The sequence below is a fragment of the Hypanus sabinus genome, chromosome 7 (genome assembly GCF_030144855.1).
Source record: "Hypanus sabinus isolate sHypSab1 chromosome 7, sHypSab1.hap1, whole genome shotgun sequence".
NCBI lineage: Eukaryota > Metazoa > Chordata > Chondrichthyes > Myliobatiformes > Dasyatidae > Hypanus > Hypanus sabinus.
Genome location: NC_082712.1, coordinates 77,211,806 through 77,355,984, shown reverse-complemented (window position 1 = coordinate 77,355,984; position 144,179 = coordinate 77,211,806). Strand labels below are relative to the sequence as shown.

The following is a 144,179-nucleotide window of genomic DNA, read 5'->3' as shown; positions in this document are numbered from 1 at the left end:
AGGCAGCTGTGGAGGCCAAGTCTTTATGTATACTTAATGCAGAGGTTGATAGATTCTTGAATGGTCATGGCATGAAGGGATTTAGGCAGAAGGCAGGAGATTGGGGCTGAGAGGAAAATTGGATCGGCCATAATGAAATGATGGAGCAGACTCAATGGGCCAAATGGCGTAATTCTACTCCTATACCTTTAGGTCTTGTGATCTTAGAGAATCTGGCCACACAGTTGGAAGTATGTAAGGAACAGAGGACTGAGGACTCATCATTGAAGGGCCCAGTGTTGAGGATAATCTTGGTGAAGGTGTTGTTGCCAGACATTACTGATTGCAATCTGTCAGTCAGGAAGCCATGGATCCAGTTGCAAAGAGAGCTGTCCAGTCCCAGGTGTAAGAGTTTGGAGATGAGTTTGTTTGGAATTATAGTATTGAAGGCAGAGCTGTAAATATATAACAGATTTACATACAGTTATTATTGGAGTATAAAAGTTGCATTGTTTGCTGTGTAACCAAAACTATGTAGTCAGCTTCGAACTTGCTATTTGCTCTGCATGTATCCAATTTAGTAGGAGAATTAAATCTTAAGAATGTAGAAGACAATGGTGTGTTAATGAGAGGTAGCTAAGAGATGTAGGTTAGAACATGATTAAGTCAATGGGTAGAAACAATAGTGGCGGATGTACTGGTGATAAGCAACTGTAGACCGATTGGATATGCTAATGCAACTAAACCAGGAGATTGCTATAAAAAATGCTATGTACAAGGATCGGTGGGCAATCAGCGACTAGCTCAATGACTGTCTCAGCTTTGATTTGCAAATTAAAGTTTAACCCTTTGTGAGGAATCTTTTGCGTCTCCTGGTCGTTTGTGAGGCACGAGAAACCACGACATAATTGGCGACCATGACATGACCGGAAAGAGACCTGCGGAAAGGAAACGGCAGATTGGGGACGCTTCCCAGTCCTCTAGGGACCCCCACAAGGCTAACAGAATTAAGGGTGCACCCAAACAAAAGGTAAGCGCTTTTTGCGACAATTTGGACTAAGAATTCTGTTGGTTTTGGGGAGGTCTTGGAGTCTCAGAAGTGTGGAACCACTTGCGAAGGGTCTCTCCGGTCCAAAGAATGATTGATCAAGAACACTGCAGTGAGGGTAAGTACAAATAAGTTAATAAGAATTTAAGTTAAGAAAAATTCCACGTGGTGTTGGTAAGTCCCTGCGGATACCGCTTCGTATAAAACAAAGGTCTGAATGGGCAGGGAAAGGGAAGATAGAGAAAATCCTTGTGGATACCGCCTTAAGAGATAAGGGTCTGAATAGATGAGGTGCAAAGAGAAAGTTCTGTGGGTACTGCTCTGAATAGAGGTCTGTACGGGCAGAACAGAATAGGAAACAAGGACAGTCCAATATATGGTTTAAAGCGCTAGTAGATAGATAATAGACTAGGCATAGAATTAGAGTAAATAATATTATCCAGTAAACAAACTGTGAATCTCTGAAATACCTTAAAAAGAGAGAACAACATGACAGGTAAAGGAACGGCAGTAGAGATTCTGAGCAAAAAATTCCCAGTAAATAAATATGAGATCACAAAAACTTCAGAAAAATGGGAAGAGAGAACCAAAAACCTGGTCACAAAATGGCCAAGAGAAGAAACGTTTGATGTAAGCTTGTGCGAAGAAATGGAGGCACTAATTAAAAATTACAAACCAAAAGATAAATCTAAGAAAAGAGGGCAAAAAAGAGAACAAGAAATGGAAGTGCTAAAACTCTTCAGAACGGAGGGAGAAAGGCTGAGGAGAACAGGTAGAATATCGATTACAAGCGAGGAAGACACTCAGGTGCTGGAAAAACAGCCTGTTAGCCTCCCTATAATGAGGAAGGAACCCCTAAGCAGTGCCCCCTGCTGATGGGAACAGTAAACATGCAGGGAGAAATACAAGTTTGGGATAATGAGGAGGAAAAAAGACAATACGAGAAGGAAAAAGTGGCGGTATGGAAAGAGGTACAGGCAGAAAGGATAAAGGTGGAACAGGCAAAGAGAGAAATGAAAGAAGTGATTGAACAGATGAAATACTTGAGAGAGGGAAAGGAGTATGAGGAGTATCGGTTATACTATAGAAATAAACAGACTAGAAAAGAAAGTGGCTCATCAGAGATGAGGCATTCAAGAGGAAGTGGAAAAAAGATAGGAGATGAGAGTCTTGGAGAAACACAAGAGAGAAGGGAATCAAGCATGAGTAAGGATCATGAGGAGCCCCTGCCACAGGTGTACAGACACGGACAGGAAGAAAGAGAAGGTGACTCATTGGAGGAGCAAGAGTGAAGTGGTGAGAGAGAGGATGCGAGAATTTATGGGGAAGAGGTAGGAGGCAGAAGCCTAGAAGAGCAGGAGGAGGTGGTAGGGAAGCGACTTGCAGAAGTAGAGAGAGAGCTAGATAAGTTATTGAGAGGGGATTGCCAGAAGAGATGCAAAAAATATGCCAGGGGCCAACCGAGTATTGAATCAGGACAGAACGGAAGGACTCCACAGGGAGATCAAGGGAAGAAGAGGACCCCGGAGACATTTGTGTGGGAGGCAGTAAAGACATACACTGAGACAAATGGGGAGTCAGGTGAGGAGGAGAGCCAGGGCTGGTGGGAAGAAAGAGGAAGAATGATGCCATTGTTAGTTAAAGGATCAGGACAAGTGCAGTACATCCCTTGGGGATCCCAGGACCTAGAAGGGCTGAAAAACACTCTGCCCAATCTACATGAAGGAGCAGGGAAATGGATTAGAGCCTTTGAAGAAGAAATGGCGGGATGATTATTGGCTATGGGAGATTTATAGACACTATTGATAAGGTTGATGGGAACCTCCAAATTTAATGAACTAATGGAAATGGCTGGCATAGTAAACTCGAACGACCCAAGAACTGATGGAGACGGGTTTGACAGAGTGAGGCAGAGGGTATGGCAGGCCCTCAGGAAGCTTTATCCACCCAAAGTGGACCCCAAAGCCTTAAAGGGGGATCCACTGGGAGACACTGAAAACCCAGCAGCCTACGTAGAAAACCAGTTGAAAAGGTGGAGACTGGAGACTGAGCAAGAGGTGAATAATAGCTTATTTATCACCACACTGTTCCGACATAGCATTTTGGATGCAATACCTCCGCAAGTAAAATCCAAACTGGAGGCATGTACCCAACAGCGCCTGGAAGGGGAGGCTGTGATAATTTGAAAGCAAGGGGCAGCTTTACAAGTTAAGTGGAACACCTTTTTAGAAAAATGGGACAGGATACCGGAGGCTATGCCCCATGTAATGTTGTTGGTAAACAACTGATATCAGTCTAAAGACTTAGGACCCTTAGTTAAGAGTGCTGAAACCGTAACAGTGTGGAGGAAAATCACGCCAGAGGTGTGGATATCAGAAGACAACAATTGCATTAAAATAATGGTAAGTGTAGATATGGTAGGGACAGTGAGAGAGGTCGAAATAACTCCCCAACCACACATGCCATTGCTGGGAAAGGAAAGAGGCCAGCAGAAAGATAGAAGGTTAGATGAGTTGCCATCTATTCTGTGGTCACAGCATGACATGGACGTAGGGAAAATAAAAACAGCTAGTCCGGTGGAAATAATGCTGAAAAAAGGAGCAATTCCACCCAGGAGACCAGAATACCCTCTAAGACCAGAAGCAGAAGAGGGAATAGCATCGACAGTGCAGGGGTTGCTTGAAATAGGAGTGCTTAAAAGAACAAACAGTCCATGCAATACCCCGTTGCTGCCGGTCTTAAAAGCAGATAAATCTAATTGGAGATTGGTGCATGATTTGCGAGCGGTAAATGATGTGGTAGAGGACTGGCCAGCGGTAGTCCCCAACCCACACACGCTTTTGACTAATGTTCCACCAGAAGCAAGTTACTTTTCAGTGATTGATTTGTGTTCGGCTTTCTTCAGCATTCCTCTAGCCGACCAGTGTCAGTATCTGTTCGCATTTACTTACAGAGGTGCTCAGTATACCTATACCAGAATGCCGCAAGGGTTTAAACATTCACCACATGTTTTTAATCAGGTTTTGAAGGCAGACCTAGAGGGCATACCATTGGAAAGTACATTGTTACAGTATGGTGGATGACCTGTTGATTTGCTCCCACAGTAAGGAACAATGTGAGCAGGACACTATAACTCTGTTAGAGAAGCTGGCGCACAGAGGACATAAAGTATCCAAAAAGAGACTGCAATTTTGCAAGCAGCAAGTGGAATACTTAGGCAGGGTAATATCCAAGGGAGTGAAGGCAATAGCACCAGATCAGATCGAGGCAATAACTAAGGCCCCAAAACCCCAGACTGCAGGGCAGATGATGATGTTTTTGGGAATGGTGGGGTACAGCTCAGATTGGATAGGAGAATATGCTGAGATTGTGGCACCTTTGAGAAAGATAACGAAAGAAGCAGGACATACAAATTTGAAGAACGGCTTACAGTGGAATGGAGAGGCGGTGATAGCTTTCAATACTATTAAGCAGGAATTGCAGTCAGCACCAGCATTAGCTTTGCCTGACTACGAGAGGGTGTTTCATTTGTATGTATCCAACCGACAGGAGGGTTATGTCACAGCGGTTCTAACACAAGAGACAGGCACAGGAAAAGCAAAACAGCCGATAGCATAATACAGTACGAGACCAGATGAGGTGGCTCAGGGGTATCCACCCTGTTATCGGGGATTGGCAGCGCTGTACTATGCATATGAAAAGGCATCATCTGTAACCCCGGGCTATCCTGTGACTCTGTACACACACCACAAAGTAGCAGAATTGCTGGAAAGAGGGAAATTTGTGCTGATGCCAGCCAGGATAGCAGCGTATCAGATGCTATTGACATTTCCAGACATAACTATACAGAGATGCACTACCAGTAATATAGCCGATTTTGTCCCTTTGGGCTACGAAGGAGAACCCCATGATTGTGTAGGGAAGATGATGGCATTTGCCAAATTGAGAGCAGATTTACAGTCAGAACCACTAGAGGATGCAGATAAAAAGGTTCTGTTCGTAGATAGCTCTTGTTATAGGGACTATGATGGAAATCATGCAGGGTTCTCAGTAGTGCAGCAGGATCAGTCGAGCTATAAGATTATTAGGATGAAGTCCTGTCCCCAACCGTGTTCTGCCCAACTAGCGGAAATCAAAGCCCTGACAGCTGTGTGTGAAATGATGGAAGGTGAGAAAGTAGACATCTATACTGATTCGGCATATGCCCATGAAGTATGTCATTTGTTCGGGGCAGTGTGGAAACAGAGAAGTTTTAAAAAAAGCAGTGGAGATCCCATACAACATTGTCAGCAAATTCGAGACTTAAAGCCATAATGAAACCTAAAGCATTGGCTATAGTAAAATGCCAGGCACATAAAAAGGGAAATGTTGTGATAACAAAGGGAAATCAAGCTGCAGACGAGGCAGCCAGAAAAGCGTCTGGAAGTACATCAGCTGTCATTGCCCCCCCAGGTAAGCCTAACTCCAGAACCTGTGGTAAAGGACCAAATTGAAATACAATGTAAGGCAACTTTGGCAGAACAGATGATGTGGAGAGGAAAGGAGGCCAAGCAGAACCCAGAAGGCTTGTGGAGCATGGAAGATGGTTTGTTGGTAGCGCCCACCCCTCTACTGACAATTCTGATTTCAGAAGCGCATGGGATTGACCATTGTGCAAGGGGGGAAGTGAGAAAGAAAATAAAGAAGGATGGTTTTCAGTCACCTTATTTACAGGCTTCAGTGGACTTTGTCTTGTCACAGTGCGAGGTATGCGCACAGAATGCAGGGTTCGGACATCAGTTCTTTGACTGGGTAGAAAGTAGACTCAGAGGATGGGGAGCATGGCTGACTAAAATGGCAATAACTGTCAGTAATGTATTGTTGAGCTGTGCGCTTGTGCTGTGCTGTTTTCTTCCTTGTCTCAAGTCTCTTGTAGTGCGTGCTGCAACCAAACAATTTCCGATGCTCGTGGCAATTACTGAAGCAAGCTTAGTGGAGAAACAAACACTGAAAATGTATCGTTACAGCCTACAACACCTGCAGGATGAACAAGAGCAAAACAACAGTGTGGGAGTAGATTGTAAGGGCTTCTGAGTTTTTTTCCCTGTCTCAGGTACAAAGGGACAGGTTTTTGGCTCAGCGGCCCAGGGTAACAGGGAGAGAATACTTTGAGGTCTTGGCACAGAAAGTTATAGTTTAACCCGAGATTTGGGAATAAGTGCTTGAGTTTATTGGGTCTTTTGTGTGCGGACTCTTAGTCTTCTTTCTCTGTGTGAGTCCCTATGGGTCTCAAAGGGGAATATATATGAGTATAAAAGTTGAATTGTTTGCTGTGTAACCAAAACTATGTAGTCAGCTTTGAACTTGCTATTTGCTATGCATGTACCCAATTTAGTAGGAGAATGAAATCTTAAGAATGTAGAGGACAATGGTGTGTTACTGAGAGGTAGCTAAGAGATGTAGGTTAGAACATGATTAAGTCAATGGGTAGAATCAATAGTGGCTGATGTACTTGTGATATACAACTGTAGACTGATTGGATATGCTAATGCAACTAAACCAGGAGATTGCGATAAAAAATGCTATGTACAAGGATCGGTGGGCAATCAGCAACTAGCTCAATGACTGTCTCAGCTTTGATTTGCTAATTAAAGTTTAACCCTTCTTGAGGAATCTTCTGTGTCTCCTGGTTGTTTGTGGGGCATGAGAAACCACAACATTATCCAGATGCTCTGGACATGTCCTCTATAAATTTGCTGATGATACAAACATTATTGGCAGAATCTCAGATGGTGATGAGATGGCATACAGGAGTGAGATAGTTAGTTGAGTGATGTGCATCAACAACCTTGCACTTAACATCAGTAACACTAAGGTGTTGCAAGATGCTCCCAACCACACCAGTGCCTGCGGTTGAGACGCTCTAACTCTCCAGAGTAGAGATAGTTGGCGTGGCCCCTTTAATGGCTCAGGACCATTCTGCTAATTGGCAATGATGTTTTGGGCGACAAGGGTTGAGTATTTAAGGAGCACCTGAAAAGTAGACTTCATGATCTCTTTTCTGACCAGGAGAGCCCTCACCTGGGCCACCGCTCATAAGGAATGAACATTGGAAACCTGAGTGGATTTGGAGGAATTCGTGGCCACCATGAAAAGAGCTTTTACCATCCCTTTGGTGCAAACTGAGCCTCAGGCATTCTGATGAAGCTGCATCAGGAAAGTTGGTCAGCAGCCATTAGATTCCAAACTTAGACACAAGAGAGTGGTTGGAATGGGAAAGCCTAGGCCACTCTACGACCATGAACTCCAGGATGAACTAAAGGATGTCTTCACCTTGGGAGAGCCAACAGGGATCTTAGAAGTCATCATCGACCAGCTCATCCATCTTGATCTTGGTCTGGCAGAGTATAAGGGGGGCTACATTATGAGGCCAAAGAGGGCTAGTCCAAGACCAGCCTCAAAACATTGCAGTTCTACCCACCTCTCACCCTGACCTCAGACCAGGACCAGACTGTCTCCTACTCGAGACTCTGTCGAGCCCATGCAGATGGGTTACTTGAGGCTGACCATTGATGAGAAGCCCTGGCTTTGGAATCGACGCTGCTGCTATTGCTGCAGGGAAGCAAGTCACCTACAGGCCAAACATCCAAAGCTGTAGCCGTCTGGAGAACCACTGAGACCGTCCAGTATCAGGAGGATTATGACAGCAGCAGCTACTATGCCCAATCCCATAGATTCTGGTTTGGTGCTGAAGGCGGAGTTCACCTGGGGCAAGAAACCCAAGGCAGGTGAAGGCTTTTGTGGACTCTGGGGCACTGGGTAATTTTCCACAGTTAGGAGCTTCCTGTCAGCTCAACATAGGAGAGTTGAGCCAGTTCATGCTTGCAGCTGTCTTGGACAGTCACACACTAGGTTCTGGGCAGATCCAGGTATTAGACTGTGGATTTGCAGATGAGGGTAGGGGATCATGTGGAAGACATTAGTTTCTACATCATTGACTCACCACTCATACCTCTGATCCTCAGGTACCCTTGGCTGTCCCAGCATAACTCATCTGTGGACTGGAGGGAGGGGAGAATCGATGCTTGGTCTAGTTATTGTAACAAGGTATGTTTGCACCATGTATTCCTAAGGGATCCAGCCACTAGGTTGCATCTGAAGGGAAGATTTCCAAATGCTGATCTTTGGAGCCTGTTCCTGGGGCTGCCAGGAATGTTTATAATACCTTGTTGCCGTTGCCCGAGGATACGACAGAGTTGAGTGAGCTGAAGAAGAAGAGTAGAAGAGTAGATGGTGTGGAACCATACCATCCACCAAGAAGCCTGAGGAGATGTCTTTGAAGGGGGGTTATGAAGAAGTTGCAACACACAGGGGGGTCAAAATATCTTCCATGCACAAGGACTTGGAAGAGGTTTTCTGCGAGGGAAGGCCTCGACTCTTCTGCCACACAGATCCTACGACTGAACCATAGATCTTCTGCCTGGTATTTGACCTCCATGTGGTTGATTATATGTGCTCTCAGGTCCAGAGAGAAGGACAATTGAAGGATATATAAAGGAAGCTTTTGTTATGGGATTTATTCAGCCTTCCTCCTCATCGGCCGCAGAGGCTTCTTTGTCCAAAAGGAGGATGGGAGCCTGCAGCCATGTATTGATTAGAGGATTAAATCTCATAACTCATTAACTGTTAACCCCACCCCCTCCACTCATGAATACCGCCTTTGCGATCCTGCAAGGGACAAGAGTATTCAGAACTAGACCTATGGAGTGCTGACAGTCTGTATAAGGGAAGGCGATGAGCAGGTGACTGCATTCAATACAACAGGGCTCTACGAGTATCTGGTTATGCCCTTCGGCCTTGAGAACACTCTAGCAGTTTTTCAGCCCTTTATAAATGACGTGCTCCTGACTCTCCTGCTGGTTGTGAATGGAGTAACAACTTCTTGCAGTCACTCCTATCTCACTTACTTTACTGTTTTCAATCTGTTTTGAAAGCTCACTTTTAAACATGATTTTTTTTTTACTATGAGTATGAGGGGTGCCAAAGGTTCTAAAGAAGAAGAAGATGCTCCTGCATCCTTGGATTCTATGATGGATTTGCTTCGAAGACACAGAAATGAACCTTCTGACGAGTTTCAACAACTTATATCTGAATTTAAACTAATGGACACAAAATTGGATTCTATTCAAAAAACCTTAACTGAGCATGATAAACAAATAGAAACTCTGATGATTTTGGATGCAAGAATGGATGATCTGCAAAAGCTCTGTGAAAAGCAATCTAAATCTAATGAGAAATTAAGACAGAAGATTATTGATTTAGAAATCAGAAGCAGAAGAAATAACCTACGTATTCTGTGTCTTGAAGAGTTAACAGAAGGTGATCAGCATACTGAATTCTTTGTAAGCTTTTTGGTACAATTATTTCCTAAAATCTTACCATCTGCACCTACAATCAATAGAGCTCATAAGATTGCCCGTGCCCAGGCCACCTCCGGGAGCCAAACCAGATCAGTTATAATTTGTTTTCATGAATTTCAAACAAAGAAATGTTTAATTTGTGAATCTCGTTGAAGAGGAATGATAGATTACAAGGGTCAGAAGATTAGGATTGTCAAGGATTTTTCACCCGAGGTCATGAATGAGCATGCTAAATTCAAAGAGGTTATGTCAGAACTTTTTAACAAAGTTTTAAAGCCATTTCTTCATTATCCTGCTCATCTTAGAATCACTCTGCAAGATGGTTCTAAAGAATGGTTTTGCTCGAGTGAAGAAACCCAGGATTTTTTAAAAACAATGGATTGACTGTTTAGTATCTTGCTATATGAATAATTGCTTCTCTTACTTTTGGTGAACCTTCGCAGCTGAACTTCTCTGTGATTTAAATGCTTTACTTAGAGAATAAGATTTTAATGATGTCATGGGCAAACTGAGCTTGAAATGGGGCCCAGAGATGACCCTATGAACTGTGCTGCTATTGAGAGAGAGGGGGGGAGGCGTCCAGCGCAAATGAGAGAGAGACAAGATTTCATGTTATGGTTCCTCTGCTGATTGTTTACCTTTCTCCAAGGACACTTTGCTTGCTTGTTAAGATTCCTGCAGAGTGAGAGCAGAACAGAGCCGATTGATGGACAGCTGGTGTCCAGCATGTGGAGATAAAAAGCAGGTCCGCTGGAACATAGACGGACACATCACAAGACATTCAGTGTGGACACTGAATGAGCTTTTTGCACCCATGTGAAGGTTGGGTTTTTGGAGGATCGATTCAGGGAAATCGATCCATGGCTCACAGTGTGAAAAGGTGCGACTGGTGGGGAACTATTTGTGTGTCCTCCCTTGCCTGAGTTCCACACTGAAGAACGGGCGTATGTATTGTGGTCATAGTCGGTGACTTCAGAAGACAATGGGAAGATTGACGGCATCATCTCTCATCACCTCTCTCTCTCTCTCTCTCTCTCCAACATTACTCAAATAACTACCTCGACCTGAACTGAACTGAACTCTTCACCGTCATAAAACTCTATCCATTTACCCCTAGGTTTGAAAGAGCCTGGTTTTGGTTCCTATTTCCACACTTCTGTATATATCATTGCTAACCTGTTTCAAATATTTGTATTCTATAGTACTGTATTGCACAGTTCACTAATAAACACTATTAGTTTATAGTAATACCAGATTCCAAAGTGTTCTTCCATTTCTGCTGGTTCTTTAACCCAGTCACAGGGTACGTGACAATGAGTTAATACTGAGCGTGATTATATGTTATGAATTTTGATGTTTTTTATTATTTCATACACCTTTCTCAAGGTTTTTAAAAAATCAATATAGCTTAGTTTGGGTATTTTACATTCTATTGTTTTGAAACTGTAATAATTAACTAATGTGTGCTTGTTACATGAGCTAAGTTATTTTTGGCCATTATTTAGTCTAGCCTGGAATACAGGTGACTTTGGAATTAATTAGAAGACAAATCAGCAGGTTGTTGGGGGGGGGGAGCGGGTGATATCATTAGCTGTAGCTGCCAGCCTTCTTTTGGATGGCCTTCTGACTTTGGGAGGGGGTAGGGGGACATCTTTTTCTGGGAGCTGTTTTGGGATGTTAGCCAAATCTGTTCATCATGTACAAACAAGTTGGAGGAACTCAGCAGGTAGGGCAGCATCCGTTGAAATGAGCAGTCAACGTTTTGGGCTGAGACCCTTCGTCAGGACTGAAGAAGGAAGGGGCAGGGGCTCTATAAAGAATGTGGAGGAAGAGTGGAAGGTGCCAGATGAAAAATCAATCAGAGGAAAGATCAAAGGGGGGAGGGGAAGCAGGGAGGGGATAGGCAGGAGAGGTGAAGAAGGAATGTAATGGGCAGTAGAAAAAGGCAGAATCATGAGAGAGGTGATAGGCAGCTGAAAGAGGAAGCAGAGTGGAAGTGGGATGGGGGAAGGGAGAGGGAGTAAATTACTGGAAGTTGGAGAATTCGATGTTCATACCAAGTGGCTGGAGACTACCCAGATGGTAAATGAGGTGTTGCTCCTCCAACCTGAGTTTGGCCTCATCATGGCAGTAGAGGAGGCCATGTATGGACATATCCGAATGGGAATGTGAAGCAGAGTTGAAGTGGGTGGCAACCGGGAGATCCTGTCTGTTGTGGCAGACAGAGTGGAGGTGCTCGACGAAGCGGTCCCCCAATCTGCATCGGGTCTTGCCGATGTAGAGGAGGCTGCACTGGGAGCACCAGATGCAATAGATGACCCCAACAGACTCACAAGTGAAGAGTTGCCTCCCCTGGAAGGACTGTTTGGGGCCCTGAATGGTGGTAAGAGAGGAGGTGTAGGGACAGGTGTAGCCAAATCTGTTGCTTGGTTACCCTATTTCAAGGCTTATTGTTTGGTTTTGATGTTCATTTTACTGGTTATTACTTTAATTTTTCTATTAAATAGTATTAATAATGGGTTATACTATTAACTTACTCAGTCTTAACATGAAAGGATTAAATCACCCTGTGAAGCAGAATAAGATTTTTGCCTCTATTAAAAAACTTAAGGCCCCAATTATTTTTTTACAAGAAACACAGGTACATAATTGAGACAACTTATGTCTTATCAGTTGATGGAAAGGACTACATTTTTACTCCTCTTTCCAGGCTAAGTCTAGGGGAGTTTTGATTTTTGTGGATAATATAGTTCAACATAAAGTAGTGTCTGATATTAATGGGCATTTTGTCATAGTGTCAGGAAAACTAGATAATAAATTAATAGTATTTGCCAATCTGTATGCTCTGAATAGAAATGATCCAGGATATTTTGAGTGTTTTTTTTCATTTCTGCCAGATTTGAGCCTTTACTCATTGGTGATGGGAAGAGATTTTAATTATTGGTTAGGTTCAGTTTTAGATAGGTCATCCTTTAAAACAGTGATATCTAATAAATCAGCTTTGTTTATTCAATCTTATTTAATTAAATGCGGTATTGTTGATATATGGTATTTCTTACATCCACTAGATAGGAAGTATTTGTTTTTTTCTCATGTCCATCATTTGTATTCTAGGATTGATTACTTTTTTATTGATAGTCAATTTATTCCTTTAGTTCAATCTTGTGAATACAAAGAAATTGGTGTTTCAGGTCATGCTCAGGTGCTTTTATCTTTAAATCTTCCTGCTTTTCCTCAAATAAACAGACCTTAGGATTTTATTTTAACTTTATTATCTAATAAAGATTCCTTAAAATTTATGGAGAGACAAATTATTCTTTTTTGTGGAGAGAATACTTTGGAAGAGACTTCCAGTCTTATTACATGGGATGCCGTTAAGGCTTTTATTAGAGGTCAAGTTATTTTGTATTCATCAAGAAAAAAGCTAGTAAAAAGAGAATTGAGTCAGCTAATCAGTTAAAACAATTAGACCAAAAATATGCCTTGGCTTCAGATCCTGCTTTATAGAAAAGGCGTGTTGAAATTCAAACTAAATATGATCTTCTTTTAACATATCCAATTGAAACTCAACTTTTAAAAGATAAAAGTCAGTTTTACATCCATGGAGACAAAACAGGTAAATTATTGGCTAACCAATTAAAAACCTTTATAGCTAAATGGCAAATTAAAGAAATTTTTTAAGTCAATTTTGATAGGACAACTGACCATTTAGAAATAAACGATTTTACTAAAGAATTTTATTCTAAACGTTATAGTTCTGACCCTCCCAAAGATAACACTGTAATGAATAATTTTTTAGATCAATTAAACATTCCTACACTTTCTGTTGATAACCGAAAACAGTTGGGTCAATCTATTTCATATGAGGAAATTGCCAAGGCTGTATGTTCCTTGAACTCGGGGAAGGCTCCAGGTCTTGATGGATTTTCTGCAGAATTTTATAAGGGTTTTTTCCTCACTGCTTATACCTCATTTATGAGCAATTTTTCAGACTCCTTTAAGTTGGGTAGGTTGCCACAGTCTTTTTATGAAGCTTCTATTTCGCTTATTCTTAAAAAGAATAAGAACCCAACAGAATGCTCTTCATATAGACCAATCTCCTTACTTAATGTTTATACTAAAATCCTACCTAAAGTTCTGGCCTGTAGAATAGAAAATATTCTACCATCTATCATTTCTGATGATCAGAAGGGATTTATTAAAAATTGATATTCCCACTTTAATATTTGTCATTTATTAAATGTTATTTATTCCCCTTTTAAGGAGATATCCAAATAAGTGATTTCTTTGGACGCTAAGAAGGCTTTTGATCAGGTTGAATGGAATTATTTATTTAAAACTTTAGAAAAATTTAATTTTGAGCCCAATTTTATTCAATGGATTAAATTACTTTATCTATCTCCTTCTGTTAGGGTCCTTCCTAAGTATCAGTATTCCAAAGCTTTTAAACTGCAACGTGGAACTAGACAAGGTTGTCCCCTGAGCCCTTTGCTCTTTGATTTGGCTTTCGAACCCTTAGCCATTGTTTTTCAAGAATCTAATGATATTACTGGTATTCTAAGGAGAGGGATTGTTCATAGAGTTTCACTTTATGCTGATGACCTATTGCTTTTTATTTCTAATGTTGAGACTTCACTACCTCCTGTGCTTTCTCTGCTTTCTTGTTTTAGCCAGTTTTCAGGATACAAGCTGAATTTACATAAGACTGAACTTTTTCCTCTCAATAATTTATTATCAATTAATATTAACCTTCCTTTTAAAAGTGTAAGAAATCAATTTACCTATTTGAGTGTAACAATTAACAAGAATTATAAATACCTATTTAATGAAAATTTTCTTACCTTACTGAATTTTGTAAAAAGGACACTATCAAACTGGTCACCTTTTTCATTATCCTTGATTGGCCAAATCAACTCTATTAAAATGAACATTTTACCTAAATTTGTATACCTTTTTCAGGCATTACCTGTTTTTATTCCTAAATCTTTTTTTGATTCTCTCGATTCTATTATATCTTCTTATATATGGAAAAACAAACATTCTTGACTAAATAAAGTTTATCTTCAAAAATCTAAGAAGAATGGGGGTTTAGCTTTACCATATTTTAGGTTTTATTATTGGGCAGTCAATATATGAAATCTTATGTTTTGGACATATTATATTAACCATAAGGACTGTCCGATATGGGTTTCTTTGGAAGCTAACTCTGTTGCATGGACGTGGCTGTGGGTCGAACCCAAGTGCTGAGCATGGGTGTGGAGACTGCCAAGGGAGATGCTGTCATCGTAGCAAGTGTGGGAAGGGTTCCAAGGGGGGTTTCATCAGAGTCTTGGTCTCAGTAGATAGTTCAGGAACAAGGCTATGTTTAATCATTCTAAACACCATGGAGCGAGGTACTCGTATACGAGTTGACCAATGAACCGGAACCTTCTAGTGGTGGTCTCAGGACTCTTATACTACTCTAATGGCATGCAGGTATTCGTAATTCTTGGAACCTGGGAATAGACTGGGAACTACCAAGGTGTTAATGGCTCAGTTCCAGAGTAAGGCAGCCAGGTGCCAGAAGGGGCCATGACAAACCCTTAATAAATTTTCTATTATTTCTCTTCTCGGATCCTCACTCCCTTTATCTTTTAGTCTTTTAATAAACTAACTGAAAATTTTGTAGTTAAACATACTTTGAGGATTTGGGTACAATTTAGGAAATTCTTTGGTCTTTTGAGATTTTCTTTGTCTTGTCCTATTTGCTCTATTTTTTTAAACCTTCGTTGACTGATTCAGTTTTTAAAGAATGGGATAGATTGGGTATTAAATGTTTCCAGGATTTGTTTGTTGGAGGAAGTCTTCTTTCATTTGAGCAAATGTCAGCTAAATATAGTTTACCTAAAACTCACTTTTTTCATTATTTACAAATTAGAGACTTTGTGTTCTTAACTATATACATTTCCTATAAGTTCCAATAAGGACTTATTAGATGTAATTTCTAATTTGAAACCTTTTTATAATGGTTCAATATCCAATATTTATGGCATGTTGCTAGAAATGAGAAACGCTCCTATAGACAAAATTAAAAATCTTGGGGAACAAGATTTACAGACTTCAATCTCTGAGGAAACTTGGAATGAAAATTTTAAATTGGTTAACACAACATCGTTACGTGCCCATCATTCCCTATTACAATTTGGAGCGGTTCATAGGGCTCACATGTCTAAAGATAAGCTATCTCATTTTTATTCGGATATATCTCCTTTCTGTGATTGTTATAATAATGGAGAAGTTTCATTAATTCACATGTTTTGGACATGTCCGATCCATGAAAGATACTGGAAGGAAGTATTCCAAACTTTCTCGGTACCTTTCAAGGTAAATGTTAAGCCTAACCCTTTGACCACATTATTTGGTATTATTGGAAGAAAATACTTTATTTTGGAGACACCTGATCTGCATATTTTGGCTTTTATTTCTCTTATAGCTAGGAGGGTGTTCTTGCTTAAATGGAAAGATTTTGTTCCACCCACTCATGCTGAGTGGTTACAGGATGTTATGTCATGCTTAAATTTAGAGAAGATCCGTTGTTCAGTTTTTTAATCTAGCCCAGACTTTTATACATTGTGGGGACCATTTTTGAGTTATTTTCAAAACCTTTGATTTGTTGTAAAAGTACAGATGGTGGCTAATGATATATCCTATTATACGATAAGGGGAATTTCCCCCCTTTTTCTAGCTTTTCCTAACAGCTTTGACTTTGGTAGTGGGTTTAGATTTTTTATTCTGTATAACAAAATTATTATATTTCAATATTATGATTTAATTTATTTTTTATGAATTCAGGGTATTGTGATTGTAACTGTATTTTTAATACAATGTATTTGGTACTATTTTATATTTTTCTTTTGACTTATAATATATATCTTCTTGTACTCTGTATTCCTCTATGCTGAAACTAATAAAAATATTTAAAGAGATAAATGATGTGCTCCTACAAAATCCTACCTTGGCGCCTCACCATGACATAGGAGTGACACTGGCCAAACATCAGTGAAGTACGGTGGAGATTTGTTCTCTGGCAGGTCTAACCTAGCTGTGAAGGTGATGTTCTATTGGTATCCTACCAGTCTAGATCTCGTAGTAGGATCGTGGCTAGCTAAGTCAAGGAGGTAAGCATGCCTTTGTTACTTTGTAGGTTATGCCTCTTCAGGCAAAGGCTGCACCCAATGAGGACGCTGGCAGCAGGGCATCTGATGGTGTCTGTGGCAGATGAATCCAAAAGGATCAATGGTACAGCCACCTTGCTGGCATGCAGAGGAACCAGAGTGCTGGTCAACAGATGGCATCACTAGACTAGTTAGTTTTCACTGTGGGACTAGTTCCACTTAGCATCAGATTTGGAAGCCCAGAGGGACTGCATGGTGGGGGCATGACACTGTCTGCCTTATTATTGTGCAAGGCATGTTGGAGTAGAGTTTCTGGATGGTGTGTAAACGTGCCTGTAGAGACTAAACTCTCAACACAGTCAACATCAAAATCGATAGACAACCGAAAAAGAAGAAGCTCTGGGATGCTCCCTATAAGTATGCCTTTGTCTCTTTGGATGATATCCTAATCTTCTTGATGTCCATTGAGTTGCACATCACTCATGCCGGACAATGGACTTTGTAAAATTGGAGTAGTCTGAATTTCACATGACAATCTTTTCATTTTTGGTTTTCCTCTCCAACTTCTGTCTCAAGATGGATCCTATGAAGACCCAGGCAGTCAGAGATTGGACACAACCATCCAGTGTCTAACAAGTCCCACAGTTCCTGCAGTTTGCTAACTTTTACCAGAAGTTGATCAGGAACTTCAGTTTGGTGGCAGCTCTGCTAACAGCTTTATCTAAGAAACCCTCAGGCCTCTTCATCTGGACCACTGAAGTGGAGGCTGCTTTTGCAGGATTTAAACAGCAGCTTACTTCAGCTCCCATCCTGGTTTCATCTAACCTGGACCACCCCTTCATCATGGAGGTGGATATCTCTGACACCCAAATGGGTGCAGTGTTGTCTCAACAATCACCTTCAGACAGTAAATTCCATCTGTGTACTTTCATTTCCAGCCAGCTGGCACTGGCTGAGAAAAACTACGACATCGGGAATCTGAACACAGGGGGAATGGTGTCACTGGTTTGAATGGAGAGGGGGTGCCAAAAACCCTTTAATTGTCTGGACAGACCACAAGAACCTGGCCAAGAGTTGAATTCCAGGCAGGCCAGGTGGTCTCTTCTCTTCAACTATTTTAACTTTGTCCTGACCTATTGACTGGGGTCAAAGACACAAACACCTGACACCTTGTCTCATCAGTTCAAACCCTAAGGAGAGGAGCAACTTGCCACCATTTTGCCCCAAGTAGAGGTGATAGCACCAATCCTTTGTGGGATTGATAAATTGGTTCACAAGGCTGAGACGCAAGGGGAGTTTTCTGAGGATGATCCTCCGAGTGGACTTTGACCCAAGCTCCATTAGGTCACAGGTATTCCAGTTGGGACATTCATCGAGAATAACCACTCATCCAGGGATTACCAGGGCCCTCAAGTTTCTCGAGGGTACTGGTGACCCAGAATGGCAAATGACATTTGACAATACATGCTGGTATCTGAAGTGTGTGTGTGGAACAAGGACCCCATACCAAACACAAGGGCTCCTCCATTCTCCACCTGTTCTGGTCAGACCATGGACATACATCCCCATGGACTTCCACTTCCACGGGTCTTCCACGTTCCGGGGGAGGGCCATCATCATGGTAGATGCGGATCAGTTTTCAAAGGCCTGCAGATCCATTGCCTTCAACAAGTTACCATCTGTGGCAGAGGTGGCTGAATTTGTCCGGGACCAGGTCTTCCCAGTGGACTGTTTCAATTCGTGTTCTACAATTTGCGTCACATTTCTGGAGTGTGTTCTGTAAGCTGATAGAGACAACATTAAACTTTCCTCTGGGTTCAACCCACAATCCAATAGCCAGATAGAGTGGACCAACCAAGATTTAAAATGGACCCTAAGATGCCTGACCGCAAAGACCTGATGACTGGTGTGAGCATTTGTGGCCAGAGGTTGCCCACAACACTTTACAGCAGTTTGTGCACAGGATGCCACTGTTTGAGTTCCAGTTTGATTGTCTTCTGCCTCTTTCCAGATCAGGAGGCCAAAGTTGGAGTCCCTACAGCTGAAGATCTCATCCAATGCTGCAAGAAAAATAGATTAGGGCAAGAGATTTTGCCAGCCTCTACCTGGAGGGTGGAGACAAGGTGAGGTGAAGGAGAAGACAGGGACATGCCTTACAGCCTGGGCAACAGGTATGGCTGTCCACTCACAATCTGCCACTAGAAAATTGGCACCCAAGTTCATTGGTCCCATCAACATTGTGAGGAAAGTAAACCTGGTGACTTTCACCTTGCAGCCTCCCAAGTCAGGAGAAGAGAGGAACAGCATGAAAGGGGAATGCAGGGTAATGGGTCTGTGTGCCAGGAGAAAAGAGGCACCTGGACTGTGTATCAGGGGATGTAAGTTGCTGGGACTGTGTGCCGGGGAATACATGTCACCGGGACTGTGTATCAGAGGAATGCTGGTCACTGGGACTGCGTATCAGGGGAATGCCAGTCACCAGGACTGTGTATCAGGGGAATGCTGGTCACTGGGACTGTGTATAAGGGGAATACAGGACTCGAGACAGTGTGGAGGTCAGTGCAGAATTCCAGTACTGTGTATGTGTGAACACAGGACTTGGGATACATGAGTGCCAAGATTCCATAAAGTCATTTCCATCCACACTGATCGGCTCTGAACAGGAAGATGCTCCTCTTTGCAACGATGGCTGCTCTTGCCACTTCTCTGGCTGTCACTGACTGGCAGGAAAGTAAATTCAGTAAAGTGTGCCCTGAGAATGTTGACACTCACTCACCAGTGTGGGAATCAATGCAGATTACACACACACACACAATCACACTCACTCACCAGTGTGGGAATCAATGCAGATTACACACACACACACACACACACACACACACAATCACACTCACTCCACCGTTATGGGAATCAATGCAGATCACACACACACACACACACACACACACAATCACACTCACTCCACTGGTATGGGAATCAATGCAGATCACACACATACACACACACACACACACACACACAATCACACTCACTCCACTGGTATGGGAATCAATGCAGATCACACACACACACACACACACACACAATCACACTCACTCCACTGGTATGGGAATCAATGTAGATTACACACACACACACACAATCACACTCACTCACTCACTGGTATTTGGATCTGTTGAACACAGACACACACAAACACTCACCAGTATGGGGTCACTGTTGAACACACAGAGACACACACTCATCATATGGAAATCCCTGCCAAACTGCAATTCTCTTGGAAGTTGATAATCATGGCAGCCACCAGCTCTGAAGCCACCTCTTTCAAAATCAAAATTGTACTTCACTGCTTCTTGAGGAGTGACCAGCTTTCAGACCCTTCACTATTCTCTGGCGTTATGTTTTGACTCGTCATTAATATCTTTGGTCTTTCATTCTTGCCAGATTCTTTGTCTGTTGTATTTGATGGGTTTTCTGTGAACACTAAGACATTTTTGATACAAGAGACCGCAGTTGCTGGAACTTGAAACAACATACACAGCTCTAGAGGAACTAAGTAGATCATGTATAAAGGGAAATGGGCAGTCGATATTTGGGTGGTGATTCTTCATCAGGGTCTGGATTTTCCCTCCACAGATGCTTCCTGAGCCATTGTGTATCTCCCATGGCTCCACAGATACACAGCCATATTGAGTAACCATACAAAATGTCAGAGGAATTCAGCACTGCAGACGGCACCTATGGAGAGGAATAAACAACAGGCAGTTTGGGCCAAAATCCTTTATCAAGATACCCATTGGGGTAGGTGTCTGGTGCCCTTCACTGGGTCCTGATTGATATCCAGGCAATAACCAGGGAAGGAGAGTCCTGATGAATGGTCTTGGGCCAAATCGTCAACTATTCATTCCTCGCTATAGGTGCTGCGTGACTTGCTGAGTTCTTCCAGCATGTTATGTGCATCACTCTGGATTTCCAGCATCAGTAGAATCTCATGTGGGTGACCACACTTTTCCTTCTCTCCCCTTCTCTGCGGGATTAACTGAGGAATTACTGCTGTTTCCCAGGAACAAATTGAAGCAAGAGGCAAAGAGGGAAGAAGTAAAGGCATCTCGGAGAGAAGTCATTCTTTTTAACTGAACAGGGCAAAGTCATCGTCGTAGTGGCTATCGTCAGTGTAGACTGAGTCAGAGTGGGATGGCTTTGGCTCAACAGGCTTCGGCGTGAACAGACAGAGGCGAGGGTAGGTTCTGGTAAGTTTTGTTTTACTTGTTTAGAGTAGAGAGAATGCCAGGCAGGATGTTGGAATGCTCCTCTTGCAGGATGTGGGAAGTCAGGGAGACTTCTGGTCTCCCTGACAATGACACTTGCAAGATGTGCATCCAGCTGCAGCTCCTAACAAACCACGTTAGGGAGCTGGAGCAGGAGCTGGATGACCTCTGGATCATTTGGGAGAATGAGGAGTTTATAGATAGTAGCTACAGAGAGGCAGTTAGACTAAAGGAGCAGCGCACAGGTAATTGGGTTACCGTCAGGTGAGGGAAGGGGAAAGGGCAGGCAGAGCAGGGCTCCCCTGTGGCCATTCCCCTCAACAACAAGTATACCGATTTGGATACTGTTCGGGGGATTGCTTACCTGGGACAAGCTGTGGCAGCCAGATTTCTGGCACTGAGTCTGGTTCTGCAGTGCAGAAGGAAGGGTGGAAGAAGAGGAGAGCGGTAGTGATAGGAGACTCGATAGTTAGAGGTACAGACAGGAGGTTCTGTGGTCACGACAGAGACTCCCAGATGGTTTGTTGCCTCCTGGGTGCCAGGGTCAAGGATGTCTCTGATCACGTGCACAGCATTCTGAAGTGGGAGGGTGAGCAGCCAGATGTCATGGTACACATCGGTACCAATGACATAGGAAGAAAGAATGAGGAGGTCCTGAAGAGTGAGTATAGAGAGCTTGGTAGGAAGTTAAAAAGCGGGACTTCGAGTGTGGTAATCTCAGGATTGCTACCTGTGTCACGTGCCAGTGAGGGTAAGAATAGGATGCTCTGGAGGATGAACACGTGGCTGAGGAGCTGGTGTAGGGGGCAGGGTTTCAGATTTCTAAATCATTGGGACCTCTTCTGGGGCAGGTGGGACCTGTACAAGAGAGACGGGTTACACCTGAACTACAGGGGGACCAATATCCTTGCCAGGAGGTTTGTTAGTGCTGTTGGGGAGGGTTTAAACTAGATTTGCAGGAGGATGGGAACCACAATGCCAGAGTAGATAGTGGAGCAGAGGTGAAAATAAATGATGTTAACATTTCATGCAAAGTCACAAATAGAAGGGTTGTGTGTGGTGGTAATAACCTTCTGAGGTGTGTCTATTTCAATGTGAGGGGCATTGTGGGGAAGGCTGACGAGCTGAGGGTGTGGATCGACACGTAGAATTATGACATTGTAGCCATTAGTGAAATTTGGCTACATGAGGGGCAGGACTGGCAGCTCAATGTTCCAGGGTTCCGATGTTTCAGACGTGATAGAGGCAGAGGGATGAAGGGTGGGGGCTGGCATTGCTAGTCAGGGAAAATGTTACAGCAGTGCTCAGGCAGGGCAGATAAGAGGGCTTGTCTACCGAGGCCATATGGGTGGAACTGAGAAACAGGAAAGGTATAACCACATTAATGGGGTTGTATTATAAGACCACCCCATAGTCAGCGAGAATTGGAAGAGCAAATCTGTAGAGAGACAGCAGACAACTGCAGGAACCATAAAGTTGTGATAAGAGGGGATTTTAATTTTCCATGTATTGATTGGGACTCCCATACTGTTAAAGGTCCAGATGGGTTAGAGTTTGTAAAATGTGCCCAGGAAAGTTTTCTAAATCAATATATAGAGGTACCGACGAGAGAGGATGCAATATTAGATCCCTTATTAGGAAATGAGTTAGGACAGGAGACGGAAGTGTGTGTAGGGGAACACTTCGGTTCCAGTGATCACAACACCATTAGTTTCAACTTGATCATGGATAAAGATAGATCTGGTCCTCGGGTTGAGGTTCTAAACTGGAAAAAGGCCAAATTTGAAGAAATGAGAAAGGATCTAAAAAGCGTGGATTGGGACAGGTTGTTCTCTGGCAAGGATGTGATTGGTAAGTGGGAGGCCTTCAAAGGAGAAATTTTGAGAGTGCAGAGTTTGTATGTTCCTGTCAGGATTAAAGGCAAAGTGAATAAGGATAAGGAATCTTGGTTCTCTAAGGATATTGGAACTCTGTTAAAGAAGAAGAGAGAGATGTCTGACATGTATAGGAAACAGGTACTTGAGGACTATAAAAAGTGCAAAAAAATACTTCAGGAAGAAATCAGGAGGGCTAAAAGAAGACATGAGGTTGTTTTGGCAGTCAAGGTGAAGGATAATCCGAAGATCTTCTACAGGTATATTAAGAGCAAAAGGATAGTTAGGGATAAAATTGGTCCTCTTGTAGATCAGAGTGGTCAGCTATGTATGGAACCAAAAGAAATGGGAGAGATCTTAAATGGGTTTTTCGCATCTGTATTTACTAAGGAAATTAGCATGGTGTCAATGGAAATAAGGCAAACAAGTAGTGAGGTCATGGAACCTATACAGATTGAAGAGGAGGAGGTGCTTGCTATCTTGAGGAAAATCAGAGTAGATAAATCCCCAGGACCTGACAGGGTATTTCCTCAGACCTTGAAGGAGACTAGTGTTGAAATTGCAGGGGCCCTGGCAGATATATTTAAAATGTTGGTATCTACGGGTGAGGTGCCAGAGGACTGGAGGATAGCTCATGTTGTTCCGTTGTTTAAAAAAAGGCTCTAAAAGTAATACAGGAAATTATAGGCTGTTAAGTTTGACGTCGGTAGTGGGTAACTTACTGGAAGGAGTACGAAGAGATAGGATCTACAAGTATTTAGATAGACAGGGACTTATTAGGGAGAGTCAACATGGCTTTGTGCGTCATAGGTCATGTTTAACAAATCTATTAGAGTTTTTCGAGGAGGTTACAAGGAAAGTGGATGAAGGGAAGCCAGTGGATGTTGTCTACATGGACTTCAGTAAGGCCTTTGACAAGGTCCTGCATGGGAGGTTAGTTAGGGAGATTCAGTCACTAGGTATACATGGAAAGGTAGTAAATTGGATTAGACATTAGCTCAATGGGAGAAGTCAGAGAGTGGTAGTGGAGGATTGCTACTCTGAGTGGAGGCCTGTGACTAGTGGTGTGCCACAGGGATCAGTGCTGGGTCCATTGTTATTTGTCATCTATGTCAATGATCTGGATGATAATGTGGTAAATTGGATCAGCAAATTTGCTGATGATACAAAGATTGGAGGCGTAGTGGACAGAGAGGATGGTTTTCAAACCTTGCAGAGGGATCTATGATCAGCTGGAAAAATGGGCTGAAAAATGGCAGATGAAGTTTAATACAGACAAATGTGAGGTATTGCACTTCGGAAGGAAAAATCAAGGTAGAACATACAAGGTAAATGGTAGGACACTGAGGAGTGCAGTAGAACAGAGGGATCTGGGAATACAGATACAAAATTTGCTAAAAGTGGCATCACAGGTAGATAGCGTCGTAAAAAGAGCTTTTGGTACATTGGCCTTTATGAATCAAAGTATTGAGTATAAGGGTTAAAATGTTATGGGTAGGTTGTATAAGGCATTGATGAGGCCAAATTTGGAGTATTGTGTACAGTTTTGGTCACCAAATTACAGGAAGGATATTAGTAATGTTGAAAGAGTGCAGAGAAGGTTTACAAGGATGTTGCCAGGACCTGAGAAACTGAGTTACAGAGAAAGGTTGACTAGGTTAGGACTTTATTCCCTGAAGCGTAGAAGAATGAGGGGAGATTTGATAGAGGTATATAAAATTATGATGGGTATAGATAGAGTGAATGCAAGCAGGCTTTTTCCACTGAGGCTAGGGGAGTAAAAAACAGAGAACATGGGTTAAGGGTGAAGGGGGAAAAGTTTAAAAGGAACATTAAGGGGGGCTTCTTCACACAGAGAGTGGTATGAGTGTGGAATGAGCTGCCAGATGAAGTGGTAAATGTGGACTCACTTTTAACATTTAAGAAAAACTTGGATGAGAGGTGTATGGAGGGATATGGGCCAGGTGCAGGTCAGAAAAATGGTTCGGCACAGCCAAGAAGGGCCAAAGGCCTGTTTCTGTGCTGTCATGTTCTATGGTTCTAACACATGACAAGACTATGTGGTGGAGACATGGAAGGAGATGAGCCTCAAAGACCTGACACACTGTGCCTGAAGTATAACACTGAGCAGCAGACTAAGCATACACTCATCTCCTACAAGTCCACCGTCCCCCAGGACCTGGTGCTGAGCCGCAAGGATGAAGGAACCATGAAGGTGATCGTCAGTGGCAAGGATGTCTGATTCCAAGTGTCCACATCTGCATCACCCAGGACAAGGAGCAGCAGCTGGTTGGCCTAAACATCAGTGGAGAGCAGTCCAGTCTCAAGCTCCAGGAAGGCACGCGGCCTGTCACCGCCGGGAGCAGGGTGATTGTGGGCCAGCAGGAGGAGAGCATCGGAAAAGAGCAGAACTTTGTGGGAGAGATCCTGGACTCCAACTTATGGGATTGGGTTTTATCGCCCATTGACATCAGGAACTTCTCCATGGGTGACTTCTCCATCCAGGGCAATGTCATTAGTTGGCTGAATGCTGGAATAGAAACCAAGGGCAAGGTCATGACCAGGTTATGAACCAGGAGCCAGTAAGGGGCTGCAGTCTGTACTGTTCCCCACGTTATGTAGCATCTTGTGAGTTCACATCAATGAAAGGATCTCACCTGCACTCCTCTCAACTTTGGTGGTGTGCTCTTCACTTCTCCTTACCCACCCCACTCACAAATCTCTCCACGCAGTCACCTGGGGAAAGGAAAGGGCTGTAGTTACGAAGCTGCTCCCTCAGCACTGGGTACGATACGAGACGCATTGACCTTTGGTGTCAAGGTCCCGCTGTAGGTCCTGAAACTCAGCTGGTGGGAACATGGAACAGGACATGATTCTGTTCAGTCTAAGCAAGTTAACAATACTTACTACCTCTTCATATCTGAGTCTTTTCAGGTATCTGCCTCCACTGCCACCCAAGCTCCCGGTTACAGGCACTCACCACTCAGTATAAAAATCCTCCCACCACATTTTTCACCTTTACCCTGCCCCGCCCACCATAAATGTATGCCCGCTAGTAATGGACTGTAATGCATCCCTGGGGTGCAGGTACCAGCAATCTACTCTGCCCATGTCTCTCATGATTTTATTGATTACCTGGTCTGCCACAGGTAATCACTGACACAGCACAAATTGCCTCACTCTGTAACTGAGGGCACCGGGAAGTGTTTCTGCCAGCCCGGTCCCTCTGATCTCACCTCAGCCCAACAATCAGCACTCCCACACATGTAGCCCTCCTCAGGGCCGAAGCTCTGGAATGGCCTCCCCACCCCTCTCCCATCGATATCTTGGCTGCTCACTCCAAGGAGTTGGGCATCTACTGAAGTAGCTGAGGATTGAGGAGCATTCAGAAATGTGTGTTGTAATGAAAAAACTCCCTTCCAGTCACCTTCACCATCCAGAATTTCTCCCAGTCAGTCCACAGCCCAGCCTGGACCCTCACCCAGCCCCATCCCTCACCCAGCCTGGACCCTTTCAGGCCACCCCACCTGAAGCCACATCCAGTCCATCCCAACCCGCACCCTCACCCTGTCCATACTCAATCTGGGGGGGGGGGGGGTGGGAATTTCTCAACACACAGGTTCCTGGGCTCTCGCTGCGCCTACTCACGACAAACCAGCATACTTGGCTTCCTCCAAGCCCTGGCTCTCATCAGCCCAGACAGACTGAAGAACAAACTGCTGGGGGAGCTCAGCTGGTCTGTGCATCAGATCACATACGTGAGAGAGAGGGTTGAGACAAGGACTGGAAGATGATGAATGGAGCCAGGTGAGGTGGGGGGGGGGAATAATAGTGAGGGAGGGGATAGGAAAGGTGAAGCAAGGGAGAAGAAAGACACTCAGATTGCTGTGGGGCTGACAGGCAGTGGAACCAGCTGGGCGTTGCAGGTGGCATGACACCTGCTGCAGAAAAACTGAGAAGCTTCTAGAAAAGTACTACATTTACTACAGCAACTACAACACATACTACAGAAATATAATTACTAGAAAATTTATTGGATGATTACATGTAATTATATAAAAGAGGGAAGTGGGAGTTATCTGAAAGTGCAGAGTTTAGTGTGCACAGCATCAGGTTGTAGCTGCCAAATGGAGTGCCGTTCTTCAATTACATTTGACCTCAGCCTGGCAGTGGTGAAGGTTCACAGGCAGTCAGGTTGATGCAGGAATGGGAAGGAGAGATGAAATGTATTGTAACCGGAAGTGCAAGGTGGCCATTATGGGTGATCTTGCTGATACAGGGAAGGCCGTGTCAGGAGCACTCAATACCAATACGCCCATTTGAGGCAGGTCCTTGCAATGTTTTTTTCTCAGCTGAAAGGGCAGTTTTGATCTTTGAATGGTGGTGAGGGAGGAGGTGATGGGGCAAAGTGGTGACCGACAGTGCTGTTTGTCAACTATTTGAATGATGTGGATGACAATGTAACATGATTAGCAGGTTTAATTGGATCTGCTGACACTGATCTGCAGGTTCTTTGCAAGTTAAGAAGAGGCAAATCAAGAAGACTTGTTGATTGTTGCTGTTTCGTTCAGTGTTACAAGAATAAAGAACAAACAAAAGAAAAAATAACAGTGGTCATCTCATACTCAGACTAGAGATACTGACATCCCAGCAATAGTCAAGTCAAGTCACTTTTTATTGTCACTTCAACCATAACTGCTAGTACAATACACAGTAAAAATGAGACTGTGTTTTTCAGCACCATGGTGCTACATGAAACAATACAAAAACTACACTGAACTACGTAAAAACAACACAGAAGAAACTACACTAGACCACAAACCTACCCAGGACTACATAAAGTGCACAAAACAGTGCAGGCATTACAATAAATAATAAACAAGGCAAGAGGCACAGTAGAGGGCAGTAAGTTGATGTCTGTCCAGACTCTGGGTATTGAGGAGTCTGATGGCTTGGGGGAAGAAACTGTTACATAGTCTAGACGTGAGAGCCCGAATGCTTCAGTGCCTTTTCCCAGATGGCAGGAGGGAGAAGAGTTTGTATGAGTGCGTGGGGTCCTTCATAATGCTGTTTGCTTTGTGGATGCAGCGTGTAGTGTAAATGTCTGTAATGGCGGGAAGAAAGACCCCAATGATCTTCTCAGCTGACCTCACTATCTGCTGCAGGGTCTTGTGATCTGAGATGGTGCAATTTCCGAACCAGGCAGTGATGCAGCTGCTCAGGATGCTCTCAATACAACTCCTGTAGAATGTGATGAGGATGGGGGGTGGGAAATGGACTTTCCTCAGCCTTTGCAGAAAGTAGAGATGCTGCTGGGCTTTCTTTGCTATGGAGCTGGTGTTGAGGGACCAGGTGAGATTATCCACCAGGTGAACACCAAGAAATTTGGTACTGTTAACGATCTCTACCGAGGAGCTGTCAATGTTCAGTGGAGAGTGGTGGCTCTGTGCCCTCCTGAAGTCAACAACCATCTCTTTAGTTTTGTTCACATTCAGAGACAGGTTGTTGGCTCTGCACCAGTCTGTTAGCCACTGCACCTCCTCTGTGTAAGCTGACTCATCGTTCTTGCTGATGAGACCCACCACAGTCGTGTCATCGGCAAACTTGATGATGTGATTCGAGCTGTGTATTACTGCACAGTCATGGGTCAGCAGAGTGAATAGCAGTGGACTGAGCACAAAACCCTGGGGAGCCCCCGTGCTCAGTGTGATGGCATTGGAGATGCTGCTCCCGATCTGGACTGACTGAGGTCTCCCAGTCAAGAAGACTAGTATCCAGTTGCAGAGGGAGGTGTTCAGGTCCAGTAGGCTCAGCTTTCCAATCAGTTTTTGAGGAATGATTGTGTTGAATGCTGAACTGAACTCTATGAACAGCATTCAAATAAAATATCTGGTTTCAAGTGGTGTGACACCTGCTGCAGAACAACTGAGAAGTTTCTAGAAAATACAGAATCAACAATATTACCAGAAAATTTATTGATTACATGTAGTTAAGCAAGCATGGGAAAACTAAACTACAAGAAAAATAACAATTCTACACCCTAATTCAACATTTTCAAGATGACCCCAGAAATAGTGGTGGACAGTTAAATATTTTATCGGAAAGCAAGGTAAATCATTCTCTCGCATGGCGTGCGCTATTTCACTCACTCTCCTCCTTCCCAGCTGTGGGCTTCCCTCAACATCTCCCTGCCCTACATTACTCCTTCAAGTCCTGGCAATCCCCCTTTATCTACTGTAAGACCATAAGCTATAGGAAAAGAACTAGGCCATTTGGCCCATTGAGATTTCACTGCCATTTCATCATGGCCGATCCAATTTTCATCTCAGCCCCAATCTCCTGTCTTCTCCTCATATCCCTTCATGCCCTGACTAATCAAGGATCAATCAACCTATGCCTTAAATAAAAGGCTTGGTCTCCACAGCTGCCTGTGGCAAAGGATTCCACAGATTCTCTACTCTCTGGCTGAAGTAATTCCTCATCTCTCTTCTAAAAGGATGCCTCTCTATTCTGAAGCTGTGTCTTCTGTTCTTAGACTCTCCCATCACAGGAAACATCCTCTCCACCTTTCACCATTCAATAGGTTTCAATTAGATCACCCCTCATTCATCTGAACTCCAGTGATTTCAGGCTCAGTGCCATCAAATGGTCTTCATGTGATAAGCCATTTAATCCTGGAATCATTTTTATGAGCCACCTTTGAACACTCTTCAGCACATCCTTTCTAAGATAAGGTACCTAAAACTGCTCACAATATTCCAAGTGAGGTCTCACCATTGCTTTATAAAGTCTCAACATTACATCCTTGCTTTTGTATTCTAGTCCTCTTGAAATGAATGCTAACATCGCATTTGCCTTCCTCACCACAGATTCAACCTGCAAATTAACCTTCAGAGAATTCTATACAAGGACTCCCAAGTCCATTTTTTGTAATTTCCCTCCATTTACAATATAGTCAACCCTTTCATTCCTTTCAGCAAAATGCATTACCATACACTTCCCGACACTGTATTCCTTCTACCACTTCATTGACCATTCTCCTAAACCATTTTAAGTCCTTCTGTAGCCTCTCTATTTCCTCAAAACTACCCGTCTTCCACCTATCTTCATATCGTCTGTAAATTTTGCAAAAAAACCATCCATACCATCATACAAATTATTAACATATAATGTTAGAAAAATCAGTTCCAACACAGACATCTGTGGAACACCACTAGTCACCAGCAGCCAAACAGAAAAGGCTCCCTTAATTACCTCTCTTTGCCTCCTGCTAATCAACCACTGTTTTATGCATGTTTGAATCTTTCCTGGAATAACATGGGCTCATAACTTGTTAAGCAGCCTCATGCATGGTGCCTTGTCAAAGGTCTTCTAAAAATCCAAGTACACAACATCAACCAATTCTTCTTTGTCTATCCTGCTTCTTATTTAGAATAGAATAGAACATTACAGCACAGTACAGGCCCTTCAGCCCTCCATGTTGTGCCGACCCATATAATCCTTAAAAAAAAGAGTACTAAACCCACACTACCCCATATTTGACTCCCTTCTGACTCTGTCACACTGAGCACTGGATCCCCACAAAGCTGTGTGCTCAGCCCATTGCTGTTCACACTGCTAACCCATGACTGCAGCCAGATTCAAGGGGAACCTGATCATTAAATTTGCTGATGATACCACAGTGGTGGGGCCCATCAGCAAAAATGATGAAACAACGTACAGGGAGGATGTCAAACACCTAGAGAGCTGGTGCAGTGATAACAACTTGATGCCTAATGTCACCAAAACCAAGGAGATGATCGTTGATTTCAGAGGGTCTCAGCCTGAGCACACACCCCTCAGCATCAGCCGCTCCACAGTGGAGAGAGTGGAAAACATCAAGTTCCTTGGGGTGCAGATCTCGGGCAATCTCACCTGGTCCAGGAAAACCACTGGGATTGTGAAACGGGCCCAGCAGAGATTGCATTTTCTGAGGAAGCTTAAACAAGCATCACTCCCCACGAACATCTTAACTACATTCTACAGAGGAGTGGTTGAGAGAGTGCTGACCTTTTGCATCACAACCTGGTACTCCAGCTGCAGTGCTGCCAACAAAAAAGCCTTGCAGAGGGTGGTTAGGGGAGTAGAGAAGGTTATTGGGGTCTCCCTACCTTCTGTCCAAGACCTCTTTCAGAGTTGATGCCTCCAGAAGACACGGTACATCATTAAAGACCCCTCACACCCTCTTCATAAACTGTTTGTTCTTCTGCCATCAGGCAAATGTTACAGGAGCATCAAAACAAAAACCACAAGGCTACTAACCAGCTTCTCCCACAGGCAGACTGCTAAACATCTGCTCTACCTGACTCTGCTTTGGACACTTTTAACTCGCACTGGACACTTATAACTTGATTTTAACCGACATGTGGCTGTTGTGTTTTACTATTTATTGTTGTGTTTACTATTTATTGCTGCGTTTGTTATGTTATGATTGTACTTGCCCCTGGGAAACGCTGTCTCATTCTGCCCTGCAGAGCTGAGGTATGGTTGGAATGATAATAAAGTTTTTGAATCTGAATCTGAATTTTAGACATTTCTTCAAAGAATTACAACAGATTTGTCAGGCAAGATTTTCCCTTAAGAAACTATGCTAACTATGGCCTATTTTATCATGTGCCTTCAAGTATCCTGAGAGCTCATCCATAATAATCGACTCCAATAACTTCCCAACCACTGAGGTCAGACTAACCGGCCTATAGTTTCCTTTCTTCTGCCTCTCTTCCTTCTTGAAGAGTGGAGTGACATTTGCAATGTTTCAGTCTTCTGGAACTATTCCAGAATCTAGTGACCATTACTAATGCCTCCACAATCTTTTCAGCCACCTCTTTTAGAACACTAGGGAGTACACCATCTTGTCTAGGTAACTTATCTACCTTTAGATTTTTCAGTTTCCCAAGAACCTTCTCTGTAGTAATGGTAACTTCACACACTTCATGACCCCTTGACACCTAGAACTCCCGAATCACATGATTCTCAAATGATTCTAAATCATTTAAATGATTTAAATCATCCTTAAAGACAGGTGAGATACTGGAGGACATCTAAAGCTGTTCTGCTGTTTTTAAAAAAAGCTCTTAAAATTAAACCACAAAATTATAGGCTTACATCAGTAGCAAGAAAGCTATTGTAAGGTATTCTAAGGGACTGGATATATGATTATTTGGATAGAAATGGACTGATTAAGGATATTCAACATAGCTTTGTGTATGCTAGGTTATGTCTCTAACCAATTTTATAGAGTTTTTCATGCAAGTTACCAGGAAAGTAGATGAAGGCAAGGCAGTGTATGTTGACTATCTGGATGGTAGTAAGGCATTTGATAAGGTCCTGCATTGAAGTTTAGTCAAGAAGGATCAGTTACTTGGCATTCAAGATGAAGTAATAAATTGGATTAGGAATTGGCTTTGTAGGAGAAGCTAGACAGTGGTCATAGATGGTTGCCTATCTGACTGGAGGCCTGTAACTAGTGGTGTGCCACAGGGATTGGTACTGGGTCCGTCGTTGTTTGCCATCATTGATATAGATGACAATGTGAGTAACTGGATCAGCAAATTTGCTGATGACACCAAGATTGGGTGTGTAGTGGACAGTGAAGGCGGCTGTCATGGCTTGCTGCGAGATCTCGACCAGCTGGAAAAGTGGCAAATGGAATGTATTTATACAGTGCAGGGTAAGCCTTTCAGCCCCTTCTTTTTTTATAATATATTTTCATTGAAGGAATGACACAATACAGAATACATAATGGTTACATTTTCCTCCATTTTGCTTTTATATCTTACCCCTTAACAAATCTCCCCTCACCCACCCTCCCTGAACATACCATGGCAGCTAAAGTATTTACAATACAACAATTCACAAATACAAGTATGAACATTTCACAGCCATACCCCCACACTACTTCGAGACAAAGGCCCACACACATCCACAAGATGTCAGATGATCCAAAATACACTCATGTTACAATTCATCAACCACCCTGAGAGGTAAACCATATGCATGTTAAAAGTGAGGCAACTTCCCAAGTACAATCAAGTGCCCTCAACTGGTAGGTAATTCCTTAAGACTCCCAAATTATGACAAGAAAGGCCCCATTTCGAATAGAACTTCTTCACTGACACCCTCAAAGTGAAGTTAATCTTTTCTAATTTCAGAAAAAGCATTACGTTCTCTAACCGACTAGCAGAAAATGGGGGAGTGGCAAATTTCCAGACCAGCAAGATTCTCCGACAGGCCAATAGTGATGTAATTGAAATGATGTCCAACTGGCTTGCATTTAAACCCAAAACATCTGCCACACCAAATACAGCTATAAGCGGCCAAGGTCTCAGTGTCACCCCCAAAACCTTAGTGATAATTTTAAAAACCAGTGCCCCTTCTTGCCGTGCCACCCAGCAATCTATAATTTATCCCTAGCCTAATCATGGGGCAATTTACAACGACCAATTAACCTCCCAACTGGTACTTCTTTGGAAAGTGTGTAAAGGTTAAAGGGATCATGAGAGGAACATTGATGACATCCATTAGTTTTTGTACTAGTTGGACATTCTTGATTGGGATCCTGTAGCAATTAGAAACCTTCTTTGTCTTTTTAAGTTTCTAAAATTATGAACAGCTCCCAAACCATATCAGAAATCAGTATAGATACCAGCTGATTATCTTTCTTCCAATTCACAGACTTCAATCAAAGCTTTTAGTCTTGCCTTTTGCACAGAAGTACAAGAGCTTTGTTTCCTGAAGCCAGCACTTCAGTTCAGAAGCACCCATTTGAATTCCTTTTTCAATGGTTGTTGAGTCATCCCTGTATAGAATGAGATCTTCGCTCAGGGTTTCTTATTGCAGAAGCAGTACGCAATGTCATCTTTAAAGTTTGAAATTCTTTCTGTTGTTCTTCATTGAGAATCACAGGAACGTCTAAGCACTTATTGTCCTTCAGCGGGTTGTTGAATGGTTGAGCAATAGTTGATAATCTGCCACTGGCTTGTCAATACATTCATTAACAATGGTTTCATCTTCAGTCCAGTGTGTCTACACTCCCATGGTCTTCATTGGAGCAAGCTATGACATTGCTGTCAATCTTATTGTGTTATCACTGCCATCCTGACTTGAGTTGCTAGGGGCCGGTGCAGGTTCCACGTCATGTCTCTCCTGCAATTCCTCCAAGTTCAAATGGTTTGCTGTTTTGGAGGACTCTTTGATGTAGGCTGTAATTCCTCAGAGTTCAAATGGTGAAACAGTTTGATGATTTCCTGGGCAGAGCACAGGCAGTATCATCAGTAGCAGGACATTCCCCTTAAAGTGGCAACTGCATTTTCAATTTGTTTCTAAGATTAACACATTTCGATTGAATTAAAAACATCAGAGGTTCTGCAGATGCTGATCTAAAACTACACAAAACACAAGTTCACCAGCATTTTGTGTGTGTAACTTCAATTGAATTACCATCTTGCTCTTTCTTTAGTTTAATGCAAGTTGGCCATTTCTTTCCATTAGCGAATACTATACCCATCCCGTTAACTCTTTCACTCGCTCACAGTTGATCAAACCCTACACAGTCTTATCTCTAAATCAGCAGAGCAATTTTCTGGACTTAATGCATCCCTTGTCTTAATAAACTTAACATATTAGGTAGTTTTCATCCAGACTTTTTTGTTAACTTCATCCAGTTTAAATGTTTTATTTAGATAAGAGTTCTCAGAAGGTTTCACAACATTGCTTTACTTCCCTTGGACAGAACACGTGGAGCATCTCACTACAGTGTGAATTGCTGACGTATCTTCAGGCTGGATGACTGAGTAGATCCCCTCCCACACACAGAGCAGGTGAATGGTCTTTTTCCCACTGTGGACTCACTCTGCAGGTAAGCTGTGAGTAAATCCCTTCCCACACTGAGAGAAAGAGAATTATATCTCACTGAGATCAATTCTCTGGCAATTCAGAAAGTCAGATGTCAGGCGTTCCGAATCCCTTGCATGGTCAATGCATCAATGCAGTTGAAAACTGATCTCCAGTGAATAAATGCTGGAACACCCTGGATCCAGTGTGTTACACTGAGTTACAACAGAAAAGTTCATTTCAGACACAAAGTATGTTTCCAGCTGGGATGAGACACATCTTCATCTTGGTGTTTCCAAGAAAATATCTGGTCACTCCTTAATATCTGGACAGAGACAGCGAAACAGATGTGGTGTTGTGCTTGAGGTTCCCATACACAAATTTTCTGCCGATTCTAACCTATAACAAATTTGCAAAACACATCAATGGATGCTGGAGAATATTTCAGGTGAGATTTTAGTCTGTGGTGAGCTCTGACATCACATTGTTACAAAGTTCAACTTAAGTTGGAGGAATTCCCCATCTTCTAACTGGTCACAGATCAGGCATCATGGCTGACCATCTGATTGTATCACTGTCCATACCAGAATGGGCCATTTCTGCCCTTCATCAATCTGTGGCTTGGCTCAGTTTGTCTCTCTCCATTAGTATTATCTCAAGTTCTGGTCATCTCCCACAGTGCTACAAAGAGCACTTGATAATACATTTCTGATCCTAGAGATTGTCTATCTAGTCTGACCCCCTCCCCCCAGTTGATTGGCAGGGGTGAATATCACAATGGCAATGACAATGAATATGGTGTGGAGGGCAGTAGTCTTTCTCACTGGAGTGCGGCAATTTTCTGATGTGGAAGCTACAGGTTAGTTGTTATCTAGGACAAAGGTGTATAATGTCATTTATGTACCCAGAGAGAATGGTACAAAACAAGTTCACACCTATAGAAACCTCCAAGAACAATTGGAGATAGAAATGAAAGTGATTTTCTCAAGAACCAGATCATTCACGAGGTTGAGGGAGTGATAGAGAGGACATATAAAGAAGTAGTTACACACAAGGTGCAGGACACTGGAAACTGAGTGACAGTCAGGAAGGAGAAAGCAGTTAAACAGCCAGTGCAGATAACCCCTGTGGCCACAATGCTCAACACAGGTATACCACTTTGGAGGGGATGACCTAGCAGAGGGAAGTCACAGCAGTCAGGTCTCTGTGACTCAGAAGGGAAGTGGGATAAGAGGTGAGCTGTGGTGACAGATTCATTAGATGGGGGAAAGAAAGGTTCTGTGGACGAGAATGGGATTCCTGGATGGTGTGTTGCCTCCCAGGTGCCACAGTCTGGGACATCTTGCACTGAGTCCGCAGATTTCTTAAGTAAAAGGTTGAACACCCAGAGATCGTGGTCCAAGTAGGTACCAATGATATAGGAAGAGTGATGAGGTTCTGCAAAGTGAATTCAGTGAGTTAATGGCATCTTAAAGATCAAGAATCCAGGATTGTGATCTCAGGATTGCTGGCCATGCCACAAGCTAGTGAGGCCAGAACTAGGAAATTTATACAGTTTAATATGTGGCTAAGGAGTTGGTGTAGGAGGGAGGGCATAAGACTTCTGGGTCTTTGGGGTCTCTTTCAGAGGAGGTGGGACCTGTACAAAAGAGACGGTATGCACTTGAACAGAAAGGAGACTAATATCATAGTGGGAAGGTTTGCTAATGCTCCATAGTGGAATTTAACCTGGCATTGCAGAGGGATGGGAACCAGAGTGTCAGAACAGATAGCAGAGTGGTTGAAGAGACAGATGTTGTTATCACCTCAGGCAAAGTCAGGAACAAAAAGGTTGAGCATGTTGTGTCTAATATCCTGAGCAGTGTAAGAAGTATCATAGGAAAAGTGGATGAGCTCAGGCATGGTTCAACACCTAGAATTATGACATTGTAGCCATTAATAGGACTTGGTTGCATGAGGGGCAGGACTGGCAGCTCAATGTCCCAGAGTTCTGTTGTTTTCAACATGATAAGAGCCTGGAGAACTCGGCATTGAGCTATTAAGGGTGGAACTGAGAAATAAGAAAGTTTGACCATGGGGCTATATTACAGACCAACCAACAATTCGAGGGATTTAGAGAAACAAATTTGCGGAAAGATTGTAGACTGTTGCAGGAACATAAATTGTTATCGTAGGTGAATTCACAAATTTACAGAGATTAGACAGTTTCAAGGAACATAAGATTGTTCTATTAGGTGATGTTAACTTTCCACATGTTTACTGGGACTCCCATAATGTAAATGAACTAGGTGGGATAGAGTTTGTCAAATGCATTCAGATAAGTTTTATTCATCAGTACATTGAGTCCCAAGAGAGAGTGTGTGATAGTGGATCTGCTATTAGGAAATGAAAGAGGGCCGGTGGCAGAAATTTGTATAAGTGAACACTTTTCATCTAAATATCATAATGCCTTTAGTTTCATAGTAATTATGAAAAAAGATAGGTCTGGTTGGCAGGCTGAGAGTCTAACTTGAAGAAAGACCAATATGGATGGTATGAGAACGGATCTGGCAGGAGTGGATTGGGACAGGTTGTTTCTGGCAACAAAAAAAGAGGTTCATTGCTGGGAGGCACAAATGAGGTGCTTGTGGAGAATAATAAATGCAAGAGAGTACTTAAAAAAGAATTTAGGAGGGCTAAAAGAAGTCATGAGATTGCCCTGGAAGACAAGATGAAAGAGAATCATAAGGAGTTCTACAGAGATGTTAAGAGCAAAACAATTGCAAAGGACGAAATTGGTTCTCTGGAAGATCATAGTAGTAATCCATGCATGGAACCAAAAGAGATTAGGGAGACCTTAAATCTTTCTTTTTTGCATTTGTGTTTACTTAGAAATGGACACAGAGTCTACATCAATGATTGAGAGAAGTTTGGATAAGTACATGGATAGTAAGTGCATAGAGGGTTTTGGTCCTGGTGCAGGTCCATGGGAGTAAGTAGATAAAATGATTGTCACAGACTAGGATGGCCAAAGAACCTGGTAGTGCGCTGTACTTTCTCTGACTCTGAAGGAAGCAAGGAAGGATTTTGTTCTTTCCCCCACCCAGACGTCACTAGTTGATATTTTCATTCAGATTTAGATGACTGGAGCTCGACAGTATCTGGGAGAAGCATCCGCTCCCATTTGTTCCACATTGCTTCCAAATGGACACGGACTAGCTAGCAATATACTGGTAGTGTCATTCATGGCTGCTTCTTTACCCAGAAAACCCCACCAAAGAGATCTCGGTCTATCCGTCATGGACCCAGTGAGGTAGAGCCCAAGAATTTAATTCACTGGTGTTGCTGCCAGTTGGATTCTCAGATGAATCGCTTCCCACACACTGAGAAGGTGAATGACTTCTCCCCTGTGCGACTTTGCTGATGTATCTGCTGGTGCAGTGGCCCAGTGAATCCCTTCCAAAATGAGAGGCAATGAATGGCATCTCACTGCTATCAGCTCTTTAGCCGTCCATCAGGTCAGATCCACAGACATGTTCATGGATTCCGGTTCTCCTTGGTTCAGCTGGTGTGTTGTCTTCTCAATCATCTCCTCCTCCATATGTGAGTGGGAATAGAAGGATTCTTTTCTAGTTGGCGGCCAATGACTAGTGGTGTTCTGCAGGGGTCTCTGTTGGGACCACTTCTTTTTATACTGTATATCAATGATTTAGATGATGCAGCTTCAGCTTCACAATCATCTCCTCCTCCACATGCAAGGATCAGTGACATTCAAATGCTGAGCAACTGATGTGGTGTTGTGTTTGAGATTCCCATACCCAAATCCATAGTCTTTTCTATCCTGTAAGAAGTTTATGTAATTGTCTGAGACATGTTTCATTGAGATGTTTATTTTATGTTTTTGTCATAAATTCATGATTATTTTATCATCTTAAAATAATGTTTGATTAAAAATTTTGTGCCTTTTCTGTAAGGTTTTATTTAGAGTGTAATGGGTCACATGACCAGAGTTTAATAAGAGCATGACTGTGGCATTATGGGTCAGAACCAACATGGAAGGAGAGAAACACTTATGGCACTAAAATAACCTTATTCTGCATGTGGTCCAAGAGGCGCACACGGTCATTGTTTTTTATTTGTTTTACATAATGTTGTTGATGTGCCTTTACATGGACAGTGTGATACGTTTTTAGTGATTTTATTTGATTTCAGCACACTTTTGTTGTGCTGATGTGTTTTTGGGGCTGTTTATCAGCAGACTTTACAGACTTGAGAGACTTTAACAGACTGAAAGATGTATGTTTCAAACCTTTTATGTCCTTTATTTTCTTGTAGCTTTCATGGTGACTGCTGAAGAAACAGAGAGATAAAAATAAATCTTCAAGGACATCTCTATGTTGCGTGGCCATTATTTCACTGGATCATTGCAGTTACAGTTTACAAAGTACATCAATGGGAGACAATCACTATTGCAGCTAAGATCATGTTAGTCTTTTCCATGATCTCTGATACCACACTGTTACAGTGAGTCTCCAAACAGTTTCGAGAAAACTGGACACGTCATCAAATTCATGGTATACTTGTCTCTATCAAAATGGGTCATTTTTGACCTTCATCAATCTGATGTGGCTCAGTTTCTCTCCCTCATAGAGTACAGCACAGAAACAGAACCTTGGCCCATCTAGTCTCTGCCAAACCATTAATCTGCCTGCTCCCCTTGACCTGCACCCAGACCTTATACCTCCATACCCCTCCCATCCATGTACCAATCCAGTTCAATCTCTTTAATATTGAAATCAACCACACATCCATCATTTGTGCTGGCAATTCATTCCACACTTTCACCAGCCCCTTAGCACAGAGTTTCCCCTTAAACATTTCACCTCTCACCCTTAACCCATGACCTCTATTTGTAGTCTCATCCACCCTTAATGGGAAAAGCCTGCTTGCATTTACCCTATCTAAACTTCTCATAATTGTGTATACCTCTATCAAATCTCCTCTCAGTCGCCTATGTTCTAGAAAATAAAGTCCTAACATCAAGACGTATGAAAAAGCTGGATGAACTCAGCAGGTCGGGCAGCATCCGTTGAAAGAAGCAGTCAACGTTTCGGGTCAAGACTCTTCATCAGGACTAAAGAAGGAGGGGCAGGGGCTCTATAAGGAAGGTGAGGGGAGGATGGAAAACCAATCAGAGGAAAGATCAAGGGGTGGGGGAGGGGAAGCAGGGAGGGGATAGGCAGGAGAGGTGAAGAAGGAATCTAAGGGGAAAGCACTATGGGTAGTAGAAGAAGGCAGAGTCATGAGAGGTGATAGGCAGCTAGGACAGGAAACAGAGTGAAGGTGGGCTGGGGGAAGGGAGAAGGAGGGAATTAATGTAAGTTGGAGAATTCGATGTTCATCCAAGAGGCTGGAGGCTACCCAGACGGTATATGAGATGTTGTTCCTCCAACCAAAGTTTGGCCTCATCATGGCAGTAGAGGAGGCCACGTATGGACATATCCGAATGGGAATGTAAAGGAGAGTTGAAGTGAATGGCAACCGGGAGATCCTGTCTGTTGTGGCGGACTTACACTTGCAGGGATAAGTGCCAGGTGGGAGAGTAAGTGTAAGTGCTACACCTGTCCCTACACCTCATCTCTTACCACCATTCAGGGCCCCAAACAGTCCTTCCAGGTGAGGCAAAACTTCACTTGTGAGTCTGTTGGGGTAACCTATTGCATCCGGTGCTCCCGGTGTGGCCTCCTCTACATCGGCGAGACCCGACCCAGATTGGGGGACCTCCCCGTCAAGCACCTACGGTCCGTGTTTTCCCCTTAGATTCCTTTTTCATTTCTCCTGCCTATCCCCTCCCCCACCCTTTGATCTTTCCTCTGATTGGTTTTCCACCCTCCCCCCACCTTCTTTAGTCCTGATGAAGGGTCTTGACCTGAAACATTGACTGCTTCTTTCAACGGATGCTGCCCGACCTGCTGAGTTCATCCAGCTTTTTTGTATGTCTTGATTTGACCACAGCATCTGCAGTGCACTTTGTGTTTAAAGTCCTAACATCATCAGCCTATCCCTACAACTCAGGTCTCAAGTCCCAGCATACTCTTGTAAATTTCCTCTGCATTCTTTCAAAAGTATTTAAATCTTTCCTGCAGATAGACGACCAAAACCTGGTCACAACATTGTATAGCACTTCAACATAACATCCCATCTCCTGTACTCAATATACTGACTGATAGACGCCAATGTGCCAAAAGCATTCTTTATTCCCCTGTCTACCTGTGATGCTACTTTTAAGGAATTATGGATCTGTATTCCCAGATACTTCTGTTCTGCTCTACTGCTTATCTGGTGTGTTTGGTCCTCCAAACTGTAACGTTGCACATGAAAATCCTTCTGCCATTTTTCATCTCGTTTTTCCAGCTGGTCCTGATCCTGCTGCAAGCTTTGATAGTCCTCTCACTGTCCACTACACTCCCAATCTTGGTGTCATCTGCAAATCTGCCAATTCCATTTACCATGTAAATATCCAGATTGTTCATATAGATGAAAAAAAAAACTGGACCCAGCATCAATTCCTGCAGCACACCACTAGTCACAGGCATCCAGTCAGAGAGGCAACCACTTGCTGGCTTCTTCTTCAAAGCCAATGTCTAATCCAGTTTAGTACATCATCCTGAATGCCAAGTGAATGAAGCTGCTTGACCAACCTCCCATGTGGATCCTTGTCAAAGGCCCTACTAATGTCCATGTAGACAACATGCACTGCCTTGCCTTCATCATTTTTCCTAACACTCTCAAACAATTCTATCAGATTCTTTAAACAGAACTTACCACACCCACAGAGTCATGCTGACTGTCCCTAATCAGTCCCTGTCTATCCAAATGCTCATACATACGGTCGCTTAGAATATCTTCCAATAACTTTCCTACTACTGATGTCAGGCTCACCAGCCTATAATTGTTCCACCTGCTCCTACACCTCCTTCCTCACTACCATTCAGGATCCCAAACAGTCCTAGGTGAGGTAACACCTCACCTGTGACTCCGTTAGGGCTATATACTGCGTCTGCTGCTCCCAGTGTGGCCTCCTATACATTGGTGAGACCTGACGCAGACTGGGAGACCACTTCTCTGAGTAGCTACACTCCATTTGCCAGAAAAAAATGTGGGATCTCCAAGTGGCCACACATTTTAATCCCACTTCCCACTCCCATTCCGACATGTCAGTCAATGGCCTCCACCACTGTCATGATGATGGCACACTCAGGTTCAAGGAACATCATCTTTTATTCTGTTTGGGTAGCCTACAACCTGATGGCATGAACATTGATGTCTCAAACTTCTGGTAATACCCTCCCCCTGCACCATTCCTCATCCCCTTTTCCCTCTTTCACATTTTCTCCTTGCCCGCCCATCACCTCCCTCTGGTGCTCCTCCCCACTTTCCTTTTTTTTCATAGCCTTCTGTCCTCTTCTGTCAGACTCCCCCTTCTCCAGCCCTGTATCTCTTTTACCAATCAACTTCCCAGTTCTTTACTTCATCCCTACCCTTCAGATTTCACCTATCACATTGTGTTTCTCTCTGCCCTCTCCATACCTTTAAATCTATTCCTCAGCTTTTTTTTCTCCAGACCTGCCGAAGGGTCTCAACCCGAAACATCGACTGTACTCTTCAATAGATGCTCCTGGCCTACTGAGTTCCGGCAGCATTTTGTGTGCGTTGCTTGGCCAGCATCTGCAGATTTTCTCTTGTCTGGAATTTCCTGGTTTATTTTTAGAACAGTAGCTATCCATTAATCCTCCTTTACCTCACCTGTGGCTAAGGATATTTTAAATATCTCTTGCAAGATACCTGCAATTTCTGCTTTAGGAAATATTGAAGCAGGACTAGTTCCTCAAGTCCTGTAAATAACCTTGTAAATTTCCTCTGCATTCGTTCAAACTTATTTATATCTGTCCTGCAGATAGGTAACCAAAACCTGGACACAACACTTTATAGACCAACATTTTAACCAATTTCAAAGCATTCTTTATTCCCCTGTCTACCTGTGATGCTACTTTTAAGGAATTATGGATCTGTATTCCCAGATACTTCTGTTCTGCTCCACTGCTTGTCTGGTGTGCTTGGTCCTCCAAAATGTAACATCTCACATTAAAATCCTTCTACCATTTGTCAACTCATTTTTCCAACTGGTCCAGATCCTGCTGCAAGCTTAAATAGTCCTCTCACTGTCCACTATACTCACAGTCTAGCAGCCAACTGCAAATTTGAAGATTCAGTTTACCACATTATCATCCAGTTGGTTGATATAGATGACAAAAAAAATGGACCCAGCACTAATCCCTGCAGCTCACCACTGGTCACAGGCTCCAGTCAGAGAGGCAACCACCTACAACCAATTGCTGGCTTCTTCTGCGAAGCCAGTGTCTAACCCAATTTAGTACATCATCCTGAATGCCAAGTGAATGAAGCAGCTTGATCAACCTCCCATGTGGGACCTTGTCAAAGGCCTTGCCAACGTCCATGTTGACAACATGCAATGCCTTGCCTTCATCAATTTTCCTGCTAATATCCTCAAAAAATTCTATAAGATTTGTTAGACATGTCTTACCATGCACAAAGCCATGCACTGTCTCTAATCAGTCCCTGTCTATCCAAATACTCACATTTCGCTTAGAATGCCTTCCAGTAACTTTCCCATACTGCCTTTAATTTCCTGGCTTATTTTTAGAGCCTTTTAAAAACACCAGAACAGCAGTAGCAAGCCATTAATCCTCCTGTACCTCACCCATGACTAAGAATGTTTTAAATATTGTTGCTAGGGCAGGTACAATTTTTCCCAAGCCCCTCTATACATCAGATTCCTAAATTTTCTTCCCATTTACAAAATAGTCAATGCCTTAATTCCTTCTACCAAAGTGCATGATCATACACTCTCTTACACTATATTCCATCTGTCACTTAGTTGTCCATGTTCCTAAACTGTCCAAGTCCTTCTGCTGACCCCCTGCTTCTTCAAAATTACCTGCTCCTCCACCTAACTTTGTATTGTCTGCAAACCTGGCCACAACATCATCAATTCTGTCATCCAAATCTTTGACATATAATATGAAAAAAGGCAGTCCCAACACAGACCCCTGTGGAACACCATTCAATAGTCACCAGCAACCAACCAGAAAAGGCTCATTAACCCACTGCTCCACACCCCCAAACCAAACACCACTACCTTACCATTTCCAGTTAGCAACCATTATGTGCAGACTCTCCTGAGCCTTTATGAATATCCAGTCAATATATATAGTATATAAGCTAAGTACAGACATTTTTGTTATTGTGTTCTTTATCTTATTAGAAAATAAAAGCAAGGATGTACTGCTAAAGCTTAATAAGATATTGGTGAGTCCTCATTTGGAGTACTGTGAGCCGTTTTGGGCCCCTTAAAAAGGAGAGGGTTCAAAAGATGTTCACAAAAATGATTCTGAAATTGAAAGACACATTATCTGGGGAACGTTTGATGGCTCTGGGCCTGTATTCACTGGAATTCAGAAGATTGAGGGAAGATCTTATTAAAACCTATCGAATGTTGAAATGCTTCAATGGAGTGGATGTGGAAAGGATGTTTCCTATGGTGGGGAAGTCAGAGACCAAAGGACACAGCCTCAGAATAGGGGAAGTGTCCATTTAGAATGTGGCTGAGGAGGAATTTCTTTAGCCAGAGAATGGTGACTCTGTGGAATTTGCTACCACAGGCAGTTGTGGAGGGCAAATCACTGGGTATATTTAAGGCAGTGGTTAATAGATTCTTGATTAATCAGGGCATGAAGGGATACTGGATAAAGGCAGGTGTTTGGGCGGAGAGGGAAAATTGGATCAGCCATAACGAAATGGCAGAGCAGACTCGATGAGCCACCTGGCCTCATTCTGCTCCTATATGTTACCATCTTATTTTTGGCATATCCTGGACAACGTGAAATTACACCCACAGTGTCCAACCTCTTGACGTACATGACTCAGAATGATGTCCGAGTGATGGAGATCCTTTGCCAATATTACAGCCTGTTAGGCTCTTTAGGCATGGCAGCCCTACTAAGCCGTCCACCAACTCTCAGACACTATCTTCAAGAGCTGTATTAAGCCTGAAAATATGGTTGTTCTTTTTCACATTTTCTCTATTTTGCAAACTTGAGAATTCATCAGGAAAGCTGTTTCTTTGGCAAAATTCGGTGATCTCCCTTTCAGCCTTTCTGAGCTTCTCCACTAAGAGACAATCTCGGCTCTTCTGACCGTTGGTTTTCCCAATCTTTCTCCCCAAGGAATACCCTTGTTGTTCATCCGAGTCAGACTGAGCAAGAGCAATATTGAATTGCTTCCTCTTCTGACTAAGAAACAAGAGCAGGTTCGTAAATCTAAGAATTTAGGCCACTGGTTTCCTCAAATGAGTCCAGAATGAGAAATGATAGATTATAGCTGTTATCATGTCGACCTCCTCTTCAACCTGCATGGTATCCATTGTAACACTCTTTTTGACTTCCAGATAATCTAGGAGAAGTTCTCCAGCACAATTGGGATTCACTGACTGTTCCCTTTAAGGCTGAAGAAGATACTGAGGCCCTGACACCCACATCTCATTCTTCAGGAAGGCTTTCATCTTCAACCCTCTTGAGGCTATGTCTGACAGGTAGCGTGGAGTGTTGACATTGAACATAGAAATCTACAGCACATTACAGGCCCTTTGACCCACAATGTCATGCTGACCATGTAGCCTACTCTAGAAACTGCCTAGAATTTCCTACTGCATCACACTCTATTTTTCTAAGCTTCATGTACCTATCTAGGAGTCTCTTAAGAAATGACACCTTAAGAATTTCTGAGACTCTGCTTGCACTGAAGGTTCTGAACCTAGAAGTTTCATTCTTGATATGCTTCAGCACAGAAGTACTATCAGTCAGAAACTCTGAGTCAGGAAGCTGTTTGTGTGGCTCCTTCCTCCACAATTTGTCCACACGATTGCCGTCATAGCAGCGGTGAGCTCCATGTGAGGGTTGGAAACTGACTTCAACAGAGCTTCCCTAGATTTTCCTATGGTAAAAGCATTGTGCACCTGAGTGTCTTTGTTGTGCAACAACAGGTAGGTCATTACTCCATCGCCATCTTCAATTGTGTATGTAAAATAGTATAACTGTGCAGCAGTACCTTCAAAATCCAGGGGTTTCAAACGTCTAATAACATTGAAATCTTCAACTGGCAGAGTTCTTCCAATCAGCTTGTCTGCTCATGAGCAGCTGATATTGTATAGTGTCATCCCAGCCAAGCCCTTTCTTACATTGATCTTGTAAGATCTTTTTAGCAGATAGAATCACTGGACTCAAGATTCCTAGAGATTCATAGATGGTCTAACTGTGGAGAGGATCGTCCTTTAGGTGAGTGGCCTAACTTGGATTGTGACTGTAAACTTGAAAGTATCAGACTAAATGCACCATTGCATACCTAGAACTGAAGGAGTACATTTATCCAAATCCTTCATTTCTTTCTCTCTTTGCTCTTCTGGTATCACAGACAGTACATTATGTCTGTTGCTTACCCACATTGTGAGTTGAAAACTGCCTTTAACACAAGCGGATACCAGGTCATGATAGAGAGACGCTTCTTCTTCCTCGAGACACTGACACAAGATGGTCATCAACATAGAGGCAATGCAAAATCTTATTCACCATCTTGTGGGTGAATTTCTCTTCATTGTCTTCTGGACATTTCCTAAGAGTGAAATTGGCATAGCTTGGTGAAAAAGTTGCTCCAAAGAGATGTACCAACATTCTAGAGAGTCCACCATACTGTATCTTGGCTGAGATCACCACCAGGCCAGGAGAAACTTCAGCAGATCTGCACCTTCTGCTAGTACTTTAACCTGATGAAACATTGATCCAATATCCACCATGATCACCACTGGTTCTTTTCCGTATCTGAACCCCAGTCCACATCAGTGAGCTCATAAACTTATAGTCACTGTTGAAGCTGAGCATTAAGTGATACTCCTTAAAAGATCTCTCCACAGTCAAACACAAAACAAGGTTTCCCTTTTCAGGGGTGATAAAAACACGATGTGGAATATACCAGACTTCCCCATCACTGTACTCTGCTGGCACTCTTTTGGCATAGCCTTTGGAGATGTGATCCTTTGTGAAAGCTGTGTCATCAGTGAGGAATGTCAAATCTATCCAAAACTTGTTTGTTAAATTTAGAGCAGGCTGTTCAATTGTCTTCCCATTATTTGGCCAGTTAACCTACTTTCTCAAAGGTAAACTAAACTGGTAGTGGCCATCCACCAGTTTTGCAAAATTTGCAAGCAGCTCCATGAACTTGTAGTTTTCGCTTGACAAACCAGATTGTTCATCCTGACTGCATTCAGGGAACTCTGCCTTCAGCTACTGCTGCCAAATCTCATTGAATTCCAAAACAGATCCTGTTAACTGTCAGCTCTGACTGCGCACAGCCTCTTCCATCATCATGGTCTCCTTTCAGTGATCCCATCTGTTGCAAGAATCACCCCTTATAATAATATAATAATCAGGGAGGCCTAGAGAGAATCTGTAATTAATGGCAAATACCTTTATTGTCTACATAGAAGAACACATGAACTTACACAATCAAATATGTACCTGTGTTCACACCGACTAAGTTTTCCTAACCTTCCATGAAGAGCCAAAGAACAAAAGATATAATACCAGTTAAGGAGCTTCTGCAGCTGGCCATATGTTCCTCAAGTCCTGTTTTAAATCTCCACATGCCTGTGGGGCTCCTCACATGCACAATGCTGAACCTCCTAGCAAGTTATCGCTGCAGTATACTTAGAAACAAATGTAACACTTACCCAACAGGCTGGTATATGTCTAGGGGAAAAAGAGATCCAGCCACTCACCAACCCCACCTCCTGTACATGCAGATGCTGTGAGAATCAAGTTTATGCCGCGCGTACCACACAATATCAAACTCACACCAGATACCGTTACAGAATACACTTTAAAGATTTTACTAAAACTAAAATCTTACTATGCAATACAGTATATATGAAGGAAAATAAAATAAAGCAAAAGGCGCCAACTTATCAAAGTTCAGTCAGTTTAGTGCACATCGTTGGAGCTCAACCATCAAACCATTCAACCCCTTGTCGCTTGCCTCCGACCTCCATGTCCTCGCACCTGGGACCACCCTGGTGGTCGACCGAGCAGTGCAGTGCACATCCACCTTCCTCGGCATCTCCTTCCCGCCTCCCCTCAAAAGACCGCAAAACTCCCCAAGCTCCCAGCCCCACAAGACAAAATAACATCCCCCATTGGTTAACAAATGAATACAATCCCCATATCAGCAAGTCCAAAGCTAAACAACTGCGAGAAAAAAAAACTTATTAGACATAAAAGCATTCCTACTCTAGCAAACCAAAGAAGCCATTTTGATTACATACACAGTACATTGTACACATAGAAAACATGCAGTACAATACAGGCCCTTCAGCCCACAATACTGTGCCGAACATGTACTTACTTTAGAAATTACCTAGGGTTACCCATAGCCCTCTGTTTTTCTAAACTCCATGTGCCTATCCAGGAGTCTCTCAAAAGACCCTATCTTATCGGCTTCCGTCACCATCAGTGGTCGCCCATTCCACGCACTCACCACTCTCTGCATAAAAAACTTACCACTAACATCTCCTCTGTACTTGCTTCCAAGCACCTTAAAACTCTGGCCTCTCATGTTAGCCATTTCAGCCCTAGGAAAAAGCCTCTGACTATCCACACGTTCAATGCCTTTCATCATCTTATACACCTCTATCAGATCACCTCTCATCCTCCGTTGCTCCAAGGAGCAAAGGCCAAGTACACTCAACTGATTCTCATTAGGCATGCTCCCAATCCAGGCAACATCCTTGTAAATCTCCTCTGCACCCTTTCTATGGATTCCACATCCTTCCTGGAGTGCGGCGACCAGAAATGAGCCCAGTACTCCGAGTAGGGTTTGACCAGGGTCCTATATTGCTGGAACATTACCTCACGGCTCTTAAACTCAATCTCACAGTTGATGAAGGCCAATGCACCATATGCCTTCTTAACCACACAGTCAAACTGCACAGCAGCTTTGAGTGTCCTATGGACTCGGACGCCAAGATCCCTCTGATCCTCCACACTGCCATTACCATTAACACTATATTCTGCCATCATATTTGACCTACCAAAATGAACCTCCTCACACATCGGGTTGAACTCCATCTACCACTTTTCAGCCCCGTTTGGCATCCTATCTATGTCCCGTTGTAACCTCTGACCCTCTGACAGCCCTCTACACTATCCACAACACCCTCAAACTTTGTGTCATCAGCAAATTTACTAAACTATCCCTCCACTTCCTCATCCAGGTCATTTATAAAGATCACAAAGGGGTCCCAGAACAGATCCCTGAAGGACACCACTGGTCACTGAACTCCATGAAGAATATGACCCATCTACAACCACTCTTTGCCTCCTATGAGCAAGCTAATTCTGGATCCACAAAGCAAGGATCTCATGAATCCCATGCCTCCTTACTTACTCAATAAGCCTTGCAAGGGGTACCTTATCAAATGCCTTGCTGAAATCCATATACACTACATCTACTGCTCTACCTTCATCAACGTGTTTAGTCACACCCTCAAAAAATTCAGTCAGGCTCGTAAGGCACAACCTGATCAGACTTGTAAGCTTTTCAGTCTGCTGTAAGTCATCCCCACAGTCGCCAACGTCCTTTTCCTTAGTGAATACTGAAGCACAGTATTCATTAAGTACCTCTAGTTCCATACACACTTTTCCACTGTCACATTTGATTGGTCCTATACTCTCACATCTTATCCTCATGTTCTTTACCTACTTGTAGATGCCTTGGGGTTTTTCTTAATCCTGCTCACCAAGGCCTTCTGGTGGCCTTTTCTGGCTCTCCTAATTTCATTCATAAGCTCCTTCCTGCTAGCCTTATATTTTTTGAGTTCTCTATCATTAACTAGTTTTTAGTACCTTTCATAACCTTTTCTTTTCTTCTTGACTAGATATTCAACAGCCGTTATCCACCATAGTTCCTGTCCCCTACTTTCCTTTCCCTGCCTCATTGGAACATATCTATGCAGAACACCACACAAATATCACCTGAATATTTGCCACATTTCTGCCATACACTTCCCTGAAAACATCTGTTCCCAATTTATGCTTCCAAGTTCCTGTCTGATAGCTTCATATTTCCCCTTACTCCAATTAAATGCTTTCCTAATTTGTCTGTTCCTACCCCTCTCCAATGTTAAGGTAAAGGAGATAGAATTGTGATCACTATCTCTAAAATGCTCTCCCACTGAGAGACCTGAGAGCTGACCAGGTTCATTTCCCAATACCAGATCAAGTACAGCCTCTCCTCTTGTAGGCCTATCTACATATTGTGTCAGGAAACCTTCCTGAACACATCTAACAAACCCCATCTAAACCCCTTGCTCTAGAGATGTCAATCAATACTGGGGAAATTAAAATCTCCAACGATGACAACCCTGTTATAATTGCAACTTTCCAGAATCTGTCTCTCTATCTGCTCCTTGATGTCCCTGCTACTGTTGGTGGTCTATAAAAAACAGCCAGTAGAGTTATTGACCCCTAAAACAGCCAGTAGAGTTATTGACCCCTTCCTGTTCCTAACTTCCACCCACAGAGACTCAGTAGACAATCCCTCCATGACTTCCTCCTTTACTGCAGCCGTGACACTTTCTCTGATCAGCAGTGTCACACCTCCACCTCGTTTGCCTCCTTCCCCATCCTTTCTGAAACATCGCTCTAAGCTCACTTTGTTCATGATACTCCTTGCATTAAAAGTCACATCTCAAACCATCGGTCTGAGCGTATCCCTTCTCTATCACCTGCCTGTCCTCCCTCTCACACTGTTTACAAGCTTTCTCTGTTTGCGAGCTAACTGCCCCTTCCTCTGTCTCTTCAGTTTGGTTCCCATCCCACAGCGATTCTGCTTTAAACTCTCCCCAACAGCCTTAGCAAACCTCCCTGTCAGGATATTGGTCCCCCTCAGATTCAAGTGCAACCCGTCCTTTGTACAGGTCAGTCCTGCCCCAAAAGAGGTCCCAATGATCCAGAATTCTGAATCCCTGCCCCCTACTCCTATCCCTCAGCTATGCATTTATCCTCCCCCTCACTCTATTCCTATACTCACTGTCACAAGAAACAGGTAATAATCCCAAGATGACTACCTTTGTGGTCCTGCTTCTCAATTTTCTTCTTAACCCCCTGTAGTCTGTTTTCAGGACCTCCTTCTTTTTCCTACCTATGTTGTTGGTACCAGTATATACTGTGACCCCTGGCTGTTCACCTTCCCACTTCAAGATATAACCAAATAACAATTACAGCACAGAAACAGGCCATCGTGGCGGTTCTAGTCCGTGCCAAACGCTTACTCTCACCTAGTCCCACTGGCCCACACTCAGCCCATAACCCTCCATTCCTTTCCTGTCCATATACCTATCCAATTTTACATTAAATGACAATACTGAAACCTGCCTCTACCATTTCTACTGGAAACTCGTTCCACACAGCTACAAATCTCTGAGTAAAGAAATTCCCCCTCGTGTTACCCTTAAACTTTTGCCCCCTAACTCTCAACTCATGTCCTCTTGTTTGAATCTCCCCTACTCTCAATGGAAAAAGCCTATCCACGTCAACTCGATCTATCCCCCTCATAATTTTAAATATCTCTATCAAGTCCCCCCTCAACCTCCTATGCTCCAAAGAATAAAGACCTAACTTGTTCAACCTTTCCCTGTAACTTAGGTGCTGAAACCCAGGTAACATTCTAGTAAATCTTCTCTGTACTCTCTCTATTTTGTTGATATCTTTCCTATAATTCGGTGACCAGAACTGTACGCAATACTCCAAATTCGGCCTTACCAATGCCTTGTACAATTTTAACATTACATCCCAACTCCTACACTCAATGCTCTGATTTATAAAGGCCAGCATACCAAAAGCTTTCTTCACCATCCTATCCACATGAGATTCCACCTTCAGGGAACTATGCACCATTATTTCTAGATCACTCTGTTCTACTGCATTCCTCAATGCCCTACCATTTACCATGTATGTCCTATCTGGATTATTCTTACCAAGATGTAGCACCTCACACTTATCAGCTTTAAACTCCATCTGCCATTGTTCAGCCCAATCTTCTAACTGGCCTAAATCTCTTTCAAACTTTGAAAACCTACTTCATTATCCACAACGCCACCTACCTTAGTATCATCTGCAATCCAATTTACCACCTCATCATCCAGATCATTAATGTATATGACAAACAACATTGAACCCAGTACAGATCCCTGAGGCACACCACTCGTCACCGGCCTCCAACCTGACAAACAGTTATCCACTACTACTCTCTGGCATCTCCCATCCAGCCACTGTTGAATCCATTTTACTAATTCAATATTAATACCTAATGATTGAACCTTCCTAGCTAACCTTCCGTGCAGAACCTTGTCAAAGGCCTTACTGAAGTCCATATAGACAACATCCACTGCTTTACCCTCGTCAACTTTCCTCATAACCTCTTCATTTGTCAAACATGACCTTCCATGCACAAATCCATGCTGACTGTTCCTAATCAGACTCTGTCTATCCAGATAATTATACATACCATCTCTAAAAATACTTTCTATTAGTTTACCCACCACTGACGTCAAACTGACAGGCCTGTAATTGCTAGGTTTACTCTTAGAACCCTTTTTAAACAATGGAACCACATGAGCAATACGCCAATCCTCCGGCACCATCCCCATTTCTAATGACATTTGACATATGACATATCATGGACATGAACAGAAACATCCTAGACCCTGGCACCTGGGAGGCAAACTGTATCCCAGTTTCTTTCCTGTGTCCACAAAATTGCCTGTCTGACCCCCTGATTATAGAGTTCCCTATCACTTCCGCCATCCTCTTCCTTTCCCTACCCTTCTGAGCCACAGGGCCAGACTCTGTGCCAGAGACACAGCCACTGTTGCTTCCCCCAAATAGGTTATTCCCACCAACAGTACTGAAACAGGAGTACCTATTGTTAAGGGGAACAGCTACAGGGGTACTCTTTAGTATCTGGCTCTTGCCCTTCCCTCTCTACTTATATCACCCAAGGCTCCGATGTGACTACTTGCCTTTAGCTCCTATCACCTCCTTACTTTCCCTGACCAGATGAAGGGCATCGAACTGCGTCTCCAGTTCCCTAATGCCATCCCTAAGAAGCTGCAGCTCGATGCACCTGGTGCAGATGTGGCCATCCGGGGGGGCTGGGAGTCTCCTTGACTTCCCGTATCTGACACCCAGTACAGAACACCGGCCTCACAAACATATTTACTATTCCTATTTTTCACAAATAACTTACCTCACCTCGACCATTATTGCCGAAGCCCTGTAGAACCAAAGCCCTCCTACTCTGACTCTATCTACTCTCTCACCAGCTCTATACAGCTGTCATCTTTTTAAACCCTTCCCACCAGTCTAACTCGCTGACATCCATGCACCTGCACAGCCATTCCTCGATTAAACCGCCAAAGAAAAAACTGATCACCTTTTAAACACTCCCACTGGTTTAACTCACTGACGTCCACGTGCCAACAGTCGTTTCTCAATTCTATTCTAGAAGATATTTAAATCACTCTTCATTACAGCTGAGATACTGGATGACAGCTAAAGTTGTTCTGCTGTTTTAAAAAAGGCTCTTAAAAAATATACCAGGAAATTATAGACTGCTGAGCCTGACATTAGTAGGTACTGGATATGTGAGTATTTGGATAGAAATGGACTGATTATGGATAGTCAGCCTGGGTTCGTGCATGCTAGGTCACGTCAACCAATATTAAGAGTTTTTTGAGGAAGTTACCAGGAAAGTTGAAGGTAAGGCAGTGTATGTTGACTATATGGATGTTAGCAAGGCATTTCATAAATTCCTGCATGGAAGATTAATCAAGAAGGATCATTACTTCGCATTCAAGATGAAATAGTAAATTGGATTAGAAATTGGCTTTGTATGAGAAGCTAGAGAGTCGTTGTGGATGGTTGGCTATCTGACTGAAGGCCTGAGACTAGTAGTGTGCTGCAGGGATTGGTACTGGGTCCGTTGTTGTTTACCATCATTGATACAGATGACAATGTGAGTAACTGGATTTATTTATTGTTGCCATACAGTGCAGAGTAAGCCCTTCAGCCCGTTCCTGCCGTGCCACCCAGCAATCTATAATTTATCCCCAGCTTAATCATGGAGCAATTCATCATGACCAATTAACCTCCCAACCGGTACTTCTTTGGAAACTGAGAAAAGGCTAAAGGGATCACGAGGGGCAAGTTCTTCACTCAGAGGGTCAACTTATGTCCTGAACTTCGGATTCCACCGCCATTAGGAATATCTGTCGACCATCTTTTGCACTCCAATGTGTCCAATGGAATGAATATTGTGCCAGATAATCTTGTTTGTTTATCTGTGATACAGAGTTCAACGTTGTTTCTATAATTCCAGTTGCCAGATTTACTGTATATATTGCTGGTACTTCTTTTATTTCCTTTATTTAATAGACAATAGACAATAGGTGCAGAAGTAGACCATTCGACCCCTCGAGTCTGCACCGCCATTCTGAGATCATGGCTGATCATTCACTATCAATACCCAGTCCCTGCCTTGTCCCCATATCCCTTGATTCCCCTATCCATCAGATATCTATCCAGCTCCTTCTTGAAAGCATCCAGAGAATTGGCCTCCACCATCTTTCGAGGCAGTGCATTCCACACCTCCACAACTCTCTGGGAGAAGAAGCTCTTCCTCAACTCTGTTTTAAATAACTGACCTCTTATTCTCAATCCATGCCCTCTGGTACTGGACTCTCACAACATCTGGAACATATTTCCTGCCTCAATCCTATCAAATCCTTTAATTATCTTAAACGTTTCAATCAGATCCCCTCTCAATCTCCTCAATTCCAGCGTGTACAAGCCCAATTTCTCCAATCTCTCTGCGTAAGACAGCCCTGCCATCCCAGGAATCAACCTAGTGAATCTACGCTGCACTTCCTCAATTGCCAGAATGTCCTTCCTTAAACCTGGAGCCCAAAACTGTACACAATATTCCAGGTGTGGTCTCACCAGGGCCCTGTACAAATGCAAAAGAACATCTTTGCTCTTGTATTCAATTCCCCTTGTAACAAAGGCCAACATTCCATTTGCCCTCTTCACTGCCTGTTGCACTTGCTCATTCACCTTCATTGACTGGTGAACTAGGACTCCTAGGTCTCTTTGCAATTCTCCCTTACCTAACTCGACACCGTTCAGACAATACTCTGCCCTCTTGTTCCAGCTTCCAAAGTGGATAACTTCACATTTATTCACATTGAATGACATCTGCCAAGTATCTGCCCACTCACTCAGCCTATCCAAGTCTCAATGTATTCTCCTAATGTCCTCTTCGCATGTCACACTGCCACCCAGTTTAATATCGTCAGCAAACTTGCTGATATAGTTTTCAATGCCCTCATCTAAATCATTGACATAAATCGTAAAGAGCTGTGGTCCCAATACAGAGCTCTGTGGTACCCCACTAGTCACCTCCAGCCAGTCTGAGAAACACCCATTCACTGCTACCCTTTGCTTTCTATCTGCCAACCAGTTTTCTATCCATGTTGAAACCCTGCCCCCAATGCCATGAGCTCTGATTTTACTCACCAATCTCCTGTGTGGCACCTTATCGAATGCCTTCTGAAAATCTAGGTACACAACATCTACTGGCTTACCCTCGTCTAACATCCTTGTTACACCCTCAAAAAACTCCAACAGATTAGTCAAGCATGATTTGCCCTTGGTAAATCCATGCTGGCTCGGCCCAATCCTATTTCTGCCATCTAGATGTGCCACTATTTCGTCCTTAATAATGGACTCAAGCATCTTCCCCACGACTGACGTTAGGCTAACAGGGCGATAGTTCTCCGTTTTCTCCTTCCCTCCCTTCTTGAAAAGTGGGACAACATTAGCCACTCTCCAATCTTCAGGAACTGATCCTGAATCTAAGGAACATTGGAAAATGATTACCAATGCATCCGCAATTTCCTGAGCCACCTCCTTTAGAACCCTCGGATGCAGACCATCTGGACCCGGGGATTTATTAGCCTTCAGTCCTACCAGTCTACTCATCACAGTTTCTTTCCTAATGTCAATCTGTCTCAATTCCTCTGATATCTTATGACCCTGGCCCATCCATACATCTGGGAGATTGCTTGTGTCCTCCCTGGTGAAGACAGATCTAAAGTATGCATTAAATTCTGTTGCTATTTCCCTGTTTCCCATAACAATTTCTCCCAATTCATTCTTCAAGGGGCCAACATTGTTCTTAACTATCTTCTTTCTCTTCACATAGCTAAAAAAGCTTTTGCTATCCCTTTTTATATTCCTGGCTAGACTGAGCTCATACCTGATTTTTTCTCTCCGTATTGCTTTTTTAGTTAAGATCTGCTGTTCCTTAAAACTTTCCCAATCATCTGTATTCCCACTCATCTTAGCCCTGTCATACTTCTTTTTCTTTAATGCTATACAATCTCTGACTTCCTTTGTCAACCATTGTGGCCCCTTCCCCCTCTTTGAATCCTTCCTTCTCATTGGAATGAACTGCATTTGCATCTTTTGTATTATGCCCAAGAATATCTGCCACTGCTGATCCACTGTCTTTCCTGCCAGGGCATCCGCCCATTTAACTTTGGCCAGCTCTTCCCTCATGGCTCCGTAGTCTCCTTTATTTAATTGCAACACTGACACCTCTGATCTGCCCCTATCCCTCTCAAATTGTAGATAAAAACTTATCATGTTATGATCACTACTTCCTAATGGCTCCTTTATTACTTCAAGATCACTTATCAATTCCTGTTCATTACACATCACCAAGTCCAAAATAGCCTCGTTCCTGGTTGGCTCAAGCACAAGCTGTTCCAAAAATACATCCCTTAGACACTCCACAAACTCCCTATCCTGGGGTCCAGCACCTACCTGATTCTCCCAGTCCACCTGCATGTTGAAATCTCCCATAATGACTGCATTACCTTTAGCACATGCCAATGTTAACTCCCTAATCAACTTGTACCCAATATCCACGCTACTGTTTGGGGGCCTGTACACAACACCCATTAGGGTCTTTTTACCCTTACTGTTCCTCAGCTCAATCCACACAGACTCTACTTCCCCTGTTCCCAAGTCACCTCTTGCTAAGGACTGAATCTCATTCCTCACCAACAGGGCCACCCCACCCCTTCTTCCCATATTTCTGTCTCTACGATAGCATGTATACCCTGGTACACTCAATTCCCAGGCCTGATCCCCTTGCAGCCATGTCTCCGTTATCCCAACAATATCGTAGTTCCCCATTTTCATCTGAGCTTCAAGCTCATCTGTCTTATTTCTGACACTACGCGCATTCAAGTATAGAATTCTTAGCCCATTCCTCCTCTCTTTGCTTAAAACACTGTCTACTGTACCTAACCCAGCTCCTTGAACTTCCATCGGGCAAACTACACCCTGAATTTTGATGACCTTCTCAAGATCACCCAAACCTTGTACACATTTAACCCCATGCACCTTTTGACCAACCCTCTGGATCTGGATCCCTGCCCCCTGCACATCTAGTTTAAACCCCCCCGAGCAGCACTGGCAAATACTCCTGCAAGAATGTTAGTACCCCTCCGGTTCAGATGTAGACCATCCCTTCGAAACAGATCCCAATGTCCCTGGAACAAAGACCAATTATCCAAAAACCTGAACCCTTCCTTCCTGCACCATGCTCTCAGCCTCGTATTAGTGTGCATAATCATTCTATTCTTCGCCTCACTCGCACGTGGCACAGGTAGCAATCCCGAGATTGTCACCCTGGAGGTCCTGCCTTTCAGCTTCACTCCTAACTCCCTGAACTCTCTAAGCAGGACCCCCTCACTCACCTTACCTACATCATTGGTCCCTACATGGACCACTACATCTGGGTTCATGCTCTCACTCTCAAGAATAGCCTGCACCCGATCTGAGATGTCCCGGACCCTGGCACCAGGGAGGCAACATACCATCCGAGACTCCCGATCTGCCCCACAATATCTCCTATCTGCCCCCTCTAACTATAGAGTCCCATGAAACTATCGCTCTCTTCTCTTCCCTCCTCCCCTTTCTAGTTGAGGGTTCAACCTCTGTGCCAGAGGCAGGACCACTACAACTCATTCCTGGTAGGTCATCCCCATCAACAGTATCCAGTACGGTATACTTATCGTTAATGGGAATGGCCGCAGGGGTGCTCTGCTCTCTCTGCCTGCTCCCCCTGCCCCTCTGGACCGTCACCCATCTGCCTACTTCTTGGTTTTTTGGTGTGACTACCTCCTGATAACTCCTATCTATCTCTGCCTCCACCTCCCGAATGATCCGTAGTTCATCCAGCTCCTGCTCCAACTCCCTAACTCGGTCTGATAGGAGCTGCAGCTGGACGCACCTTTTGCAGGTGTGGTCATCAGGGACAACTGTGTTGACCCTGACCTCCCACATACTGCATACGGAGCACACCACTGCTCTGACTGTCTCCCCCATACCTGAACTGGATTAATAGAATAAGTCTAAAAAGCACCTAGCGACCTTACCTTCTTCCCCTCAGCGAGCAATCACACAAGCTTACCGAAGTCTCCTTACGCCGAAGCCCACTTAGCCAAAGCCCAGGACTCTGCTTCCACGGACTCCATTTCTTCCCATGTTGCTTCTTTTGCAATTTTCTCCGTGAATGGGTTTCCACAGCTTACACTTTGTAGTCATTTTGAAGTGGCTTTTTCATTTTAACACAGCAATTTTTCAGTAGTTGTATGACATCCATAAGATCTTGTACTAGTTGGCCATTCTTGATTGCGGTCCTGCAGCAATTAGAAACCCTCTTCATCTCTATAAGTTTCTAAAATCATGAACAACTCCAAAACCTTATCAATAATCTATACAGATATCAGCTGATCATCCTTCTAATAAGCTTGTTTTGTCTTTTGCACAGAGGTACGAGGAGCCATTTTTCCTGAAGCCAGCACTTCAATTTAAGAAGCAACCATCTAAATTCCTGTTTCAATTGTTTCATCTGTTTCAAATCAGATCTTTGATCAGGGTTTCGTAATGCAGACGCAGCCCACAATGTCACCTTTAAAGTTCAAAATGTTTTCTGTTGTTCTTCATTAAGATTCACAGGATCACCTGAGCACATATTGTCCTTCAACCGATTGCTGAGTGGTTGAGCAATAGTTGATAATCTGCCAATAGCTTGTCAATACATGGAATCAGAATCAGGGTTATTATCACTGGCATGTGTTGTGAAATTTGTTAACATAGCAGCAGCAGTTCAAAGCAATACATTACATAGAAAACAAATTTCGCAACATATGCCAATGATATTAAAACTGATTTTGATGGAATTCCAAAGAAACTAGTTCTTATTTTCTCAGACAATTTGGAAGATAAAAGAATGTTCTTAACCTTTTGTTCCACGCTAAAAATTCTTTACTTGTCTTGGATCGTTCCAAGTTCTAAATCCTGCCAACAACGCCAATAGACAGATGTTGGTGTTTAAATCAAGATTATTTTAAAATCAGTAATAAAACATAAAACTTGTTGCTTTGGGATAGTTTTATTAAAGGTTGATAAAACAGGAAAGGAGCAGTGACAAGGTCTTCTACTTGAAGATAGAAATTAAAGATATGGCACCTAGCATTAAACAGCTATTTTTATACTCAAAGAAAATTTCCATTCAAATCTATAGATAACAATAATTCTCTCCCCAGTGTGTACTCACTGGTGTGTCTGCAGTTGGGATAACTGAGTAAATCCCTTCTCACATTCAGACCAAGTGAATGGCTTCTCCCCAGTGTAAACTGACTGGTTTGCCTACAGGATGCAGAACTGAATGAATTCTTTCCCACACAGAACAGCTGAACGGCTTCTCCCCAATTTGAACTGACTGGTATCCCTCTAGGTTGCATTAACTGAGTGAATCCGTTCTCACGCACAGCAGGTGAATGGCTTCTCCACAGTATGAACTGACTGATGTTCCTTCAGTTGCCATGACTGAGAGAATCCATTCCTACTTTAAGGCAGGTGAACGGCTTCTCCCCAGTGTGAACTCGGTGATGTGACACAAGGTTGGATGACTGTGTGAAACCCTTCCCACATTCAGAGCAGATAAATGGTTTCTCCCCAGTGTGAACTTGCTGGTGTGTCAGTAGTGTGTATGAGTTTGTGAATGCCTTCCCACAGTCTAAGCAGGTGAATGGCCTCTCCCCAGTGTGAACTCGCTGATGTACTTTCAGTTCTGATGACCGAGTGAATTCCTTCCCACAATCTGAACAGGTGAACGGTTTCTCTCCAGTGTGAACTCGCTGATGTTCCTTCAGTTGACATGACTGAGAGAATCCAATCTCACATTCAGAGCAGGTGAACGGCCTCTCCCTAGTGTGAACTCGGTAATGTGACACAAGGTTGGATGACTGAGTAAATCCCTTTCCACATTCAGAGCAGGTAAATGGTTTCTCACCAGTGTGAACTCGCTGGTGTGTCTGCAGGTTGGATTTCTGAGTGAATCCCTTCCCACAGTCTGAGCAGGAGAATGGTTTCTCCTCTGTGTGAACTTGCTGGTGTCTCTGGTACGTGGATGAGTCTGTGAATGCCTTCCCACATTCAGAGCAAGTGAACGGCCTCTCCCCAGTGTGAACTCGGTAGTGTGCCACAAGGGTAGATGATTGAGTGAATCCCTTCCCACATTCGGAGCAGGTGAATGGTTTCTCCCCAGTGTGAACACGCTGGTGTCTCTGTAACGTGGATGAGTCTGTGAATGCCTTCCCACATTCAGAACAGGTGAATGGCCTCTCCCCAGTGTGAACTCGTGAATGTGACACAAGGGTAGATGACTGAGTGAATCCCTTCCCACATTCAGAGCAGGTAAATGGTTTTTCCCCAGTGTGAACACGCTGGTGTCTCTGTAGCGTGGATGAGTGTGTGAATGCCTTCCCACAGTCTGAGCAGATGAACGGCATCTCCCCAGTGTGAACTGACTGGTGTGCCAGTAGAAATGATGACTAAGTGAATCCTTTTCCACACACAAAAAAAAGGGGAATGGTCCCTCTCACATATGAACCCACTGGTGTACCAGCAGGTGAAATGACTGAGGTATCCCTTCCCACAGTCTGAGCAGATGAATGGCCTCTCCTCAGTGTGAACTGATCGCTGGGTCAATAGGTGAGATGACTGAGTGAAATGTTTTCCACATTCAGAGCAGAAGTAAAGCTTCTAATGAGAATGAACTCACTCATGTGTCAGCTATTCAGAGGATCGAGAGAAGCTCTTCCCGCACACAGAACAGTTGAGCGATCTCTCTCCCTGGTGAACTCAGTGGTGTGTCCACGATGGGATGAGTGACTGTATCTCTTCCCATGGTCTGAGCAGGTCAATGTTCTCTCACTGGTGAATTTTCTGATATTTCTTCAATATCATTTACAAAGTGAATTGCTTCCCACAATCGGAACACGTGGAGCATTTCACTACGGTGTGAATTTCTGATGTATCTTCAGGCTGGATGACTGAGTAGATCCCCTCTCACACACAAAGGAGGGGGTGAAAGGTCTTTTTCATACTGTGAACTCACTATGTATCTGCAGGTAAGCTGTGAATAAATCCCTTCACATACTGAGAGAAGGAGAATGATATCTCACTGCGATCAATTCAGAAAGTCGGGTGTCAGATGTTTTGAATCCCTTGTATAATCAATGCATCAATGCATTTGAAAACTGACCTCTAGTGAATAAATGCTGGAACACTTTGGTTCCAGTGGGTTACACAGAGTTACAACAGAAAAGTTCATTTCACACACGGAGTACGTTTCCAGCTGGGATGAAACGCATCTTCATCTTGGTGTTCCCCAGAAAATATCTGGTCACTCCTTAAATATCTGGACAGAGACAGCGAAACAGACGTGATGTTGTGTTTGAAGTTCCCATACACAAATTTTATGCAGATTCTAACCTGTAAAAATATTTGCAAAACACATCAATGGGTGAAGAATATTTCAGGTGAGATTTTAGTCTGTGGTGAGCTCTGACATTATATTGTTACGAAGTTCAACTCAAGGTGGAGGAATTCCCCATCTTCTAATTGGTCACAGTTCAGGCATCCTGACTGACCATCTGATTGTATCCCTGTCTGTACCAGAATGGGCCATTTCTGCCCTTCATCAAACTGTAACTTGGCTCAGTTAGTCTCTCTCCATTAGTATTATCTCAAGTTCTGGTCATGTCCCACAGTGCTACAAAAAGTACTTGATATTATATATCTGATCATAGAGATTTTCTAATTAGTGTGATCCCCTATTCCCAGGTGAACATCACAATAGCAATGCCAATGAATATGGTGTGGAGCAAATTTGTGAACTGGAAGCTACATGTCAGTTGTTACCAAGGACAAAAATGTATAATGTCATTTATGTACCCAGAGAGAATGGTACAAAACAAGTTCACACCTATAGAAACCTCCAAGAACAATTGGAGATAGAAATGAAAGTGATTTTCTCAAGAACCAGATCATTCACGAGGTTGAGGGAGTGATAGAGAGGACATATAAAGAAGTAGTTACACACAAGGTGCAGGACACTGGAAACTGAGTGACAGTCAGGAAGGAGAAAGCAGTTAAACAGCCAGTGCAGATAACCCCTGTGGCCACAATGCTCAACACAGGTATACCACTTTGGAGGGGATGACCTAGCAGAGGGAAGTCACAGCAGTCAGGTCTCTGTGACTCAGAAGGGAAGTGGGATAAGAGGCGAGCTGTGGTGACAGATTCATTAGATAGAGGGAAAGAAAGGTTCTGTGGACGAGAATGGGATTCCTGGATGGTGTGTTGCCTCCCAGGTGCCACAGTCTGGGACATCTTGCACTGAGTCCGCAGATTTCTTAAGTAAAAGGTTGAACACCCAGAGGTCGTGGTCCAAGTAGGTACCAATGATATAGGAAGAGTGATGAGGTTCTGCAAAGTGAATTCAGTGAGTTAATGGCATCTTAAAGATCAAGAATCCAGGATTGTGATCTCAGGATTGCTGGCCATGCCACATGCTAGTGAGGCCAGAACTAGGAAATTTATACAGTTTAATATGTGGCTAAGGAGTTGGTGTAGGAGGGAGGGCATAAGACTTCTGGGTCTTTGGGGTCTCTTTCAGAGGAGGTGGGACCTGTACAAAAGAGACGGTATGCACTTGAACAGAAAGGAGACTAATATCCTAGTGGGAAGGTTTGCTAATGCTCCATAGTGGAATTTAACCTGGCATTGCAGAGGGATGGGAACCAGAGTGTCAGAACAGATAGCGGAGTGGTTGAAGAGACAGATGTTGTTATCACCTCAGGCAAAGTCAGGAACAAAAAGGTTGAGCATGTTGTGTCTAATATCCTGAGCAGTGTAAGAAGTATCATAGGAAAAGTGGATGAGCTCAGGCATGGTTCAACACCTAGAATTATGACATTGTAGCCATTAATAGGACTTGGTTGCATGAGGGGCAGGACTGGCAGCTCAATGTCTCAGAGTTCTTTTGTTTTCGAAGTGATAAGAGCCTGGAGAACTTGACATTGAGCTATTAAGGGTGGAACTGAGAAATAAGAAAGTTTGACCATGGGGCTATATTACAGACCAACCAACAATTCGAGGGATTTAGAGAAACAAATTTGCAGAGAGATTGTAGACTGTTGCAGGAATATAAATTGTTATCGTAGGTGAATTCACAAATTTACAGAGATTACAGACAGTTTCAAGGAATTTAAGATTGTTCTATTAGGTGATGTCAACTTTCCACATGTTTACTGGGACTCTCATAATGTAAATGGACTAGGTGGGATAGAGTTTGTCAAATGCATTCAGATAAGTTTTATTCATCAGTACATTGAGTCCCAAGAGAGAGTGTGTGATAGTGGATCTGCTATTAGGAAATGAAAGAGGGCCGGTGGCAGAAATTTGTATAAGTGAACACTTTTCATCTAATCATCATAATGCCTTTAGTTTCATAATAAATATGCGAAAAGATAGGTCTGGTTGGCAGGCTGAGAGTCTAACTTGGAGAAAGGCCAATATGGATGGTATGAGAACGGAGATGGCAGGAGTGGATTGGAACTGGTTGTTTCTGGCAACAAAAAAGAGGTTCATTGCTGGTAGGCACAAACGAGGTGTTTGTGGAGAATAAATAAATGCAAGAGAGCACTTAAAAAAGAAATCAGGAGGACTAAAAGAAGTCATGAGGTTGCCCTGGAAGACACGATGAAAGAGAATCCTAAGGGGTTCTACAGATATGTTAAGAGCAAAACGACTGCAAGGGACAAAATTGGTCCTCTGGAAGATCAGAATGGTAATCCACTTGCGGGACCAAAAGAGATGGGGGGGAGATCTTAAATCTTTTTTTTTGCATCTGTATTTACTCAGGAGATGGACACAGAGTCCATATCAATGTTTCAGGGAAGTTTGGATAAGTACATTATTAGTAAGTGTACGGAGAGCTTTGGTCCCTGTGCAGGTCAATGGGAGAAGGCCGTTTAAATGATTCTCACAGACTAGGATGTTCGAAGAGCCTGGTGGTGTGCTGTAGTCTCTCTGACTCTGAAGGAAGGAAGGATTTTGTTTCTTTTTACCCCAGACATTGATATTTTCATTCATTGGAAGGTAGACACTTCATCTGAGATTAAATTGAACTCTATATTAGTTCAGATTTCCCCATCCTTAGATTTAAATAGCTGAATATCGACAGTGTCTGGCGGAGAGTGTACGCGTGGTGTCACCATGGATGCCTCTTTACCCAGAAACCGCCACGAACGAGATCTCGGTCTATCTGGGACCCAGCAATGCGCATGCGCGATAAAAATCGCGCCGTCACTTTGGCTCCTCAGCCGAAAGCTGCCGGAGTCCCGGATACGGATCGTGCGGCTGAGAGAGGAAAAGGATCGGGACTGTCCCGGGGTGCAGCGCCACAGTGTGTCCGAAACTCACAGGAATTGTCCTTCAGTCGCGGTGTGGCTGCCGACGAAATCCCCGCCCGGAACCCTGTTCGTACCTGCTCTCGGTCCTCCTGAGGGTCTTGTTCACTCAGCGCATGTGCGATTTCGAGAAAGATCTGCGACCCTCACGCCTGCGCATTTGATCGTCTGATCACCAGCGGCAAATTCTGAAGTGCCGAGGTGTCTGGGTAACTGAGGTGACTCTGTACATGTCTGCAAGCTCCGGTTACCTTATGCCAGGGGTCGGCAACCATTACCACTGAAAGAGCCATATGGACCCATTTCCCACAGAAAAGACAACACTGGGAGCCACAAAACCCGTTTGACATTTTAAATGAAATAACACTGCATACAACGTTTTTTTTTGCCTTTATTTTATGTATAAACAAACTATAATGTGTTGCATTTATGAAATTGATGAACTCCTGCAGAGAAAACGAAATTACATTTCCGCATGCAACAAAAACATTTTGAACTCTGAAAAAAAGACGTTGGGTTGAAGGTTACTCCATGGTTAGCCTATCTTCGATCGAAAAATTAAAAGAAATCGCGCACTGGCGGGTGTCAGGCTTTGGTAGTGGTGATGTATATTAATAGCGATAAAAAACACGTGGCGGTGTGCTACACGCAGCGCTAAGATAACGACACTACTGTCAAAGATAACTTTATTCAAACTAAACAGCCTTGCTTTAAAGCCTCCCTCAACCCGCCCCCCCCCCCCCATGGGCGCGGATGCTCCAAAAGACACGTACTCACAAACCCCTGCAGGCTATCTCCCTTAGCCGGAACGGTGGCTAATTGTGAGCCAGTTCGGATCTGCCAGGAAATGGGGTCGCCTCAATGTTTTATTTAGATTGTACAAGATCACCATAATCTTCAAATTTCGAATTACATTTCAAAAACTAAATGTTTTTGAACCACGGGGAGCCGCAGCACAGAGATGAAAGAGCCGCATGCGGCTCCGGAGCCGTGGGTTGCCGACCTCTGCCCTATGCCATATGGCTCAAAAACCGGTTAGTGTTTTTATGTAGAACACTCTGAGGGACTTTAACTCAATATCAACAGGTATTGGGTGTGTCAGATGTCAAAGTTCAACCCACTTACAAATAGAAAACACACGAGATTCTGCAGATGCTGAAATTTAGAGCCACAGAAAAATTTCTGGGGGAACTCAGCAGGACAGTCAGAATCTAAGCAGAGGAATTATCTGTCCAGGCATGGTGAGGAGTCTTAGCTCCAAATGTCAATTGTTTATTCCTCTTCATAGATGCTGCTTGACTCACTGAGTTCCTCCAGCATTTTGCAAAAATTAACAATTTTTCAATCAATTAGTTTCCAAATGTTGCTAATCTTTCATTGACAGTTGCATACTCCTGCTCTGATTCCCTCTTTCTCCTCCCGATAAAGTCTATCTCCCACATCTTTCCGGACCCCCAGAGCCTTGGCTTTTGCTGGGACTCCCTTTGGTTTCTGAGCCTCATCCATTCAAGATTTACCCACCATTCTGCTGTCAGACAATAGTAGACTTCAGAGTGTGTATTGCAACAACTGAGCTGCATTAGGCACAACCCTTTGAAATCAGTGAAAAGGACCCAACATGTTGAAAAGAGCACAGAAGTTTAACTGTCTGTGACATTCTTCTTTGGCCCAGAGCCCTGAAGAATGAGGAATGTCGGGGACAAAACCACAGTGAGCCCATCGTCTACTTCAGTCTCCAGAAAATCATGCAGGAAATTCCAGGGAAACCTCCTCACCCACGGTGGTGATCAGTTGCAAGCTGTCAGTCGTGGGAAAAATGCTTGAGTCCATTATTAAGGACAAAATAGTGGCACATCTTGATGGCAGTAATAGGATTAGGCCGAGCCAGCATGGATTTACCAAGGGCAAATCATGCTTGACTAATCTGTTGGAGTTTTTTGAGGGTGTAACAAGGATGTTAGATGAGGGTAAGCCAGTGGATGTTGTGTACCTAGATTTTCAGAAGGCATTCGATAAGGTGCCACATAGGAGATTGGTGAGTAAAATCAGAGCTCATGGCATTGGGGGCAGGGTTTCAACATGGATAGAAAACTGGTTGGCAGATAGAAAGCAAAGGGTAGCAGTGAATGGGTGTTTCTCGGACTGGCTGGAGGTGACTAGTGGGGTACCACAGGGCTCTGTATTGGGACCAAAGCTCTTTACAATTTATGTCAATGATTTAGATGAGGGCATTGAAAACTATATCAGCAAGTTTGCTGACGATACTAAACTGGGTGGCAGTGTGACATGTGAAGAGGACGTTAGGAGAATACAGGGAGACTTGGATAGGCTGGGTGAGTGGGCAGATACTTGGCAGATGTCATTCAATGTGAATAAATGTGAAGTTATCCACTTTGGAAGCAGGAACAAGGGGCAGAGTGTTGTCTGAACGGTGTAGAGTTAGGTAAGGGAGAAATGCAAAGAGACCTAGGAGTCCTAGTTCATCAGTCAATGAAGGTGAATGAGCAAGTGCAACAGGCAGTGAAGAGGGCAAATGGAATGTTGGCCTTTATTACAAGGGGAATTGAGTACAAGAGCAAGGATGTCCTTTTGCATTTGTACAGGGCCCTGGTGAGACCACACCTGGAATATTGTGTACAGTTTTGGTCTCCAGGTTTAAGGAAGGACATTCTGGCAATTGAGGAAGTGCAGCTTAGATTCACTAGGTTGATTCCTGGGATGGCAGGGCTGTCTTACGCAGAGAGATTGGAGAGATTGGGCTTGTACACACTGGAATTGAGGAGATTGAGAGGGGATCTGATTGAAACGTTTGATAATTAAAGGATTTGATAGGATTGAGGCAGGAAATATGTTCCAGATGTTGGGAGAGTCCAGTACCAGAGGGCATGGATTGAGAATAAGAGGTCAGTTATTTAAAACAGAGTTGAGGAAGAGCTTCTTCTCCCAGAGAGTTGTGGAGGTGTGGAATGCACTGCCTCGAAAGATGGTGGAGGCCAATTCTCTGGATACTTTCAAGAAGGAGCTAGATAGATATCTGATGGATAGGGGAATCAAGGGATATGGGGACAAGGCGGGGACTGGGTATTGATAGTGAATGATCAGCCATGATCTCAGAATGGCGGTGCAGACTCGAGGGGCCGAATGGTCTACTTCTTCACCTATTGTCTATTGAGATGAACAAAGGTAGATTTAAAGGTACTGATATGGAACAGAAAGACAGGCAGGGGCCAGCTGGACTGAGTGGCCTCTACTATGCAATGGGCATGTGACAGACCCATGCACCTGCGATGCAGGATTTGAAATAGAACTGATTATGTCTCACAGATCTACAATATTAAACTCTAGTCTAATATCAAAGCAAAATGTATTATCGGAGTACATATGTGTCACCACATATAACCTACAGATTCATTTTCTGCGAGCATACATTGCAAATCTATAGATTAGTAACTAAACAGAATCAATGTACAACAAACTGTGCAAGTGCAAATATAAATAATAGCAATAAATAACAAGCATGAACTAACAAGATAACCATTTGTACCTTCTGCCTAATGGCTACAGCGAGAAAAGAGCCTGGAGGTGATCTTGATGATGATGGATGCTGCTTTTCTATGGCAACATTTTGTGTGGATATGCTCAGTGGTTGGGTGGGCATTACCCATGATGTACTGGACCAAATCCACCACCTTTTGTAGGATTTTCCACTCAAAGGCATTGGTGTTTCCATGCCAGACTGTATTGCTGCCAGTCAGCACACTTTCCACTACACATGTATAGAAATATGTCAAAGTTTTTGAAGTCATGCCGAATCTCTGCAGAATCCTAAGGAAGTAGAGGCGTTGTTGTGCTTTCTTTGCAATTATATTTATATGATGGGTCCAGGACAGGTCCTCTGTGAAAATGACAGCTCAGAATTTAAAGGTAGTGACCCTTTCCACCTCTGATCCTCTGATGTGTACTGGCTGATGAACCTTTCTCTGGTTTCCCTCTCATGATGTCTACAGTCAGTTCCTTGGTCTTGTGACAATAATGAGTGGATGCTGCTATGACACCCCTCAGCCAAATTTTAAATCTCCTTCCTGTGTGCTGATTCATCACCACCTTGAATACAGCCCACAACAGTGGTGGCATCAGCAAACTTGAATATGGTGTTGGAACTGTACTTAGCCATTTAGTTATAGGTGTAATATGAGTAGAGCAGGGGGCTAAGCTTACATCCCCTTGGTGATGCTGTACTGATGGAGATGTTGTTGCCGATCCGAACAGACTGGGGTCTGCAAGTGAGGAAATTCAGGATCCAGTTGCACAAGGGAGTATTGAGGCCCAGGTCTTGGAGTTTACTGATCAGTTTTGAGGGACTGATGGTGTTAAGTGCTGAGCTATAATCAATAAAGAGCATCCTGATGTATGCATCTTTACTGTCCAGATGTTCCAGGGTGTGTGAAAAGCCAATGAGATGGCATCCACTGTGGACCTGTTGCTTTGGTGAGCAAATTAGAGTGGATCCAAGTTGCCACTCAAACAGGAGCTGATAGGCTTCAACCTCAGTCTCTCAAAACACTTCATCACTGTGGATGTAAGTGTCAGTGTCAGTGTAAGCCTCAGTCCTAGGTGTGATAAGTAGTCACAATATCTGTAGAATCTGACATTAATAATGTTGGGAACTTGCCCCTAGATTCAGTCACCATGACGGTTAACATTCATTTTAACATACATCTCACTTGAACTTCCTCCCTGATGTGATGTTGCTGGTGCTTCAGCAGGTGGGATGACAGAGTAAATCTCTTTGCTCACTCTGGACAGAAGTGTGGCTTCTACTTGCTGTGAATTTGCTGGAGCCTCACAAGATGGTTAACTGAATTAAAACCTTCCCACACTCAGAACAGTTGTACACCTACTCCTCTGCATCAATTGGCTGGTGATTCAGTAGCTCTCAGGTTGCAGTACTTATAAATCCTTTCCCACACTTGGAATAGATGAATAGTCTCTCCCCAGCATGAGCTCACTGGGGTGTTTCTGCAGGTTGGATACTCAGATGAATCCCTTCCCACACATGGAGCAGGTGAACGGTTTCTCCCCTGTGTGACTTTGCTGCTGTATCTGTTGGTGCAGTGGCCCAGTGAATCCCTTTCAAAATGAGAGACAATGAATGGCACCTCACTGCTATCAGCTCTCTGGCCGTTCATCAGGTCAGATCACAGACGTGTTCATGGATTTGGGTTCTCCTTGCTTCAGCTGGTGTGTTGTCTTCTCAATCATCTCCTCCTCCACATCCTAGTGGGAATAAAAGGATTCTTTTCTAGTTGGTAGCCAAGTGACTAGTGGTGTTCCACAGGAGTCTGTGTTAGGACCGCTTCTTTTTATACCATATATCAATGATTTAGATGATGCAGCTTCAGCCTCTCAGTCATTTCCTCCTCCACCTGCAAGGATCTGTGGCAATGAAATGCTGAGCAACTGACAGACTCAGCAGAACTGACGTGCTGTTGTGTTTGAGGTTCTCATACACGAATCCTTTGCCTTTTCTATCCTGTAAAAAGTTTACAAAGTACCTCAATGGGAGACAGACAATATTTCAGCTAAGATCAAGTTAGTCTTTTCCATGACCTCTGATACCACACGGTTACAGTGAGGCTCAACACAGTTTGGAGGAACAACACTTCATCTTCTAACTGGGCACAGTTCAGGCATCTGGACACAACATCAAATTCATTGTTAATCTGTCTGTATCAAAATGGGTAATTTCTGACCTTCATCAATCTGATTTGGCTCAGTTTCTGTCTCTCATAGTGTCATAGTAAAGTACAGCACAGAAACAGGACATTTGGCCCATTTAGTCTGTGCCAAACCATCAATCTGCCTGCTCCCCTCGACCTGCACCCAGACCTTATACCTCCATATGCCTCCCATCCATGTACCAATCCAGTTCAGTTTCTTTAATATTGAAATCAACCACACATCCATCATTTGTGCTGGCAATTCATTCCACATTCTCACCAGCCTCTGAGCAAAGATGTTCTCTCAAATATTTCTCCTCTCACCCTTAACCCATGACCTCTATTTGTAGTCTCACCCACCCTCAGTGAAAAAAGCCTGCTTGCATTTACCCTCTCATAATTGTGTATACCTCTATCTAATCTCCTCTCAGTTGATTGTTAACCTTTCCCTGTAACTCAGGTCCTCACGTCCCAGCAATAACCTTGTAAATTTCCTCTACATTCTTTCAAACTTATTTACATCTTTCCTGGGTGTAGATGACCAAAACCTGGATGCAACATTAAATACAATTCCAAGATAATATCCCATCTCATGTACTCAATATATTGATTGATGGAGGCCAAAGCACTAAAAGCATACTTTATTCCCCTGTCTACCTGTGAAGCTACTTTTAAGGAATTATGGATCTGTATTCCCAGGTACTTCTGTTCTGCTGTACTGCTAATCTGGTGTGTTTGGTCCTCCAACTGTAATATCTCACAATAAAATCCTTCTGCGATTTTTCATCTAATTGTTCCAGCTGGTCCAGATCCTGCTGCAAGCTTTGATAGACCTCTCACTGTCCACTATACTCCCAATCTAGGGGCCATCTGCAAATTTGCAGATTCAGTTTAACATGTTACCATATTAGATGACAAAAAAAGACCCAGTACCGATCCCTGCTGCTCACCACTAGTCACAGGCATCCAGGCAGAGAGGCAACCATCTCCAACCGATTGCTGGTTTCTTCCCTGAAGCCAACGTCTAATCAGATTTACCACATTATTCTTAATACCAAGTGACTGATGCTGCTTGATCAGCCTCCCTATGTGGGACCTTGTCAAAGGCCTTGCTAACACCCACATTGACAACATGCAATGCCTTGTCTTCATCAATTTTCCTGCTAACATCCTCACAAAATTCTATAAAATAGTTAAACATGACTTACCATGCACAAAGCCATGTTGACTGTCCCTAATAGATCCCTGTCTATCCAAATGCGCATATTTCCAGTCACTTAGATTACCTTCCAGTAATTTTCCCATACTGACTCACCGGTCTTTAATTTCCTGGTTTATATTTAGAGCCTTTTTAAAACAACAGAACAGTAGCAATCCATTAACCCTCCAGTACCTCACCCATGACTAAAGATATTTTAAATATTACTGCTAGGACTGTTGCAATTTCTCCCAAGTCTCTTTACATCCCAGATTTCTGAACTTTCTCCCTGGGGCTCAGAAGGGTAAGGAAAGGAAGAGAATGGCAGGAGTGATAGTGGACTCTATAGTTATGGGGTCAGACAGACGATTCTGTTGTCACAGGAAAGAAACACAGGTAGTAGTTTGCCTCCCAGGTGCCAGGATCCAGGATGTCTCTGATCACGTCCACGATATCTTGAAGAGGGAAGGAGAACAGCCAGAGGTCTTGGTACATATTGGTACCTACAACATGGGTAGGAAAAGGGAGGGGTTCCTGAAAGCAGGCAGTTAGGAAGGAAGTTGAGAAGCAGGAGCTCAAAGGTAGTAATCTCAGGATTACTGCCTGTTCCATGTGATAGTGAGTATAGGAATAGATTGAGGTGGGGGATAAATGCGTGGCTGAAGGATTGGAGCAGGGGGGCAGGCATTCAGATTTCTGGATCATTGGGACCTCTTCTGTGGCAGGTGTGACCTGTAGAAAAAGGACAGGTTGCACTTGAATCTGAGGGAGACCAATATCCTGGCTGGGAGGTTTGCAAAGGCTATAGGAGAGAGTTTAAACTAGAATTGCTGGGGGGTGGGAACCAAATTGAAGTGATGGAGGAAAGGGAGGTTGGCTCACAAGTAGAGAAAGCTTGGAGACAATGCAAGAGGGAGGATAGGTAGGTGATAGAGAAAGGATGCACTCAGACCGATGGATTGAGATGTGCCTATTTTAATGTGAGTAGTATTATGAATAAAGCAGATGAGCTTAGAGCATTGATTAGCACTTGGAGCTATGATGTTGTGGCCATTACAGAGCCTTGGATGGTGCAGGAGCAGGAATGGCTACTTCAAGTGCTGGACTGTAGATGTTTCAGAAAGGACAGGGAGGGAGGCAAGAGAGTTGGAGGTGTGGCACTGTTGATCAGAGATAGTGTCACAGCTGCAGAAAAGGAGGAAGTCATGAAGGGGTTGTCTAAGGAGTCTCTGTGGGTGGAATTTAAGAATAGGAAGGGGTCAATAACTCTACTTGGTGTTTTTTTTTATATAGACCACCCAATAGTAGCAGGGACTTTGAGGAGCAGATAGGGAGACAGATTCTGGAAAGGAGTTGTACCAGAAAGCCAACTGTATAATATGGGGCAATTTTATGTCGTAGTAACATGTTATTGGGCATGCGCTATTGGGCGCGTATTGCTCTGTATATAAGTGTTCAATTCGGTTTTAGTTAGTAAAGAACCCTGTTAACATAGTTTCAGTGTTTTTATTAATGATATTGTTGTGTAAACGGCCACATACACAACAAATTGGCCATGAGGTTAATGAACCTGCATCGTATCGGAACTCCGTGATTTAGTTGAAAACGGTACTCAGAAGAGGCAGTGAGGAGGCGAGTCTGGAAAAGAAGTGGGAGCAGCCTGAGTCGGAAACGTCGGGAGATCGAAAGACACAGTCAGAGCCACGGCGCGTCCAGGCAAGACCAGCCGGTGCTTAACCTCAGGGCTGAGGGTTTGCCTGCCCCAGAAGGGAAGGAGAAAATGGACCGACACACGCATCTAAGTGTGCGCTCGCAACGCTAGCAAAAAAAAAGGTCATGTGAATCAAAAAGAAAACAAGGGACGGGGCTAAATTGACATAACAAGGATAAATTAACATAACAAGGATGGCGTTAATTGGAACCATTACAGCATTTGATTGTGGCATTGAAAACTGGGCAACTTATATTGAAAGAATATTTGTATTGTGATGCTAACGATGTTAATGAAGAAAAGAAAGCCAGCTTCTTACTTTTGGTGTAATGGGCGTGAAAACATGTGGGTTGCTACGGAGCTTCTTAACCCCTGAAAAGCCAGTTGACAAAACGTTCAAGCAAATAGTAGACACTCTCCAACATCATTTAAACTCCAAACCATTAGTCATTGCTGAAAGATTTAAATTTCATAAACAGAATCAGACCAAAGATGAAAGCATTTCTGAACACAAAATACTCTGTAGGTGCTGAGGTCAAAGCAACATGCACAACATTTTGGAGGACCTCAGCAGGTCGGGCAGCATCCATGGAAACGAACAGTCAACGTTTCGGCCGAGACCCTTCATCAGGACAGAAGAGGGAGGGGCAGGGTGCGGGGAGGGTGGGAAGGAGAAGGCTGGTAGGTGCCAGGTGAAAACCAATCAGAGGAAAGATCAGGGGGTGGGGGAGGGGATGCAAGGGTGGGATAGTTAGGAAAGGTGAAGAAGGAATGTAAGGGGAAAGCACTATGGGTAGTAGAAGGAGGCGGAACCATGAGGGATTTAATAGGCTGCTGGTGGAGGAGGAGGCAGACTGAAACTGGGTTGGGGGAAGGGAGGGGGAGAGAATTACCGGAAGTTGGAGAATTCAATGTTCATGCCAAGGGGCTGGAGACTACCCAGACCACCACTCCTCCAACTTGAGTTTGGCCTCATCATGGCAGTAGAGGAGGCCATGTTTGGACATATCCAAATGGGAACGTGAAGCAGAGTTGAAGTGGGTGGCAACTAGGAGATCCTGTCTGTTATGGCGAATGGAGTGGAGGTGCTCGACAAAGTAGTCCCCCAATCTGTGTCGGGTCTAACCGATGTAGAGGAGGCCGCACCAGGAGCACCGGATGCAATAGGTGACCCCAACAGGCTCACAAGTGAAGTGTTGCCTCACCTGGAGGAATTGTTTGGGACCCTGAATGGTGGTAAGAGAGGAGGTGTAGGGACTTGTGTAGCACTTATGCTTGCCAGGTGGGAGATCCGTGGGGAGGGATGTGTGGACTAGGGAGTTGCAGAGGGAATGATCCCTGCAGAAAGCGGAGAGGGGTACAGAGGGAAAGATGTGCTTAGTGGTGGGGTCCTATTGAAGGTGGCGGAAGTTGCAAAGGATAATGTGCTCAATCCGGGGACTGGTGGGGTGGTAGGTGAGGACAAGGGGAACTCTGTCCCTGTGGTGGTGACAGGAGGATGGGGTGAGGGCCGAAATGCGGGAAATGGGTGAGGGCATCATTGATGATCGTAGAAGGGAAACCATGATCCTTGAAGAAAGAGGACATTTGAGATGTCCTAGAACGAAAAGCCTCATCCTGGGAGTGAAAAAAGTTGGGGAGCAGTACCAGTATAGGTTTGGAGCATAGACTGTTCTTCATATCCAACAAAGAGGCAGACATAGCTGGGGCCCATGCAAGTGCCCATAGCTGTACCCTTAGTCTGAAGAAAGTGGGAAGAGCCAAAAGAGAAGTTATTAAGTGTGAGTATCAGTTCTGCCAACCAGAGGAATGTGGTAGTGGTGGGGAAATGGTGAGTTCTATTGTCCAGAAAGTAGCGAAGGGCTTTGAGGCTTTCTTGATGGGGAATGGAAGTGTATAAGGATTGGACATCCATAGTGACAATGAAGCATTCGGGAATGGGGAACTAGAAGTTATTAAAGAGGTGGAGGGCATGGGATGTATCTTGGATGTAGATGGGGAGGGACTGAACTATGGGTGACAAACTAGAGACCAGGTAGGCAGATTCAAGTTCGGTGGAGCAGGAGCAGGCCGAAACTATGGGTCTACCGGGACAGTCAGGCTGTGGATCTTGGGGAGGAGGTAAAACCAAGCAGTGCAGGGTGTGGGAATTATGAGGTTTTTTTGGCTGAGGAGAGCATTTCTGAATATTGTGCGGAATTGCACAAATTATCAGAACATTGTCGATTTGGAGCTGGTCTATCAGACATATTGAGGGATAGGTTAGTGTGTGGCATGTATTGTGAAACCACACAGAAGTAGTTCCTGTGTGAAAAAGACCTTATATTTGAGAAAGCGCAAAACATCTCAATATCATTAGAAACAGTTGCATGAGGAGCTTCACAGATACAACAAAAATTTCTGGAATATGCTATGAATAAAATGTCACTGCACAGAAATGAAGGAAAGAAGTGTTACCGTTGTAGGAACAGGTCACATGACCCTGATGTTTGTTGGTTTAAAGACAAAGAATGCCGAAACTGTGTCAAACAGGGCCACACTGGCAGAGTATGCAAAGCTAGTAAACAGCAGGAAAAGGACAAAATACAAGAAACAACAAACCTCAGAAAGGAAAATACAATAATGTGCACAAATTGAAAGAAAACAATGCTGATGAAAACTACTCAGTCAAAAGGGAATTGTCTAGTCTGCAACTTCACAGCGTGAAAGAGACAGATGATTGAAGAGTAATATGGATCACTCCAGAAGTGGCAGGCGTGAGACTGAAAATGGATTTGGACACAGGCTCAACTTTAACAGTGATCTCTGTACATGACTACAATCGACTGTTTTCTCACATACCTCTGAAATGAACTAAACTACTGCTAAAGACTTACGCAGGACAGAGAGTGCGTCCCAAAGGTAAAGTTAAAGTGACAGTGACCTACAGAGACAAAACACAGCAGCTGAACCTCTATGTACTGAAAAATGGAGGACCACCATTGCTGGGATGTGAATGGCTCAGGAAGATCCAGTTGGACTGGCACACCATCAAGACACTAGATGTGTCAGCAAAGGAGGGCAACAAGACTACATCTGAGAGACTGTCACAAATACTTGCTGACTCTGAGGAAGTGTTATTGAAAGGAATAGGAACACTTCAGGGCATGAAGGCAAAGATTGAGATTGAGGAAAACGCTTGTCCAAAATCTCACAAAGCCAGACCAGTGCCATATGCAATCCGTCCTACAGTAGAGGCAGAGCTGAAAAATCTGGAGCAGACTGGGGTCCTGTCAAAGGTAGACTGGAGTGAATGGGCCACGCCTATTGTTCCAGTGATGAAGAAAACCTCTAGCACAAAACCAGGAAAACCAAGCAAGGTGTACATATGTGGCGAATTTACAGTGACTATCAACCCAGTGCTCCACACAGTACAGTATCCCCTACCCCGTATTGAGGACATTTTTGCTTCCCTGTCAGGAGGGGAACACTTCACAAAAATTGATTTGACCCAGGCTTATCTCCAAATGGAAATCGAGGAATACTTGACAATAAATACACACAAAGGACTTTGCCAGTACAACAGGTTGGTGTTTGGGATAGCTTCAGTGCCTGCAATCTGGCAAAGGGCCAAGTTCTGCAGGGGATTCCAGGGACTCAGTGTTACCTGGATGACATCATTGTCACTGGCAAGAATGACGACGAACATCTTTCTAACCTAAAACAAGTGCCCACCACGAGAATATGGGCGCAGAGCTAATCGACAGAAGTGTGAGTTTTTCAAAAAGGAAATTTCATACTGTGGACGTGTGATCAACAAAGATGGCTTACACATGTCTCAAGACAAGATAGGAGTGCGCTTAAGTCACCACCACCTGAAAATGTGTCTCAGCTGAGAGCATATCTTGGTCTAGTGAACTACTACCACAAATTCTTGCCTAACCTATCCACAGTCCTACACCCACTAAATGCATTATTACAGGCAGGGACACAATGGAGGTGGACTGAGAGCCGGGAGAAAGCATTTCAGAAAACTAAAAGACTCATGACTTCAGATGGGGTGCTCGCGCACTTTAACCCATCCAACCTATCCATTGGATAGGTAAGGACCTATCCAACTAGCTTATAACCCATATAACAACTACAGCACAGAAACAGATCATCTCGGCTCTTGTAGTCCATGCCAAATGCTTACTCTCACCTAGTCCCACCTACCAACGCTCAGCCCATAACCCTCCATTCCTTTCCTGTCTATATACCTATCCAATTTTTTTTAAATGAAAAATCGAACCTGCCTCTACAACGTCTACTGGAAGTTCATTCCACACAGCTACCACTCTCGGAGTAAAGAAGTTCCCCCTCTTGTTACCCCTAAACTTTTGCCCCCTAAATCTCAACTCATGTCCTCTTGTTTGAATCTCCTCTACTCTCAATGGAAAAAGCCTATCCACGTCAACTCTATCTATCCCTCTTATAATTTTAAATACCTCTATCAAGTCCCCCCTCAACCTTCTATGCTCCAAAGAATAAACACCTAACTTGTTCAACCTTTCTCTGTAACTTAGGTGCTGAAACCCAGGTAGCTTGTGATGCCTTGCCCCATAGGATAGGAGCTGTGTTATCGCACAAGTTTCCAGATGGCTCAGAAAGACCAATAGCCTTTGCCTCAAGAACATAACTTCAGCTGAGCGCAACTACACACAGGTTGATAGAGAGGCCCTCAGCCTCGTGTGGGGAGTCACTACCTGTATGGCCAAAATTTTACTCTATTTACTGACCATCAGCCTCTCGTGTCAATTTTCAACCCAAGGAAAGGCCTTCCAGTGATGACAGCACAAAGGCTACAGCGATGGCCCCTTTTCTCAGGAGGTCATAGGTATGACATTGAACACAAGGGGACCAAGCAAAACAGCAACGCAGATGGTTTGTCACATTTACCACTGCCCACTTCCAAGGTAACTACACAAATGAACTCAGCAGAGGTCTTTCACATGACAATAGTTGAACAATTACCAGTAACAAATACCCTCATTGAAAGGGAAACGCGCAATGACCCAACGTTGTCAAAAGTGTATGACATCACGGGATGGCCAGCGTGGGGTAACACACTGTTTCCGGCCTTTTCAGCAAGGAAGTAGCAGTGTCATTGTGTTGGGGAACACTAATGTGTGGCTCACGAGTGTGTGATTCCTTCCAAGCTATGCACCAGAGTGCTGAAGGAACTGCACAAGGGGCACCTGGGTACTGTAAAGATGAAAAGTCTTGCCTGTGCCTATGTGTGGTTGCCAGGAATTGATTAAACAAATTGAGGACATGACCAAGAACTGTGCTGGATGTCAAAAGATCCAAAACACACCATCACAAGCCCCTTGGGAGTGGCCACATCCATTGGTGTGGCACTCATCACCATGGCAATGAGTGCACATCAACTTTGCTGGACCATTCATGTATTCTATCTTTTTAATCACCTTTGATGCACACTCCAATGGCCAGAGGTAATCAAAATGAAGACAACCACATTGGAAAAGGCCATTACAGTGCTGAGGACCATGTTCACCAGGAATGGCATACCAGAGCAAATCTGCACAGACAATGGACAACAACTTGTCTCTAAAGAATTCCAAAGTTTTGTGAAGAACAATGGAATCAAGCACTTTACATTGGCTCATTACCATCCATCCACAAATTACTTGGCAAAAAGATTTTTACAGACATTCAGGAAAGCCCTCAAGGCAAGGGACCACAAAAGTCAACCTCTCCAACAGAAGAAAGACAACTTCCTCCTTGCTTATCGTAATGCAGTACATGCAACCACTAACCAGACTCCAGCGATGATGTTTTTGAACATGAATGAATGTTTCTGAGGTCCCACATGGATCTTCTCAAACCAAATGTACGGCATGATGTAGAGAACAGACAGTTCAAATGCTTGAATGCTAAGTCCATACGGAGCTTCAATGTGGGTCAGTCAGTTCTTGTTAGGGATTACCAGAATGAAAAGCAGCAGCTGGGTATAATTTCCACCATTGACGGGCCACTAATGTATAGAGTACAGGTGGGAGAGGATGTATGGAGATGTCATGTGGATCAAGTCCTGAATGCTCAGGTGGGAAACACAACAATATCTTGCCCTGACTCCCCAGACATAGAAGAAAACACTCCTGATGTGACCATATCAGTCTCGCCCACAGATAAGCCTGTCATCAGGGCTGGGGATCCACCTGATGTACCTGTGGAGACTCATTCCCCAAAGCAAATGTTGTAGGGCAGATGTTACCTGGAGAGGCTGAGAAGACTCCCACAAAGACTTGAGTTAAATTATTATTAGGTTACTTTGTTATAATTTCATATCATTAAGTTATTAACTAAACAGTGGGTGGGTGTTTGTATATTAAGGGTACACATACAATATTTGTTTAATGTAAAAACAGTTGATACATTTTTTAAAGAAAAGGGGAGGAGTGTACCATATAACCTACTGTATAGTATGGGACTATATTATGTCATAGTAACACAGTATTGAGCATGCACTATTGGGAGTGTATTGATCTGTATATATGTGTTCATGTTCAGTTTGAGTTAGTAAAGAACCCTATGTTAATGTAGCTCCAGTCTCCAACATTTTTATTAATGATATTGTTGTGTAAATGGCCACATACACAACAAGAGTAATAATAATAGGGTTGTTGTGGTGAGAGATTTTAATTTCCCAAATATTGATTGACATCTCCCTACAGCGAGGGGTTTATTTTCATTTTAAAATCTTTTTTATCAATTATTATTGAAGATTAACAAAACAAAAAAAAGATACATTAAGTCAATGTCATTATGTACAATAAAGAATTAAATTAGCAAATAACTGATTAACAAAGCTAAGCAATATATCAATAATAAGGAGAAAAAATAGTGTTAAGAATATTTTTTGAAAGAAAAAGAAGGAAAAAAAAGAACTACTAACTAAAAAAAAAACCCCTACTGACAGAAAAAGAACAAAAACAACAACAAAAAAACCCATTTGGGAGCGCAACCCCGAAGCTATACATCATACCAATTTCCAAAAAAAACATCAATCCACCAACTGAAATCCACTTAAAGAAAAATCGGAAGGAAACCATATTAATTAATTCAAATCAGATGATAGTAGCGGGCAACTGAACCCACCTTTTCTCAAAATCGAATCGAGGATCAAAAGTTCGACTTTAATTTTCTCCAAACGAAGACATCGCATCACCTGAGAAAACAATTATATCAAAGTAGGAGCAGAAGCATCTTTCCATTTCAACAAAATAGCCCTTCTGGCCAATAATGTAACAAATGCAATTACATGTTGGTCTGATGGAGAAATACTATGAATATATTGAGGAATTATACCAAATAAAACTGTCAATTTATTAAGTTGTAAATTAATTTTTAAAGCTTTAGAAATTGTAGAGTAAATAGACTTCCAAAAACGTCTCAATACAGAACACGACCAAAACATATGCGTCAATGTGGCTGTCTCGGTTTTACATCTATCACACTGACTATCAACATTAGGAAACATTTTAGACAGTCTTTCCTTTGTCAGATAGTAATGATGTACAATTTTAAATTGAATTAAAGAGTGATTGGCACAAATCGAAGAAGAATTGACCAACTTCAAAATTTGCAACCAATCTTCTGTTATCAGGGTCATGTTAAGCTCTCTCTCCCAATCTTGCTTAATCTTAAGTGAAGGGTAATTGTGCTGTTGTAACAATAAATTATAAATTTTCCCAATAAAACCCTTCACTAAAGGATTCATTTTTAAAATAATTTCTAACAGATCAGAATCTTGTATATATGGAAAATTACATGTATTTTTGTAATAAGTATCTGACCTGAAGATATTGCAGGAAATGTGAATACGAGAGAAAGTATTTAGTTACTAATTTTTCAAAAGACATCAGTAGGCCATCTTGAAACAAATCCATGAAGGACTAAACCCCTTTATTCCTCCAAAGAAGAAGAGTAGAATCACTTTATGAAGGTTTAAATAAATAATTTTGATAAATTAAACTAAAAAGTTTAAATTTTTTAAGAGTAAAAAAATTACAAAGCTGGAACCAAATTTGTAATGACTGCTTAATCACAGAATATAAATTTAAATTAGTAATTTTGGCCAGTTGTACAGGCAGAGATGCTCCTAATAATGAGGTTAAGTGAAAGTGTTTCACAGCATTCAATTCCAAATCAGCCCACAGATGTCGTTCATCTCTGTCAGCCCAATATAACTAAAAACACATATAATGTATATTAACAGCCCAATAGTACATTCCTAAATTAGGCAAAGCAAGACCTCTATCTTTTAAAATTTTTTGTAAATGATATTTAGCAATTCTTGGTCTTTTATTATTCCAAACAAAAGATGAAATAATGGAGTCAACCTGATCAAAGAACTTCTTAGTTAAAAAATAGGGATACTTTGAAATACATATAAAAACTTTGGTAAAATCATCATTTTAACTGCATAAATTCGGCCAACTAACAAAAGTGTAAGTGGATTCCATCTAGAAAATAATTGCTTCATAAAATTCACTAAAGGAACCAAATTAGCTTTATGAAGATCTTTATGATTTTTAGTGATAATAATACCTAAGTATTTAAATGAGTCTGTAACTCTAAAAGGAATGTCATCATATATGGAAGCAGAATCATTTAGGGTAAATAATTCACTCTTATGAAGGTTTAGCTTATATCCCGAAAACATTGCAAAATCATTTAATAGTTTCAATAAACGAGGAATAGATTCTTCAGGATTCGAAATATAAACTAAAAGGTCATCAGCATAAAGAGAGATCTTATGAACAGTCCCATTTATAAGAATTCCATGAATATCTTTAGCTTCACGAAGTGCAATAGCCAAGAGTTCCAGCACCAAGTTAAACAGCAAAGGACTTAATGGGCATCCTTGTCTCGTACCCCGTGAAAGCCGAAAAAAGATCTGCAATTGTTAGTAATAACTGTAGCAATAGGGTTTTTATATATCACTATAATCCACTTATTAAAATTAATACCAAAGCCTAATTTCTCCAAAACATTAAATAAGTATTTCCATTCAATTCTGTCAAATGCCTTTTCAGCATCAAGAGAAACAACAAATTAGGGAGCCTTAGAAAAAGATGAATATATAACATTTAACAGCCTCCAAACATTAAAAAAGGAATAACAGCCCTTTACAAAACGTGTTTGATCTTGAGAAATAATTTTGGCTAAATAGTTCTCCAGCTGATTAGCCATTATTTTTGAGAGAATTTTAGCATCCACATTTAATAATGAAATAGGTCTATATGAAGCACAGTCAGCAGAATCTTTATCTTTCTTAAGAATTAAAGAAATAGAAGCTTCATAAAATGTGGGAGGTAACTCTCCTAACAAAAAAGAATCTTCAAGCTTTTCCAACATATATGAAGAGAGCAATTTTTCAATTTTTTAATAAAATCCTACAGAGTAACCATCCAGTCCAGGAGCTTTACCAGATTTCATTCAAAAAATAGCTTTCTGAATTTCACTTTCAGTAATAGGAGCATCAAGAGATTGTTGATCTTTAACAAAAATTTGAGGAAAATCGATCTTTTGTAAAAAGGCATTCATTTTGGAAGAATCAACTGGACACTGAGATTTATAAAGTTACATATAAAAGTCTTGAAAAATTTAATATTTTCATAATTGCATGCTAAACTACCATCCCCCTTAAGAATTTTTAAAATTTGTCTTTTAGCTCTAGCTGCTTTTAATTGAAATGCTAATAGCTTATTATTTTTTTCTCCAAACACATAAAATTGACTTTTCAATTTAAGCAAATTACTTTCAATAGGATAAGTTAATAATAAATTATATTGTGATTGGAGTTCAACTCTTTGTTTAAATAAATCAATGTTAGGAGAGACCGCATAAATATTATCCAAGTATTTAATTTGTTTGGAAATGTTATCTAACTCTGTTTTTGTCTGTTTCTTAAGCTTAGCTGAATAGGAAATTATTTGACTATGCAAATATGCTTTAAATATGTCCCATATAGTCAATTTCGATACATCTCCCAGACTGTTAAAAAGAAAACAATCTTTTATCTGAGTCTCAATAAATTTGACAAAGTCCAGACTTTGTAATAAATTCTCTGGAAAACGCCAGGGAAAATTTGCAATAATGACATCATTCAATTCAAAAGCTAAACTTAAAGGTGCATGATCCGAAAGATCAATAGCATCATACTCACATTTCTGGACTTCGGACAAAAATTGGGGATCAACTATAAAGTAATTGATTCTTGAATATTTTTTGTGAACATGTGAAAAAAAAGGAATAATCTTTATCATTAGGATGTAAATATCTTCAAATTTCAACCAGGCCAAAATCAATTAGAAAAGAGTTAATAAGTGATGCAGAACAACTCAGAAGCCGCTGATTGGTTGAACTCTTATCAATCAAAGGATTTAAACAACAGTTAAAAACACCACCCATTAACAACATATATTCATTTAAGTCTGGCAATAAATCAAATACATTTTTAAAAAAGGAAGGATCATCTCCATTAGGTCTGTGTTGCCTTTATGGCATTTGTTTAGTTTATAATATTTTCACTTTAGTAATTCATTTGTTAGCATTTTCTAGTTAAAGTTAGGATTGTTTAAAGTAAATTCGTTGTCTGTGATATATCGCGGCATGCGATGACGTTACATCCGGTTTCGCCGCGTCTTGTGGGAAAATAACAGTTTGGAGAAACGGGAAGGAGGGGGCTCACATGTGTAGGATCAGCGCAAGAAAAGTTGTCTTTCTATGCACTAGAAACGTAGTGAAGCAACGCCGTAAGTTCATGAGATAATCGATATGTTGAATTAAAATGTTAACGCTGATTCTGTTAAAAGTAATAATGGTTGATAAGGTTTATGTTTTCATTAGTTAAAGAGTTGCGGATAGTTTGTGTTGAAGTGCATTTAAAGCAGTCAATGGCGTAGGTAGGTTCTGACTGTATGCTGCATTTTAATATAATGTAGTTGTTGTAGTTTACTTTTGCAAGTATTTACGATGTAAATGTGATATCAAGAAGGAAACAAATACTGTACAAATTTTGTATTGTTTTATCAACAGTTTTCACCATACGTTAATGAGGAAGAGTGAACAGTAAACGGTTAATCTTACTGCGATCCTGTTTTCATTGACTACGGTTTACCTCGGTGTTTAGTTCAGCGTTCTCTTACACCTGAGCGAGAACACTACAAGGTCTATATAAGTTAACCAGAACAATTTTTCTATTACAGATTGTTCCTTTAACAATTAAAAATCTACCATTAATATCTGACACAATATCTTCTTGGATAAATAAAATATTAGATTTAATAAAAATAGATACTCCCTTTGTTTTATTTAGCCAAGTAGCATTAAATTGAAGGCCCTTCCACATTTTAAAAGATCTATTTTGATCGCCCATTTTGATATGTGTTTCTTGAACAAAAATTATATTGGGCTGGAATCGATTAATGACTTTAAAAGTCTTCTTTTGCTAAATAGGATGATTCCAACCACGTACATTCCAACTTATAACATTTATCTGTTTAATTGCCATAAAAAAAAGATTTTATTTTACTTAACGTATAAATGAATGCATAACAGCACAGGCTAACAAAAACTAGCGGTGATAAGTACAACCATACACAAAATATGCATCCTCTGGAACTCCGTAATGGGAAAAAAATACCAAAAAGAAAACTAACATTAATCTTACAATTGATCCTATAAATCAAAAATAACCCCAATCCACTCACTACCCCAAAAAGCCTGAAATTCAGCAAAAAAAGCTGAAATGCCTCCCCATAGAAGAAAAAAAGAGAGAGATTCTGCGAACTGCTCATTTTATAAAAGTGGTTTTAAAAAGCTTTCCTTAATTCTTCCCCCTAGTTACAAAAAAAGACAACATCCGGCCCTAAAATAAATAAGTCCTACAAAGGAAAAAAATATTTTGCTAAATATAAAAAGCCTAACACTACAAAGCAACACAACACCATATCAAGTAATGTTAAGAAGTTCTAATATATATGCAATTTAAGTATCAATTTACTTTAATACCTTCCATTACTTTGCAGAGTATTATTGTACTGAAACCATAAAAACTGGTAAGGCTAGGTAATCATTAAAACATGGAACAGATTCCCAGCTGAAATGGTTAATACAAGAGGACAGAATTTTATGGTGGTCAGAAGAAAGTATAGGGATCTCAGAGAATTTTTTTTTCATAGACCAGTGGGTACGTGGAAAAATCTACCATGGGTGGTCATAGAGGCAGACACAACAAGGACATTCAAGAAGCTCCTAAATAGGTTCATAGTGAAAGACAAATAGAATTCTCTAGAGAAGCATTAAATTAATCATAAAATAAATTGAAAGGTAAACAGAACAATATGGGCCAAAAGTCCAGCACTGTTCCATTTTTCTCTACAAAATCTAGCTCCCCATATCCAACATAAAAGTTCAGAGGAAAAAGTGTTTATATTTAATTGTTTATAAAAATACACTGGGGAATGGAAAACAATCTCCAAGGATGCCAAAGCAAAAAATTAAACAAAGAGAGAAATACCTATGTAATCCCCAGTGAAGAAAAATCAGCACCATTTTCCATTTAACTGACACTGTAGTGTTCTTGCACAGGTGTAAAAACTCTGTACTAAACACCAAGTATAAACCGGTCAATGAGGCGTGATCCCAGTAAGATTAACCGTTTACTGTTCACTCTTCCACATTAACGTATGGTGAAAAGGCATTGCTTCTATGATGTTTCTAGTGCGTAGAAAGAAAACTTTTCTCACGCTGATCCTGTACACACAAGCCCCCTCCTTCCTGTTTCTCCAAACCAGTATTTTCCCACAAGACGCGGCGAAACCAGGTGTGACGTCATCGCATGCCGCGATATATCACAGACAACGAATTTACTTTCAACAACCTTAACTTTAACTAGAACTCAACCTTCCTGCCATGTCCATCCCTACTAGGGAATGTGGCAGTGATTCTGGCCATGTGAATGAGGAACACAAGTCCTCTCACTAAAGAATTCAAAGTGGAGAACCGCTGAAAGTGTTCATTAGTACGTATTGATTCTTCGAGGTAGGTGACTCCTGCTTGTATTTGCGGCCGAATCTCCAAGTGTCTTTCGGGTTCGATCAGCTCAAATGTCTCGCTCATTTGAGTTTTTTCTGTTGGTGGCTGATACAGAAAGGGGGGTCCAGTGAACCAGGATGTCTGCACCAGATGGGATGCAGGTAAGGATCTTGGTGCATGGTCTGCAGGGTTATCCTCAGTACGTACATAATGCCATTGTTCAGGTTTTGATGACAGGCAGATACGTTGAACTCTATTATGAAGGTACACGTAGAAATGTTTTGATTCATTATAAATATAACCAAGCACTACTTTGCTATCTGTGTAGAACTTGATATCGTCCAGCTCTAGGTCTAGCTCGTCCTGGATAAGATCCGCCATTTCCACAGCCAGGACAGCTGCACACAGTTCAAGCCTTGGAATTGTCAGCTCGGACTGAGGAGCAAGCTTCGCCTTACCAGTTACAAATCCTACTTCAACTTGATCATCCTTCCTGACTACTTTCAAGTAAACCACAGCACCGATGGCCTTGGTAGACGCATCTGAAAAAACACAAAATTCTGTGTGCGCTGCCTCTGTGGGTGAGGTCACAGTGTACCTACGTCGGATATGAAGCTGTTTTAGATCTTGAAGTGAATCTCTCCAAGCCTCCCATTTGCTTAGCTTGTCTTCTGGTAGGGTGGTATTCCAGTCAGAGAGCTCAGAGGTAAGTTCTCTGAGAAGTACTCTTCCCTGGATCATAACTGGTGCCAGTAGACCCAAGGAATCGAAAACACTGTTGACAGTGGAGGGAACTCCATGGCGGGTGAATGGCTTGATCACAGTTGGCACGGAGAACGTGATTGTGTCAGTTGTAATCTCCCAAAGGAGACCCAAACTCCTTTATGTGGGTATGGTTTCTCCATCTAGATCTAGGTCTTTAATTGCTGGAGCACAGTCATCATGTGGAAAGGCCTCCATTACTGCCTGACAGTTTGATGCGAACTTATGCAAGCGGAGCTTTGACTCTGCGAGTGAGGCTTGTGTACGTCGGAGCAGATCGATTGCTTCATCTTCTTTCTGTAGTGATATCGAGCCATCATCGACATAGAAGTACCTTTCTACAAACTTAACGGTGTCATCGCCGTGTTCCTGTGCACCCTCTCTGATGGCTCTTCGCAGCCCATAGATGGCCACGGCCGGTGATGGACTATTGCCAAAAACGTGGACTTTCATCCAGTACTCAATGACTTCCTTGTTAATGTCATTGTCCTTGTACCATAAGAAATGGAGGAAATTGCGATGGTCCTCCTGTACTAAGAAGCAATGGAACATCTGCTGGATGTCCGCTAAGATTGCGACCTTCTCCTTCCAGCAGGACCCCGAGAAGGGTATTATTGAGGTCGGGGCCTGTGAGGAGCACGTCATTAAGGGAGATACCAGTGCACTGAGCACTGGAGTCAAAGACCACCCTGATCTGATTGGACTTTTGTGGGTGGTAAACCCCAAACGTTGGGAGGTACCAGCACACCTCACCTTCCCTCAGTGGCGGTGCTACTTCAGCATGTCCATTAGCGAAGGTCTTCTCCATAAATTTTATGTATTGTTGCTGCATCTCAGGTTTCCTTTTCAGGGTTTTTTGCAAGGATGTGAACCACTTGACTGCCTGCTCTTTGTTGTTTGGCAAGCGCTGGCATGGTTCTCTGAAAGGTTGTGGGGCAACCCAATTATTTCCTTCGTCTCTGAAGACCTTGGTGTCCATTATTTTTAAGAAGGTGGCGTCTTGTGCTGATGGAGTAAGTTTATTATTATGCTCAGTTTGAGTGAAGACTGACTAACCCAGCGTCTAGTTGGTTACTTTACATTTGTTAAAGCCTTGTCGTGCTTCCTTGATACACATGAAACTTGTGCAGGGTTGAAAAATTGAATGGCGGCCACTCTCTAGCACTTTGGTCTTGAGTGTGTTAACTGTCGGTTTGAGTACATTGCCAAGACACACCTCTCCTATCACCAACCAGCCCAGAACCAGGCGTTGGGCAAAGGGGGCGTCGTGTGGTCCATTGACCTGCTGCCTAACCTTGTGCACCTGGAGCACATCTCTTCCTAGTAGCAGGAGTATTTCTGCTTTGGGGTCCAGTTCTGGGATGTGCTTGGCAATGTGGTGGAGATGCGGCTGGTGTCACACAGCACTTGGCGTCGGGATCTCGGTACGGTTATTCAAAATTTCATTGTACTCTAAGAGTGGAGGGAGACAGATGACAACTTTACCATCCAGGGACTCGAGCTGGAAGCCTTCTGCCTTCCTTCCATAAGTTTCCACACTGCCTGAGCAAGTTCTAAGGTAGTATGGGAACTGATTACTCTTAATGTTGAACAAGTCAAAGAGCTCTGGTCTGACTAGTGAGCGATTGCTCTGGTCATCCAGAATTACATAGACTTTGATGGCCTTGTCTTTGGCTCCCTTAGGGTACACCTTAGTGAGGCAGATCTTTGAACAAGAATGGCTTGACTGACCTTGACCACAAACTTCTGTGCAGCTCGAGCTGACAACAGTTGTCCTGGAGTGAGCCTCTCCCTCCCCGCCGTCCTGTTGTGAGGGTGAAGGAGCTTTGTCAGTTTGCGGTAACGGGCCGGGATGCATGGCCCCATTGTGATTAGTGCTATTACATTCCGGGCATTTCACGGAGATCGTACACTCTCTAGCAAGGTGAGAGGTAGAGGAACAGCATTTAAAACATATTTTTTTCTCCTTGAGAAGGGTCATCCTCTCTTCAAGGGGTTTTTTCCTAAACATTCTGCATTTTTTGAGGGGGTGGGGTTTGTTGTGCAATGGACAGTTCTTGCTAGGGTCATTGTTAGTTGTAAAGACTTCAGTTTTACGCCCTGAGACAGGTTTATTGATGTTAAAGTTATTCGAAGTGGATTTGACTGGCTTGGTGTGAATTGTACTGCTACCTTGACTCATGAAGCTAGGGTCGTTTTGATTCTTCACCTCCTTGCACACAAACCTAGTGAAATACTCAAAGGGAGGAAATCGACCATTGTTCTTTTTCTTGTACTCTGAGCCAACAGACACCCACCTTTCCTGCAGCCCAAATGGAAGTTTGTCCACAATTGGTCTAATTCCATATGAAGTATCTAAATATGACAGGCCAGTTAAATAGCCATCTTCTTTAGCACCTTCAATCTCCATGAGTAGATCTCCGAGCTTACTTAGCTTAGTGTGGTCTTTGGCTAACACCTTAGGAAAATTTTCCAGGCGTCGAAATAGTGCCGTTTCAATAATTTTAGGGGCTGCATAGCACTCCCGAAGTCTCTCCCATGCTTTGCGTAAGGCTAGCTCGGGTTTGTTGATGTACACTGAACGTATGCATCTCACCTGTTTGCATGATTCTTTTTCCAGCCATTTCGCCATAAGATCCAACTCTTGGGTTGCTCCGAGCTAGACTCCATGGATAGCGTTGGTGAATGAGGAGTACCATGCATGGTAATTTTCAGGCTTATCGTCAAACTGGTATAGTCCTGAAGTGACGAGATCTCGTCGTGCTAAATACTGTGCCATGGGTTCAACTGCTAGTGGCATGCTGGCTGGGGGAATATGTCGTCAAGTATATGACTGAGGGTGTACATTTGTTACGGGATTTGCTGTACTGAATTCAGCCTTTGCCTCTACTCTCGCCAAATCTGGTAAGTTTGGTGTCAAGAAGTATTTGTCATCAGCCCTTACATTCTTGAATTCGTCACCAAGTTGCAAGGGTAAATTGTCTTCCTCAGATGGATGTGATGCAATTGGGCCTCTCTGAGTCTCCTCATGAGGTGGGACATTAGCATATACATATGGAGAGGAAGAACGAATCTTCAAATCCATCTGAGATCGGACGTAGTTGCTAGTGCGTTCCAATCCAGTCCTTTCTGAAGTAGATTTTACTTCTTCCAGAACATGTATTTCTTCGGCATTTTCTAATATCTCTGCTTCCACCCTGGCAGCTTCTGCTTCTCGGTGTAGCGTCAGCACTTCTAACTCTGACTCTACCCTTACCTTTTCCTACTGGTTTTCGGCTTCCCTGGCAGCCTTTTCCATTTTGCTTCCTGTTCAACATATGACGCTTGGACCTTAGCAGCTTCTGCTTTAGCTCTTGTATGGGCAGTCTTATTTGTTGATGCCCTACTGCTCCTGGCACTGGATGGCAAGACTTGATGCTGGATCATGATGCCATTGTAGCACTTGAAACACCTGGCAACGCTGCCTTTTCACTGTAGTGTTCTTGCACAGGTGTAAAAACTCTGAACTAAAAACCAAGTATAAACCGGTTAATAAGGCACAATCCCAGTAAGATTAACCATTTACTGTTCACTCTTCCACATTAATGTATGGTGAAAAGGCGTTGCCTCTATGATGTTTCTAGTGTGTAGAAAGAAAACTTTTCTCGCGCTGATCCTGCACACACAAGCCCCCTCCTTCCCGTTTCTCCAAACCGGTATTTTCCCGCAAGACACGGCGAAACCGGGTGTGACGTCATCGCAGGCCGCAATATCACAGACAACGAATTTACTTTCAACAACCTTAACTTTAACTAGAAAATGATTACAAATGAATTACTAAAGCGAAAATATAATAAACTAAATGAATGCCTTAAGGCAACACAGACACACCCAATGAAAAACTTTTTTTTAAGAAAAAACTATCTATCGACTAAGCTCCCAGCTATATATATATATAAAACCTTATGAACTATGGAAACTATCACTTAATTAATAAAAAAGGAGAATAAAACAAATAATAAAACAGATAATCAAACAGTCTATCCATTGTCTTAATTCACTCAGTAGACCAAACAGATTTCGAAAAGTTATTCATCATTCACATCCAAAGTTTCACATCTTCTTCAAATGATCGATCAATCAAAGAACATCTTAAGCAAATCAAAAATGTTCAAAGTTTATATTCTTTCTGAAAGAAAGATTATTCAGTAGACCTAAAACCATTCAAACCTCAGCTCCAGGCAGAATAGAGTTAACATATTCCAACACCTCTTTGGGGTCCAGATAAACATGTGGAGTCGAATCTTTGGGAAATAGTTTTAATCGGGCTGGATATTGAAGTGATGGGAATAATCCCTTATCATAGGCTATCTTCATGGTTGGAACAAATTTAGACTGCAAAACCATAACCTCCCATGGATAATCTTCATAAAAGCGAAGCTCAGAACCATTAAATTTAAAAACTTTTTGTTTCCTTGCATATTTTATTTGGTCTTTAACTTTAAAATGAAGAAAGGAGATCAAAACTGACCTTGGCCTATCTTGGCGAGATGTCACAGTAAAAATTCTATGTGCTCTTTCAATGTCAGGAGGCTGAGATAAAATATCAAGAAACAGAGATTGAAACAGGATAGCAAAATAGTCTAATAAATCTCCAGTCTCAGATCCTTCCTTCATCCAACAATTTGAATATTATTCCAATGAGATCTTGCTTCCAAATCGATGATCTTCTTTTGTGACTTCTCCAAATGCGCTGACATTCCTGCAATTTGCTGCTTCGCCTCAAGTTCAGAATTCAGAGAGATAATGTATTCCTGCACAAAACTCTTTTAACCACTTCATCTCAGAAGAGGTAGCATCAAGTTTTACCATGTTGTTGTCTATCTTCTTATCAAGACTCATCAGCAAATTTTTTAATTGCTCGACCCAAGCTGGCATTTTGTCCGACTTTTTCTCCTTTCCATTACTGGATTCGGGAAGCTGCTTTCCACTTCTTAAAAATTGTGATATAATAACAACTATTCCCCTCTAAGATCTGACAAATAAAAGTTAAAAATTCAAAGTTTAAAATATGGGGAAAAGGAAGAATTAATTGCAGTCATACAAATCTGTGTGTCTATAGACAGTAGGTGGAGTCTCCGAGCAAGGAGTTTAGATGGGGTGGAGTTTGTTAGGTGCATTCAGGAAGGTTTCTTGACACAATATTTGATAAGCCTACAAGACGAGAGGCTGTACTTGATCTAGTATTGGGAAATGAACCCAGTTAGCTGTCAGGTCTCTCAGTGGGAAAGCATTTTGGAGATAGTGATCACAATTCTATATCCTTTACCATATCATTGGAGAGGGATAGGAACAGACAAGTTAGGGAAAATTCTTAACTGGAGTAAGAGGAAATAGGCTATCTGGCAGGAACTTGGAAGCATGAATTGGAAACAGATGTTCTCAGGGAAACGTACGGAAGAAATGCAGTAAATGTTCAGGGGATATTTACGTGGGGTTCTGTGTAGATACTTTCCAATGAGACAGGGAAAGAATGGTAGGGTACAGGAACCATGGTGGACAAAGGCTATGGTAAATCTAGTCAAGAAGAAAAGAGCTTACAAAAGCTTCAGAAAAAATAGGTAATGATAGAGATCTGTAAGATTCTAAGGCTATCAGCAGGGAGCTTCAGAATGAAATTAGGAGAGCCAGAAGGGGCCAGGAGAAGGCATTGGTGGACAAGATTAAGGAAAACCTGAAGTCATTCTACAAGTATGTGAAGAGCAAGAGGATAAGACATGAGAGAATAGGACCAATCAAATGTGACAGTGGAAAAGTGTGTATGGAACTGAAGGAGATGCAAGAGGTACTTAATGAATACTTTGCTTCAGTATTCATAATGGAAAAGGACCTTGGTGATTGTAGGGATGACTTGCAGTGGACTGAAAAGCTTGAGCATGCAGATAGTAAGGAAGAGGATGTGCTGGAGCTTTGGGAAAGAATTAAGTTGGATAACTCATCGGGACCAGACGGGATGTACCCCAGGCTACTGCGGGTAGCCAGGGACGAGACTGCTGAGCCTCTGATGATGATCTTTGCATCATCAATGAGGACAGGAGAGATTCTGGAGGATTGGAGGGTTATGAATGTTTTTCCCTTTTTCAAGAAAGGGAGTAGAGCTAGCCCAGGGAATTATAGGCCAGTGAGTCTTACTTCAGTGGTTGGTAAGTTGATGGAGAAGATCCTGAGAGGTAGGATTTATGAACATTTGGAGAGGTATGATATTATTAGGAGTAGTCAGCATGGCTTTGTCAAGGGCAGGTCATGCCTTATGAGCCTGATCGAATTTTTTAAGGATGTGATTAAACACATTGACGAATGTAGAGCTGTATATGTAGTGTATATGGATTTCAGCAAGACATTTGATAAGGTACCCCAAGCAAGGCTTATTGAGAAAATTAGGAGACATGGGATCCAAGGGGACATTGCTTTGTGGATCCAGAACTGGCTTGCCCACAGAAAGCAAAGAGTGGCTGTAGATGGGTCATATTCTGCATCGAGGCCAGTGACCAGTGGTGAGCCTCAGGATGTACAAAAAAGCTGGATGAACTCAGCAGGTCGGGCAGCATCCGTTGAAAGGAGCATTCAACATTTCAGGCCAAGACCCTTCGTCAGGACTAAAGAAGGAGGGGGCAGGGGCCCTATAAAGAAGGCGGGGGGAGGGTGGAAAACCAATCAGAGGAAAGATCAAGGGGTGGGGAAGGGGAAGCAGGGAGGGGATAGGCAGGAGAGGTGAAGAAGGAATCTAAAGGGAAAGCACTATGGGTAGTAGAAGAAGGCAGAATCATGAGAGGGTGATTGGCAGCTGGAAGAGGAGACAGAGTGAAAGTGGGATGGGGGAAGGGAGAGGGAAGGAATTACCGGAAGTTGGAGAATTCGATATTCATACCAAGGGGCTAAAGACTACCCAGACAGTATATGAGGTGTTGTTCCTCCAACCGAAGTTTGGCCTCATCATGGCAGTAGAGGAGGCCATGTATGGACATATCCAGATGGGAATGTGAAGGAGAGTTGAAGTGAGTGGCAACCAGGAGATCCTGTCTGTTGTGGCAGACGGAGCAAAGGTGCTCGACGAAGCAGTCCTCCAATCTGCGTCGGGTCTCGCCGAAGTAGAGGAGGCTGCACCGGATGCAATAGATTACCCCAACAGACTCACAAGTGAAGTGTTGCCTCACCTGGAAGAACTGCTTGGCTTGGGGCCCTGAATGGTGGTAAGAGAGGAGGTGTAGGGACAGGTGTAGCATTTACGCTTGCAGGGATAAGTGCCAGGTGGGAGATCTGTGGGGAGGGACGTGTGGACCAGGCAGTCGCGGAGGGAATGATCCCTGCGTAAAGCAGAGAGGGGTAGAGAGGGAAAGATGTCCTTGGTGGGGTCCTGTTGAAGGTGGTGAAAGTGGCAGAGGATAATATGCTGGATCCGGAGGCTAGTGGTGTGATAGGTGAGGACAAGGGGAATACGGTCCCTGTTGTGGTGACGGCCGAAGTGCGCGAAATGGAGGAGATATGGGTGAGGGCATCATTGATGATGGCAGAAGGAAAACCACGATTCTTAAAGAAAGGACATTTGGGATGTCCTGGAATGGAAAGCCTCATCCTTGGAGCAGATGCGGCGGAGACGGAGAAACTGGGAATAGGGAATAGAATTTTTGCATTTGGCAGGGTGGGAAGAGGTATAATCAAGGTAGTTATGGGAGTCAGTGGGTTTACAGAAGATGTCAGTGGACAGTCTATCTCCAGAGATGGAGACTGAGAGATTGAGAAAGGGGAGAGGATTGTCCAAATGGACCAAGTGAATTTGAGGGCTGGGTGAAAGTTAGAGGCAAAGTTGATGAAATTGACGAGCTCAGCATGGGTGCAGGAAGCAGCACCAATGAAGTTGTCAACATAATGAAGGAAAAGTTGGGGAGCAGTACCAGTATAGATTTGCAGCATAGACTGTTCCACATAATCCACGAAGAGGCAGGCATAGCTGGAGCCTATGCGAATGTCCATGGCTACACCTTTGGTCTGAAGAAAGTGGGAAGAGCTGAAAGAGAAGTTATTAAGTGTGAGTACCGGTTCCACCAACCTGAGGAGTGTGGTGTTGTTGGGGAACTGGTGAGGTCTATTGCCCAGAAAGTAGTGGAGGGCTTTGAGGCCTTCTTGATGGGGAATTTAAGTGTATAAGGATTGGACATCCATGGTGAAAATGAAACGATCGGGACCGGGGAACTGGAAGTTATTGAAGAGGTGGAGGGCATGGGATGTAACCCGGATATAGGTAGGAAGGGACTGAACTATGGGTGACAAAATGGAGTCGAGGTAGGCAGATACAAGTTCGGTGGGACAGGAGCAGGCTGAAACTATAGGCCTACCAGGACAGTCAGGCTTATGGATCTTGGGGAGGAGGTAAAAGCAAGCGGTGTGGGGTGTGGGAATTATGAGTTTTGTGAGGTGTGCCTCAGGGATCTGTACTGGGATTCTTTGTGATTTTTATAAATGTCCTGGATGAAGAAATGGAGGGTTGGGTTAGTAAATTTGCTGATGACACAATGGTTGGGGGTGTTGTGGGTAGTGTGGAGGACTGTCAGAGTTTACAGAAGGATGCAAAACTGGGCTGAGAAGTGGTAGATGGAGTTCAACCCAGATAAGTGTGAGGTGGTCCATTTTGATAGGTCAAATATGATGGCAGAATATAGCATTAATGGCAAGACTCTTGGCAGTGTGGAGGATCAGAGGGATCTCGGGCTCCGAGTCCATAGGACACTCAAAGCTGCTAGGCAGGTTGACTCTGTGGTTTAGAAGGCATACAGTGCATTGGCCTTCATCAACCATGGGATTGAGTTTAAGAGCCGAGAGGTAATATTGCAACTATATAGGACCCTGGTCAGACCCCACTTGGAGTACTGTACTCAATTCTGGTTGCCTCACCAAAGGAAGATGTGGAAACCATAGAAAGGATGCAGAGAAGATTTACAAGGATTTTGGCCTGGATTGGGGAGCATGCCTATTGAGAATAGGTTGAGGGAACTTGGCCTTTTCTCCTTGGAGCAACAGAGGATGAGAGATGACCTGATAGAGGTGTACAAGATAATGAGAGGCATTGATCGTGTGGCTAGTCAGAGGCTTTTCCCAGGGCTGAAATGGCTAACATGAGGGGGCATAGCTTTAAGGTGTTTGGAAGTAGGTACAGAGGAGATGTCAGTGGTGTCTTTTACGCAGAGAATGTTAAGTGAGTGGAATGGGCTGCTGGTAGCGGCAGAGTAAGCGGAAATGATAGGGTCCTTTAAGAGACTCCTGGATGGATACATGGAGCTTATAAAGTTAGAGGGCTATGGGTAAGCCTAGGTGGTTCTAAGTTAGGGACATGTTCAGCACACCTTTGTGGGGCGAAGGGCTTGTATTGTGCTGTAGGTTTTCTATTACTCTATGTTTATTAATAGTCAATGTCTTTATTCCTTCTACCAAAGTGCCTGATCATACACTTCCCTGCACTACATTACATTTGCCACTTAGTTGTCCATTTCACTAATCTGTCCAAGTCCTTCTGCTAACTCCCTGCTTCTTCAAAATTACCTGCCTCTCCACCTAACTTTGTATTGTCTGCAAACCTGGCCAAAACATCATCAATTCTGTCATCCAAATCTTTGACATGTAATATGAAAAGAAGCAGTCCCAACACAGACCCCTGTGGAACACCACTAGTCACGAGCAGCCAACCAGAAAAGGCCCCCTTTATTCCCAGTCTTTGCCTCCTGCCAGTCAGCTAATCATCTTTCAAAGCTGATGATAAATATGAGAAAGTCCACAGATGCTGGAAATCCAAAGCAATACACACAGATTGGTCAGAGAACGCAGCAGGTCAGGCAGAATCCATGAAGATGGATGAACAGTTGACTTTAAAGAGTTTCTCTCTCATTTCTCTGTAGTTCATTTCGCTCCATTAATACTGATGCACCTAGTAGTTGCTTCATGCTTTCAAATTGACTAGAAGTTCCCTAGTGCATAGCCCTCTATTTTTCTATGCTCGATGTACCTATCTAAGAGGCCCTTAAAAGACCTTATTATATCCGCTTCTACCACCCTCACCAGCAGTTCATTCCACATCTCATCCGGTCCTGATGACTTATCTAACTTAATGCTTTTCAAATGCTCCAGCATACCCTCTTTCTTAACGTCTATAAGCACAAGTGTTTCAGTCCGCTGTAAGTCATCCCCACAATTGCCAAGGCCTTTATCCTTGGTGAATACCGAAGCAAAGCATTCATTAAGTACCTACACCAACACTTCTGGCTACATGCATGCTTCCACTCTCACTCCTGATTAGTCCTATTCTCGCATGGATCATCATCTTGTTCTTTACATACTTGTACAATGCTTTGGGGTTTTCCTTAATCCTGCCCACCAAGGCCTTCTCATGGCCCCTTCCAACTCTCCTAATTCCATTCCTAAGCTCCTTCCTAGCAAACTTGTAACTTTCTAGAATCTAAAAGTCCCTAGTTTTTTGAACCTTTTGTAAGCATAACAAGATTGTCTACATCCTTTGTACACCATGGTTTTTTAACCTTACCATCCTTTCCATGCCTCTATCGAACATACCTATGCTGGACGACATGCCACAATTCTGCTGTGCATTTCCCTGAGAACATCTGCTTCCAATTTGTGCTCCCAAGTTCCTGCCAAATAGCATCATATTTTCCCCCTACCCCAATTAAATGTTTTCCCAATTTGTCTGCTCCTATCCCTCTCCAGCACTATGGTGAAGGAGATAGAGTTGCGGTCACTATCTCCAAAAATGCTCTCCCACCAAGAGATCTAACACCTGACCAGGCTCATTTCCCAGTACCAGATCAAGTGCAGCCTCTCCTCTGGTTGGCTTATCTACATATTGTCAGAAAACCTTTCTGAACACACCTAAAAAACTCTACCTCATCAAAACCCCTTGTACTGGGGAGATGCCAATCAATATCAGTAAAGTTAAAATCTCTCATCACAATAAACCTATTATTATTGCACTGTTCCAAAATTAAATCTAAACCCCTTGCACTAAATCAGCCATCACAACAACCTATTATTATTACACCATTCTGGACTCTGCCTTCTTATCTGCTCCCCAATGTCTCTGTTACTATTCGGGGGTGAGTATATAAAAACACACAGTAGAGTTATTGTCCCCTTCCTGTTTCTGACTCTCCACCCACACTGACTCGGTGGAAAATCCCTCCATGATTTCCTCCTTTTCTGCAGCCGTAATACTATCCCTGATTAGCAGTGCCTCTCCCCCATCTCTTTTACCTCCCTCCCTGTCCTTCCCAGTACACTCGGCAGCCATTCCTGCTCCTGAGACATGAAAGTCTCTGTAATGGCCACAATGTCAGAGTTCCACAGATTGATCAACACTCTAAGTTCATTAGCCATGCTTATGATACACACTGCTTTAAAATAGACAGATCTTAAACCACCTGGCTGAGTGCTTCTTTGCTCTTTCATCTGTCTATCCTTCCTCATAAACTTCTTCCAAGATGTCTCTACTTGTGTGCCAACCACCCCATCCTCTGCCTCTTCACTTTGGTTACCACCCCTTTTCAAATCTACCTTAAACCTCCCAGGGTCAGGGTCAGTCAATGTAAGACACGGAAAGAAGTTGAAAGGCAATGCTTAATTTGCAACCTGTCATGTGCCTACTGAAAGGGCATTGTCAGAAACTATCTTTCAAATTTCTTCAAATAATTACAACAGGTTTGTCAGGCAAGACTTCCCCTTGAGGAAACTACACTGACTATAGCCTATCTTATCATGTTCCTCCATGTACCCTGTGACCTCTTCCTTAATAATTGACTCCAACATTTTCGCAACCACTGACATCAGACTAACTGGACTATAGATTCCTTTCTTCTGCCTCTCTCCCTTCTTGAAGAGTGGAATGACACTTGCACTTTTTCAGTCTTCTGGAACTATTCCAGAATCTAGTGATCATAACTAATGCCTCCACAATCTCTTCAGCCACCTCTTTCAGAACACTGGGGAGGACACCATCTTGTCTAGGTGACTTATGTACCTTCAGACTTTTCAGTTTCCCAAGATTCTTCTCTCCATTAATAGTAACTTCACACACTTCATGACCCCTGACAACTGGAACTCTTGAAATCACTAGATCATCCTAGTGAGATACTAGAGGACAGCTAAAATTATTCTGTTGTTTAAAAAAAAAAGGCTCTTAAAGATTAACCAGGAAATTAGACTGGTGAGCCTGACATCAGTAGTGGGAAAGTGATTGTAATGTATTCTAAGGGACTGGATATATGAGTATTTGGATAGAAATGGACTGATTAAGGATAGTCAGCTTGGGTTTGTGCATGCTAGGTCATGTCAACCAAAATTACGGAGTTTTTTTGGGGAACTTATCAGGAAAGTTAATGAAGGCAAGGCAGTGTATGTTGATTACCTTGATGTTAGCAAGGCATTTGATAAGGTACTGCATAGAAGATTAGTCAAGAAGGATCAGTTACTGGCCATTCATGATGAGGTAATAAATTAGATTGGACTTTAGCTTTGTAGAAGCCAGAGTGGTTGTAGATGGTTGACTATCTGACCGGAGGCTTGTGTCTAGTGGTATGCCGCAGGGATTGGTACTGGGTCCATTCTTACTTACCATCCAGATTGTTGGCATAGATGACAATGTGATCAACTGGACCAGCAAATTTGCTGATGACACCAGATTGGGGGTGTAGTGGACAGTGAGGAAGGCTATCATTGCTTGCTGCGAGATCTGGACCAGCTGAAAAAATGGCAAATGGAATTTTATTTATTTATTTTTGCCATACAGTACAGAGTAAGCCCTTCAACTCCTCCCTGCCGTGCCACCCAGCTTATGCCTGTATCCATTTTGAAGTGGCTTTTTCATTCTAACAGAGCAATTTTTCAGCAGCTGTGTGACATCCATAAGATCTTGCACTAGTTGGCCATTCTTGATTGGGGTCCTAGAGCAATTAGAAACCCTCATCGTCTCTATAAGTTTCTAAAATCATGAACAGCTCCAAAACCTTATCAAAAATCCAGGTATCAGCTGATCATCCTTCTTCCAATTTACAGGCTTCAATCAGAGCTTTTAGTTTTGTCTTTTGCACAGAGGCACGAGGAGCCATGTTCCCTGCAGTCAGCACTTCAGTTCAGAATCAACCATTTGAATTTGTTTCAGCTATTGATGAGTCATCCCTTTATAGAATCAGATCTTTGATCAGGGTTTCTTAATGCAGATGCAGTAAACAATCTCACCTTTAAAGTTTGAAATGTTTTCTGCTGTTCTTCATTAAGAATTACAGGATCATCTGAGCACTTATTGTCCTTCAGCAGGTTGATGAGTGGTTGAGCTGTAGTTGATAATCTGCCACGAGCTTGTCAATACATTGAATCAGAATCAGAATCAGGTTTATTATCACTGGCATGTGTCGTGAAAATTTATTAACTTAGCAGCAGCTGTTCAATGCATTACATAATATAGAAAAAAACAAAATAAAATAATAAGTAAATCAATTACAATATACATATATTAAATAGATTAAAAATCATGCAAAAAAGAAAAATATATATTAAAAAGGTCAGATAGAATCCGAGGGTTCAATGTCCATTTAGGAATCTGATGGCAGAGGGGAAGAAGCTGTTCTTGAATCACTGAGTGATTCCGGCTTCTGTACCACCTAACTAATGGTAACAATGAAAAAAGCTGGAGGTGCTTAATGAAAAACGCAGCCTTTCTGAGACACCACTCCTTGAAGATGTCCAGTGTACTTAGTAGGCTACTACCCAAGATGGAGCTGACTATATTTACACCACTCTGCATCTTCTTTCAGACCTGTGCAGTAGCTCCCCATACCAGAAAGTGATGCAGTCTGTCAGAATGATTAGCAATGGTTTCATCTTCAGTTCTGTGTGTCTACACTCCCTTGGTCTTTATTGGAGTGAACTGTGACATTGCTGTCAATCTTGCTGTGTCATCACTGCCATTCTGACTTGAGTTGCCAGGGGCCAGTGCAGGGTTCATGTCATGTCTCTCCTGCAATTCCTCAGAGTTGAACTGGTGTCACTGTCTTGGAGGACTCTTTGATGTAGGCTGTAATCCCTCGGAGTTCAGATGGTGAAACTGTTTAGGGAGACTGTTTAATGTTTCTCTGGGAGGAGCACTAGCAGTATCACCAGCAGGACTTTCCTCTTGAAGTGGCAACTGCACTTTCAATTTGTTTCTAAAACTAAAGCATTTCAATTGAATTAAAAATGTAAGGGATTCTGCAGATGCTAGAGACCCAAAGGTACATACACAAACACAAGTTCCACCAGCATTTTGTGTGTGTGACTTCAATTGAATTACCGTCTTGTTCTTCACATTTTGCTGTCCTATCCTGCTGTTTCTTTAGCTCATCCCAAGTTGGCTGTTTCTTTGTTAGTGATTACTTTTCTCATCCCATTAACTCTTTCACTCACTCACAGTTGATCAAACCAAACACAGTCTTATCTCTAAATCAGTAGAGCCATTTTCCAGACAGTGCATGCCTTGTCTGAATAAACTTACCATTTTTGGTATTTTTCATCAAGACTTTTTCATTAACCTCATCCAGTTTAAATGTTTTATCCAGGTAAAAGTTTTCACGTTTCACAACTTTGTTTTGATCCGATCTTAATTCATTTGTACTTTTTATTAAGTTTGACTGTAATCTCAAAATTTTAAACTTGCAGTTGAAGTTCTAACATTTTGTTCTGCAACCCAAATTTAATGTATTCCCACTAGCATGGAAATACATTAGTCTCTATTGGTTTGCATATTTAATCAGTGTTTTACCAGAATTTGTTTCTTTTTTTACAGATGTTTTTTAAACAATCACACAGTAGTCCTCAATCCCGGTTTCCATTTTATGATGTAAAAGCCAGAACTAGAACAATAAGACCATATAGGAGCAGAATTAGGCCATTTGACCCATGGAGTCTGCTCCACCATTTCATTACGGCTGATCTCCCTGTAACCCTTCATGCCTTGACTGATAAAGAATCTTATGAAACTCTGCGTTAAAAACCTGATACCCAAAAACTTGGTCCCACAACCCCCTGTGGCAATCGATACAACTTTAAGGAAGGCAACACAGTGAATGTATTTCATTTTGAGCTTGAAGAGATTTCGTATGTCAGTGAAACACACGGAAATTTCTACAGATATATGGTGGAGAGCATTCTAAATGGTTGCATCACAGTCTGGTATGGCATGGGGGCTACAGGATCAAAGTAAGCTGCAGAGAGTTATAAAATTTTTATAACTTTTATAAATTTATAAAAAATTTTTGTAACTTTATTGAACAAACACATATCTACAAATAACCATCGGCTATCAGTCCATAGTTCACTGCACAATAGTAAATACCCATATTAACAATACCAGGGGTAGAAGAGAGTAGAAGCAAGTGAAAGAAAAAACAAAGATCATATACATACAATTGCATACAAACACAAACATACACATGAGCTACATACTTTACATCACCCCTCAATATAGATTTACATCAGCCAGTATTTAAAATAAAATCACAGTTCTCAGTAAATCAACCCAAGTTCTACATTTTACCAGGCTCCTGTATGGACCTTTCACTGTGCCAGGTACAGAATAACAGAGTTCCATCTTTCCAAGTAAGAGTCAATTTTCAGTTGTAAACTTGCAGTGATATTTTCCATACAGTCACTTCTTTCAGACTCTGTATCCATTGTTCCAAAATGGGTAGGTGAGATTTAAGCCAGTTATCATTTTATAAATAATCAGAATCAAGACTCTTAACATGTATAGTTTAGTCTTCTCTAATGCAGATTGCAGGTGCCTAAAATTAAATGACATGATTCAAAGGGTACACTTATATTTAAAATCCTTCTTTATTTCCTCAGTGACCTTATACCAAAATTCCTTTAATTTGGGACAGCCCCAGAATGTTTGTGCAATATCTCCCACTAGGCCACAGCCTCTCCAGCAAAGTCTGCTGTTTTATTCTATGTATGTTATTACTAACAGGGTTTTAAAGTACCTCATCCTTATTTTCCAAGCAAATTCCCTCCAACTGGGATTATTCAAGCATTTCTGCCATGACTTCCAAGACCTCTCCCACTCTTCCTCTTCTATTATGGTATTTACCTCCAATTCCCACTTACATTTAACATCTAACGTGTTATCCATTGTATCCAGGTGTACTTTCTTATATGTACAAGATACAATTTTTTGGGATTGCATCCTACCCATGATAATCTCTATCCAAAATTTTTCCAAGTTATTTGGCTGTATTTTAAGATTGTTTCATTCTTTGTGTGATATAAGGTAATGTCTAATTTGGAGGAATCTATAAAAGTAATTTGATACAAAGCTGAATTCAGTTTGGAGTTGGGAGAAAGATTTGAGCGCCTCACCATCAAAAATTGGGTCCACAAGAACCAGGCCTCTTTGCGCCCACCTGTTAAAACCAGAATCCAGTCTTGCTAGAATAAAATCTGAAATGAATGCAATTCTGGTTGCCCTTGATATAGTCCTTGGAAGATCTAATTTTTTCCTAATTCTATTCCATACTTTCAATGTATAGTTAACACATTCATTCTGAGTCTCAACATTCTTCCACATGTTTGGATTTTAAAAGGGAAGAGCTGCTAAAGATAACTTACCAATTGAATTTTGCTCTATATGAACCCATCTTGAATCCTCGTCTTCTCTGAACCATGACACAATTGCTGTTAATTGGGTAGCCCAATAATAGGTCTTTAAATGAGGTAAAGCTAAACCTCCCTGTTTTTTATTTGAGTTTAACACTTTTAGTCTCACCCTGGACCTCTTTTTCTGCCATATAAATCTACTGATGAGTCTATCCAACATTCTAAAAGTAGATATAGGAACTATTATGGGTAGAGCACGAAAAAGAAAAAGAAACCTGGGCAAAATATTCATCCTTATCACTTCTACTCTACCTATCAGTGATAAAAGAAGCATCTCCCAATGTTCAAGATCACTCCTCACTGGGCTGATAAGTTTAACATAATTAACTGCAAAGAGCTGAGAGGAACTATGAAGTAAACTAACCCCTAAATATCTAAAGCCCTGTTTTGGCCGTGAAAAGTCTTTTCATCATCCAGCTGGCTTGACCAGGTCCCTGTAATCATCATAGCTTCAGATTTTGCTTCATTAACTTCGTATCCAGCGACTTCTCCATAGCTTCTCAAACATTGCATAAGTGGGGGAGCTGATGAAAGAGGATTCTTTATAAAGAGAAGAATGTCATCTGCAGATAAAGCTATCTTATGGGTTATACCTCCTTTATCTGTTATACCCTCGATTTGTTCATTTTGTTTTATTAACTCAGCCAGTGGTTGGGGATAGGGGACTCCCGTCTGGTTCCCCTTTTGAGCCTGAAAAAATTGGAACAGTATCCATTCACTCTAACCCTGGAAATTGGATCTTTATTCAGAGTCTTCATCCAACTTCAAAATGGTGCATTAAAACCCATTTTTTTCTACGGTATAGTCTAAGTATATCCAATCCACCCTATCAAATGCCTTCTCGGCATCTAAACTAAGAAGCATTGAAGGGTGGATGGATGTCTGTGCTAAAGACTGGATATTTAAAGCTCTTATAACATTATTTGCTCCCTGATGGCCTGGAATAAATCCAGTCTGATCTGGATTAATCAATTTTCCTATGTATTTCTGTAGTCTCTTTGCTAAAATAGAACAAAGAATCTTCACATCAGTACCAAGCAGGCTGATTGGTCTATATGAACTATATACTATAGGGTCCTTTCCATTCTTGTGAATTACTGATATGATTGCCTCAGACTAGCTCTCTGGGGGAGGGGGGGTTATTTCATACAGAACTTAAATAAAAACTTTACATAAAACCGGAGTAAGTTCTGTTGTAAATATCTTATAGAACTCACCCGGAAATCCATCCGTATCTGGAGATTATTATTTTTTAATGTTTTAATAATGTCTTTTATTTCTAGTTCTGAGATTGGTTGTCAGTGAAACAATCTCACTTTCTGAAAGTTTATTTATACAGACGTCTCTGAAAATTTTGTCCAGCTTGCCTTTATTTTATGGTGGATCCAAAGAATCATACAGATCTTTGTAGAAGGCCCTAAATGCCTCTGCTACATCGTTTGGGTTCGATACCTCAGAGAAAGTTAAAGGATGTTTAATTTTTGGTACAACTCTGTTAGATTGTGCCTTTCTCAACTGAAATGCTAACAGACAGCTGGCCTCGTTCCCCATCTCATAATACTTTTGATTTGTGTATGTAAGTGCTCCTTCCACTTGAAATGTGAGCAACTCATTCAAGGCATCCCTACACTTTTGTAGGTTTTCCAATCACCCTTATTCAGTGTTAATTTGTGCCTTTGTTTTAATCTTTTTATTTCACTTTGTAATTGATTATATTTTTTGTTTTGGTATTTTTTCATTGGAATAGCCAAATCAATACATTTTCCCCAATCACAGCTTTTGCACCTTCCCACAGCATTGAGGGGGAAACCTACCCATTGTCATTTGTCATAAAATATTCGCTAATGTATTATTTTAGTTGATTATAGGAAGAGGGGTCTAACAATGTGGAAACATTGAGCCTCCAATATTTGAAGTGGCGCTCAGAGCCTACGTTCAGTACAAGTCTAACAGGAGCATGATCTGACAATGTAATGGGTTCAATAACACTTTCCTTCACCTGATGTAGATTCTTCTTTGGGATGCTAATAAGGTAAATTCTTGAATAACAGCCATGGGTTCTTGATATATGACTAAAATCCCTGGCACCTGGATTCAATGCTCTCCAGCCATCAACTAGTTCAAGCTCATCCAACTTAATTTTTACTGCTTTAGACTTCTTGCTCAGGGATTCCCCAATCCCAGGTAATTTATCCAAACTCCTATTAAGAATACAATTAAAGTCTCCTCCAATTACAACAGTACCTCTAGCTTCCCTGGTAAGTAATAAAGTTACTTCTTTGAAAAAGGTGGGGTTATCTTCATTTGGTGCATAGATGCTCATGATGGTAAACTCTTCACCTCCCATTGAGCCCAAAGCTAACACATATCTACCCTGCTCGTCTTTAACCTCTTTTTCCACCACAAAATAAACTGATTTGTTAATTAATATTGCAACTCCTCTCTTTCTACTATTAGGGCAATATGAATAATAGACTTGATCTCTGTTTAATTTTTTTGTGTTCTATGTTTCCTAAATGTGTTTCTTGTAATAGAGCAATTAAGTTTTTTCAACTGAGCCAACAGTGCCAGTGAAAGTGTTTACAAGCATTGCCTCCCTCTGCCAAATGGCAACAACACTGTCAACATTTTTATGAGAATTCAGCAAGTGCCCACAAGTAATAAGCTCATTGTCAACAGGCAGTATGTCAACAGACAAAATCGACCTTTTCATTCTGTCGAACAACTGCCAAATGGGGTTGTCATTTGTTGCAACAGCCCACACCCCCCCCAGCTTTGTTTCCCTGCTCCTCATGCTCTTACCCCTACCACTGCCTGAGCCCCAACATTTGCCCTGTGCTGACCATCTCTTGTTTCTGACCTGCTCCACTGAACATCCAACTTGTCATCCACATTCAGATTTCAGACTTTGTAGGACAGTGACGTATTTTAACAACCCAGCGTGGGACATGCAGACCTTCAGAAGCAGTGAAAATGACCCATAACCTTGACATGAACAGGGAATAAGGAGGTTAACTTCCAATGTCATTTATCCTTGGCTGAGAGATTTGAGGGTCAAAAATCATGTCAAACATAACTGCAATCAGCTCGTCTTCTTCAGTTTGCAGAAAGTCATGCAGGAAATGCAAACCACTTCACCCACTGATTGTAACCCATCACCACAAGGAGAGCGAGTGGTGAACACAGGAATGGATTTAAAGGAACTTTTGTGGAATAGAAACACTGACAGAGACCACCTGTGCAGAGTTGACTCCATACTGTACACTGGATGTGTTGAAAATCCAGTAGGTACCTAAGACAGAGTTTAAAATAGAACTGATTTATTTCTCACTGATCCAGAATACTAAACTCCAGTCCCATAAAAGGTGAGTGTCACTAGAAGAAACTACTCTCCTGCCCAGTGACCAGGGTGCAGCACTGGGTATGATGAGCAGCATCAATAATTGCAGAGGTCAACAATAAGTCACTTTTGAACTTGCCTCTAGTCACCATTTGTAATGATTAAATATCCAGCACGTGGCTTATGTAAACATTTTCCCCAGTGTGAAGTCAGTAATGCACCATAATTGTGGATGACTCAATGAATCCCTCCCATCTTCAGAACTTATCCCAATGTAAATTCGCTGTTATGTCTCCAAGTGGACTGATTGAGTGAATCCCTTCCTATATTCAGAGCAGTTGAACAGCCTCTCCTCATTGTGAACTCGCTGATGTTCCTTCAGATGAGATGACTGAGTGAATCTCTTCCCACAGTCTGAGCAGGTGATTGGCTTCTCCCCAGTGTGAACTGATTGGTGTGCCTGTAGTTTGAATCACTGAGTGAATTCCTTCCTATACAAAACAGCTGAACAGCCTCTCCCCAGTGTGCACTCACTGGTGTGTCCACAGGTGGGATAACTAGGTGAATCCCTTCTCACATTCAGAGCAAATGTTCCCAGTGTGAACTGACTGGTTTGGCTGTAGGATGCAGAACTCAATGAATCCCTTCCCACAAAGAATAGGTGAATGGCTTCTCCCCAATTTGAACTTACTGGTGTGCCTCTAAGTTGCATTAACTGAGTGAATCCCTTCTCACACAGAACACTGAATGGTTTGTCCCCAGTGTGAAATTGCTAGTGAGTCGGCAGGTGCTATGACTGAGTGAATCCTTTCCAACATTCAGAGCAAGTGGATGGCTTATTTCCAGTGTGAACTTGCTGATATTCCTTCAATTGAGATGACCCAGTGTATCTCTTCCCACAGTCTGAGCAGTTGAACGGCCTCTTGTGTGTGAACTCGCTCATGTACTTGGTACTTCCAAGTGAATTCTTTCCCAGAATCTCAGCAGGTGAACGGCCTCTCCCCAGTGTGAACCTGCTGATGTTCCTTTAGTTGAGATGACCAAGTGTATCATTTCCCATAGTAGGAGCTGGTGAATGGCCTCTCTCCAGAGTGAACTTGCTGATGAACTTCCAACTCTGATGACCGAGTGAATTTCTCTCCACATTCAGAGCAGGTGAACGGTTTCTCCCCAATGTGAACTCGCTGATGTTTGTTCAAGTGCCATGACTGAGTGAATCCCTTCCCACATACAGAGCAGGTGAACGGCCTCTCCCCAGTGTGAACTCGGTAATGTGACACAAGTTTGGATGACTGTGTGAATCCCTTTCCACATTCAGAGCAAGTGAATGGTTTCTCTCCAGTGTGAACTCGCTGGTGTCTTTGTAACGTGGATGAGTCTGTGAATGCCTTCCCACAGTCTAAGCAGGTGAATGGTTTCTCCCCCGTGTGAACTCGCTGGTGTCTCTGTAGCGCGGATGTATCTGTGAATGCCTTCCCACAGTCTGAGCAGCTGAAGGGTTTTTCCCCAGTGTGAACTTGCTGGTGTCTCTCTAGCTTGGATGAATCTGCGAATGCCTTCCCACATTCAGAGCAGGAGAATGGCCTCTCCCCAGTGTGAACTCGATAATGTGACACAAGGTTAGATTTCTGAGGGAATCCCTTCCCACATTCACTGCAGGTGAATGACCACTCCGCAGTGTGAACTTGCTGGTGTCTCTGTAGTGTGGATGAGTGCGTGAATGCCTTCCCACAGTCTGAGCAGATGTACGGCTTCTCCCCAGTGTGAATTCGGTAATGTGACACAAGGTTAGATTTCTGAGTGAATCTCTTCCCACAGTCTGAGCAGGTGAAAGACCTCTCCCCAGTGTGAACCAACTGGTGTTTCTGCAGGTTCGACGAATGAGTGAAGTTCTTCCCACAGTCTGAACAAGTGAACGGTTTCTCTCCAGTGTGAACTCGCCGATGTTCATTCAGGTGCCATGACTGAGTGAATCCCTTCCCACATTCAGAACAGGTGAAAGGCCTCTCCCCAGTGTGAATTTGCTGGTGCCTCTGCAGTGTGAAAGCGTGTGTGAATGCCTTCCCACAGTCTGAGCAAGTCAACGGCCTCTCCCCAGTGTGAACTCGGTAATGAGACACAAGGTTGGATTTCTGAGTGAATCCTTTCCCACATTCAGAGCAGGTGAATGGTTTCTCACCAGTGTGAACTCGCTGGTGTGCCTGCAGTTTGGATTTCTGAGTGAATGCCTTCCCACAGTCTGAGCAGGTGAACAACATCCCTTTCCACACACTGAAAAAGGCAAACAACCTCCCTCACGTATGAACCCACTAGTATACCAGTACATGTAAAGACTGAGTGTATCCCTTCTAATGAGTATGAACTCACTCGTGTGTCAGCTATTCAGAGGACCGAGTGAAGCTCTTCCCACACACAGAACAGTTGAGCGATCTCTCTCCCTGGTGAACTCAGTGGTGTGTCCACGATGGGATGAGTGACTGAATCTCTTCCCACGGTCTGAGCAGGTCAACGTTCTCTCACTGGTGAATTTTCTGATATATCTTCAGCATTGATTGCAGAGTGAATTGCTTCCCGTGGTCAGAACATGTGGCGCATCTCACTACAGTGTGAGTTGCTGATGTATCTTCAGGCTGGATGACTGAGTAGATCCCCTCTCACACACAGAGCAGGTGAAAGGTCTTTTTCCCACTGTGGACTCACTAAGGTGTCTGCAGGTAAACTGTGAGTAAATCCCTTCCTACACTGAGAGAAGGAGAATGATATTTCATTGCGATCAATTCTCTGGCAATTCAGAAAGTCAGCTGTCAGGCGTTTTGAATCCCTTGCATAATCAATGTGTCAATGCAGTTGAAAACTGATCTCCAGTGAATAAATCCTGAAACACCCTAGTTCCAGTGGGTTACACTGAGTTACAACAGAGAAGTTCATTTCAGACACAAAGTATGTTTCCAGCTGGGATGAGACACATCTTCATCTTGGTGTTCCCAAGAAAATATCTGGTCACTCCTTAAATATCTGGACAGAGACAGCAAAACAGGCGTGGTGTTGTGTTTGAGGTTCCCAAACTCAAATTTTCTGCCGATTCTAACCTGTAAAAATATTTGCAAAACACATCAATGGGTGAAGGAGAATATTTCAGGTGAGATTTAGTCTGTGTTGAGCTCTGACATCACATTATTATGAAGTTCAATTCAAGCTGGAGGAATTCCCCATCTTCTAACTCAGGCATCCTGACTGACCATCTGATTGTATCCCTGTCCATATCAGAATGGGCCATTTCTGCCCTTCATCAAACTGTGACTTGGCTCAGTTTTGTCTTTCTCCACTGGTATTATCTCAAGTCTGGTCATGTCCCACAGTGCTACAAAGAGCACTGGATATTACATATCCGATCATAGAGATTTTCTAAATAGTCTGATCCCCTCCCCCTAGTTGATTGGCAGTGGTGAATATCACAATGGCAATGACAATGAAAATGGTGTAGAGGGCAGTAGTCTTTCTCAACCGAGTGTGGCAATTTTGTGATGTGCAAGCTACAGGTCAATTGTTGCCCAGGACAAAGGCATAATATCATTTATGTACCCAGAGAGAATGGTAGAAAACAAGATCTCACATATAGAAAGGTACAGAAAAATCAAAGATAGAAATAAAAAGTGATTGTCTCAAGAACCAGATCATTCAGGAGGCTGAGGGGTGATAGAGAAGACATATGGATTCTGCGGACAAGAATGCGATTCTTAGATGGTGCGTTGCCTCCCAGGTGCCACAGTCCAGGACACCTTGCATTGAGTCCTCAGCATTCTTTTAGGTGAAAGGGTGAACACCGAGAGGTCGTGATCCAAGTAGGTACCAATGACATAGGTAGGAGAGTAATGAGGTTCTGCAAAGTGAGTTCAGAGAATTAATTCTCAGTTAAAGGTCAAGACTCCACGATTCTGATCTCAGGATTGCTGGCCATGCGACATGCTAGTGAGGCAAGAAGTAGGAAATTATAGAGTTTAATATGTAGTGAAGGAGTTTGTGTTGGAGGAAGGGCATAAGATTTTTGGAGCATAGGACTCTCTTTCAGGGAAGGTGGGACCTGTACAAGAGAGATGATTTGCACTTGAACTGGAGGGGGACTAATATCCTAGAGGGAAGGTTTGTTAATGCTGCACAGTGAGGTTTAAATTAGCATTGCAGGGCGTGGCAACCAGAGTGTCAGAAGTTAGTGGAGACAGATGTTGTTAATGCCTCTGACAAAGTCAGGAACAAACAGGTAGAGCACGGTGTGACTAACATCCTGAGCAGTGTAAGAAGTATCGTAGGAAAAGTAGATGAGCTCAGGCATGTTTCAAGACCTAGAATTATGATGTTGTCAGTAATGAGAATTGATTGCAGGAGAGGCAGGACTGGCAGCTCAATATCCAAGAGTTCTGTTGTTTTCAACATGATAACAGCGGGAGTGATAGCGATACAAGTCAGGGAAACTGTCATGGCAGTGTTCAGTCAGGTCAGCTGGAGAACTCAACCAGTGAGACATTATGGGTGGAACTGAGAAATAAGAAAGTATGACCATGAGGCTATATTACAGACCATACACCAGTCTGAGAGATTTAGAGGAACAAATTTGCAGAGAGGTTGCAGACTGTAGGAAGGAACTTAAGATTGTTATCGTCCATGATGTCAACTTTCCACATATTTACTGGGACTTCCATAATATAAATGGAGTAGATAGGATAGAGTTTGTCAAATGTGTTCAGGTAAGTTTTACTAATCAGCACATAGAATCTAAATGACAGAGTGTGTGATACTGGATCTGTTATTAGGGAATGAGAAAGGGCAGGTGGCAGAAATTTGTGTCGGTGAACACTTTTCATCTAATGATCATAATGCCTTTAGTTTCATAGTAAATATGCAAAAAGCTAGGTGTGTTTGGCAGGTTGAGTCTAAATTGGAGAAAGGCCAATATGAATGGTATGAAAACGGAGATAGCAAATGTGGATTGGGACAGGTTGTTTCTGGGAACAGAAAGGAGGTTCATTGCTGGGAGGCACAAATGAGGTGTTTATGGAGGATAACAAATGCAAGAGAACACTTAGGAAAGAAATCAGGAGGGCCAAAAGAAGTCATGGGGAAGAGTATCCAAAGGGATTCTACAGATATGTTACAAGCAAAATGATTGCAAAGGATGAAATTGGTTCTCTGAAAAACCAGAATAGCAATCCATGTGTGAACCAAAAGAGCTGGAGGAGATCTTACGTCATTTTTTTTTGCATCTGTATTTACTCAGGAGATGGTCACAAAGTCTATATCAATATCTGAGAGAAGTTTGGATAAGTACATGGATAGTAAGGGCATGGAGAGCTTTGGTCCTTGTGCAGGTCGATGAGAGTGAGCAGTTTAAATGATTCTTGCGGACTAGATGGGCCGAAGAGACTGGTAGTGTGCTGTACTTTCTCTGACTCTGAAGGAAGGAAGGATTTTATTCTTCCCCCCCCCCCACCCCAGGTGTCATTAGTTGATATTTTCATTTAACTGGAAGGTAGACTCTTCATCTGAGATTAAGTTGCAACTATATTTTAGTTTATGGTTCCTAATCCTTGGATTTACATAGCTGCAGCTCGATAATAGATGGGAGAACCATCCGCTTCCATTTGCTACACCTCCACTTCATAAGGACACCGACAGCTGGACAAAATAATTGCAGTGCCACCCATGGCTGCCTCTTTACCCAGAAACCCTCACGATCGAGATCTCGGTCTATTCATCACAGTCCTAGCAATGCGCATGCGCCATAGACAGCGCCGTCACTTTGGCTCCTCAACCGAAGCTGCCGGAGTCCCGGATACGGATCGTGCGGCTGAGAGAGGAAAAGGATCGGGACTGTCCCGGGGTGAAGCGCCACAGTGTGTCCGAAACTCACAGAAATTGTCCCTCAGTCGCGGTGTGGACGCCGATGCCGCCGAAATAGCCGCCCGGAACCCAGTTCGTACCTGCTCTCGGTCCTCCTGAGGGTCTTGTTCAATCAGCGCATGTGCGATTTCGAGAAAGATCTGCGACCCTCACGCCTGCGCATTTGAAGCGCTGAGGAGTCTGGGTAACTGAGGTGACTGTGTACATGTCTGCAACCTCTGGTTACCCTATGCCATAAGGTTCAAAAACCAGTTAGGAACACTCTGAGGGGACTTTAACTCAATATCAACAGGCATTCAGTGTGTCAGATGTCAGAAGTCGAACCCACTTACAAATACAAATAGAACACACACAAGATTTTGCAGATAGATGCTGAAAATTAGAGCCACACACAGAAATTTCTGGGGGAGCTCAGCAGGACAGGCAGAATCTAAGCAGAGGAATTATCTGTCTCGGCATGGTGAGGGGTCTCAGATCCAAATGCCAACTGTTTATTCCTCTCCATAGATGCTGCTTGACCCACTGTTTCTCCAGCATTTTGCAGAAATAAACATTTTTTCAATCAATCAATCAGTTTCCAAATGTTGCTAATCTTTTATTGATAGCTACATACTCCTGCTGATTCCCTGTTTGAACAACCCTTTGAAATCACTGAAAATAACCAAACATGTTGAAAAGAGCACAGAAGTTTAACTGCCTGTGACATTCTTCTTTGGCCCAGAGCCCTGAAGAATGAGGAATGTTGGGGACAAAACCACAGTGAGCCCATCATCTACTTCAGTCTGTAGAAAATCATGCAGGAAATTCAAGGGAAACCTCACCCACAGTGGTGACCAGTTGCAAGCTGTTATGAGATGAATAACAGAGGTGGATTTAAAGGTACTGATATTGAGAGAAATGATTAAATTAAAGACGGTACTTAAGGAGTCCATTTAGAATGTGCTGACACAGAAAGAGCGTGCAAAGCAACTTGCAGGGCAACGTATAAACCAATTTGCAAAATGAGGATGAAACAATAGCTTGCTGATTAAAGAAGCGATACGGGTAACGGGAAGACATGCTTAACGGTTGAACAATAACGGTCAAAATGCGCTGAGGCTGATAAGTGGGCCAAAGGGTAATCACATTTGTAATTTTGTAATAAGATTAAGGAAGAATGTCTGCACCTCACATGGGTGCAACTCACAAAGTCGTAAACAAGTAGGGTATAAAAAAACTGTGCAAAGTGTAATTCGGCACTCAATCTAGCAGGAGCTGGTTGGGTCCGACTCTGCAGACTCGAAAAATAAAGTTTACCGTTCTGCAAATTGCTGAGACTCAGTGTGTTTCTGACAACGTGGGGGCTCGTCCGGGATCCACACTCCGGCCGCGGTGGACACGAGGAAGGACATCGGAGACGGTGCACCCCGCCGAGTTTGGCGGTCCCTGACTCCTTGCTCGTCGCTCCGGCGCGGCTTGAGCGAGTGATATCCGGACAGCGCAGAGCGGTAAACGGGGAGAAGGGGACAGTACCTGGTACTGGAAGTCCCCAGGACGCACCGGTAAGTGCCTACTATTATAGTAGAAGGGTGCGGGAATAAGTAAGGACGGAGAAGACCGGGATAGCTACCCGGGGGTCCTCCTGATAAAAGTCCTTGTGACGCACCGGGTAAAGTGCCTACTGTTGCAGTAGAAGGGTGCGGGATTAAGTAAGAGCGGAATAAGATGGGAGGGGGTGGCTCTAAAAAGAAAGAGGAAACGGAAAGACCGGGACCATACCCGGGGGTTCCTCCTGATAGCCCCCTCGGTAGAATGTTTGAGAATTGGGGATGTGGAAGACTAAAAGGGAAACAAAAGAAAAAAAATGATACAGTACTGTTTAATTTGGTTGAAACAGCCGATAGAAAAACCTGTGGTCTGGTGGCCGCGGCTTGGGTCTGAGGAGGATTGGGTACGACAAGCCTTAAACATTTACGTTAATTCAAAACCAAATGTAAAACCGGAAGAAATTGCTTATGCTTTTTGTTGGGCTCCCTGGCCAGGAGTAACAACAAAGAGTTTTAAATTGGGCATTAAAGGGGAGCGGAAGTGGGACCCACTCGATCATTTACCCCCTCCCTATGTCCAGCCTTCTGCGCCCCTTGCGGGAGCAGAGGGAGGACGTGAAGAAAGTGAAGGAACAGAAGAAATAAACCCGGAGAGGGATGTTAGGGAAAAAGCAAAAGCAAGGATCGAAACAAGGAGTGTGACAGGAGCAGATAAGAAAAAGAAAGACGAATTAAAAAAGGAAGAGGTACAGCTGTGTCCCCTTCGAGAGGTTCCAATGGGAGGAGAACGGGGAGGAACAGGATTTGTAAACGTCCCTCTGACAAGTACCGAAGTACGAGGATTTAAGAAAGATATGAAAACTTTATTAGAAGATCCAATGGGACTGGCAGAACAGTTGGATCAATTCTTAGGACCTAATGTTTACACTTGGGAAGAAATGCATGCGATTATGGGAACGCTATTTTCTGCACAAGAGAGGCAAATGATTCGACAAGCTGCAATATCAATTTGGGGAAGGGAACAGCCGAATGAGTTACCGGGGGACCGGAAATTTCCAGTAAACGACCCACAGTGGGACAAACAAGCAGAAGAGGGAAGACGCAATATGCGACAGTGGCGAGAGTACATCATTAAGGGAATAAGGGAGGCTGTGCCAAAAGGTCACAACTTTGCCAAGGCGTTTGGAAACCACCAAGGGAAAGATGAGAGCCCAACCGACTTCCTCAATAGGGTGCGGAAAAATGTGCAACAGTATGCGGGGGTGGACCCTAATTCGGCAGTAGGGGAACAATTCATACGAATTGAATTTGTATCAAAAGCATGGCAAGACATCCGGAAGAAGCAACTCCGGTGGACCGTCTTGCCCCAAGGGTTCACGGAGTCCCCAAACCTATTCGAACAGGTACTGGAGCAAGTATTGGCTGGATTCCATTGTACCGAAAAGAACCAACTATTACAGTATGTCGATGACCTACTACTATCGGGACCAGCAGAGGAGGTAGTGCGAGACGATACTATAAGACTCCTGAATTACCTAGGAGAAAAAGGATTGCGGGTGTCCAAGAAGAAACTGCAATTTGTCGAGAAGGAAATAACATATCTCGGACACAGAGTCAGTAAAGGGCACCGCCAAATAACCCCAGAAAGAATAGCGGGAATAACTAAAATACCGCTTCCCAGGACAAAGAAGGAAATAAGACAATTTCTGGGCTTAGTGGGCTATTGCCGGATTTGGATAGAGAATTATACCTCCCTGGTGAAGTTTATGTACGACAAATTGGCAAAGGAAGACCGGGGAATAATCAGCTGGACCGAAGAAGAAGAACAGAAGTTCAGGAAAATAAAAGGGCAACTAATTCGGGCCCCGGTATTAACACTGCCAGCACTGGAAAAGCCCTTTCAGCTGTATGCAACAAACAATGAAGGAACTGCGTTAGGAGTACTAACCCAAGAAAAAGGTGGAAAGCGGCAACCTGTGGCCTTTTTATCAAAAATGTTAGATCCGGTATCCCGGGGATGGCCGACATGCATACAAGCCGTAGCGGCAGCAGCCATACTAGTAGAAGAAGCACGGAAATTAACCTTTGGGGGAAGAATGACGGTGTATACCCCGCACTCCGTTAGCACCTTCTTAGCCCAAAAAGCTCAGCGGTGGTTGACGGACTCTCGCATACTGAAATATGAAACCATTCTGATGGTCGGGGATGATTTAAGCTTTGAAAAGAACAATAGTTGTAACCCGGCACAGTTCTTATACGGGGAATCAACAGGGGAGGAAACCGAGCATAACTGCGTGGAGCTAACAGACCTTCAGACAAAAAGTAGGGAAGATCTACAAGAAGTTCCCCTAATTGAAGGCGAGGAACTATATATCGACGGCTCCTCCAGATGCATCAATGGGGTACGACACAGTGGATATGCTATTATAAACGGGAGGACTAGGGAGACGGTGGAGTCCGGCCGGCTCCCGGGTAATTGGTCAGCCCAGTCTTGTGAACTATATGCCTTGCAGAGGGGACTGCAACTGTTAAGAAACAAAATAGGCACTATATACACCGATTCTAAGTATGCCTATGGAGTGGTACACACCTTCGGAAAGATTTGGAAAGAACGGGGGTTGATAACAGCCAGGGGAAGGGAATTAGCTCACAAACAAATGATAAGCATGACTCTGGAAGCCCTAACATTACCTCAAGAAATTGCAGTGGTTCACGTTCCAGGACATCAACGAGGAACAGCCCCGGAAGCAATAGGAAACCGGCTCGCAGATGAAGAAGCCAAACGGGCAGCAATGGAAAAAACGGTCCGACTTCTAACCCTGATACCAATAAGGGAAGGGCTTAACAAACTACCAGTCTTCACCCAAGTAGAAATAGACGCTATGAGCCAGCTGGGAGCCCGACAAACATCAGAAGGCGAGTGGAAGACCCCCGACGGACGGCAAGTACTGAATAAGGAAGTAACTCGTCATATACTGCAACAACTACACCAACAAAGCCATTGGGGAGTGCAAGCTATGTGCGACACTATCCTAAGGGACTATGTTTGTAAAGGGATATTCACACTAGCTCAACAGGAGGTGTGGGGCTGTTACACCTGCCAAAAGGTAAACAAGAAAATGATGCGTGCCACCCATAAGGGGGGACAAACACTAGCCGTCCGACCGTTCCATCGGATCCAAATAGACTTTACGGAACTACCACAAGTTCAGAGATGGAAGTACCTGTTAGTAATTGTGGATCACTTCACTCGGTGGGTGGAAGCATTCCCAACCACTAAAGCGGACGCCCCTACAGTGGCACGGATCCTATTAGAAAATATAGTCCCGAGATATGGAATAATGGGGTCTATTGATTCAGATAGGGGAACACACTTTGCCTCAAAAACACACCAGCTAATCTGTGATGCCTTAGGAATCCAGTGGAAGCTGCACACCCCCTGGCACCCTCAGAGCTCAGGAAGAGTTGAGAGGATGAACAGTACTTTGAAGACGCAATTGACAAAACTAATGATGGAAACCAAGCTACCCTGGACCAAGTGTCTACCCCTGGCCCTACTAAGAATCCGCACGGCTCCTCAAAAAGATATAGGAGTATCCCCTTATGAAATGTTGTTTGGCCTTCCATATTGGAACAAGGTGGAGGGCTATCCTTCCCTGCAAGGGGGAGATGTCTTTGTAAGGGACTATTTACAGGCACTGTCTCGTTCTTTTGCAGAATTGCGCAGGAAGGGGTTACTCGCACAAACCCCACCTCTGGACTTCGCACTCCACCGAACTCAGCCCGGTGACTGGGTCCTGATTAAGACTTGGAAGCCAGAGAAGTTACAGCCGCAGTGGGAAGGCCCATTCCAGGTGCTACTGACCACCGAAGCCGCAGTAAGGACAAAAGAAAAAGGGTGGACCCACGCCGCGAGAATCAAGGGACCCGTAAAGCCCGAAGAAGGTGCAGAATGGACTTGCGTCCAGGGAGAAGACCCAATGGTGCTAAAGCTCAAAAGACGGACAGAATGAACTTTGGGACTGTAATGTATATACTGCTATTGCTTGCGGCTGAAGGAGGAGTATGTGGAAAGTTTAATCTAACCAACTGCTGCTTAAAGATAGATGACAACGGAAAGGTGGTTCAAAAAAATATCAGATAAAATAAGGAAACTGGCCCACGTGCCGGTACAGACCTGGAAGCCGCTGGGGTATTGGGACTGGCTGGACGGATGGTTGAAAGGAGGCTGGTGGCGAACCGCTTTAGGGGTTATAGGAGGGGGATTGATGGTCCTCCTTCTGCTACCATGTCTGATCCCCTGCTTGCGGGAGCTAGTAGCTCGGCTGGCAAGACAAGTCATGCAACCAGGGGCCCCAGCTGATCCTGTTCAGGTACTCCTACAAAGGGAAATAGAGCTAGAGGAAGAAGCCTATGTAAACCCGTGGCAAAAGCCCAACTGATAGCACATTCTAAAAAGAAAAAGGGTGGATTGAGAGAAATGATTAAATTAAAGACGGTACTTAAGGAGTCCATTTAGAATGTGCTGACACAGAAAGAGCGTGCAAAGCAACTTGCAGGGCAACGTATAAACCAATTTGCAAAATGAGGATGAAACAATAGCTTGCTGATTAAAGAAGCGATACGGGTAACGGGAAGACATGCTTAATGGTTGAACAATAACGGTCAAAATGCGCTGAGGCTGATAAGTGGGCCAAAGGGTAATCACATTTGTAATTTTGTAATAAGATTAAGGAAGAATGTCTGCACCTCACACGGGTGCAACTCACAAAGTCGTAAACAAGTAGGGTATAAAAAAACTGTGCAAAGTGTAATTCGGCACACAATCTAGCAGGAGCTGGTTGGGTCCGACTCTGCAGACTCGAAAAATAAAGTTTACCGTTCTGCAAATTGCTGAGACTCAGTGTGTTTCTGACAGATATGGAACAGAAAGACAGGCAGGGACCAGCTGGACTGAGTGGCCTCTACTGTAAAGTGGGCATGTGACAGACCCATGCACCTGCAACACAGGATCTGAAATAGAACTGATTTATTTCTCACAGACCCACAGTATTAAACACCAGTCTATTTTCAAAGTAAAAATATTTATCAGAGTATTTGCATGTCACCACATACAACCCTCAGATTCTTTTTCTGCAAGCATACTTATCAAATCTATATAACAGTAGCTGTAAACAGGATCAGTAGACAACAAACAGTTCAAACACAAATATAAATAAATAGCAATAAATAATGAGCATAAAATAACAAGATAAAGAGTCCTTGAATCGAGACAATTGGTTATAGAAACACCAGAAAAAGAAATAGTGTTGTTATCCCATTTTGTTCAAGAGCCTGATGGTTGAGGGATAATAACTGTTCCTGAAGTTGGTGGTGCAAGTACCATTTGTACCTTCTGCCTAATGGCTACAGTGAGAAAAGAGCCTGGAGATAATCTTGATGATGATGGATGCTGCTTTTCTATGAGAACATTTTGTGTAGATATGCTCAGTGGTTGGGAGGTCTTTATCCGTGATGTACTGGTCCAAGACCACTACCTTTTGTAGGACTTTCCACTCAAAGGCATTGGTGTTCCCAAACTAGACTATAACGTGGCCAGTCAGCATACTTTCCGCTGCACATCTATAGAACTTTCTCAAAGTTTTTGATGTTGTGCCAAATCTCTGCACAATCCAATGGAAATAGAGGCGTTGTAGTGCTTTATTTGCAATTATATTTACATGAAGGGCCAGGTCAGTTCCTCTGGGATAGCGACAGCTAGGAATTTCAAGGTACTGACCCTCTCCACCTTTGATCCTTTTATGTGTACTGGCTGATGGACCTCTGGTTTCCCTCTCCTGAAGTCAGTTTCTTGGTCTTATTGACATTGAGTGAGAGATTGTTGCTATGACATTCCTCAGCCAAATTTTCAATCTCTCTCCTGTGTGCTGATTCATCATCACCTTTGATACGGCCCACAACAGTGATGGCATCAGCAAGCTTGAATGTGCTGTTGGAGCTGTGCTTAGCCACTCAGTCATAGGAGTAAAGCAAGTAGAGCGGGGCTAAGCTCACATCCCCTTGGTGATGCTGTGCAGAAGATCGTGGAGGAGATGTTGCCAATCTGAACAGACTGGGGTCTGCAAGTGACGAAATTCAGAATCCAATTGCATAAGGGAGTATTGAGGCCCAGGTCTTGGAGTTTACTGATTAGTTATGAGGGGCTGATGGTGTTAAATGTCAAGCTGATGTATGCATCTTTACTGTCCAGATGTTTCAGGGTGTGTGAAAAGCCAATGAGATGGCATCCACTGTGGACCTGTTGCTTCGGTGAGCAAATTAGAGTGGATCCAAGTTGCCACTCAAACAGGAGCTGATAGGCTTCAACCTCAGTCTCTCAAAACACTTCATCACTGTGGATGTAAGTGTCAGTGGGCGATAGTCATTGAGGCAGGTTACCACACCTTGGGGACTGGTATTACTAAAGCTTGCTTGAAGTAGATGGGTACCAGACAATTAAAGTCTAGCATCCTCAGTAACCAGGCTTCAGTCCTGAGTGTGATAAGCAGTCACAATATCTGCAGAATCTGGCATTAGTACTCAGTTGGGAACTTGCAACTGGATTCAGTCACCATGATGGTTAACATTCATTTTAACATGCAGCTCACTTTAACTTTCTCCCTGATGTGACGTTGCTGGAGTTTCAGCAAATAGGATGACAGAGTAAATCACCGTGTTCACTCTGGACAGAAGCATGGTTTCTACTTGCTGTGAATTTGCTGGAGTCTCACAAGGTGGGTTAACTGAATAACACCCTTCCCGCTCCCAGAGCAGGTGTACGGCTACTCCCCTGCATGAACTGGCTGGTGTTTCAGTAGCTCTCAGGATACTTATAAATCCTTTCTCACACTTGGAATAGATGAATAGCCTCTCCCCAGTGTGAGCTCACTGGGGTTTCTGCAGGTTTGCAGAATTCCATTTACCATGTTATCATCCAGGTTGTTGATATAGATGACAAAAAAAAAAATGAACCCAGCACCAATCCCTGCAGCTCACCACCAGTCACAGGCTCCAGTCAGAGAGGCAACCACCTACAACCTGTAACTGGCTCTTCCGTGAAGCCAATGTCTAATCCGATTTACTACATCTGTCACAACCATGGATTCGACAGTGAGGTAGATAATGCAATTGCACTTGTGAATTTGTACGTGTCAGCTAATTATTTAATTGTGATAGTATTTACCTCCGTACTTGTCATCGTGGTGCTTGTCGAGACTTGGACAGAGAACAGCACAGCTTCACTGTCTGTTTTGCTTTCGGCCTTTTCCCTGAGAAATTGGACTTTTGAGTCAACTGACCTTGAAGACTAGTGGTATTCGTTTAATGTTTAGATTTTCTTTTCAACCGCAATATAGGCTTTGGTTCCTATTTGAGAGTTTTAGTTAACAGCCCTATTTGGCCTAGCATTTATTGTTTATTTTCCCTTAAACACTATTTGCAATAAAGTTTGTGAACTATCGACCTGCTTCAGTGTCTCTCACTCTGCTCTTGGGCCTTATCTCAACCTGGTAACAACACCATCCTCAATACCAAATGACAGAAACTGCTTGACCAACCATCTATGTGGGACCTTGTCCATGTAGCCAACATGCATTGCCTTGTCTTCATCAATTTTCCTGCAAACATCCTCAAAAAATTCTATAAGATTGGTCAGATATGACTTGCCATGCACAAAGCCATGTTGACTGTCCCTAATCAGTCCCTGTCTATCCAAATATGCATATTTCCAGTTGCTTAGAATACCTTCCAGTAACTTTCTCATACTGATGTCAGGCTCACTGGCTTTTAATTTCCTGGTTTATTTTTACAGCCTTTTTAAAACTACAGAACAACAGTAGCTATCCATTAATCCTCTTGTACCTCACCTGTGACTAACAATATTTTAAATATTGTTGCTAGGACAGTTGCAATTTCTCCCAAGTCCCTTTACACATCAGATTTCTGGATTTTCTCTGTGTTTGCAAATAGTCAATGTCTTTACTTCTTCTACCAAAGTGCATGATCATACAGTACCATGCACTATATTCCATCTGTCACTTAGTTGTCCATTCTGCTAATCTGTCCAAGTCCTTCTGCTGACTCCCTGCTTCCTCAAAATTACCTGCCCCTCCACCTAACTTTGTATTGTCTTCAAACCTGGCTGCAACATCATCAATTCTGTCATCCAAATCATTGACATATGATATGAAAAGAAGCGATCCCAGCACAGACCCCTGTGGAACAGCAGCCAACCAGAAAAGGCTCCCTTTATTCCCAGTCTTTGCCTCCTGCCAGTCAGCCAATGATGATGCTATCAATGCTAATGATAAATATGAGAAAGTCCACAGATGCTGGAAATCTAAAACAATACACACAAATTGATCAGAGAACTCAGCAGGTCAGGCAGTATCCATGAAAATAAATAAACAGTTGACTTTAATGGGTTTCTCTCTCAAGCCTCTGTAGTTAACTTCATTCCATTAATACTGATGTATCTAATTATACCTTCCCCCTTTCAAACTACACAGTGAATTCTATCATATTAAGATCAAAGTCTCCTAAGGGACAACCACAAGTTGGTTTATAAGGTCATCTCATAGTTATTCTGCAAATTTCCTCACTGGGAATCCTGCACCACCTTGACTTACACAATCTACCTCCACCTACTCTGCTCATGGATTGTTTGTCCCACTGCCATCAGGGAAGAGACTAGGTCGCATCCATGCCAGGAGTACCAGTCTCCAAACAGCGACTTCCCCTAAACAGTCGGACTGATCTACACCTCCACCCATTATCCTACCCCTTCACACCCCCAAACCAAACACCACTACCTTACCATTTCCAGTCAGCCACCATATGTGCAGATTCTCCTGAGCCAAACTTCATTTTATGAATATACAATCAATCTATGTACAGTATATAAGTTATGTACAGACATTTTTGTTATTGTGTTTTTTATCTTATTGTGTTTTTCTGTGCTGCATCGGAGCCGGAGTAACAATTATTTTGAAATACAGTGTCGGAAAGTGTACAATTGTGCAGTTTGGTAGAAGAAATAAAAGCATAGACTGTTTTCTGAACAGAGAGAAAATTCAAACATCAGATGTAGAAAGGGACTTGGAAGTCCTTGAGCAAGATTCGCCAAAGGTTAGTTTACAGGTTGAGTAGGTGGTGAGGAAGGCAAATTCAATGTTAAAATTCATTTTGAGAGGATTAGAATATAACAGTAAGGATGTACTGCTAAGACTTTATAATATGCTGCTGAGTCCTCATTTGGAGTATTGTGAGCAGTTATCTAAGAAAGGATGTACTGGCATTTGAGAGGGTTCAAAGGAGGTTGACGGAAATGATTCTGGGACTGAAAGACTCCATATGGAGAGCGTTTGATGACTCTGGGCCTGTACTCACTGGAATTCAGAAGAATGAGGGGAGATCTTATTAAAACCTATCGAATGTTGAAATGCTTCAATGGAGTGGATGTGGAAAGGATGTTTCCTATGGTGGGGAAGTCAGAGACCAAAGGACACAGCCTCAGAATAGGGGGTTGTCCATTTAGAATGTGGATGAGGAGGAATTTCTTCAGCCAGACAGTGATGAATCTGCAGAATTTGCTGCCACAATCAGTTGTGGAGTCCAAGTTACTGGGTATATTTAAGGCAGAAGTTGATGGATTCTTGATTAGTCAGGGCATGAAGGGATACTGGGAAAAGGCAGGTGATTGGGCGGAGAGGGAAAATTGGATGAGCCATAAAAAATTTTTTGAGAAGACTCGATGGGTCATCTGGCCTAATTCTGTTCCTTTATCTTATTGTCTTTTTTTTTGGCATAACCTGGACAACATGAGATTACACCTGCACTGTCCCACCTCTTGATGTACATGCCTCAGAGTGATGTCTCAGTGATGGAGATCCTTTGTCAGTATAACAGTATGTTTAGACACTTCAGGCATGACAGCCCTACTGAGCATTCATTTAAAAAAAAAATTGCATTTGACTTCCTCACTACTGACTTAACCTGCAAATTAATCTTCAGGGAATCCTGCACAAGGACTCCCAAATCCATTTGCACCTGAGTTTTTTTGCATTTTTTTTTGTCATTTAGAAAATAGTCAACCCTTTTATTCTTTCTACCAAAGTGAATGACCACACACTTCCCAACACTCTAACGCAGTGGTACCCAAACTCTTCTATGCCCCACACCCCTAGGAAATGTTTGTTTAATGTTCACAACCCCTACAAAAGTAATATCACATTTGAAGATGAAGAAGTCTAATTTCTAATTTTTGAACCATGAATTGAACCACATTCAATACTGCGGGTGAACAAATTGAACTTAAAAAAATAAGCTTTTAACTCAGTGCATAAAATGCAAATATAAATTGAGCAATTAGATTCTAATTTATTTAGAAAAAAAATGTAAACAGTAAAATCAATCCCAATGGTGAACATAAAATTCAATGACTTCTTTGCTCCTGCTTCTCATTCATGATTTTGTCAAAACGTGGAACTTCCTTGCTGACTGTGATTCGCAGGTCTGCCTGTGGATTCAGGCGATTCCGAGATTTTGTCTTGATTGACAAAAGAGAACTGAATCCAGATTCACAGAAGTATGTTGTTGCAAATGGAATGAGGACACGGAGTGCTTTTCCATCAAGTCTTGGGAACATATCCAGTACTGCACACCAAAACTCCTCCAAAGTCTTGCTTTCAAATTACATTTCAAGATCTGGATTTGTTCGCAAATCAATATTGTTATGAACCCCGCAACTGGGTTACTTACCAGCAAAGATAAAGAAGTCCGTTGAAGTCTGATGATACTATTTTTAACAGTATTTATTAGTAAAAATGCACAAAAAATAATATCAATGCAAATATACAGATAATATATGTCGTCAATACTAAACCTAAAAGTGCGGGTATAATAATAATCAATAAGAAACAAGCTCTATCGTTGTCTAGGGGATAATGAATTGTCCGATGGAAATATACAGTTCGTTTCAGTTCACACAGGCTGCCATTGTTTGTTTGTCGCTGTGTTGCAATTGTTGGAGAGAGAAAGAGATAGGAGAATGGGAACAGTTACCGCTAAGTGTTTTGCCAACCTTCCTTTATGATTTCGATCCGTCGGTGTCTCGTTGCTGTGGCTGTTCAAGTATGACCTCTCCTTTAGCTAAACCGTTCTTCCGTGATGAGCCCGCCACCCAGGCGAGGGAGGACACACAATAACTCTCACCGGCTTTCGCTATAAAACACTGTCACTGGATTTCTAGCGTTTCTCCTGGTGTATCTCAGGGGTGTTCCCCAGACCCTCCTTTTATCCTCACTGACAGGGTCTCAGATGTCATTCAGGTTGGGATGATGCAATCCCTCAACCAGACCACTCTGGTTGTCCCTGAGGGGTTTCAATGAATAGTACAGTACTCAATACACAGTTCCTTCTAAAAGAGACAATAGCAGTTATCAGTGGTTCCGTTCCACTTATGTCAGGAGACATTCCAAACCTTGTGTATTCTGCGGTGTCTATAACAACTGCCTTTGCTGTTATCCTGTGTCTCTCCCATTACTGACATGCTGTGTATCTCTCTCATTTCCTGGGTCTCAGACCCTAAATACTAGCGATCTTGCGATTCTCAAAAAGGAGGGGGCGACTTTGCACCCTTCGGCCCCTCAGAGTTGCTCCACATTGGTAACACCCCCATCCTTCTAAGGATTTTTACCACAGGTAAAAATTAACTACTACAGAGTCTTACAGAATTTCAGAATCTAACACAATACAAAAGAGTTTAATTTTCACTACAGAGTAATACAGTTATACATTCAATTCAGCATCTACACAGTTAGTGATTACATTGTCTCTTCCTTTAATATCTTAATATCTTGTACCTTAATAAATTCCTGTCACATCAGACTCCAATTTAATAACCACCTATTTTTAATCCTTTTTTAGCAAAACAAAACTAAACAGTTGTGATCTTAGCTTATGTGTATATTACAAAAGTTCATGCAAATACTAATCTTTATTTTACTCTCAAACTTAACAGTGAATCTTCCATGCTGTTGTCTTTATTATTTACATGCTTTGTCGAAATCCCTTAAAACTGGATCCTGTTATTTAAAGTGGCATCCCGTCAACCCTCATCCCTTTTCCAGTTAACTCCCACGTGGTTTGCTTGCGTACCAGTGTGGAATAGGCTTTTGCATGCTCCTTTAATAGGAGTTATTTTATCAACAATGTTTTCCAAACATAGCCCATTTTCTGAACGTCCACACAATTCTTTATTTTTAAGCAAGTCGTTAGTTTTATCTTCAGGACCCTTCATTCTATTAGTTTTCAGTTTAATATCTGCAAGCGATCCCTCTTTGTCCAAACAACACTTCAAATTCTGCCTCTTCACAGCACACCCTTGAATAACATTAGCGGGTGGGGCACCTTTACATTCCAAATCAAACTGTAATTGATTCGCAGGCACCTTGGTAACAAGCCATTGTTTCTGCAGCCTGGTTACGGCTTCTGACACCAATCCAGACTTTAAATTTTCTTCATTTAACTTAGGAACTACACTTTTCCCTTCTCCTTCAATAATAATATCCACATCACCACCTTTTATCTCCTCACTACCTTTTAATACACCTTCGAACACAAACAACTGGGAACTCTCACTTCCCACTAGTACCAAGGTTAACCCTTTCTTCACTGAACCAAGTCCATCTGACCCACAAGGACTGCATTCCTTTTTAACTGAATCAAATACCTCAGATTTTTCCTGAGTTCCATTACTAGGTTCAGTAGCACGTGCGTCCACATCTTGAACACACTCAAGTGGGACCTCTGCATCTTCCAGGTTTTCAATACCCATCCCCTTTTCAAATTCTAAGTTCCCCTGATCCTCCCAGCTACTCTCTGGGCAACTCCCTTCCAGAGTAAACTCAACCCCGCGGGCTGAAACAACCTCATCTGCCAACCCAGCAGACTCCTTCAAGGTAATGGCATCCTTTTCAGTTAGGACTGCCCTCATTTCATTATCGGGAACACCTTTAAAATTTTCAACTTCTTCAAACAGTTCTGTCAAGCCAGACAGATCATCCATGTCCAACCCTGGACCTTCTAACAGCCTTATCTGTTTCTCATTTTTACTCCGTGCCTCTATAAGTTTCCTCCTGGCTAAGGGTAGGTCTACCTCCTCTCCCTTACTCTCTTTCACCTCCCTATTCTCCGTTTTACCACCCTCTAACCCCTCTTGGTACAGGGTCGGTAAAAATGTCTCAGCCAAATTGATACTGGCCTGATTTAAACTGGTCTCTGTCTCGGCTGCCTTTCTCGACATGCTGTGAGTGGTCACGCTTGCAGGATAATTCTTGGAACCTAGGGGCGGGACCTCAACACTTACAGGCTTGAGGCTCATCAGCTTCATGGCTGACCAAACCTCACCCCCGGCTAAATCGTTACCCAGAAGGACGTCCACGTCAGTTGTCGGAAATCTGAGGTATTTGATTTCAACTGGTCCAGATACCAGCTCACAATTTATAATGATCCTATGCAAAGGCACAGCTTCTGTCCCTTTTCCTATGCCTCTCAAAACTACCTCTCCAGTCTTGGGACCAAAACCTAGTACCTTGCTGAGAATCAATGACTGCTCAGTTCCAGTATCTCTCCAGATCCGCACTGGAACTGGTGTTTCTCCCTCTTTCACCGAACCCTTGCTCTATTGCATCTGTCATTTCTTTGCGCATTCTGCTAATCTCTCAAAGTCCTACTGTAGCCTCTTTGCTTCCTCAAAACTACCTGCCTACACTTCATGACCCTTGACAGCTGGAACTCCTGAATCAATAGATTCTAGGATGATTCAAGAAGATATTTAAATCATCCTTAGTGATAGGTGAGATATTGGAGGACAGCTAAGATTGTTCTGCTGTTTTAAAAAAGGCTCTTAAAAATAAACCAGGAAATTATAGACTCATAAGCCTGGTATCAGTAGTGGGAAAGAGGGAAGGTATTTTAAGGGACTGGATATATGAATATTTGGATAGAAATGGGCTGATTAAGGATATTCCACATAGCTTTGTGTCTGATCAATCTTGTAGAGTTTTTCAAGGAAGTTACCAGTAAAATTGATGAAGGCAAAGCAGTGGATGTTGACTACATAGATGTTAGCAAGGCATTTGATTAGATCCTGCATGGAAGATTAGTCAAGAAGGATCAGTTACTTAGAATTCAAGATGAGGTAGTAAATTGGATTGGAAATTGGCTTTGTAGGAGAAGCCAAAGGCTGGTTGTAGATGGCTGTGACTCTGACTGGAGGCCTGTGACTAGTGATGTGAAACAGGGTTCGGCATTGGGTCCATTGTTGTTTACCATCAGATCATTGATGTAGATGACAATGTGAGTTACTGGATCATTAAATTTGCTGATGACACCAAGATTGTGGTGTATAGTGGACAGCAATGAAGGCTATCATGGTTTGCTGTGAGACCAGCTGGAAAAATGGCAAATGGAATTTATTTATTTATTGTTGCCATACAGTGCAGAGTAACCCTTCAGCCTCTTCCTGCCGTGCCACCCAGCAATCTATAATTTATCCCTAGTCTAATCATGGGGCAATTTACAATGACCAATTAACCTCCCAACCGGTACTTCTAAGTTTGTCTTTTGCACAGAGGTATTAGGAGCCAGTTTTCCTGAAGCCAGCACTTCATTTTCAGAAGCGACCATTTGAATTGCTGTTTCAATTGTTGATGAGTCATCCCTGTTTTGAATCAGATCTTTGATTAGGGTTTCTTAATGCAGATGCAGTACAAAATGTCACTTTTAAAGTTTGAAATGCTTTCAGTTGTTCTTCATTAAGAGTCACAGGATCATCTGAGCACATTGTGGTTAAGGAATAGTTCATTATCTGTCACTAGCTTATCAATACATCAAATCAGAATCAGTATCCAGTTTATTAACAGTGGTATGCGTTGTGAAATTTGTTAACTTAGCAGTAGCAGTTCAATGCAATACATAATATAGAAAAAACCATTATAATAAATAAATAAATAAATAACAAACAAACAAACAAATAAATAAATAAATAAATAACAATATACGTATATCGAATAGATTAAAAATCATGCAAAAAGGGAAGATTGCACCTGTCTGTGAATGGAGTAACAGCAGTTTCAGTGCTGCTCCCAGTTTTGTTCCTTTCCCCCAGTTTAAACTTCAAAATTCTAACTCTTTATTTGCTGATTCATGAAGGGCAACAATATGTCTTTGAGGAGTGGGAAGAACTTGTCTGAACCTAGTGATAAAGGCAATGGGATAGGAAAGACCTGATGAAATGCCACCTCAGGCTGAGATATGGCTCAGACACTGAATTCAATTAAAGATCAGAATGGTTCAACTAAAGATCAACTGGAAAAGAATAGTAATGAAGTGACATCATTTCTAGGAAAACTTAAAGACCTGGAAACTCAAGTTATTACACACGAAGAGGAATTGAAGATAACTAAGCAAAAATTGCTTGAAACTACAACTCATTTGGAAAGATATGGAAATAAGATTATAGACCTGGAAACTAGGCCTCGCCGAAGGAATATACGAATTGTTGAGCTGTAAGAAGGAGCCAAAAATGGAGATTTATCTGCTTACTTTGGTAAGCTTTTTCATACCTTATTTCCTACTATATTATCACAGCCGCCTACTATAGAACGAGCACACAGAGCTTTTACTTTGAGATCTCAAGATTCAAATAAACCAAGGTCTGTTCTGGTTTGTTTTCACCAGTTTAAAATTAAAGATCAAATAATGCGACAGGCAAGAAAACAGAGAGTTTTTAGATTTGAGGAATCTGAGTTCTGTTTTTATGAAGGTTATCCAAAGGAGGTAATGGAACAAAGATCAGAATTTTCTCTGGGAATGAAACAGGCATATGATAAGAAACTGTTTCCTTCCTTGCATTACCCAACAAGAATGAAAGTTTTTCCTCCTGATTCTCCTCCTCATACATTTTTTGATCCTGAAGTTGCACTGGTATTCATTCAAACGAAGCTAAGGACTGCTCTGTACAAAAAAAAAGTTTAAAAGATTCTCTATCCCCCCCCAGTTAAAAAAAATGAAAACCACTGACCTTGTGAGAGGAACGACAAAGTCTCAACAAAGGAAAGTGTTTATATTCCAGCACCTACAAACTATCCCATGTTTATATATAATCTTTTTTAAACAAAGAGAGAAACAAAAAATTGTTTACTCTTAAAAAGAAAAACCAGCACCATCTAAAATTTAACATTAAATCTCAAAAAGATGCTTTAAATTCAGTTATACGATGCTATAATCTATTATATAAAAACATTAATATATTGAAAAGAAATTTTAAAAAATAAGCATTTATTAAGATCTAAAATATATTACTTAGAAAAACCAAGCATAATATTTAATAACAGATCAACACAATTTTTCAAAAAAAGAGCAAAAAAGCAAAAAGAAAGGTTAATAGTATATCTAACGCAACTAAAATTTCAAAAAATACCAACTAGTAATATTATATAAGTAGTTGAAACCTCCCCTGAGTATATATATAAAAAAAATAGTCCCATTAGAAAAAAAAACTACCAGTTAGTTAATTAAGAAAGAAACAAAAAAAACCAAACCAGATACTAGGTTAAAGGAAGAAGTCCCTTTATCTTCTTTTTCTCAGTCGAATGTCTGAATAACCATTTACTTGACCATAAATCTTGAACCATAAATCTTCTTTCCAAAAAAACCCAATTATATGCAATACAGGTGGCCCCCGTTTTTCAAACGTTCGCTTTACGCCAGCTGGCTGTTACGAAAGACCTACATTAGTACCTGTTTTCGCTAACCAAAGAGGATTTTCGCTTTTACAATAAAAAGACGCCCACTTTATATGTGTTTTTACCCTGAGAAAGACTACAAATACCGTGAACCCTTGTGAGGGCAGTTGTGTGCGCATGTATGTATGTGCGTATGCGTGTATGTGTGTAGGCATGTATATGCCGATTTTTTTTCTCCTAATCCATTTCGGCTCACTGTCTTCCTGATTTTGATAAGTGAAACTACACTGCACATACAATTTTTCTACTTTATATAGGCTGTATATTTATCATATGATTCCTGCTTTTACTATATGTTAGTGTTATTTTAGGTTTTATGTGTTATTTGGTTTGATTTGGTAAGTTATTTTTTGGGTCTAGGAATGCTTAAAAATTTTTCCCATATAAATTAATGGTAATTTCTTCTTCACTTTACGGCATTTCGGCTTACAAACGGTTTCATAGGAATGCTCTACCTTCGGATAGTGGGGGAAACCTGTAATGAACAAGTCCCCTAATCTTCTTTTAATAGTCTCTCAATGAAATGTCCAAGTAGCCTTCATAAATCTTCTTTCCAAAATGCTAATATACAGAAAACCAGCTAGTCTTTTAGACAGTTCAATTGGCAATTGCAGCAGGTATAGTTTGAATGAATGCCAGTGCAACTTCAGGATCAAAAAATGTATGAGGAGGAGAATCAGGAGGAAAAACTTTCATTCTTGTTGGGTAATGCAAGGAAGGAAACAGTTTCTTATCATATGCCTGTTTCATTCCCAGAGAAAATTTTGATCTTTGTTCCATTACCTCCTTTGGATAACCTTCATAAAAACAGAACTCAGATTCCTCAAATCTAAAAACGCTCTGTTTTCTTGCCTGTCGCATTATTTGATCTTTAATTTTAAACTGGTGAAAACAAACCAGAACAGACCTTGGTTTATTTGAATCTTGAGATCTCAAAGTAAAAGCTCTGTGTGCTCGTTCTATAGTAGGCGGCTGTGATAATATAGTAGGAAATAAGGTATGAAAAAGCTTACCAAAGTAAGCAGTTAAATCTCCATTTTTGGCTCCTTCTTACAGCTCAACAATTTGTATATTCCTGGTCGCAGCCATATAGTCAAAATGATGATTTTACCAAAATGTTTATATTTATTTCAGAATATCCCTGTTTTTTTTGACTAAGAAGTTTTTTGAATGGATTGATTCTATTATTTCATCTTTTATTTGGAATGATAAAAGACCAAGAATTAGTAAATGTCACTTACAAAAATTGAAAAAGGATGGAGATCTTGCTTTTCCTAATTTAAGAATGTATTACTGGGCTGTTAATGTGTGATATATGTCCTTTTGATTACACTGGGTTGATAAGAACGAGCGGCCAATTTGGGTAGACTTGGAGTTGAAAGCTGTGAAACTATTTTATTTAACCTCGTTATGGGAGCTGCTTTACCTATATAATTAGCTAAAGTTGCTAATTTAAATTTATACCCTGTGATTAAGTATTCTTTACAAATTTGGCTCCAGTTCCGTAATTTTTTTAATCTTAAAAAATTTTAACTTTGTAGTTTATCGAAATTATTTTTTAAGCCTTCTTTGAGTGATCCAATTTTTTTACTTTGGAAAAATAAAGGTATTAATTCTTTTCTGGATCTATTTAAAGAAGATAGACTGATGCCTTTTGGACAATTGGTTGATAAATATTCTCTTTCATACACTTTTTACAATACCTTCAAGTTAGACATTTCTTACAAAAATACTTAAGTAATCTTCCTTACATATTGGATGCCGACCTGTCAGATACTGTTATGAGTATGAACCCTTTGATGAAGGGCTCCATTGGAAGAATTTATAATTTATTATTACAATGGGATAAGTGTCCTTTATTTAAGACTAAGCAAGATTGGGAAAAGGAACTTAATTTGACTTTTATGACGGAGGACTGGACGCGGATTTTGAAGTTGGTTAACTCTTCTTCAAATTGTGCTAGTCATTCACTGATTCAATTTAAAATTGTACATCATTATTATTTGATGAAGGAGAGATTGTCTAAAATGTTTCCTAATCTTGGTAGTTATTGTGATAGATGTAAAACTGAGACAGCTACACTGACACATATGTTTTGGTCTTGTTCTATATTGGAACAGTTCTGGAAGTCAGTTTTTTCTACAATTTCTAAAACACTTAAAATTAATTTACAACCTAACAAATTAACTGTGTTTTTTGGAATAATTCGTCAAAATATCCAAAGTATTTCTCTGTCTGACCAACATGTTATTGCATTTGTTACATTGATAGCTAGGAGGGCCACTCTGTTGAAGTGGAAGGATACGTTGGCTCCCACTCTCACAACGGTTCTCTCAAGTGATGCTATGTCTTAGTTCGGAGAAAATTAGAAGTCGAACCTTTGAACCTATGTTTGATTTTGAGAAAAGATGGGGCTCATTTGCTTGTTACTACCATTTGAGTTAATTGATAGATTTCCTCCACAAAAATCTAATTGTAAATTTTAGTACATTTTCTTTTTTGCCGGCCATTTGATGTTTATCTTTCGAAGCTTTTAGTACAACGCATGGCTCCAGGGTTGAGCACCTAATGTTTTTTTTTTCCTCTCACTTTGCTTCAGTAGGTTTTTTACTTTTCTTTTTTTTGATCTTTAAAACAATGTTGTTTTTTTCCCGTTGAGACATTGTAAGTGTTACACACTTCGATGTACTCTTGTTAATTTTGGATAATAATAAAAAAATTTGAAAAGAAAAATTGTGCCAAAAAACAGAAATAATATTTATTAAAAGAGTGAGGTAGTATCCAAGGGCTCAATGTCCATTTAGGAATCAGATGGCAGAGGTGAAGAAGCTATCCCAGAATCGGTGAGTGTGTGCTTTCAGGCGTCTGTACCTCCTACCTGATGGAGGTGAGGAAAGGGCATGCCCTGGGTGCTGGAGGTCCCTGATAATGGACTCTACCCTTCTGAGACACCACTCCTTGAAGATGCCCTGGGTACTTTGTAGGCTAGTACCCAAGATGGAGTTGACTAAATTTACAACCCTCTGCTGCTTCTTTTGGTCCTGTGTAGTAGCTCCCCATACCAGACAGTGATGCAGCCTGTCAGAATGATTAACAATGGTTTCATCTTCAGTCTTGTGTGTCTACACTCCCTTGGTCTTTATTAGAGCAAACTGTGACATTGCTGACAGTCTTACTGTGTCATCACTGCCATCCTGACTTGAGTTGCTAGGGGCTGCTGTAGGGTCCATGTCATGTCCCTCCTGTAATTCCTCAGAGTTGAAATGGTGTCACCTTCTTGGACGACTCTTTGATGTAGGGTATAATCCCTCAGAGTTCAGATGGTGAAACTGTTTGATGATTCCCCGGGCGGAGCACTAGCAGTATCATCACTAGCAGGACCTTTCCCTTGAAGTGGTAACTGCACTTTCAATTTGTTTCTAAGATTAACACATTTTGATTGAATTAAAAATGTAAGAGATTCTGCAGATGCTGGAAATCTAAAACTACACACACAAACACACGCTCCGACAGCATACACAAGGAAATTTGCAGATGCTGGATGTTCAAGCAACTCAAATAAAATGCTGGTGGAATGCAGCAGGTCAGGCAGCATCTATAGGAAGAAGCACTGTCAATGTTTCGGGCCGAAACGTCAACAGTGCTTCTTCTTATAAATGCAGCCTGGCCTGTTGCATTCCACCAGCATTTTGTGTCTGTGACTTCAATTGAACTACCATCTTGTTCTTTACATTTTGTTGTCCTATCTTGCTGTTTTTGTAATTTATCGCGTTGGCCGTTTTTTTCACTTAGCAAACACTTTCCTCGTCCTGTTAACTCTTTCACTCAGTCACAGTTGATCAAACCAAACACAATCTTATCTCTAAATTAGTGGAGCCATTTTCCAGACTTAGTGCATGCCTTCTTCTTAATAAACTTAATATTTTAGGTATATTTTGTCCAGATGGTTTTGTTAACTTCATCCAGCTTAAGTGTTTTATCCAGGTAAGAGTTCTCAGAAGGTTTCACAACTTTGTTTTGATTTTAATCTTAATTCATTTGTACTTTTTATTAGTTTGACTGCGATCTCAAAATTTTGACAGTTTGCAATCAAAATTCTAACATCTTGTTCTGCAACCTGAATTTAATACATTCCCACTAACATGTAGAATTTATTTTTTTAGTCTCTATTGGTTTGCATCCTTAATCAGTGTTTTACCATTTTGCACATGGATCTGCCAGAATTCATTTCTTTTTTTTTTACATATGTTTTTTTAAACAACAATGCAGCAGTCCTCAATCCCGGTTTCCATTTTATGATGTAAAAGCCAGACCTAGAACCATAAGACCATATAGGAGCAGAATTAGGCCATTTGACCCATGGAGTCTGCTCCACCATTATGGCTGACTTCCCATTACCCTTCATGCCCTGACTTATCAAGAATCTTATCAACCTCTGCCTTAAATAACTGTAGACCCAAACACTTGGCCCCACCAACCACCTGTGGCAATAGATGCAGCTATATAGAATGCAAAATAGAGACTGTATTTCAGTATGAGCTTCAGGAGATTTGGTTGTCACTAAAATACTTGCAAATGTCTACAGATGTACCGTGGAAAGCATTCTAACTGGTTGCATTACAGTCTGGAATTGCGTGGGGGCTACTGCACAGGATCAAAGTAAGCTGCAGAGAGTTGTAAAATTAGATAACTCCATCATGGACTCTAGCCTCAAAAAGGAGGGATTTCTCATTAAGGATCCCACCACCCAGGGCATGGCCTCTTCACATTGTTACCATCAGGAAGGAGGTACAGAAGCCTGAAGGTGCATACTCAGCGATTCAGGAACAGCTCCTTCCCCTCCACCATTTGATTTTCCAATGAGTATTGAACCCAAGAACACAACACCATTATTTCTTTATTTCTGTTTTGTATTGCTTATTTAAATATTAAAATATAGATATTCTTAACGTAATCAGTGTTTTATCATGTATTGCTTTGTGTGGCTGTGCAAAGTTAAGAAATTTCACAACATATGCCAATGATTTTAAAACTGATTCCAACGGAATGCCAAAGAAAATAGTTCTTATTTTCCCAGACAATTTTGAAGATAAAAGAATGTTCTTACCCCTTTTGTTGCATGTTAAAAATTCTCTATTGCCCGGGATTATTCTGAGGTCTAAATTCTGCCAACCACGCCAATAAATAGACTTTGCTGGTTAAATCAAGGCTTTTTTAGAAATCAGTAATGAAGCATAAACTTGTTGCTTCAGGATAGTTCTATTAAAAGTTGATAGAACAGGAAAGGAACATTGACAAAATATACTACTTGAAGAGAGAAATTAAAGATATGGCACCCATCATAAAACAGCTACTTAAAGAGAAGAAAAATTCCATTCAAATCTATAGATAACAATAATCCAACTAGAAAGTACTTAGTGAATATTGCCTTAAAAATCAACCTATCAGAAAACTTAATGGAGTACAAAAAGCTCCAGAATTATACTTTTATATTACACTGTTATGCATATAAACAACACTTAAAATACAAGTAGATAATTAATAGTTAAACTGTAAAGAAAATGAGAATTAAAATTAAACAGTCAGATCCAACAGACTCTCAACACCTGTGCACTCGATTCACACTAAAAGTACACTGTGATGCTCAGAGATTTCTGGGTAAGAACAATGCCAGTGGAAGTATTCACAAGTATTGCTTCCCTCCTGCCAATTGGCAACAATACTGTCAACATTTTTATAAGAATTCAGCAAGTGCCCACAAGTAATAAACTCATTGTCAACAGACTAAATCAACCTTTTTATTCTGTCAATTGCCAAATGTTGCTATTTGTCATTTGTTGCCAACCCCCCCCCCCCCCCATCGGTTTCCCTGCTCCTTGTGCTCTTACCCCTACCACTGCCCTGAGTCCCAACGTCTGCCCTGTGCTGACCATCTCTGGTTTCTGACCTGCTCCATTGAACATCCAACTTGCTGTCCACATTCAGCTTTCAGACTTTGTAGGACAGTGATGTATTTTAACAACCCAGCTTGTGACACGCAACCCGTCAGAAGCAGTGAAAATGACCCATAACTTTGACATGAACAGGGAATAAGGAGGTTAACTTCCAATATCATTTACCCTTGGCTGAGCAATTTTAGGGTCAAAAATCACGTCAGATATAACTGCAGTCAGCTTGTCTTCTTCAGTCTGTGGAAAGTCACGCAGGAAATGTAAACCTCTTCACCCATAGATTGCAACCCATCACCACAGGGAGAGCAAGAGGTGAACACAGGAATAGATTTAAAAGGACTGTTGTGGAATAGAAACACTGACAGGGACCAGCTGGGCTGAGTTGACTCCCTACTGTGCACTGGATGTGTTGAAAATTCAGTAGGTACCTGAGACAGTGTTTAAAATAGAACTGATTTATTTCTCACTGATCCAGAATACTAAACTCCAGTCCCATAAAAGGTGAGTGTCACTAGAAGAAACTACTCTCCTGCCCAGTGACCAGGGTGCAGCACTGGGTATGATGAGCAGCATCAATAATTGCAGAGGTCAATAATAAATCACTTTTGAACTTGCCTCTGGAGTCACCAACTGTGATGATTAAATATCCATTACGTAGCTTACGTAAATATTTTCCCCAGTGTGAACTCAGTAAAGCGCCACAATTGTGGATGAGCAAGTGAATCCCTTCCCAAGTTCAGAAACTATCCCAGTGTAAATTCACTGTTGTGTCTTCAAGGCCCAGATACGTTGGATAGCTTCCTAGGAGAGATGATGGTGGAGGGGGAAGGTACTATTCCCAAGTTCGAGCTAGACTGGCGAGCAGCAGAGTTCGCAAAATGGGCCCGTCTCGCTCAACAAGGTTTGGGAATCAAAGACTTCAAAGGGAATGAGTTTTCTAATTGGTGGCTGAGAAACCACGAGGAGTGGCTCAGAGCAGTGATTGGCCTCTCCCCAGTGTGAACTCGCTGATGATCCTTCAGATGAGATGACTGAGTGAATCCCTTCCCACAGTCTGAGCAAGTGATTGGCCTCTCCCTAGTGTAAACTGATTGGTATGTCTATAATTTGCATCACTGAATGAAACCCATTCCATACAGAACAGGTGAATAGCATCTCACCAATTTTAACTGACTGGTGTGCCTCTCAGTTGCATTAACTGAGTGAATCTCTTCTCACACAGAACAGGTGAATGGTTCCTCTCCAGTGTAAGCTTGCTGATGTTCCTTCAGTTGAGATGACCTAGTGTATTGCTTCCCACAGTCTGAGCAGGTGAACGGCCTCTCCCCAGTGTGAACCAACTGGTGTTTCTGCAGGTTTGACGAATGAGTGAAGTTCTTCCCACAGTCTGAACAGGTGAATGGTTTCTCCCCAGTGTGAACTCGCTGATGTACTTTCAGTTCTGATGATCGAGTGAATTCCCTCCCACAATCTGAGCAGGTGAACGGTTTCTCTCCAGTGTGAACTTGTTGATGTTCATTCAGTTGCCATGACTGAGAGAATCCAATCCCACAGTCTGAGCAGGTGAACGGCCTCTCCCCAGTGTGAACTCGGTAATGTGACACAAGGTTGGATTTCTGAGTGAATCCTTTCCCACATTCAGAGCAGGTAAATGGTTTCTCACCAGTGTGAACTCGCTGGTGTGCCTGCAGGTTGGATTTCTGAGTAAATCCCTTCCCACAGTCTGAGCAAGTGAACGGCTTCTCTCCAGTGTGAACTCGCTAATGTTCCTTCAGTTGAGATGACCGAGTGTATCCCTTCCCACATTCAGAGCAGGTGAACGGCCTCTCCCCAGTGTGAACTCGCTGGTGTGTCTGCAGGTTGGATTTCCGAGTGAATCCCTTTCCACAGTCTGAGCAGGTCAATGGCATCTCCTCAGTGTAAACTGACTGGTGTGCAAGTTGTACAGATGACCAAATGAAACCCTTTCTACACAAAGAAAAAGCAAACAGCCTCTCTCACGCATGAACCCACTAGTGTTCTGGTAGCTGAAATGACTGAGTGTATCCCTTCCTACATTCTGAGCTGGTGAATGGCCTCTCCTCAGTGTGAACTGATCGCTGGTCTATAGGTGAGATGACTGAGTGAATGTTTTCCACATTCAGAGCAAATGTAAAGCTTCTAATGACAATGAAATCACTCGTGTGTCAGCTATTCAGAGGGCTGAGTGAAGCTCTTCCCACACACAGAACAATTGAGCAATCTCTCTCCCTGGTGAATTTTCTGGTACAGTATATCTTTAGCATTGAGTGCAGAGTGAGTCCCATAGTCAGAACGTGCAGCATCTCACTATGGTGTGAATTTCTGATGTATCTTCAGGCTGGATGATCTCCTCCCACACACAGAGCAGGTGAAAGGTCTTTTTCCACTGTGAACTCACTGATGTGGCTACAGGTAAGGTGTGAATAAATCCCTTCCCACACTGAGAGAAGGAGAATATCTCATTGCAATCAATTCTCTGGTAATTCAGAAAGTCAGCTGTCAGGCGTTTTGAATCCCTTGCATAATCAATGTGTCAATGCAGTTGAAAACTGATCTCCAGTGAATAAATCCTGAAACACCCCTGTTCCAGTGGGTTACACTGAGTTACAACAGAGAAGTTCATTTCAGACACAAAGTACGTTTCCAGCTGGGATGAGACACATCTTCTACTTGGTGTTACCAGGAAACTATCTGGTCACTCCTTAAATATCTGGACAGAGACTGTCATGGTGTTGTGTTTGACGTTCACGTACACAAATTTTCTGCCGATTCCAATCTGTAAAAATATTTGCAAAACACATCAATGGGTGATGGAGAATATTTCAGGTGAGATTTTAGTCTGTGGTGAGCTCTGACATTATATTGTTACGAAGTTCAACTCAAGGTGGAGGAATTCCCCATCTTCTAACTGGTCACAGTTCAGGCATCCTGACTGACCATCTGATTGTATCCCTGTCTGTACCAGAATGGGCCATTTCTGCCCTTCATCAAACTGTGACTTGTCTCAGTTTGTCTCTCTCCATTAGTATTATCTCAAGTTCTGGTCATGTCCCACAGTGCTACAAAGAGCATTTGATATTACACGTACAAACAAGCTGGATGAACTCAGCAGGTCGGGCAGCATCCGTTAACGTTTTGGGCCAACACCCTTTGTTAGTCCTGACGAATGGTCTCAGACTGAAATGTTAACACATGCCGCCTGACCTGCTGAGTTCATCCAGCTTGTTTGTACATGTTGATTTCACCACAGCATCTGCAGTGTACTTTGTGTTTACTTGATATTACATTTCTGATCTTAGAGATTTTCTAATTAGTCTGATCCCCTCCCCCCAGTTGATTGGCAGGGGTGAATATCACAATGGCAATGACAATGAATATGGTGTGGAGGGCAGTAGTCTTGCTCAATTTTGTGGCAATTTTGTGATGTGCAAGCTACAGGTCAGTTGCTGCCTAGGACAAAGGCATAATATCATTTATGTACCCAGAGAGAATGGTAGAAAACAAGTTCTCACATATAGAAAGGTACAGAAAAATCAAAGATAGAAAAAAATGTGATTTTCTCAAGAACTAGATCATTCAGGAGGCTGAGGAGGTGATAGAGAGGACATATGGATTCCGTGGACAAGAATGCGAATTTTTAGATAGTGTGCTGCCTCCCAGTCCAGGACACCTTGCACTGAGTCCTCAGCATTCTTTTAGGTGTAAGGGTGAACAGCCAGAGGTCATGATCCAAGTAGGTACCAATGACATAGGTCGTAAGAGTGGATGAACCAGGAGGTATGTTGTCTGCCGTAGGCTAGATCTGTGGCATTTGTCTGGCAACCCAGGCCTGTACCAGAAAATCAAGTATGATTTGCAGTGGGCTATTTCAAAGGGAAAGAGACAATTTTGAATGAGGTTGGAAGTGACATTGGATGCACAGCAACTCAAGACATTATTTCTCACAAAGTGAAACCCAATAGCATGAATGGCAGCGATGCTTCACTACCAGATGAACTCAACACCTTCTAGGCCCGCTTTGAAAGGGAGAACATGACTACAGCTGTGAAGATCCCTGCTGCACCTGATGACCCTGCGATCTCTGTCTCAGAGGCCCTTGTTAGGCTGTCTTTAAAGAGAGTGAACCCTTGCAAGGTGGAGGGTCCCGATGGAGTACTTGGTAAGGCTCTGAATACCTATGCCAACCAATAGTGGGACTATTCAAAGACATTTTCAACCACTCACTGCTATGGGCAAAAATTCCCACTTACTTCAAAAAGGCAACAATTATACCAGAGCTTAAGAAGAATAATGTGAGCTGCTATAACAACTATCGCTCGCTGGCACTCACATCGACAATGATGAAATGCTTTGAGAGGTTGGTCATAACTAGACTGAACTCCTGCCACACCAAGGACCTGGACCCATTGCAATTTGCCTATCGTCACAATAAGTCAACAGCAGATGCAATTTCAATGGCTCTCCATACAGCTTTAGACCACCTGGACAACACAAACACCTATGTTAGGATCAACACGTACAAACAAGCTGGAGGAACTCAGCAGGTCGGGCAGCATCTGTGGAAACGAGCAGTCAACGTTTCGGGCTGAGACCCTTCATAAGGACTGAAGAAGGAGGGGGCAGGGTGGGAAGGAGAAGGCTGGTAGGTGCCAGGTGAAAAACCAATCAGAGGAAAGATCAAGGGGTAGGGGAGGGGAAGCAGGGAGGGGATAGGCAGGAGAGGTGAAGAAGGAATGTAAGGGGAAAGCACTATGGGTAGTGGAAGGTGGCAGATAGAGGTGATAGGTAGCTGGAAGAGGAGGCAGAGTGAAAGTGGGATGGGGGAAGGGAGAGGGAAGGAATTACCGGAAGTTGGAGAATTCGATGTTCATACCAAAGGGCTGGAGACTACCCAGATGGTATATGAGGTGTTGCTCCTCCAACCTGAGTTTGGCCTCATCATGGCAGTAGATGAGTCAGTCCTGACGAAGGGTCTCGGCCTGAACCGTTGACTGCTCATTTCCACGGATGCTGCCCGACCTTCTGAGTTCCTCCAGCTTGTTTGTACGTGTTGATTTGACCACAGCATCTGCAGTGTACTTTGTGTTACCTATGTCAGGATGCTGTTCATCAGCATTTAATACCATCATTCCCACAATCCTGATTGAGAAGTTGCAGAACCTGGGCCTCTGTACCTCCCTCTGCAATTGGATCCTCGACTTCTTAACTGGAAGACCCCAATCTGTGTGGACTGGCGATAATAGATCCTCCTCGCTGATGATCAACACTGGCGCACCTCAGGTGTGTGCTTAGCCCAATGCTCTAGTCTACGTACACACAACTGTGTGGCTGAGCATAGCTCAAACGCCATCTATAAATTTGCTGACAATGCAACCATTGTTGGTAGAATCTCAGGCAGGGACGAGAGTGCGTACAGGAGTGAGATACACCAACTAGTGGAATGGTGCTGCCGCAACAACTCAGGAAGTAAGACAAAAGAGCTGATTGTGGATTTCAGGAAGGGTAAGATGAAGGAACACATACCAGTCCTCAGAAGGATCAGAAGTGGAGAGAGTGAGCAGTTTCAAGTTCCTGGGTGTCAAGATCTCTGAGGATCTAACCTGGTCCCAACATACTGATGAAGTTATAAAGAAGGCAAGACAGCGGCTATACTTTATTTGGAGTTTGACGAGATTTGGCATGTCAACAAATACTCTCAAAAACATCTATAGTTGTCCCGTGGACAGCATTCTGTCAGGCTGCATCTCTGTCTGGTGTGGGGGGGGGGGGTTCTGGGGCTACTGCACAGGACCGAAAGAAGCTGCAGAGGGTTGTAAATCTAGTCAGCTCCATCTTGGATAGTAGCCTACAGAGTACCCAGGATATCTTCAGGGAGGGTGTCTCAGAAGGTAATGCCCATTATTAAAGACCTCCAGTGCCCAGGGCATGCCCTTTTTTCACTGTTACTATCAAGTAAGAGGTACAGAAGCCTGAAGGCACACACTCAGCGATTCAGGAACAGCTTCTTCCACTCCGCTATCCGATTCCTAAATGGGCATTAAATGTTTGACACTACCTCACATTTTTGAATATACAGTATTTCAGTTTTTTGCACTTTTTTATTATTATCATTTTTTATCTCCTCTATGTTGTGTATTGCATTGAACTGCTGCTGCTAAGTTAACAAATTTCACGTCACATGCCGGTGATAATAAACATGATTCTGAAGAGTGACAAGGCTCTGCAAAGTAAATTCAGAGAGTTAATGCTAAATTAAAGGTCATGAATCCAGGATTGTGATCTCAGGATTGCTGGCCATCCACATGCTAGTGAGGCTAGAACTAGGAAAATTATACAGTTTATTATGTTGCTAAGGAGTTGGTGTAGGAAGGAGGGCATAAAATGTTTGGATCATTGGGCTCTCTTTCAGGGAAGGTAACACCTGTACAAAAGGAGACGATTTGCACTTGAACTAGAGTGGGTGGGGGGCTAATATCCTAGTGGAAAGGTTTGCTAATGCTGCACAGTGGGGTTTACGTTATGCATTGCAGGGCAATGGGAACCAGAGTGTCAGAACAGTTAGTGGAGAAGTTGTGGAGGCAGATGTTGTTAACACCTCAGGCAAAGTTGGGAACAAAAAGGTTGAGCATGTTGTGACTAATATCATGAGCTGTGTAAGAAGTCATAGGAAAAGTAAATGAAGTCAGGGAAAGATTGAAACCTGGATTTATGACACTGTAGCCAACAGTGAGTGGTTGCAGGAG

General features: G+C 42.5%; 5 protein-coding genes across 6 annotated transcripts; 1 reads left to right on the top strand and 4 right to left on the bottom strand.

The window, feature by feature from the left end:
- Nucleotides 1-24,793: 24,793 nt before the first annotated feature.
- LOC132397482 (C-reactive protein-like) lies at nt 24,794-25,293 on the top strand. Its single transcript, XM_059976312.1, has 2 exons — nt 24,794-24,943; nt 24,994-25,293. The coding sequence occupies exons 1-2, from the start codon at nt 24,794-24,796 to the stop codon at nt 25,291-25,293; spliced, it is 450 nt and encodes a 149-aa protein (XP_059832295.1).
- A 33,986-nt stretch (nt 25,294-59,279) lies between these two features.
- Nucleotides 59,280-64,530, bottom strand: LOC132397481 (gastrula zinc finger protein XlCGF8.2DB-like). The gene is made up of 2 exons (XM_059976311.1): nt 64,477-64,530; nt 59,280-60,730 (listed from the first exon to the last, which is right to left on the bottom strand). The coding sequence occupies exons 1-2, from the start codon at nt 64,528-64,530 to the stop codon at nt 59,711-59,713; spliced, it is 1,074 nt and encodes a 357-aa protein (XP_059832294.1). The 3' UTR covers nt 59,280-59,710.
- Nucleotides 64,531-69,688: 5,158 nt separating this feature from the next.
- On the bottom strand, nt 69,689-108,139 carry LOC132397480 (zinc finger protein 484-like). The gene is made up of 4 exons (XM_059976310.1): nt 108,013-108,139; nt 86,682-86,911; nt 76,930-76,980; nt 69,689-69,784 (listed from the first exon to the last, which is right to left on the bottom strand). The coding sequence occupies exons 1-4, from the start codon at nt 108,137-108,139 to the stop codon at nt 69,689-69,691; spliced, it is 504 nt and encodes a 167-aa protein (XP_059832293.1).
- On the bottom strand, nt 100,459-113,416 carry LOC132396884 (zinc finger protein 229-like). Of its 2 annotated transcripts, none has more exons than XM_059974919.1 (2): nt 113,102-113,416; nt 100,459-110,285 (listed from the first exon to the last, which is right to left on the bottom strand). In XM_059974919.1, the coding sequence occupies exon 2, from the start codon at nt 109,452-109,454 to the stop codon at nt 108,246-108,248; it is 1,209 nt and encodes a 402-aa protein (XP_059830902.1). In that variant the 5' UTR covers nt 109,455-110,285; nt 113,102-113,416; the 3' UTR covers nt 100,459-108,245. The 2 variants fall into 2 exon arrangements, with proteins under 2 accessions (XP_059830902.1, XP_059830904.1); XM_059974921.1 differs by having other exon boundaries at nt 113,172-113,416.
- A 25,447-nt stretch (nt 113,417-138,863) lies between these two features.
- Nucleotides 138,864-139,145, bottom strand: LOC132396354 (gastrula zinc finger protein XlCGF8.2DB-like; the record flags this gene model as incomplete). Its single annotated transcript, XM_059973869.1, has 1 exon — nt 138,864-139,145. A coding segment is annotated over one exon (282 nt), but the record flags the coding sequence as incomplete, so codon positions are not given.
- Nucleotides 139,146-144,179: the final 5,034 nt, after the last annotated feature.

What these genes read in the sequence shown, in the direction of transcription:
- LOC132397482 (XM_059976312.1), top strand. Translation starts at nt 24,794, where the DNA reads ATGGAAGGAGATGAGCCTCAAAGACCTGACACACTGTGCCTGAAGTAT. An exon ending in AAGGAACCATGAAGGTGATC is followed by an intron (nt 24,944 to 24,993) that starts GTCAGTGGCAAG and finishes TGCATCACCCAG; the next exon opens with GACAAGGAGCAGCAGCTGGT.
- LOC132397481 (XM_059976311.1), bottom strand. Translation starts at nt 64,530, where the DNA reads ATGCGCATTGCTGGGTCCCAGATAGACCGAGATCTCGTTCGTGGCGGT. An exon ending in TCGTTCGTGGCGGTTTCTGG is followed by an intron (nt 60,731 to 64,476) that starts GTAAAGAGGCAT and finishes GGATTCACTTAG; the next exon opens with TCATCATTTCTACTGGCACA.
- LOC132397480 (XM_059976310.1), bottom strand. Translation starts at nt 108,139, where the DNA reads ATGAGCGAGTTCACACACAAGAGGCCGTTCAACTGCTCAGACTGTGGG. An exon ending in AGTTCTACACAGATAGCAAA is followed by an intron (nt 76,981 to 86,681) that starts GTAGTGCTTGGT and finishes CACTTGTTTTAG; the next exon opens with GTTAGAAAGATGTTCGTCGT. An exon ending in GTGACAATGATGTCATCCAG is followed by an intron (nt 69,785 to 76,929) that starts GTAACACTGAGT and finishes TCATTTTGAAAG; the next exon opens with GGATTCACTGGGCCACTGCA.
- LOC132396884 (XM_059974919.1), bottom strand. Translation starts at nt 109,454, where the DNA reads ATGTTGTTCACCTGCTCAGACTGTGGGAAGGCATTCACTCAGAAATCC.